The sequence below is a fragment of the Haliotis asinina genome, chromosome 11, assembly GCF_037392515.1.
Source record: "Haliotis asinina isolate JCU_RB_2024 chromosome 11, JCU_Hal_asi_v2, whole genome shotgun sequence".
Classification (NCBI taxonomy): domain Eukaryota; kingdom Metazoa; phylum Mollusca; class Gastropoda; order Lepetellida; family Haliotidae; genus Haliotis; species Haliotis asinina.
The window spans coordinates 35902577-36009814 of record NC_090290.1 but is presented as its reverse complement, the minus strand read 5'-3'; the positions used below and the strand labels follow the sequence as shown (position 1 = coordinate 36009814).

At 40.0% G+C, this 107238-nt stretch overlaps 4 protein-coding genes across 5 annotated transcripts; 1 reads left to right on the top strand and 3 right to left on the bottom strand.

Annotated features, from left to right (window-relative positions):
- Nucleotides 1-3775: 3775 nt before the first annotated feature.
- On the top strand, nt 3776-11793 carry LOC137256645 (uncharacterized). The gene is made up of 7 exons (XM_067794555.1): nt 3776-3927; nt 5012-5099; nt 6895-7043; nt 8142-8229; nt 8900-8994; nt 10763-10889; nt 11715-11793. Exons 1-7 carry the CDS (start codon nt 3776-3778, stop codon nt 11769-11771), a joined length of 756 nt encoding a protein of 251 aa, XP_067650656.1. The 3' UTR covers nt 11772-11793.
- Nucleotides 11794-13801: 2008 nt separating this feature from the next.
- Nucleotides 13802-37247, bottom strand: LOC137256332 (leukocyte surface antigen CD53-like). The gene is made up of 9 exons (XM_067794106.1): nt 37156-37247; nt 25197-25287; nt 22440-22706; nt 20753-20827; nt 19370-19477; nt 18044-18235; nt 16322-16402; nt 16005-16079; nt 13802-14620 (listed from the first exon to the last, which is right to left on the bottom strand). Exons 2-8 carry the CDS (start codon nt 25257-25259, stop codon nt 16008-16010), a joined length of 858 nt encoding a protein of 285 aa, XP_067650207.1. The 5' UTR covers nt 25260-25287; nt 37156-37247; the 3' UTR covers nt 13802-14620; nt 16005-16007.
- A 2608-nt stretch (nt 37248-39855) lies between these two features.
- Nucleotides 39856-66104, bottom strand: LOC137255219 (tetraspanin-1-like). Of its 2 annotated transcripts, none has more exons than XM_067792639.1 (9): nt 65818-66104; nt 49013-49094; nt 47530-47802; nt 46755-46829; nt 46072-46179; nt 45257-45442; nt 44441-44521; nt 43367-43462; nt 39856-42489 (listed from the first exon to the last, which is right to left on the bottom strand). In XM_067792639.1, the coding sequence occupies exons 2-8, from the start codon at nt 49073-49075 to the stop codon at nt 43388-43390; spliced, it is 861 nt and encodes a 286-aa protein (XP_067648740.1). In that variant the 5' UTR covers nt 49076-49094; nt 65818-66104; the 3' UTR covers nt 39856-42489; nt 43367-43387. The 2 variants fall into 2 exon arrangements, with proteins under 2 accessions (XP_067648740.1, XP_067648741.1); XM_067792640.1 differs by lacking the exon at nt 65818-66104 and adding an exon at nt 51626-51709.
- A 13369-nt stretch (nt 66105-79473) lies between these two features.
- Nucleotides 79474-94112, bottom strand: LOC137255748 (coiled-coil domain-containing protein 148-like). Its single transcript, XM_067793258.1, has 13 exons — nt 93941-94112; nt 92621-92720; nt 88369-88756; nt 87686-87864; nt 87298-87493; nt 87015-87162; nt 86174-86380; nt 84385-84525; nt 83679-83797; nt 82827-82944; nt 82384-82434; nt 81695-81784; nt 79474-81288 (listed from the first exon to the last, which is right to left on the bottom strand). The coding sequence occupies exons 2-13, from the start codon at nt 92673-92675 to the stop codon at nt 81139-81141; spliced, it is 1842 nt and encodes a 613-aa protein (XP_067649359.1). The 5' UTR covers nt 92676-92720; nt 93941-94112; the 3' UTR covers nt 79474-81138.
- Nucleotides 94113-107238: the final 13126 nt, after the last annotated feature.

Below are 107238 nucleotides of genomic sequence, written 5' to 3'. Positions count from 1 at the left end.
TGTGACAAAATATCACATTGTTGCGTTGTCGCACTTTCATTTCCAATTTAAAATTTTGTACAGTGAAATGTTGCATGAAAGCACATGCGTGTGTATGTCGCCATTTGTTTTACGCTACAGTTGAGATGAGTAATTGTCTGCTCTCCTTTGCATTATTTCGTATACACAATGATCAAATGATTTTTTTAACATTATTGCACAGTTTTTCAAGAATGGCTGATCGAAGCCTTAACATGCGTTAAACCCCTCATGAAACACGTATCCTACCAAAACTTCTCAGTTCGTTTCATACATGTACATAAATAGCAAGCAACACCAAGTGAGATGCTATGTTTTCAAGTCATATGTTAAGGGGTTCTGTTGTGACGTCAGTTATATGGTTTTAAATGTCAATAGTATTACACTATAAAGGAGATACTTAAGCAACGCAAGGCCTTTGCCACTATGAGTAAGTGTGTACCCTTGACCTAAGTGACGTAATCTTGGGTACATTCATTACTATAAAGCAAACTGGTATACAATAGTATACACTCCCTTAAATGCTTTACTTTGGTAACAGCAAAAGAAATCAACACGAAGATCAAAACCCTTTTCACACATAAACACACCAGTCAGAGACCACAGTTGCTTGCCATGAGCTATCTTGTGATAGCCCCAAACCCCATAAATAAGTATTCTGTGCACCCTGGTCATAATGCTACCATGGATATAATGCCATTTGTTGCCCGAACGGATTTCCTGCCTATATAATACCCTGTTTATAAAGCCAAACTGCATGTAATGCCATTTGCCAATGGTTTGGGGAACAAAAAGTTATAATGCCAGTTCAATTGGCTGCATGTAGTATAACCTTAATTAGTTAGTTGACATCACATTAAATAGACTTGCAATCTCACATAGCATAACACATGTGAGAAGACACATCCTTGCTACCTACAGCAAGTCACCTGCTGCCCCTATGAGAATAGGAATAAACGATTCATTCATTCATAGACGCTGGGATTATCCAGACATTCAAGGCTCTCTAAAGCAGACATCACCTCAAATACCTTCTAACTGCCGCAAGTCGTTATGCACAAACGGCGGCAATAATAAACAGGACATACTGCACATGACAAATATGTTTATTGTACAATGTAATTCCGCTACAACGTAAAACCCAGTGTTACTTAAACAGTACATGTAGTAAGTTTGCCTACCCATACCAAATACATTATCAAATCAACGAATGATGGAAGTATGCGATTAAAGTGTTACAGTTAATGTTATGTTAATCGTGGTAGAATGTACCTATCATTTATCGGGTATCACGCTGCCGAACTGACAGCTATGAGTGGGGCGACGAGGCTAGAGATCTGTTGTTCTACGTCTACTTAAATCAGAAACACCAAACTCGCCACAGTAGTGGTGAAACTATGGCTTTGGGTCAACTTCCGGTCTATGTTAGGTAGGCGAGAGTTTTGTCATCCCCGAAGTAGCGAAGGGATGGCACTTCCGGTGTGACGTCATGTGGTCCAGTGCCTCTGATGGGGTGGACTTATTATGGAAAACCAATCGCTTCTGCGCCCACTCAGCCATGCGAGCGTTTTGGACCAGTTAGATACTTCTACCACGAAGAGACATCCCTTCGCTACTTCGGGAATGACAAAACTCCCATAGACTTAACATTGACTTGCATGACCAAAAGCCTTAGTTTCACCAGTACTCACAACCACTTGCAGCTGCACGGTAGAACTGAATCACATCGTGAGTGAATGGAACTGTGGTTTCAACAGTGTGGAAATGTAAACTTGCTGCTTACACCGTGGTCAAGAAAAGTCCAAAACAACTGAATTCAGTAGAAGCAGCTCAGGTTGTAGGGGTCCTGGAACATTTTATTCTTGATCAAGTAAACATTTTGATACATAATGACATTGATTAGTTCAGTGAAGAGGCTTTGTCATCTTTAAAGGTGACCGCTCCATGCTTTCGTCGTCCTTTGCGAGAAGAACCCAGCATCCGTTTGGCGAGATGGTCACGGAGGAGGAAGGGGTACAGCACACATGCAGACGTTCATTACTCTGAAAAGCCAAGGAAAATACATAGGTGTCAATACAACTTACATTGAGTATGGTCTGTGACAGAGACTGCTCATCACACTCAACATGTTTTCGATGTTTCCATGCTCATGAATTAAGCCATTTCAGTTTTCAAGCTGAGCATTTTAAGAATGATATTAGTATTTCTAATCCTACACATTCTTGAAAACGTGGTTGTAAATCTACCAATTCAAAATGTGAAACAAATAAGAAAAAGTATTGGACGAGTGTATTTTTTTACCTTTCACTGCAGATCAATGTAATGAAACATCTTTTGTTCAACTATCTTTTGTTCATGATCCTTCATGCATTACCTACTATGTTTTTACGTCTTGGGAATAAACCATCTTGGCATCCTGGTTTCAAGTCACGCGAACCTAATCATTGTGCATGTGCTGTTTTGTTGCTTTTCATGGCGTTATATTTCAAAGTTATCAGCTGAATTTGCATTTTTTTTATTGATTGTCCCTACAAGTCCATATCGAAAGGCATCAGATGCATTTTCCGTTGCACGTGACCTTTAAAGTTTGAAATCGATGATACTTACTACATCGATAATGAATAACAAAAGTGCATGTATGCGTTCGCTTGTGAGAGGCGCTGTAACCAAACACACGAGGTTAACGTGACGTACTGGTGAACAAGAATATGGTTTGCATTTGTGTCTACTTACTTCATAGATAATGACTATCAAACGTACATGTATGTGATCGTTCGTTAGTGTTGCTGTAAAATGAAACACACCTTGTAACTTACACATGGCGTCGAGGTGAACAAGAATATGTTTTATTTTGTCTTCCAAAGATTGTTTGAAAACCTGTCTGCCTGGTCCCCTGTCGGCTTTGTGGCAGTCGCGCTCCCTCCACAAGAGTCCTTGGTCTTCATCTGTCCACGGAATGTCTTCTTGGCAGTCCTCCTGCGTCTGGGGAACTTGAAGGTCCAATTCTGTCCCCAGGATGATGCCGTCTACGGTCCTAATAGGAAAGGTATTATTACAGATCTTCCACCCAAGGTAAAACTTTCACATTCAGTCCTGTCCCATTCCATGGCTGGACCTCTCCTGTGGATTGCCGATTGAGCCGGGTTCCATTCTTTACCATTTTTACGGCTAATCACTTGCTCTTGTTGTGCTTGCTTGGGTCTTAAATTGTCAGGTAATTCTTGAAGAATGGCATGATTGTCTGCAATCCTTTCTTATTATGCGTTCGGCTCTTCATCAGATTTAGAGCTCCAATAATGTCGTTGTACACCTCTGATTTTCCAGCACAGTATGTTTTTCTACTAAATGTACAGAAATGTGCAAGGCTTTATAACAGCACTGAGCAGTTTCTAAAATAACAAACTAATGTTTTCAAAAAACAAATTCTCAGCATTCTGTCAACGTGTAATCATTGCCTCGATTTGGATTATAGTTCACTACGAAGACGTCTCTGATAGCAATATTTTCGTATATGACGTTTTGTTCACTCGCGTATCAGCTTCGTCTTCCTAGACGTTACTGATATCCCGATCAATGTGAGCGACACACTGTACCCGAAATGAACTGTAGCTGTAACCCGAACCCGAGTTACAGTTATGATCTTCTCAAGTACACTCCCAAGTATATGCACTGAAACACTACACCCAACCACGTGCCGCACGTGATCACGTGATCCTACACACCCGCCATCACCCAGTGCATGTCTTGAGATCTAACCATGAAACGAGGGATTACCGTTCTCATTGCTATCTTACTTTACATATTCCAAGCAGAATGTATAAAGACATGTGTTAAGAAAAGCTCATGTTCTTGTATGGGAGACAATGGCATGGTAGATTTATCTCCCTTGGCGAAAAACGGAGGTCCGCAGTGAGTACTCATTTCCCAAGTGTGAAAATGTGAATGTCGTTTTACTCCATTTCAGAAATATTGCAACTGAAGATGAATACGGTAGGTACTCTGGTTACCATAGCGAAAGTTTTACCGCTTTAGGTCGGTAAGTAGATCACGGCACTTCGCGAGACCTCAGTACTCTCGTTAACAATGTACACTTGGTCCTGTCTAGTAAAGTCACATTTGGCGGTCTCGCAGTTTGGAACCAGAACAGAGTCTTGAGTATACGCTTGTCAGCGGAAATCTAGTACCGGAAGTAAACTGGGCCTCGACTCGCATATCGCAGATTGGAGGGAACCAGGAGTAGCGCTTCACGCGACCTTCAAGTCCTGAATTGAGACTGAATCACTGTGTGGGACCCTAAATTAAAAGTTGGAATTAGTGAACACTCAGATTTATAGGGAATCGAAACCGGTCTAACATGTTAACCTCTAAGCTACCTCGCCGCACCTATTATGAACTGTCGTTTTACTATGCGACATTCTATGTGAGGGATGCGGTTTAGTATGTCCGAACCAGTCTGTTTGGATGGTATCTATTTACTATTTGTGTCAATGAACACAATCGGTGATGTGCTCCTTCAGTTTCATGCGTAGGATACTTCGTCAGAATCCCGCTGTGTTAGTCTGTCGTACGGACCCTGAAGCAAATATATCCAAGAAAGCCCATACAAGTCTAGAAAATGTGGCATGTCTAGATTCAGGGTGAACATGAAGAAAGCCTCAGGGTTCCATTTCATTATATTATTTTTACTATGAACCTTTTTCAGTAAAATGTGTTCATTTCAGAGAGTAGTTGTTAGTATCCCGCTGTGTGTGCCCCAGCGCTAAATTTTGTTGCCTAGTTGAAAACCGTCCTGAATCGTTCTGATGAATTTGAGTTTTGGTTTGTAAGTGGTGGGCTGTCCTTGCGGGTTCCATTCACAATATTCGTTCTGGCGTTTGATCTACATCACCTAGAACATGACTCATTAAGCTGCTAGAAAAATGCATGTCAACCTGTGTCAGAACTATGCTAAACCTCACATATCCACGCACTAACTCATGAGTTCTATCCACAGGTTTAAAGACATATCGGCAACGACTGGAGACCAATTTTCCTGGAACCCATGTACACCCTTCACAGAGAATGACTGCAAGAATGTGGCAGTGAGTATCTTCTGGTTTCAGCAATGATACCACAGACATGTGAGAATTATGTTTCATCCAGCTTGTAGTAGTTTCTGTAACACATATAGTTGGTTCATTTTACATATAAATTATGCGGAACACTGATATTTTTTCAGCGGAACTGAAAAGTAAAACAACTGTTCTCAGGTAATTTATATTTATCCATCACTCAACGGATCGTAAAAGGTATTATTGGTTCATTTGTACTAAAATTTAATTCATTCAGTTAAAACTGTGGTAAGAAATATGTCTCCAACTACATGATTCTTGAAACGTTTTGAAACGTTGTCAAAAAGCAAGGTTGTTGATTTACAAGGGTAGCGTGTTTGTGATGCATATAATGAGTGCTATTTTACCTGATTTTATTAAAAAAAGTAATAATTTTTATAACTAGAAAAATAGAAGCATTCGTTGAATGATGACGAAACGAATTTGTAAAACATGATATATATTTTCACAAATACTAATCACATACGATATAATCATCTGTAGAGGTAAAGTATATTACCCTCAGTTCATGTTAAATCATTCTGAGATACCTTAAGGTGTTTGCCCGTTCAATTCGAGTAATGGATCTATGTTAACAGAAGGTGCGAGGATGACATGCTTCAATGTACATACCACGAGTATAAATGACAAAACCCGCCAGATGTGTTTCCCGATAGTTAATATAAGAGTGATGTTTACGAGGGAAAGGCACGATAGTGTCTGACGTGATCAACCACCACTGTCAAACTCCGTAAAAAGTGACGAACAATAAATGAAAGGTGAAGAACAATGAAAGAAAGGTGAAGAACAATAAATGAAAGGTGAACAACAATACATGAATGTTACTGCATTTCTCACACGAGATGGTAGCCACCTTCAGGCTTCGACTACTCTTACTACTGATGCAGACTTAAGGTGAAGAACAATAAATAACAGTCAGCACGAGTCACACACGAGACGGTAGCCACCTTCTGGCTTCGAATACCTTTACTACTGATGCAGACTTAAGGTGAAGAACAATAAATGACAGACAGCACAAGTCACACACGAGATGGTAGCCCTCTTCAGGCTTCGGCTACGTTTACTACTATGATAAAAACGAGCATGGCATGTTTATCTGTACAAGGAATCACCGAAACTACCACTGACAGCTGATGGACCAAACATTGACTGTTTCTAAGGTGGTTCTACTGATGTGCTTCCTTTTGTCTTTGGCGCAACCGTTGTTAAAGATCCCTGGCTCAGATTCAAAACGACGTAATATTTCGTTAACGAGTGTGATACTGGAGCGGTTGAGATAAGGAGACAGAATCAAAAGTAGCCTATGAGCATGCCAACTAGTGTACTTAATAAATGTCCACAGCGTGTTCTGAATGTTCTTAAGTTTCAGAACGTTGTCAGACACCTTAGTAACTCAAACATCATGAGTGAGTGAGTGAGTGAATGAGTGAGTGAGTGAGTGAGTGAGTGAGTTTAGTTTTACGCCACTTTACCAATATTGTGGGCACTAGAAATGGGCTTCACACATTGTACCCACGTGGGGAATCAAACCCAGGTCTGTGATGACCGGGCATTTTACTCACTTGGCTAAACCGCCGCCTTTCAAACGTTGCAAGTAGCCATCTGTCCCTTATCAGACACCAACAATCTTCATACACAGCATTCACGTTACATTCACCTGATGAAGAAGCATGAATTAGCCTTGAAACGTCATATAAAGACTAAAAACAAGTTGCTATCCATAAAAAGTCGTGTATTCACATAAAAGATCCACCTTCATCCCCAGGCGTGTCAAATCCAGAATATCAACCCACCTGCCTACTTTAATATCGGCACACAGGACAGCGCCAAGTTCCAAGTGAAGAATGGAGTCTTGACCTTGACCTACTCGGCAACGACGTTCCTTGGATCAGAGCTTGAAGACGGTTTTACCAGGTACATCCTGCTTTATTCTGTTTGGTCACATGTCACATGTCACGTGTGTTATTCTGACAGACGTAAATGTCACAAATACATCCTCATATATGTTTGTCTTCAAATCGCCATGCTAATTCATAGGGATATGGCTCTATTGCCTGTTTTTCCTACATTTACGTCAACAACTTGCAGTGCTCGTATTTTGTTCGTTGCAAATATACCGCTACAATTGTTGTAACTTAAATGGATCATTGTAAATACGTATTGCTATAGCCGCGTCCGCAATTATAAAGTTCCTTTTGAAACTGTTCCGTCTGAATCACAAATGTGTAAATGATTTGAAATAAAAGAAGCTACATGGCACTATACCACCTACATTACTCTGGCCTGGAAACGAACTAGTGATCAACAGCATGAGCATCACTATGTTAGCAAGTCTGACAATCCAATAAACACCCACGACAAATATGGGTTGCGGAGGATTAATCAACTCAGGTGTCCATGGTTTCAGAGATTTTGGCTGTATTCGCACTATTTGCGATTTGCTGTTAAGTCTGAAGCAGCTCCTCACCCCATGTGATATGGCTGGGATATTGGTTAAAGCGGCATAAAACTAAAGCCACTCCTTTTGTTGATAGATGCGACTTATTGGTCCTGACTATAGTAACGTGATCCCCGTAGATTATTGTTTAATACTGTCAGAGGACATAATGTCACAAGACTATCTGTCCCACAGTCGATCAGTTACTGGCCTTGGATTTGGTTGCCACATGTCTTCGTAATGCATTCGGACAGATTGGTGATCATGCTGTTGATCATTGGAATGTCTAGTCCAGGCACGGTTAAGTACAGGCATCTCTGATAAAGTTGAAGTATTGATGAGTGCGGTGTTAAACAAAAAACACAATGCGCACTATACAACATCGCACAACGCACAACGCACAACGCACATCGCACACCGAACTCCGCACAACGCACAACAACGCACATTGCACATGGCACACCACACACCGAACGCTGCAGAACGCACAACACAACACACAACGTACAACGCAAATCGCACGTGGCACATTGCTTACCGCACAACGCATACCGTTACACTAAGTCGTCTTGCAGGACTGCCATCATTACTCTGGTATGTGACAAGACGGTCGAGGGCACGCTGAAGGCTACTGGGGAAAAACCAGCGAAAAGTGGAAAATACGTAAGTTCTTCTCGGTAATGTAAAACATCTTTGAACGTTCATGTCACAAAAACGCCAAAGTATTTAAGTATTCAGTATATAGGATAGTATTTTGGTAAACCAGTGACAATGGATATTACGAATGATAACACGACTGGGACATTTTGCATTTCAAACATAAGCAAAGGACTCACGCTGATCCATGGCACAAAGATATCGTATACGATATTACTGTTTGTTGTGGTGTCTTCAACGTTTCAGTTTATTTCTTTTTAAGAATGGGACTTCTTTGATGGGTAAAACATATTTGTTAAACACATTCTGACGTAATTATTACCAGCTGTTAACCTTATATTTCCAAATTATATATCCAAATATGGTTTAAGGGTCGTAAATGGGACTTGTTTTATTGAATATGAAAATGAAATAATCTTTTTGTTCACCTACATCAAATCTCAAAGCAAATAGTCAAAAATGTCTTCAATATAGTCCTCAGACTGAACATTCGTGTAACCTTGCTGTCATGCCCCTGGTGGAAGTTTTAAAAAAATGCACATGTACGTTGAAAAAGATAATGAATGGTCCGTCAGACTAAAATATTCCCAGGGTTTTGAAATGAAGGGTATTGTTATGAGCATGGAAATCTGCAGTACCGTTATGTGTAATTTCCTCATTAAATGTGTTGAAACAGCTCATGACACTCACCAGCAAGTATGCCTGTGAATCATCCGGGTCGGACGTACCGGGGACCTACACTTTGTCTGTAGGAAGTATCATCGTTATAACGTGAGTATACAGTTAGGGTGAAATCCCATCCTTCACTATAACGGCGTCAGTGTGCATTAACCTATGAGTGCAAACAATGAATTTATAAATCATTTGCAAGAAGAGGTGCTCGTTCTCCACGCTGGACATGTGATATCAGTGTGTCTTGTTTTGTTTAGATTGTGTTGATATCGCCAGATCTATGCACATAATGTCGATCACGGGATTGTCTGATCCAGACCTGATTATTCACAGACCGCCGACATATAGCTAGAATATTGCGTAGATTGATATTCAAGCTGTTGATCACCGGATTGCCTGGTCCATTAGATTATTTCCACACCGCTGCCATATAACGAATATTTCCGAGAGCAGCATAAAACTAAACTCATGCACTGTTTGGGCTATGTTGAGATTATAAATGAGATGCACGCAGCATCACTCGCCCCTTTCCGTAACCTACAAGACTAATCCCAATGTCTATGAAAGTTGCGTGCGAACACACAACAAACCAATTACAATGCACATATGAATTCGCCTAAGCCTTAGAGTGGTCAGGCTCGCTAACTTGGTTGACATATATCATTGTATCCCAATTGATGTAGATCGATTTTCCTGCGGTTGATCACTAGATTTAGTGGTCCAGGCTCGAATATTTACACACCACCGATATTTTATAGCTGAAATATTGCTGAATTCGGCGTTAACAGCAAACAAGATATGTAAATGATGAGGTTTTCGGAGTTGCACATGCGCAATAGCACTGTGGTCTTTGGGAAAGGACAGAAGAGCTGTATTTTCCCTTTAACGAATTCTCAGCTTCGAGGAATTTATTTCGCTTTTTCAACCAAACATGTTCAAAGTAATTGCTTTTAGCAATATTCCAGCAATATCACGGCGGGGGACACCAGAAAATGGGCTTCACACGTTGTACCCATGTGGGGAATCGAACCCGGGTCTTCGGCGTGAACGAACACTTTAACCACTAGGCCCCTGGCTGAATGAACCCGTACCCGTCCCCGGTACACTTACTAAATAGTGGGGGTGACTATTGAGAGGGAAACGACTATTGCAATAGCGATAGTTTGTTGTAACACAACTATTGCAATAGAGGTAGTCTGTTGTAACACAACTATTGCAATAGAGGTAGTCTGTTGTAACACAACTATTGCAATAGCGATAGTCTGTTGTAAACACAACTATTGCAATAGCGATAGTCTGTTGTAACACAACTATTGCAATAGCGGCAGTCTGTTGTGACACAACTATTGCAATAGCGATAGTCTGTTGTAACACAATCTGTTGTAACACAACTATTGCAACAGAGGTAGTCTGTTGTAACACAACTATTGCAATAGCGGTAGTCTGTTGTAACACAACTCTTGCAACAGCGATAGTCTGTTGCGACCAACTATTGCAGTACTATTGCAGTAGTGTTCTTCTCCTGTCTCATTTAAAGTCATTTCCCAAATAGATGTATGGTTTATATGAAATAAAAACAAGTTAACGTAGTTTCAGTTTCTTTAATAACGGACAAGAAGCTTGAAACCCAGATCAAGTAAACAGTTAACTCAATAAAACTGAAAATCTGCAGCCAAGCATCGTGTATTTTGCACTGCGCATTTATCAGCGGAAGTCAGTTACTAAACTACTAGTCACACACACTACATATGTATCGATAGTTTGCCTTTTTCTACCATCGTTTAATTGCTACCGGAGACTCAACGCCTGCAATCCAATTCCTCGTTACACCCTACTAAATAGTCTGTTGGATATCTTGGTGTTCCAGGTTTGTATCGCTGCTTGTGGTGTATGTTGCTGTCGGCGTCTCTGTGCAGAAGTTCGTGAGGAAAGCGGAGGGCAAGGAGGTTATCCCCAATCTCGGTCTATGGGCTAGTCTCCCAGGTCTCATCAAGGTAGACCCCCACACCAGCTAAACTCAAGACAAGTTCAGAGCATCTGTTTGTTTGTTTGTTTGCTGTTTAACGCCGCACTCAGCAATATCGCAGTTATACGGCGACGGTGTGTAAGTAATCCAGTTTAGACCTCACAACACGGCGATCAACAACATGAGCGTTGATCTGTACATGCCATCGTATCCTAACTGCGTAGATTGGTGCTCATGACGTTGATCACTGGAGCGTCTTGTCTAGACTCAGTAATGTACAGACCATATACCTGGAATATTACAGAAGCCGGCCATACGTAAGTAATCATTAGTGAACTTTCCACAGACTTACATTCCATAAATTGAGCAGCATTTTCTTTCATCCTTTCGTTGATTAGTTATCGAGTGACCACTTGACTAAGCACCATAAGTACTAATTATTAATCTCATAGACAGCCGTGTTAAACCTGATTGCTATCTCTAATATATGTTGTTTGGATAGTTGCAGTTTTCTTCATAATCATCGGGTTGAACGAAAATGTGTATATAGCTGCATAAGATGGGTTCCCAGCTGGTAGCAAGTATTGAAAGCAATTCGACCGAAAAAACATTTATGAAAATTATTCTTGCAAGAGTTCATTCAGGTATATAGGAATTTTATAAATGATAACTCTCTAATTGTCAACTACTGTAAGTGTGAACAACAAACCCAGCAACAGCCAACCATTGTTTTGTGCACCATTGTGCACTAATTTAGGCATGGCTCTAGGAGAATCTCTGTTGTTTTGATTACTTTTTGTTGAATATAAACATGTGCAATGGCGACCCTTGAATTATCTCCCTTGCATTGCAGGCCGGCTTTATCTTCACTGTAAAGTGCGGTAAGGGCAGTCAGTATGACAAGATCTGAGACGTCTTCAAGATGCCCATGTCGGTCATTCTTGTGTCTGCAATCACTTGACAGTGTGACGAAGTATGGAGCATGACATTCCAAAACTCATTAACGTTCCACCAAAAGAAACCACTACGACATCAAGTCGAGACTGCCTCGTTTTCAAACAGGACATGAATACTAATGAGCAAACTTTAAGAAGAACCGTCCTGTTTTGTGATGACGAGTAATAAGTGTGTTATGTGTGTGATTTGACAGTGTAATTAATTGTAATAAGTACATATAATATATATCGTTTATAGTCTTTTACCCTAAAAATATTACTGACCAGTTTATGCGTTTGTGTTATTTATGTTTCAACCACAATAAATATTTGTCAACCTTCGTGGTACCTAGCCTAATGGCTATGGCGTCCACTCGTCCACACTGAAGACCTTGGCTCGATTCCCCATACGGGTACAGTGTGTGAAGCCCACTTCAATGCTTAGCTGTGTACGGCTGCGAGGTCCTAAAGGGTAGTAATGGTATGCGAAGTGGTTGTGTTGGTAGTGATAGTAGTTCTAGTAGCCGTAGTAGGAGTATTATAGGTTGTGCCAGTAGTAATAGTAGCCAAGGTAAATCTACTGATAGTAATAATAGTAGCCGTAGTAGCGATGTATGTAGTAATGGTAGCCGTAGTAGTGGTGTATGTAGTAATGGTAGCCGTAGTAGCGGTGTATGTAGTAATGGTGCCGTAGTAGCGGTGTATGTAGTAATGGTAGCTGTAGTAGTGGTGTATGTAGTAATGGTAGCCGTAGTAGCGGTGTATGTAGTAATGGTAGCTGTAGTAGTGATGCATGTAGTAGTGGTAGCTGTAGTAGTGGTGTATGTAGTAATGGTAGCCGTAGTAGCGATGTATGTAGTAATGGTAGCCGTAGTAGCGGTGTATGTAGTAATGGTAGCCGTAGTAGCGGTGTATGTAGTAATGGTAGCTGTAGTAGTGGTGTATGTAGTAATGGTAGCTGTAGTAGCGGTGTATGTAGTAATGGTAGCTGTAGTAGCGGTGTATGTAGTAATGGTAGCCGTAGTAGCGGTGTATGTAGTAATGGTAGCCGTAGTAGCGGTGTATGTAGTAATGGTAGCCGTAGTAGCGATGTATGTAGTAATGGTAGCCGTAGTAGTGGTGTATGTAGTTTTTGTAGCTGTAGAAGTGTTTGTGATAGTAGTAATGATAACCGTAGTGCGTAGTAGTGCTAGGAATAGTGCTAATAGTAGATGTAGTTGTGATGTAAGTAGCAACAGTAGCCGTAATGGTTGTGGTGGTATATAGGGGATATGTAGTGGTAGTAGTAGTAGCAGCAGTAGTAGTAGTAGTAGCAGCAGCAGTAGTAGTAGCAGCAGCAGTAGCAGCAACAGTAGTAATAGCAGCAGCAGCGACAGTAGTGGTAGTCGTAGCAGCAGCAGCAGCAGTAGCTGTAGCAGTAGCAGTAGCAGTAGTAGTAGTAGTAGCAGTAGCAGCAGCAGTAGCAGTAGCAGTAGCAGTAGTAGTAGCAGCAGCAGTAGCAGTAGCAGTAGCAGTAGCAGTAGTAGTAGCAGTAGCAGTAGCAGTAGCAGTAGCAGTAGTAGTAGCAGCAGTAGTAGTAGCAGTAGCAGCAGTAGCAGTAGCAGTAGCAGTAGCAGCAGCAGTAGTAGTAGCAGTAGTAGTAGTAGCAGTAGCAGTAGCAGTGGCAGTAGCAGTAGTAGTAGCAGTAGTAGTAGTAGCAGTAGTAGTAGTAGCAGTAGCAGTAGCAGTAGTAGTAGCAGCAGTAGTAGTAGTAGCAGTAGCAGTAGCAGTAGTAGTAGTAGCAGTAGCAGTAGCAGTAGCAGTAGCAGCAGTAGTAGTAGCAGTAGCAGTAGCAGTAGCAGTAGCAGTAGCAGTAGCAGTAGTAGTAGTAGTAGCAGTAGTAGTAGTAGTAGTAGCAGTAGCAGTAGTGGTCGTCGTCGTAGAGGTAGTAGTTATGATGGTGGTGTTAAATATTTAAGACATATGTCTTGCCATATAGATGAGTGATGCGAAAGCAAATAACACCGCAAATAGCATGATTTTATTTCTGTCAGCAAACATAGATTCCCTTATACATGAGACATTTTATACACAATAAAAAACATGGTCATCACAGATAACATGACTTCTCGGACCAGTAGTAGCTATTCTATTCATGTTTTATATATTGTATTCTTCTTGCACCTTGTATTAAGCATGAACGTAAGCATGTCGACAGTACATGTGACATAACAAACGTTCTAAAATAGTAAACAAGCTTGTCTTTTAGTTGTACCTTGATAATTTTGTCATCCATTAAATAACAGTCATGTTCACCTCAGATGGAAAAAAGTAAACCAAGATTAAAACTCGAATACATATATACAGCACGTGCAACATATAAACAAAGTCATATAAAGAAAACATTATTTATAATATAAGTGTAAAAATATATTCATGAACAACGAATTCGTCGACGAAAAAATCCCCAATACTTGATTACCCCATATGAACACTTTTCTTGATACACCTTTTTTTCAGTTTAAAGAACGAAAAACGTGCCATTCCGATTACTAAAATGAATACCGCATTAATATATTAAGACCAAACAGGTTTTGACGTCACTAGAACAACTTCGAAACACCTCTCCATAACCTAGTTCCTGCAAATCATTTAAAAACTCACAAGAAGTTTTAAATTTTGATAAATTCACTTCAAAATGAAGAGTCGTATTTGCGTCAACTAAAGCTCACTAAATCAATATCAGGTATATATTACATAAATATCTTGTATTCCACAAGTTCCTTGTTGAAAGGGGTATCGTCGTTATCATATCATCACAGCTTCAAAACTCCTGTTGCTCAATCTGCATTGAAAACAAGAAAGATCCCAAAAGACTTTTAATTATCAAAATAACGTCCCATGATAATGTTTCAAATTTTTCTCAAAAGACAAAGAGAAGAAAGAAGGTAGGAACAATGTAACGTTGAGCATTTTAAACAACAGGTCGAATGTCGATTATACAAATACATGTAATCGCAAGCCACTGATTTTAAAGATCTACTCAGTCAATATATTTTTAAAACGTGTTATTTTTTCAAATACTGTGAAAACGCAAAGACTCTAATTACACTATTTGAAAACAAACGACCTGAAAAAAGACGGTTAGCACTATTACCATCCTCGATATCTCCAGGGTATACGTTCCGATAAGTCTCCACTATACCCTGGACGCATCTACGGCTCTGCCAGATAAATTTATTACCTCCCTTGATTGTCTTTTGATCCAGTCAGGTGTCTACGCTGAGAAGTTGGGCGAACCAATCACAACTCACTTTCGTTTTTTGAATTATCTAATAGATTATACTTGGCAACAGAAACCATGCAGAGGTTCTCTGGAAGAGGTAGAAGGCGTTCTTGCATATGTTGTTTTAAAGTTTAGGACCTGTCAATTTGTTTGTATGATTTCCCTAAAATCTGGGACGCACTGCGAGCAAACCTTTGCAGTTGCGACCGCTACCTTTGTTGACACTGGCAAGATCAGTTACAACGGCGGCCTAGCTGATTGGCTAGTGTGAGAAGGCGGAGCCAGCAAAGGGAGGTAATAAATTTATCGGGCAGAGCCGTAGATGCGTCCAGGGTATAGTGGAGACTTATCGGAACGTATACCCTGGAGATATCGAGGATGTACTATTACATGAGAAAATACAACATTCCTTCCTACTGAGCAGGTGGAAGTAGCGTATAGCAGAACCATGTTGAGCGTCTTGAGATCACAAATACAGCACTTTAGTTCAGAATCTGAAAATAAGATGTCATCATCGACTTCAATGAAACGTGTCTTCTTGGATGACAGACAACATGCCTGATTTGCACGTGTGGGTTACTACAGATATTTTTATATCCATTAAACATGTCTTATCCGCCTTTCATCACTCGAACTATCTCCTCCTCTCTCCTCCTTTATAGATGCCTATCACTCCACATACCATGTCCAAATCCTCTCACCAATGCCCACCTCATCACTCCTCAATGCCCCACCTCTCCCCTTGCCAATGTCCACCACTCAACTTTCCAATACCACCACCTCTCCACTCACCAATGCCCGCGTCTCCTCCTGGCCCATCTGTTCTTTCACCAATAGTGAGCTTCACTGACCAATGTCCCACCTCACCACTCGCCAATACCTCCACCACTCAGCTCACCATGCCCCACCTCATCACCTCTCAGAATCCCACCTCTCTACTCACCTCCTATGGCCACACTTTGTTTTCCTTCTTGATAATCTCATGGAGCATGACGGCTGAGAAGAACGTCAGAAGGAACTACAACGAAATTCAAGGAGCCTACACACGATCCGTATAAGATTCAATGTTCTTTCATTTTCAAAAAACGTACAAGAAAAGTTAAATTAATTGGTACATGGTGATGAAAGAGAAACAAAACAGACACACATTTAACTGTTGATGTAATGGTGTAATTTGTAACCAAATTAAAGTTTGTTCGTGTGTCCATTAAAATCCTCTTTGTCACTGTTACGCTGGTGCAACTGATGGCTGATACTCACCAAACCACCAACATCAACACATGCGAAGATGATGAAGGTGCTTCCCTTAAGAACAAAATCCAGGATTGAATCATAGCATCCCTGGAAAGAAGAACCGTTAAGATGTCACTGTTAATATGGGTGTATACGTAGATGCTTCAACGTTGTTTATTGGGATTTGTGAAACCAACAGGCATCAACAAACTACACAAAAGACGTGTGGTAGACTAGTCTTTCTCACAGTCCCTGAAATTCATTATGTTTCTTTCTACCTAACCCTCTCTGCAAAGCTTTAAATGAAGTATGGCCTTCCTCAGCTTCAGAGTCTCCTTTCCTTCTGGGGCCATCTTCCAATTTAATTAAAAAAATATTGTGCCTACTATCAGTATCATATAGATACGGCGATTAAATGTTAACCTTTATGGTAGACGTGTGAGGGTAGACACATCAGCGACATAAATTTCATATCTGACATAAATTCCATGTTTCATTTGTCCATATGCCCCCATGTTATTTCTTAGAAGAACAGTTGACTTGCCTTTGATGGTCGCAAGCCCCACTAGTTTCTTTATTTAGTAAAGATGTCTTATGATGGTAAGGTTTAGATCGGAAGGTTTAGATTTAAGGTTCTAAATTTCAAAATAGGGACGTGTATATATTGATATAAAACATTAGAAAGTTTAATCGTCTCAGCTGACGCGAGTTTATGACAAAAAGACAACATATTGACATATTCTTATATTTAAAGGGGTTGTGATTGGTGGAATCAATGCTAAATATAGCATCATGTTACTCAGCACCGCTTACCATTGTGAATTATAGCTACAAAATAACAATACGGTGCGTCGCAGACGTGAATTTCACAAATGTGTATCAATGACTCTTAAGCAATAACTCATATAACAATGACATTTAAACAATGATTCTAACACAATGGTCTTTCAGTATGACACAGACACGCAGTGTATTGAACATAGTATCTGGGTTTCCTGCAAGACACAGACACGCAGTGCATTGAACATAGTACCTGCGTTTCCTGCAAGACAGAGACACGCAGTGTATTGAACATAGTATCTGGGTTTCCTGTGTGACACAGACACAATATCTGGGCTTCCTGGCAGGTACAGATATGCAATGTGTTGAACACAGTATCGGTGTTGCCAGTGAGGTACAGATACGTAATGTGTTGAACACAGTATCGGTGTTGCCAGTGAGGTACAGATACGCAATGTGTTGAACACAGTATCGGTGTTGCCAGTGAGGTACAGATACGTAATGTGTTGAACACAGTATCGGTGTTGCCAGTGAGGTACAGATACGCAATGTGTTGAACACAGTATCGGTGTTGCCAGTGAGGTACAGATACGTAATGTGTTGAACACAGTATCGGTGTTGCCAGTGAGGTACAGATACGTAATGTGTTGAACACAGTATCGGTGTTGCCAGTGAGGTACAGATACGTAATGTATTGAACACAAAATCTGGGTTTCCTGTGAGGTACTGATACATAATTAACATGAACACAATATCCCGGTTTCCTGTGAGGTACAGATACATATTAATTTATTGAACACAATATCCCGGTTTCCTGCGTCACACAGACACATACTGTATTGAATACGGTATTAGTACACCTTAGAACACAATTGATCAGAAACTGAGAACGCAGCACCCAAACCAAGAGTTAGAGTCTAACTAAGTCTAAGGTCATTTCGTAGTCTTTGGCATCGTTGGCGCGATTACCTTATTAAAATTGCTGTTGGATTCGGTGGGAACTTTTGCACAGGCATCCCCTGTGGTCGGCCCTGTGTACTGCCCTGCCTTACAGCATGCAACTGGAGCCTTGTACAGGTACGTACTTCCCAGGCCATACTTTGCCTGCCATTTCATGGCACCGTCAAAGTCGTTGCTGTTGTCGATGCCGCAACACTCAAGCTGAAACACCGACCGTTAAAACTAGGGAATTAAGCATTCTTAATTAAACTTTCACTTCAAATTAAAGTTAACATGTACATTTCATGTTTTGGGATTCCATTTAAAATATTAAATCTTTTCATCGTCTTAACATGATTCTGTCTACAAATGCGAGTTCTAAAGATATGCTGAATGTAGGGGATATTGGACAATATGGCATTCTCGCGATCCTCTTTTTTTGGCGTGCAGTGAGCTTGTTTCACAAAGTCGAGATCGAAATGCCATTTGTCTAGAAACTGACCCCTGAGGCGGGTCGCGCCGAAACGTACTGACCAAATTTAAAGTTATAATACCGTTATAATACCAGCACTAGGATTTTGGTTCAGTAAGGCCTTTGGTTGTATTTGTACTTCTCCATCATTGTACATCATTGTACATCATTGTACATCATTGTACATCATTGTACATCATTGTACATCATTGTACATCATTGTACATCATTGTACATCATTGTACATCATTGTACATCATTGTACATGGTTCCAATTGAATACCTAGTAACAAAGCATCAATAATTTTCCTTTTTGTAAACAAATGGCCTTTCAGACCTTATTGCTTTACGTAAATAAACAGATATACACAACGGCAAGGAGCCTGGTAGTCATGTCAGACGGACCTACGGCAAATGTTTTCAAGAAAGCGCGCGCAAGTTTAGAAAGTGTGGCAAGTCTAGGTTTCCTCTGTATGTGAAAAAGACTCAGGGCTCCTTCTCATTACATTATATTTCTTTACTACCAGCAATATTTCTGTAAAATATATTCATTTCAGGACTATGTTCATTGTTAATCTTGTTGCCAGGCAATATATAGTCATGCATCAAAATGATCTCATCTCTTATTACTCAGTCTCTAAAGATATAAATGTTTAATAACTTTGCAGTGTTATTACACATCGTGTAAAAACGTGTGATGCCGCTTAGGAAAGACGTACTTAACGCGATATCATTTGCTTCCCGAGTTATAAGATGTCTATTAAAATCGCGAATGATATTAGTATGCCCATATCTTGTGTTCACCCGCCCTGATATTGCTGGAATGTTGCTACAAACGGTTGAAAACTAAGCTCACTCTAATCTAGTTTTAATGAGTCATCTACCTGAACCATCAACACGTTAAAGGCCAATGACGTCACATCTTGGCCGTCGACGCCCTGGAATTCTTGCTGCAATGTCGCCTTCAACGTGTTTCGAGGGCGATCTACAATCTGCGAAGATAAAAATTAAACATAAAAATGTTACAGCACGCATTCCTCTAGCAATAATTGCTCACAGATCTCTGTCGATAGAAATAATCACTTTTATAACTCCTACTGATGTAGCAATGCCATTGAGGATCTCTCCCGATAACGATAATTACTTACGTAACTTATATTGATACTGATAATTACCTACAGATCTAATATTAATAATGATAATATTGATAATGACAATTACTTAAGGGACCTCTACTAATAGCTATAATTTCTTACATAACTATTACCGACAATTACTCAAAGCAACTCTATTATTGATAGTGATAATAACTACAGAACCTCTACCGATAGTAACAATATAGATATGCCTTTTCTGACAGTGATAATTACCTGTATAGCTTATAGCAACAGGGATGATTACTTACAGGACCTCTACTCACAATGATAAGTACCTGTGTGACTTATACCGACAGTGATAATTACTTACAGGACCTCTACTCTTAACGATAATTACCTACATGACTTACACCGACAGTGATAATTACTTACAGGACCTCTACTCTTAACGATAATTACCTACATGACTTACACCGACAGTGATAATTACTTACAGGACCTCTACTCTTAATGATAATTACCTACATGACTTACACCGACAGTGTTAATTACTTACAGGACCTCTACTCTTAACGATAATTACCTACATGACTTACACCGACAGTGATAATTACTTACAGGACCTCTACTCTTAACGATAATTACCTACATGACTTACACCGACAGTGATAATTACTTACAGGACCTCTACTCTTAATGATAATTACCTACATGACTTACACCGACAGTGTTAATTACTTACAGGACCTCATAATGATAATTACCTGTATAACTTATACCGACTGTGGGGCGGTGGGGTAGCCTGGTGGTTAAAGCGTTCGCTCGTCACGTCGAAGACGCAGGTTCGATTCCCCACATGGGTACAATGTGTGAGACCCATTTTCTGGTGTCCCCCGCCGTGATATCGCTGGAATATTGCTAAAAGCGGCGTAAAACCAAACTCACTCACTCACTATACCGACTATGTAATTAGTTACAGGTCCTGTACTGATCGTGATAATTACTCAAGTGACTTTTACTGATAGCGATCATTACCAGACACTAGAGGATAGTAATTACCTCTACAAATACCCATAGAATTTCTCTGTTATTACCAATCAAGGCCCTGATTGTAGTGATAATTGCCTATAGAACTTCTGTTGACTTGTGTTAATAGTACTGATTACTTACCAGACCCCTGTTTAGTACCAGGATGAGTACCAGGGTGAGCTGACTAACAAACAGCAGGGCGACTATCACCAAGTACTGCAATCAGACAAGTAGTATCAAAAACATAGGCCACGTAATGCCGCAGACATATCTTAACACCACTAACGTACAGACATACATTTAGACATTTGGCGAGTTCAACTGCTCAAGGGCGCTTTGTTTTTATCCCCGACCATTCGATGTCCATTACAACGGCACGTCGTATTTTCAATTTCAACTCCCTGGGGACCATACAACTTCAGCAGCCCACTAGGCGCACCTAGTTAATGTGGCTTCCCCATCCTTATGAGGTACCCATTCACTGCTGGGTGGACTGGGACACATAGTCAGTATGTTGTCCAAGTTTACTGCACGTTGTTGTATCCGCAACAAGGTGTTTGCACGTATTCGGGTGGTCACCATCTGGTCATCTACCAACGGATTTGTGGGTTTTTAAGTGCACAGAGTTGTATACTGCACACTAGGGGTCGTGACAACACTGAAAGAGTCTGCACACAAAGTTGACTCCAAGGGTTTTTACACCCGGTCACAGGTGGGCTCAATCCCGGCAGTTCCAAGCTCGATAGATTACTAGCCTGGCGCCTTAGACAGCTCGTCCGCCACGCCCCCAGTACTGAAGCCTCACAACTTCGTCACCATGTCGCAGCCCAGATCCTAAAGCGCCCATAACAGATGACGTGTTGGTCACCGTCTCCCTCTGTCCTTCACAGACTGAGGGACAGGTTCCAGGCCACCGGTAAAGTACGAAACAGATCTCGTTCTTGAAGACCAAGAAAAACACCAAGGGCAGATGGCCGACATGTTGTCCTCCAAGCCCATTGGAACCGATTGACAACTGTCAGTGCCTAGTTGCCACAAGCTGCATAGGACGTCTGGATTCCACATGCACTAGGCTGTTTTGTTTGGGCGTTTGAATCAAACATGGTGCTGGTGTGTTTCAGCAGTCTTGTCTTTCACTGTTCATTTTATTCAAAACCGACGAATATTGAATCAGTTACTTCATTGTATGTTCTAACGTGTTTAAAGTGCCCGATAAGCACACAGACAGTTGTATTTATCTTAGCTGTCATAGTCGATGACTATCCAATTTTAGAGTGTTCACGTGCTTTTTGTTTGCAGTTATTAATAATTTCTTTTCTATGAGTACATTTTAAGTTATTTGTATGTGTGCATACATGTGTGAGTGCGTGCCTGCGTGTGATGGTATGAACGTGAAAGGCAAAATGCTATGCATTGTTTGTACCCTGAGCTAAGACCCCTATTACCGAAATAAATTTAATTTGATTTAAAGGCAATTTTTGAATTATTTTCGGACAATACATCAACACTATTGGACCCGTTAATGCCCGGGGTAATATAGGCCTTCAGCAAACCCATGCTTGCCATAAAAGGCGACTATGCTTGTCGTAAGAGGCGACTAACGGGATCGGATGGTAAGGTTCGCTGACTTGATTGACACATGTCATCGGTTCCCACTTGCGTTGATCAACGCTCATGCTGTTGATCATTGGATTGTCTGGTCCAGACTCGATTATTTTCAGACCGCCGCCATATAACTGGAATATTGCAGAGTGTAAAACTACAATCACTCACTCACTCACTCACTTACTCACTCACTCACTCACTCAACACTATTAGGACTACTCACACAGATGACCACGCACTTGACCATACAACAAGCCCCAACGAGGCCGAATATCCCGATGACCATCATGACCAGTCCAAGGACTATAAAGGCAATAGCTAGACCGCCGAGTAGTTCATTGAGGTTGATTTCTGGGAACGTGGTTGTGGATCCAGTAGCGGTGTTGGCCTGCTCTTCAGCGGCTTTCTTTGCATTGTCCAACAGACTGTCTAGGTATGGTGATTGTACCTTGACCATGACGCCTGCTGCGAAGATAGCCAAGCCTATGATCTGAAACAGCATATGGAAAGATTGAGAAGGAAATCTGAACGATCCCCTTTTCGTATGTTACATTTTGCTTGCAATGTATTTGATGGTAATATGGCGTTTGTACTCTGTTTCATCAGGACAAGGGTACACTGAGGGAGTGGGTGAGTGAGTTTAGTTTTTCGACGCACTCAGCAATATTTCAGTTATATGGCAGCGGTCTGTAAATAATTGTGTCTGGACCAGTCAATCCAGTGATCAACAGCATGAGCCTCGACCTCCACAATGTGGATGCGATGACATTTGTCAGTTAAGTCAGAGAGCTTCCCACGACAAACGTGGGTTACTGACGATGATCGTCATAGTTCAAATTGGACAGTTTGACGTAACGAGCCATTCTATATCTCTCTACCTTGCTATGGAATGTTGATGGTATCAGAAATACCATCCAGCTTTTTCGAACAGGGTGCAGAACGTCAGAGGCTATGCTTACATAGATTTTGTCATTGTAAGCCATATCTTGGTGTCGTTGTCCGAAGCGATCGCACCGCCATGGTCATTGCCTTGCCACAGAGCTAAGGGTCGTAGAGCGAAGTTTGCCCTGTACGACACTGGGCTCGTATTAGTCACACATTCATCTAACATTCTACTATACTTTTCAAATATTTATTCCACGAATTGCTGAAGATTCCTGTTTCTTTCCTAAATAAGGATTTTACCAGACTCTTTCATACATGCAACTTTAACACATTAGACTTTTTAGCACATTCAGGATCTTTTGGAAATGGTTAAAAATATTCCACCAAAGTAACGTAGTTTTGAATCCAAACAAATATTTCGTTTACTTTGTAAAGTAGTCTGTCTCACAGTCTCTGAACAATGTTATTTTCCATACAGCCTACCTCTCCCTGCAATGCTAAAGCTCTACATGAGGCAAGTCTAGATTTCTCCAGGTTCTGAAGCTTCTGGTCTTCCTGGGGATGCTTGTCAATTTAAGTGGGTTTATTTGTTACAATCAAAATCATAGATATTCTGAGACTAAGCGTTAATCTATTTGAAAATGAGCCTTAGTGAGAAGGTAGATTCAGAAATCTGGACTTGCTTAATTTGGAGCTATGGCATTGCACAGGTCACTGAGGGAAAGGGGAGATAATGCGGTCCAGGGTCTATGAGATAGGCTGTTCAAATAACTGACCTCTACTTCCTTGTAGGGTAGACAGACCAGCAATGATAAACAGCAAGGTGGCTAGCAAATATTTAGTCACATGATCAGTCGTGACACTGGAGGGTTGTTTCGGCTCATGCTTTATTGCTTGATTGGGGATTTCTATGGCATTTCAACAAAGTCATAAATACAAACGGTCTCTATTGCTCCTCTAAAATTCTCCCTTGGATAAACTTTTAAACTCTTCAGTTTGTTGTTGACGCCATTATTAGGTTAGATGGGGGCAACGGACTAGGGTGTTAGTGCTGAGATGCACTACAACGAATCCAATGTTAGTCCTTATTAGGATTCTTGGTTACGGCCATGCTCACAGGTTTCACCATACGGGTAATATTTTAATCATTTCCGATCAAGATTATACACCATGGTATACACCATACATACAACTGCAGACCAACACGTACAGTTCCCTTTTTGAAGAGTTTATGACCCGACGATCAAAAGAAAGTAAACTGGTGTAATTGCTGCTGCAAATCCCAAATTTGCTTCCTAAACAGTAAATTATTGAAGGGCACTGATTGTATATAACGCAGCCATCATTTTCCATTTGCCAAATTGCATCCAGAAACAGCTGTACGTGTTTTTTGTACGACCTCTTGCAAAATTTTGAATATTGTCCAATGCACGAATACCTTTCGTTTAGAAGGTATAAAACCTGTCTGTCGTGAAGACTGAACATTCACTTGACAATGCCAAGGTTGACGTCAGCGCAACGAGAACAGGCCACATGGGTGTCACAAATGGGTGCTTCTATCAGCCACATTGCAAGACATTAGGCTGCACTAGACAAACCATAATTTGGCTGTTTAACCGTGTCAATATGACAGGCCAGACATGTGATCGATCCAGAAGTGCACGTCCCAGAGTCATAACACCCCATGAGGATCGCTGTCTGCAGGGTATTCACCTACGCAACCACATGTTGACGGTGACATCATCAGCAGTCACATCACTGGGTCATTGCGTCAGCCGATTCACAGTGACAAGAAGACTTCGTGCCGCTGGCATATGGGTCTACTGACCGCTGCGTGATATGGCCTTGACCTTCCATCATCGCTGAAACCGTCTGCAGTGGTCATCACTACATCACTATTTATTGCTACCTTGTCATTTTGCTGATAAATCACGTGTATTGCAGCGTGCTTCAACATACGTTTTCTATTTCATCAAAAGGTTTTTTATTTATATCTTATTGAAACAAACACAAGCTGTATACTTTCTTTTGCTCGTCGGTTTACTATATGAAATACTTTGTCAAACTCATTCACTCACTCAGTCACAATACGTACCGTGAACACGAGGCTTAGTAGCCCGATAAGGATCCGGCCAATGATGGATAGTACCCGACACATGGCGTCGTTGTCGTTGTAACAACCGTATCTGCAAATATAAGCATTACTAATATATTGAAAACTGAAGAGCTATTTAAATGATCCACAGTTTTCTGTGAAAGGAGGCCCTAAGCATATTTATGTGGTTTTCTTCAACAAGGATGAAATATAAGAACTTCATATATTCCTGGAACAAAATCCTTCAAATACTATTGCCAACCATCCTATAATTTCAAGGGTCATAATTAATGGTACAATGCCTGGATCATTTTTCATGTTTCAAGCTTGTGCATGAAACGACGTACATGACGAACAGACGTATATAACGAAGTGATCCTGCCTGTCTCGGCTACTTGAGTTGTAATTTACTCCAAACGCGAAATACGTACTAGAGTTAAAACGAACTGAGATGAATGTCCTCTGAAACTTGTTATAAGCGCAGTTTATTGTACACCGGATACGTGGCAATTCCGTTCCCACTGCTGCTGTTGTTGTTGCTACTGTTGGTCCTGCTACTACAACCGCTTCTTAGTACTACCGTATCTAAGCATGTATGTCAGCCTATGTGAGGGGTTCAAATACCCAAAACGTTTTTGGTTTTGTTTGTTTTGTTGTTTTGTTTTTGGGGGGATTTTTTGTTGTTGTTATAAGTAATATATATGGAAGAATTTGCTTTTTGAAGTCATGGCCTCCTTTGTCTCATAGAATTACACATTCACACAAAATCACACACATGAACAAACGTTCACACACAAACACAAACACAGAGTGTTCAGACAGAGTTTGATCCTCGCAGCCGGTTGGTGCTTGAGAAGCACACGAAAACACACACACATAAGCGCATGCAAACAGTCTGCAGACAACCAATTGTAAACAAATGCGAGCAGGCAGGCAGGCAGGCAGGCAGGCAGGCAGGCAGGCAGGCAGGCAGGCAGGCAGGCAGGCAGGCAGGCAGGCACGCACGCACGCACGCACGCACGCACGCACTCACTCACTCACACAGTTTGCGGACAAGCGACAGTAAGCTCTGCGATACAGGACTGTACACTATCACATAGAGCTAGTTGTTTACTCAACACATCTTGGGGTATTATATCCCACTTCCTAGCTACGCAACAGCACACCCTTCACATGTAGGTTATAAACTATCTGTTGGACAAATGCCGATTGTCATACGTGTTGACACTTCCAAGAAAGTCGATCCCTTCCAAGAACACATCCATTCTTTAGGACCTCAACGGTTGGGTAGACACCCATGAACACAAGTTTTCCTCATAGTGGAACATCCATAGAAACGTCGCCATTGTCTAAGGGCATACATTAACGGTGAACTAACACTTATCTCTGAATATGCATAATTCTGATTGAAACAAACAAAAAGTTTATGCATTAAAAGGCAGCCCCGATGATTCATAATCTGAGGGAATCTAGACATGTTTAGGGTTTTAGCTTCGCTTTTAGCCTAATGGACGAGTTTTAACACATGCTGCACTATTTCATGTTGTTTGTATACATTGAGACACTGTTGCTTTCGCACTTTACTAATATGCAATACCTGATTTTGAATAACACGTTTATGATGTGTGTGTTTTATACACCAAATATAATCAAGTACTCTTAAATTTCACATACATTATTCTGTGTTTTACCCCTTGTAGAATCTATTTCGTTGTTCAATGTACAGCTGTTGGCGTCGTTGTCCATTCTAGTAAACATGTTGTACGCGTGAAAGTTCACATGGAATCCAACATGGTCAGTTCGCTTTGCCGCGATGTCAAATTGTTTTTGAACCCTTTACAACTGCAAACAAGATATTACCGTGATGATCTGATAGAACTGATGTTCAGTATCCCATGCTTGTCGTAAGGGGCGACTAACGGGACAGGGTGGTCAAGCTCAAGTACTTGGTTGACACATGTCATCGTATCCCAGTTGGGTAGATTTGATGGTCATCCTGTCAATCACTGGGCTGGTCGGTCCACACTCTGTTATGCACAAAACCGCGGCAATGTGGCTAGACAGTTGATGTGCGCAGCTTTAGGCGACAAAGAGTGAGTGAGTGAGAGTGAGTGAGTGAGTGAGTGAGTGAGTGAGAGAGTGAGTGAGTGTAGTCCAGTACTCAGCCTGATCCCGTCAGTCGCCTTTCAGTTTGGAACAAGCAAACAAACACGCAAAGAGTGTTCAAACCAAACAGAGCTCAACAACTCCCCTGAAAGGACTCCATATCTTCGTTCTAGGGTTGACTATTCAAAGATATGCACAGCAAAGACCTTGTGATCAGCCCGTTCGTGGTTGTACAGTGACCTATATATCTGGTTTATTGTCGACATCGGGGGTCTGAGTAAACAGCAGATTTTATCATTAATTCCTCAGGGTTATCTGTGATGTGTTGAAATCAAATAATCCAAGTTTACGACCTTCCGCCAATACTTTGACAATACTGTAATCAATGTCTCTACACATGCCACACAGCGAAATGCACCCCACCCCCAACCCCCAACCCCCACCCCCACCTCCACCTCCACCCCCCGACAACTATGCTACACTACCGACCGAAGAAGTTTCACTTTATTTGCTGAGTCTCAGCTAAAATACTTAACATCTTCGTAGAAAGCTTATGCTCTGTTTTATCTCAAAAGTTGTGAAATGAAGACCCCAGTCCGAGCTGGAACAGTGAAAATATTGCTCGTCACAAAGCGAAAACTGACGGATGAGAAATTAAAGACATATATTTGGTATACCCTTGTGGAAGATATGTGCCAATGTGAACATTTATGTGTAGTCCTAAGCGAGAAACAGAAATGCGAAATAGAGTGAGTGAATTTGTAATACCCATTGTACATAGACACAGCTGAGCAACTGAGTGGGCAGAACAAATGACCACAGAAAAATGCCAAAATGTCCTCATTAACTTATTCCAAATATTAAAATATATATATACATATGGAAATTAATTAAGCAACACCAAATTCAAAGACACATAAAAACTTAACAAAGTTTAACGAAGTAATTTTGATGATTGATTATTCAATTTTGATGTATTGACATACAGCATGAGCTTTTCATGGGTTGATATGACGCGCGTGAAGCTTGCACAGCGCACGTGCATTGCTTTAACCTCAACTTTCGAAAAATGCACTTTTTCCCTGGGGTGTTTACAAGCGCAGGTTGTCGATTGCATTCGGTTTTTCATTCATTTCAATGTCATGGCACGTAGGAAATTATCAGAGGCCACTCGTTGGCAAATAATCGGCATGAGGAATGCTGGTATGTCTCTAAGACAAATCGGGACTCAAATCGGACGACATCATTCCATAATTTCAAAACTTTTGAAAAAATACCGGGCCACTAATGAAGTTAAAGACCTGCCTAGACCAGGAAGACCCAGGAAGACCACAGTCCGGGAGGACAGAGCTTTACTGAGACTTGTACGGCGCAGGTCCTTCGACTCGAGCTCTCGGTTGAGACAGGAGTGGCTTCCAGGGAGACCCATCTCGAACAGGACTGTTCGGAATCGTCTGAAAGCTGCAGGATACCGGGCAAGGAGGCCAATCAAGCGACCCAGACTGTCTCCAGCCCATAAGGCAGCCCGACTGGCCTGGTGTAATGACCGTTTGCACTGGAACATTGCCTCTTGGAGGAAGGTCCATTTCTCAGATGAGAGCCGGTTCTTGCTGCACATGGTGGACGGTCGTACTCGGGTCTGGAGGCAGAGGAACACAGCAATGGCTCCACGGAACATCCAGGAGACTGTGGCCTTTGGGGGAGGTTCCGTTATGGTATCGGGGTGCATTTCCATGAACTGCAAGTTGGATATCATTACCATCCGTGGCAACCTTAACGGTGTTCGTTACCAACAGGAGGTTCTTGACAGGGCTGTGGTACCTCATTTTGAGAGCCATCCTCTGGCAACGAGACCCATATTTATGGACGACAATGCTAGACCTCACAGGGCGCATGCTGTAAATGATTTTTTGCGGCAAAATGCAATTGACAGAATTCCATGGCCTGCCATGAGCCCTGACCTCAACCCCATTGAACATTTGTGGGACTTTATTGGCCGTCGTGTGAGGCAGAGAGACCCACCAGTCCATAATCTCAACGAATTGACGGCTGCCCTGCATGAGGAGTGGAACAGGATCCCCCAGAATCAGATCCGGAGACTCATCCAAGGAATGAGGAGGCGTCTGGAATCGGTGGTGCGTGCGCAGGGAGGACACACTAGATATTGATGAAAGTCGGTGTGCAGACTCTCAGATGACTGTTCTTTCTTTCCATGTGACATTTGTGTTAATACACCTGACAACAACGTCTGTGGATGAATAGTAAATTGTGTCCATTTTTTCATGAATTTAAGACAGTTTTAAGAATTTGGATTTCGTTGCAATAAAGCAAAGTCTTGATACTTTTTCCCTTTAAGTTGTTTGTCAGAGATCGTCTGTTGAATAAAAAAGTGTCAAACTATATCAACCCGGCATATTTTGATTGTCAGAACACTTCAAAGTTGCTCCAATAGAAAAAATTGGGGTGTTGCTTGATTAATTTCCAGGTGTATATATTATCTGAATATTCATGGTTTACTTCTATTCAGTCATAAAAATTCTTTAGAGTTCAATCTTGATATTTTGCCCCCATCTTGCTTTCGTAATCAGATAAATGCTTTCATTCTTCAGTGATCAAATGCTCGAATTCACATATCTTCATTGATACATGTACCGATATAGTTGGAGACATCGATATATTGACTGAAGCATTATCGCTACTGAGATTAAAGAACCCACAAGGCTCACAGAGATAATTCTCAGTGTGCGGAAATCGTTACCTCTCTACGACCAGATGGCATGTATCCGCCCACGGCCACGTTGCTACAGAGCAGTTAGAACGTCGTTCCTCAGAGCGTTCGTGAACATGTAGCTGTCGAATTAATGTTACTACTGTTGTACAATCACCACTGTCTCTGTTCAGTGTATCTATTATCCCGACCTGGGTTCCTGCCTGTAATGAGAGATCGCATGATATCTCCTGGCAGAAATAATTTTCTGGACTCAGAATAATGACATCTTTATCTTTCTGCCACTGGGGCTAAAAGCTGGATATTAAATATTCAAGACTCAAAGATGTAAATGTAGCCCCTTTTTCACTCATGTGTTCTAAACTAGATTTTGCTAATATTCCATACTGTTTGAAGGTACTCTTTGATAACGTTGAAAAGTTCAATTCGTGAGCTCAATTAAGTGACGAAACTCAGTACACGATTTTTGCTTTACATAAATTTGATGCATGATCCTTGTGCATACGGTTTGCAGTTAGTTGCCTCATGTTAGCATTTAGAGGAGAAATTCATCATCGATGCAACCAACTATATATATATCACATAGTGAGAGTTTTAAGTGAGTCTAAACTTGACTGGAAATATATTTGAAGAATCATTTTGGATGGTAAATAGAATTTCAATCGCACGTGTTATTCTACATTAAGTCAAGTAGATGAAAGTTCGATATTCTCAACAGCATAAGTTCCAACTGACCGTGAAACTGCCAAGTGCCTGGGGTCATCCTAGATATCATGCGAAAGTTATGAAGATAAAACATGGGAGGGGTAGGATATGATAACAATGTGATAGCGATATCATTCAAAATCATGCCAATGAGTGAGTGAGTTAACAAAAAGATAATGAAACCTCCATTTTTACGACATCTCTTCTTGTATGTTTTTCTACATGTGAACTTTGTTGCATTTTCTGTATTTTGTTTATTTAGTTAAATGAGCCAAAGTTAGAAAACTCCTCCACTAATTTTCAATTCCACGTGTTATGCTTAAAGTCATGTAATGTTTGCGTTTATTGCAGGTTGGTTGTTTGGATGTTTAGCTCCACAAATACCAATATCCCGACTTTATGGAGGCGGTCTGTAAATAATCGACTCTGGAGCAGGTAGGATCAACGCAATTGCAATACGATAAAGTGTCAGTCAAGTCAGCGAGTCTGACCACCCGATCTCGTTAGTTCCTCATGGGTGGTTGAAGGTCAACTCTGATCCGGAACATAATAGGTAGGTTTATTCCCAGGGCTAAGGTCGTAAATTGGACTCATGTTATCGATAAGGGCAAGGTTTTGTAGCTTTTAACACAGCTCACAGTGTGATGAACAGTGAATGCAGTGACACAGTTACTGTACCTCTCATTGTCATCTAACCTTTCATAGAGGCGACTTTTTTCTGTATCTTATATTACATCTGTTAGTATTAACTTTCACTGTCATTTGAGCACCCATATCATCGTTGTCAAACGGGAACAAAAACATGAAAAGGCAACCATCCAGATTGTCATACTATTTTTCCCATTTTTCTGCCTTTTACACGCTGCTCTTTTCGTTTTTACTGTTAAATGACATACTTGATAAAATGTCTGAAAACTCTCAATGTGCATATGGACTTCCCCCACGGTCTCCGATTACTTTAAATATTAATGACTCGCAGCGTTTGTCCGTCGGCCTTGTATGGAGATTTAGAGCTACGTCAGTATTGTATTCTCCATTACTGCTGCAGTTTTCGACGTAGGGCGAAAGATTGATTTGTAGTGAATTCGCTTGTTAATTATACCACAGTGACATTAAATCAGATCGTTATCCCGATACGATATCGCGCCGTGTGAAAACCAGACGACGTCTCCACGGGAGGCCGTGGCTGGTGACGTTCGTATCTGTCAATCGGGGAGGCCCGTAAACTCTCTGATCGAGCGGGCCAAGTATTCAGATAACCATGTCTGATTTCTCTCAGTGGAAAATGAATATAAACGGGGAGAGTAAAGCCGAGCTATCTTTATGTAATAAATTTTATGCATCCCGTCATTTCAGTTGGCTATGAAATGTATCCTTGGGCTATACTAATGAGGAAGGTGTTTAGTAAAAAACTATGTGGACAAAAACAAAGAAGTGATCAGGTGTTTGAGGGGCTTTGATTTTTGTTTGCAAAGATCGCAAATTAGCCGAAGTGGAAGCGATATAAGGCCGAATTGTTTCTAAACGTTGACTGGCTCAAGTGCCTACATTAATCGTTTAATCTACACAAATCCTCATTTGAAAGTACTCACCTAAGACTGACAATATTTGCGGGTTCAATATTAGACATAAAAGTATTTGACCAAAGACAGACAGTCTAGAGTTAAAAAACAAAAGAGTTTTTTCATAACAATATGAATGGACATGCTTTTGCGTGAGAGGTAACCGGCATGCTTCTTATTATTATCGTGATATAGGACAATCTAGAAAATTAAAGAAACACGTGATTCTTATAGTCACTGTGTTTCTGAGATGCTACGTCAGACTTCGTAAAGACTTCGTAAGAGTTCGTAAGACTTCGTAAGACTTCGTAAGGCTTTGTAAGACTGCGCAGGAATCCTTGCTTTTCAAACCACAAAGCAGGAGTGAGTGAGTTTAAATTTACGCCGCATTCGACAACCCAGTTATCTACGGCATAATCATCGATCTACGTAATTGGGATACGATGACCTGTGTGAACCAAGTCAGTGAGCCTGACCACACGACCCCCTTTAGTCCAGAATGTCTTAATAGCATTTAGTTATTAAAAAGAAATAAATCTACCACAGTCAGTCGAGACGACTGAACGTTAAATCAAAGCTAACAAAAACATTTTTGAACGATAAGGTTTTTATGTGTACCTTGCCAATTAATTTTATAATTAAGAAATACAGTTCGCTCTACCACCATGTATAGTGTATTAAAGCACACATTCGTTCAGGGCGGAAGTGTTTATTACACTATACATGGTGGCAGAACGAACTGTATCTCTTTTCTAAGATGACGTATTTAATAATTTCTAAGCCTAATTTCGATTAATCTATGGCAGAAAACAAACGACGGTGTCTGTGACCTAAATTAAGAATCCTCGCACACGGCTAACTGACGCGCTGTTCATTTGACGTGTCAGCCCCCTACATCAAGACAAGCGTTACTAATGATAAACAGTTTGGTGAAGGTATATGTTCGAGTTAAATATCTTCTCTAGATCATTTGTATTACATCTGTGATTCTCTTAAACCATACAAGGCAACATGACCGTCTCATTTCTACTACCAACGAAAGTTTAGATCAGTACATTTAGCTGTAGCTGAATAGTCATGCGACATTCCACGATTGCATGGTGGGAACGTAAACATTGCAAACATGACCGTTTCTCTGTAAAGTTTTGAGTCAAACTATAAGGCATTTTATCCTTCGGAAAACATAAACATAATGTTTCCACTGGTTATGTTAGCTGTTTGATGCAACTGCAAACCAAGAAACGGGATGCGACGAAGCAGTTTACTGTGGGAGGCTGTACGAGGCGATGGCAACTGATATCCATCGTGACGTCGGTTACATTGTGACGTAATGCAAAAAAGGGGACAGACTGGAATGGCGCAGCGACGTCAACACATTGTGACGTAATGCAAAAAGTGCACATTATCGTCTGATAAAGTATTGTCGGCGCCTTTGATCTTTCACCGAGGCATCTTAGTAAATACATATGATCGGTATTTCGCTCAAGCAAAATTATGTTGAACTACAGGTCAAGAAGATCATAATGTTTAAGGTAATGGTTAGTCACCCCATACGTTTGTTTGTTTGTTTGTTTGTTTGTTTGTTTAACGCCGCACTCAACAATATTCCAGCTAAATGGCGACGATCTGTAAATAATCGGCTGTTTACCCGAAATTCATGTGATCAATCAAATTGTATCAACCAAGACAGCAAGCTTGACCACCAAATTCCATTAGCCACGACAAGCATGGATTACTGAAGATCACTTCTAATTCCTAACCCGGATCTTCACGGGTACACATATGAAGATGGAAACTGCAACTGATTAAAACTAATGAAAGACGTGGCTTATTTATACATCAGCACGCATCTGTAATTCGAAAGCACGGTCATCGGTTCCTGTTGCCGATCATAACTTTTTTATCAAGTCGAGAATAGTCCACTTGTAACATGCTGAATCCATGCAGTGTATGCTTTAAGTGAACATGTGGGGAAGGAGGTGACAGCTGTTAGAGAGAGAAGGCAAGTCTGAACGCTTATGTTTTGGTTTGGGTCTTAAACGATCACAAAGATCCACAGTCTCTGAGGTACTGGGGCAGAGAATTTCAGGTTTTAGTGGCTGAATATGCAGATGTTCTGTTCCCATAGCGGGATATTTTACGGTATATATCCACGTATATCTAGACCATGCAATCCAGAGTCTGTCAACAGAACAAAGATCCACACCATTGGCGAACCGAGTACATTTATGTATCAACTTGCCATCAGATGCTCAAACAGGTTTTAGGGAGGAAAGAAGCTGTTCCGACCACATATAATCCCTGTGTACTATATTGAAGTCACTGTTGGACTCCAAGCGTGGAAGCTTTACATGTTTTATTGATTTAAATAAAGCTTTCCACAACGTGGACAGGAACTGCCTCTGTTTGAAGATACGGAAAGCTGGTACTGGTGGGAAAATATTTGTCACCATACAGTCGCTCTACAGGAAGACTACGAGTATCGTTAGAGCTAACAATCACCCGACTCCTTTCTAAACACAGGTGTGAAGCAAGGTTGCATGATGTCGCCAACTCTGTTTTCACATTAATGACCTGGTTCAAGAGATCGAGGAGTTTAACGATATTGTACCTGTTGATGATATGTTTCTGTCAGTTTTTCTATATGCTGATGATATTGTTTTTATCGACCCCATAGAAGCAAAGCTTCAGAGAGTGTTGAATATTGTTAGAAGTTGATGTATCAAGTGGAGACTGTCTCTAAATGCCAATAAATCTAAGATTGTGCACTTCAGGGAAGATGGGATCTCTCGTTCACAGTTTCACTTCACTTGTAATTTGAGCCTTGATTACGCTCATTCATAACTATCTAGGACTATGTTTCCACGAACATTTGAGATTAAAATTTGCTGTGAAGGAAATTGTCAAGAGTGCAAGTAGAGCTCTATCTCTCCTGACCACAAAGTAGAAACAATGTGGTGACATGGCTCATGGCGTCTACAGAAAACAGCATGATCAACTGTACAACCTATACTGGTATATTGTGCGCCTATCTGGGGTATGCACAGACACCGTGAAACCAGAGAACAGAACAAAGCCTGTCGCTTATCTTTGGACTTCCACTCAATACATTCACGACTGCTATCCACGGTGAAATGGGCTGGGCAACTTGTCTCACAAAGCAGAAGATTGAAGCGTTCCGTTTGCATATCAAATCAGCCTATCAGATTACCAGTAGATTACCATTTACACTTTTTCCACAGGTCTATAAAGAAAAGAGGATCCTATGCTTACACAGCACAAGATATCGGGAAAACCCTGACGTTGGAGACGATTTCTGCACCTGTCGATTCAGTGAAGAGGAGTATTTTATCAATGAAATGTTTTTTAATGTAACTAGACGAGGAAATAAGTTTTTCAATACTAGAAAGGTCGACACCCAGAGCCGTATTTGCGAATCATCAATAGAGCTAAGACAAGTAACATGACTAAGCAACGCTACGGACATCTACAACTACGTATACAAACAGGTCGTTACAGCAAAGTACGTACAGAAACAGGTCGTTACAGCAAACTACGTACAGAAACAGGTCGTTACAGCAAATTGCGTACAGAAACAGGTCGTTACAGCAAAAAAACGTATAGAAACAGGTCGTTACAGCAAACCTGCACCCGCTAATTTTATCATCTACTGTGAACATGCTTAGACGCCGACTTTTATTCCTGTTAAGAGTTTTGTCCATATAAGTATTTCTTGCATGTTATTCTAAAACGAAATGTACACAGGTTTAGAATATTATGTAGTGTCTTAAAGGTCTTACTGGCTGAGTGATTGAATATTATGCTGCTCCAAGACTATTTCTATTTCATGTAATCATTCACATGACACTTTATAATAACTATATCTGTCTGTCTATATCCAAGCTAATGATCCTGATTCAACGATCACTCTGGCAAAGAATGTAGCATACACCTAAGAACATTTAACTTCCACTTTGCTCAGTACTGACGCCCATGACCACGTGGACCTCATTTTGACACTGCCTGTTTTAAGGTACGTATGGAATATCAGCTATGATCAATGTATCATATAACCCATCATTCAATAACCATATCTTGCTTTTGTATCCTTTGTAGTCACCATCACACGCTGGGTTTACATTTTTTGTCCGGCAGTGTAGATGAAAAAATGTCATGAATACACACGTCATCATATCATATCCAACCATTTCTAATGATCATAATACTTCCAGCAATCCAGCAATATCACGACCAGGGACACCAGATATGGCTTCAAGCATTGTACTCATATGAGGAATCGAACCTGGGTCTTAGGCGTGACGAACAAACGCCTTAACCACTAGGCTACCCCACTGCTCCATAAAATACATGAGTCTCAGCAGTACGTCCCAACTTATGCATTCTAAACAACTAACTTGCCTGCGCATGTGTTCATTACGGGTGCCACCAAGGAAAAGGAACTGATCTTCTGGTATGACTATTTGGCAGTGATACTCTATGCATGTGATTCAGGTAAAACCGTTCTGACGGTTTCTAATGATTATGGAAAGGGCTTGTCGGTTTTAGTAACTCGGACCTAACTTATAATACTGATAATGATAAGTCTTTTCATGACAATTAAGTTCCGTACAACAGAAACGTATAAAAAATCTACACTAGTTACCCGTAATGTTGAAATAATTAACCCAGCTGTCAAACGCAACTTGAACTTCACAATTTACGAATCAGTGGAAGCATATTTGCAAGATTGACTTGTGAGGTTAAATGTTCACTAATACAACACTCACGATAAACATTACGCCATGACAGCTATCTTAGTTATATGTAAGACACGATAAAATCAAATCTGTACACCTACCGCAATTTAGGCCTACTCTGTGTGATACTGTTACGTCCGTACCTCACCGTATCCACCCGGGGACAACCAACCTACCCGGATGTTGTAGAACCGTACATAAACACTTATACTCCAGTCACTAACGCTTGTGAACGTTCTAGAACTATTGTTCAATTCAGTCATTTGTGAGGCCCGTCTTGCCAGGCATACATGCTCCTTATGAAAAGTAAAGCAGATCTGAATTGTAATGCATACAGACATTGTGTGTGGGGATTTGATGAATATTCTATACCTTACGACATGAGATAAGTCTTAGCCACTGGCGTTATTCAAGATTCGACAAAGCCGTTTTATTCTGTGTAAGAATTAATTTAACTACACTGAACAAAATAAACTGACAAATTCAGTTATCCTGGCACTTGCAGATGTTACAGGCAATCATCAGTAAATGCAGACTGTTATAAAAAATCATTTTATAAGAAAAACAACGTTATATGTTTTCAATTTCTCGGTACAGTTCTCTTACTGTCCTGGAGCGAAATCGAACGCCTTTACGTGTGTGACGTAATTTGTGACTTCATATTATTGTACACGTCATCTGTGCTATTTCGTAAAACTGTAACAGTAGTTCATTTCAATTCAGGCCACATCTCTTTTGCTTCTTCGTGTATTTCTTTGTACCTTTGTGCTGTTCTTTGGTGCGGGCTTCCCCACCTTTGTGGACTATTGGTTATTTACATAAAATCATTACTGTAATTACATCATCACTAACAGCTAATAAACATTGTCCGCCGCCATACGTACCTCGATAGTGAGGTCACGATACAATACGTATCGCGATACCGATGTCACGATACAATACGTATCGCGATACCTATGTCACGATACGATATGTATCGCGATACCTATGTCACGATACGATATGTATAGCGATACTTATGTCACGATACAATATGTATCGCGATACCTATGTCACGATACAATATGTATCGCGATACCTATGTCACGATACGATATGTATCGCGATACGTCATTTTCGACATGTTGTGCATAACAAGCAGCCATTACCTTGACGATAAGTTGTGTGATGTTGAAAACCTGTAAACAGCTAATCCAAGTCATTTCTGACTTCAGAAAGGACACCTACCAATCAGCCAAGTACATACCACTCACTCTCAACGAGTTTGCCGTTCTGTGTAAAAAGTGCAAGAGTGTTGAGACTAAAAACAGCAACCGATATTATGTAAAAAAACCGAATCGACATAAATCACATGAATCGTGTATCTTATCGTGCAAAACTTGCCGACGATGCACAGGTGAATCGTATGGAATACTGTAAGGGACATTCACGCGATCTCGCATTCTCGCACTTTTGACTTTTTAGGCTTGTTTCTAAAGGTCGAGATTGCGAGAATGCGAGATCGCGAGAATGTCCCTTACAGCATTCCGTAGAATCGTGACATCCATAGTTCGTATACAACAATTCATGCGATTTTCCCTTGACGTTTATTGCCAAAGCTAAAGTAAACTACCGTACAAAATCAAGATCCGACTTCACTTGACCAAAAAATAGAAACAAAGACGAATGTGATATTTTTTATCACCATTTCACGAACGAACATCTTTTTTCCAATAATATTGCTTTGCAGTTATGGTCTTGCATTTGCCGCATTTCAAGGGTCAAGGGGTCAAAATTGTCAAAATGACTGGCTTCTGTCGAATAAACGGAACCGCGAAATTTCTCAACACTTCCTGATAACCAGTCTTGTTATGTGGCCACCAATGCCGAACCATGTTGCGTTTCAGCGAATGTTTTTTGTTGGGTTCAAACATGTACTGGCGTTTTTGTTTGTTATACAGTCACTTTTAAACTGATAACTTTCGTTTGCTATTGTTATATTCACGTAATGATTCAGATGATACATAACATTAGCAGGAGAGGGGTGGGGGATGGATATTGTACTTGATCAACTAAACAAAGGATTCGCTTCTTTGTTTTCTCACCAGCTGTGTGGGATCCAGTGATCAACAGCATGAAAAACCCAATTCACATAGATGTTGTCATGGGACACTGTACTGGTTTACATGTTGTAATGGCCTGTCATTCTGTAATGTTCGATCACAGTACTTGGTCACTATAATAGATCCCTGTTCTGTCATGGTTTATTTTATTGTCACGTTCACTTCGGTAATGGTTTGCTGTACCATATGTTTGTTTACAGCAGCAACCCAGTATGCACACTGCTTTGCTATACTGTTTTTGTTTTGTTTTGTTCAGTTTTTGCTTTGTTTTTTGTTTTTGTTTTTGTTATTGATTTTGTTTTGGTTTTGGTTTTTTTTATCTTTTGTTGTTGTTGTTGTTGTTTTCTTTCTTTTTTCTGGTGGGGGGGGGGGTTGCTTGTTTATTTGTGTGTTTTTTTTGTTTTTGTTTTGTTTTGTCTTTTGGTTTGATTTGGTTTTATTTTGGTTTTTGTGGTTGTTTGAAATCATTTTCTGCAATGATGGCCATCATTACATTTCCACTGATGCCCTAATGTAAATTATAAACGTTTATAATTAATATATGTACCATAGGATGTTTATTGTACAGTTACGCTTTGCAATACTGCTGCGGTTTGCCTTTGCTGTCATGTAACGTTTACTATCCTGTAACGTGCCAATGCATTTTAATGACATGTGATCCAGTAATATGTGATACTTGCATGAATGATGTACCAACAATAAGGAGAAATATTGAATTTATTTACGACGGGTAAATAGAGTAATCAGATCAACTGTTCACATTTCTAAACAATCAAAACCGGTTCAAAAATTAACAAGAATAAACGCAAAATATCAATACAAATCTGATCAACACCAAGAACGCATATTATATACAAAAATATATGTCTAAAGAAACGGACGGATAGATCCGATGGACATTTGGACGGAATCTTATAGATTCAAAGACAATGAAGCCCCATTAATGCATATGATATCTCTTATATAATAGTTGTGAGCACGATCACTTCATTGTCCTGTCCTGTCGTGTATAGTTGAAGGAACAAGACCTGCTTATTATTCACCAACATGTTTAATATTTTTAACGTTTTCATTAATTATGGAACTGATAGGATTGTTCTTCTGTAACCCAGACAATATGTTCTTGTCCTCTGAATGTGACGTCAACAAACACGTCATCAATACGTCAACAACCACGTCATAAGTACGTCAACAAATACGTCATCAATACGTCACCAAACAAGAGACAAGGGTGAAATATAATATATACTTTACATTTGTCAACATTTATGACTCCAAGTGAAAGACAAGCATTTGATGATGGTGTTTTGTTGGGAAATACTACTTCGATATGAAATACTAACTGTGCTTCACGAACATTATCAGCTGTGTGTGGTTGTTTACATTGTTGTCAACCAACATGGGAACAACCTTCAGCAACGTTGTCAACCTAACTCTACAACATCCTTTCAACATCTCCTACAAGAACACCGAAATACGTTTTATACAACAACCACGCTGTCAGTTTTCTGTATACAGCCCACAACATACGTAATATATTGATCTATTGTACTACTTTGTGTATCGGATCCTTCGACAGTTAAAGTCAGCGGTTATAAAACGATCATGAAGGCGTAGTTATACAATCATTTTGATACCTCCTGCTTCACTTGTAGCTTGTGCAGGGATACTTAGTGAGAAAGTTTAGAGGATTTGCCATTTTTATGTGGAACAAATATCTAAATTCCTTCTGTTTTAAAGTTTGTTTTACATGCGAAAGTTACTTTTTCAACGCTTTTATCGTACAAACCTATACATGGATCCTATTACTGCAGCTAGTGTCGCAAAATTTATGAAATACAAGAACATTCTTGTCAGAACAAATTTTAGGTGTATCTAATGTCCTGTGTCCCGATGAGACATTTGTAAAACGCCGGCATGCATGGTCACAAGTGAGGAGATAAGTCTCACGTTTTTGAGCCAAAAATATTTAACACAATCGTTGAAACAAGCACATTAACCAAGAAACGATCATGACATTACAGATACACAACAATTCTGTCAATCATGAAGTAATACCTCTGAAATCTGAGACAAGCACATATGTCAGCATTCATCATTATATTTGTGTGACTTATTTCATATATATTGTTCCCCTTCTCAGATAATATGTACATAGTGTCAACAAAGGAGAGCAAATTATCCAACATGTGTCTGTCTCAGTTCATAAAGAGCAAAAAACATCCTCGGAATAAAACTGGGATTTCTAAGATGGCACTACATCAGGACAAAAACATCTCAGTTTATAGTAATATATAATTTTTATATACAATTTTTATGGAACAACATACTAGATAATACTGATATAGCCGTATTCACTAGAACCTGTCTTATGGTATTTGTCAGAGTATTCTTCCAATACATCCAATGTAGACTTCAGGGAACATGCTATACCGGGGATGTATATTTGATACTTTTCCAGTTGTATTGCAAAAGGAATGGATATAAAGGCATTCATTCTGCTTCACTTGTATCACATGGCTATCATAAATGCATCATTCAACCATAGCGTGAATACATTGAACCCCGATAATCCGGACACTTGAATTCCAGGCGAATAATTATCAACGTGACCTGTCTAGGTTTTGTGTATCGGTTCGGATTAACGAGATGTCACTGTACACAGTGTGTATATATCACATATTGCAAGTATACTGAAACGGCCAATGCACTTACTAATATACCTATGTACACTCACTAGTTTCATATGTATTCTGGACGTACAGAACCGCCATCGACAAACTACATCTTACTGGTTTCATTCAGATTCATATTCTTTAGGCTCCTTATGTGAATCTCATAGAAATAAAGACCCCAAGACCGTTTTCACATTTGCCAAAAACTTTGTACAATTGTACAATGACTGTCACGCGTATGTGTTTGTTTGACGCCGCGTTCAGCAATACAGCTATACGACGTCGGCTGTCAACAATCGGGCTGCACTTGAAGAAAGTCGGAAATAAGTGGAACAAGTCAAAATAGGGAATTGTATCGATATTAGTTTTGTTACTGATGCATCAAATTTTGAAATTAAATTCCACATGTCTACCATAAAATATACTGAAATCGTTCCTGGGGCCACGAATGTTAATTGTGATGGAATTCCATGTCAATCCTATCGATACATCAATAAATGAGGTCAATCTTGGATTTTCTTGGAATATCTTCAAACAGTAAACACGAGTTATTTATCACACATTGTACAATACAAATACTTGTTCACGTTAATACAGCATGGTTCTACAGACTTCAGCCTTGTTGGGAGATCACAGCATTGCTCAGGAGTGTGGGTTTCTGAAAAGATCAACACATGGAGATTAACACATATTCTTGTGCTAGTGAGTGAGTGACTTTAGGTTTACGCCGCGCTCAGCAATATTCTAGCAATATAGCGGCATGCCTGTAAATAATCGCGTCTGGACCACACAATCCAGTGATCAACAGATCATCTGCATCTAAGGCCGATATCAGCAATATTCCAGTTATATTTTTCCGTATGCCTGTTAATAATCGCGTCTGAATCACACAATCCAGTGATCAACAGTATTCCAGATATATAGTGGTAATCTGCAAATAATTGATCAACAGCATGTGCATCGATCTTCGCAATTGGGAACCAATAACGTGTCAACCAAGTCAGCAAGCCTGACAACCCGATCCCGTTAGTCGCCTCTTACACCAAGCATGGGTTGCTGAAGGCCAATAATTTAACCCGGACCTTCATTCTGTTACTTCTCCTTGTACATATCTCGCCAAATTTATTTTTATCCTCGACCGTGGAATAACTCATCTCCGCCTAGATCTCTAAACCTTATTTTATCTCCTCTCACCGTGCAAATATCTAGCCAAATTTATGTTTAGTCTTGACACTGGAATGACTTATTTCTGGCAAGAAGTAACAACGACAGACCACAATCACTCCCCAAGCACCTTGTATATATGTAACCAAGTGTATGTTTACCCTCGACCTTGGAATGACTCATCTCTCACTAGATCTCTAAACCTTATTTTATCTCCTCTCACATTGTAATTATCTAGCGAAATGTATGCTTCACCTCAACCATGGAATGACTTATTTCTGACTAGATGTATCAGCGACAAACCTCATTTTATCTACTGTTACCTTGTAAAACTCAAATGTATGCTTAGTCTTGACAATGGAATAACTCACCTCTGTCCAGATGCAACCCGTCTAGGCCATACTACCGACCTTGTTCTTCTGCAGGATCTGGTAGAGGATAATGGCGGCAAAGATTGTCAGGAGGGCCTGTGAAAGCAAACAAAATTTCTTAAATTAACTTTTGAGAGGAAGCAAAGATTGTGCACAACAAAATCCAATATAGTTCATGCAGGTTCATTTTTCCTGTTTGCTTCAGTTTATTTTTGTTTGAATTATATTGTTATGAGGGAGAATTTCACAACACATCGACATAATACACATAAAGTGAATACTAATTTAGATGACAATGAAGATAAATACCATGTTCTACTAATTTGTGATGATTATAGTAAATTTAGAAGCAAATACGTAGCACGCTATTTCAGAAACTTTCATAGCAGCAACTGTTGTTAACAGTTCACAGTATATTGATCACAATGTATTGTTTTGTTCAGTATTCATGAACCCATGAAGAGGGTGAGGGAGTGAACTGTTTTGCCCAACAGTATTGCACCAGAAATGGACTTCTCACAATGCGTCCATGTATGGAATCGAACCCGACATGACGAGTGACCGATTAAACTGAGGCTAACCCCTCCATCACCAACTCCCACCCCAACCCACAACCCAACCTCCGACCCAACCCCCACCCCAACCCCCAATCCCCCCTCCAACCACCAACCCCAACCCAATCCCCACCCCAACCACCAGCCACAACCCCAACCCCAACCCCAACTCCAACCTCACCCCAATTCCCAAAGCCCAACCCCCAACCCCCTTACACACACCACGCCCTAGCATTTGTAACATATTGGGTGCAAAGTACTTAAAAGTTACGAAACTATGCGTTTCAGCCAAATACAGGACAAGCTTTATGGTACTGAATCAATACTTTAAGTAGATTACTTTAACTTTTAAATTTATCGTGTAGTCTTCACCTACAAAGTTACCTAAATCGTCGCACCAAGTCTTACCCACCCCTTCCCAACCCATGCCCATCAGCATATCTGAACACCACTCCCATCCACATCAATACAACCAAAATCTATCACCTGCAAAAGACTAAGAAGGCCTGGCTTTACTTACAAAACCACCTATGTCAGCACACGCAAAAATGATGAAGGTTGTGCCCTTGAAGATGAAGTCCCAGATCATCTCATAGCATCCCTGAAATACAAAGTTCATAATAAAAATGTAATCAGATGTTGCGGTACCCCAAATGTGATGCTACTGGAATTGATACACATTTTCCCAGTGAATCTGAGTGTAAACGCTGCACACTTTTGTGCACACACTCACTCATGCATTCAATCGTGTGCATCGATGCTGAGCTAAACTGTTCGATTTTCGGGTGCAGTTGTGTTTGGTTCTCAGCAAATTCCAAACATATGGCGGTAGTCTGCAAATAATTGATCAACAGCTAGAGCATCGATCTACGCAACTGGGGACCGATGACATATGTCCATCACGTCAGCGAACCTGCCCACCCGATCCCGTTTGTGGCCTCTTACGACAAGCATGGGTTAATGCAGATGAATTCTAACCGGGATCTTCACAGGTGAAAAGCGGGAATGGTACAGATCTTCATCGTGAAACTGCCACCACTGAGATAACACAGGTAGACACAGATGGCACAGTCAGACACTACAACATTGCGATCGCTCTTTAAACATAAAATTTATTTATTTTGGGCCTTACGGAAGTTGGTAAGAAACAGGATTGTGTTCGATTCTCTCTCAGTAACACCGGGTTCATGTCCCACGTGTCCACGGGTTTCTTGATGTGAGAAACAGATCATGTCACATCTCGTTGTTCGAGACATTTCATTTTATAACGTATTGAGACCAATGGTATCTGACAAATACTATCACAATGGACTCCATATATGGTTAATTAACTCACACTGTTCATGTTGTTGTTGGATGTTGTCGGGGATGTCGCACACGTCTGGTTACTGCTGGTGAAATGACCGGACTTGCAGCACGCTGCTGGTGTCTGGAAGTTGGACGACGTCCCAGGGCCCCAAACACTTGTCCATTTGGTGGCTGAGGAGAAGTCCTGTGAGTTGTCGATGCCGCAACATTGCAACTGAATTGGAAACAAACATTTGTTAATATTACAGGTTTCATAAATGTGTACATACCATTGTTTCGAATGTTGATGTGTTGTCTCGAAGGAGAGCATGTATTTTTGTGTCTGTCGTCGTTCAATTTCGCCGTCACAGGGGTGGATCCGGGATTCGGGAGAAGAGAGGTGGAAAGGGTGCACATAAATCATGACGTGCCAAGGTTAAGGGGAAATGTTACTCTGGTATTCTTTTTCGAGAGAACTCCATCCCCCAGCTGCCCATCCTTCTCCCCTGCTGGATCCGCCACTGTGTTGGATTTCTGATAACTCGAAGTAAATGAATTTGGTTTTACGCCGTTTTAGCAGTAGTCCAGCAAAATCACAGAGGGAAACAACACTAGTAGCGCCAAGCATTGTACCCAGATATTGTAGGTTACAGAATCGTTGGTGTGACGTTTTACAGGCACTAGCCTCCCCCACCACCCCGATAACTCGAAGTATTAATGCAGGTCCCTTAACGTTCGACGCAATCATGTTTGCATTCAAACATTAAGCGTGACTGTAAAAAGCATCACTTTCCATTGTTTTTGTGTTTATAACTCTAGCTATTTTGGGTTTTTAATCTCGTGTTATGCTAAAGATTACCTTACCCCGTTCATGATGACGTTCCACAAGAGGGAGGTGACGTCGGTGCCGTTAACGCCTTGGTACTCCTGTTGTAGAGACGTCTTCAGTCCAGCCTTTGGAGGTTCGGTGACCTAAGAGAAGCATGGCGTTATGTTACGGGTGTGACACTTAGGTTGCTGCCGCTCCAGAATGTCTTAATAGCATTCGGTTATTAACGTGAGATAAATATCACGCGGTCAATCCAAGAGACTATACGTTACATCAAAGCTAATAAAAAAAATCTGTATGGAACGTACTTTTTAGAAATAACACATTATGCTGAACTACAGATCACGGGCTGCAGACAGTGCAGTGATCAACAGCAAGAGCATCGATCCATCTACACAATAAACATACAATGACATGTCAACGACATTAGCGAGCCTGACCACACAATCCCTTTAGAAGCCTCTTGCGACAAGTGAATGAAGGCCAGTTTAACCAGGAGTGAGTAAGTGAGTTTAGTTTTCCGGCGCTTATAGCAATATTTATTTAGCACACAAAATAAGATTCACACATTGTATTCATGTGGAGAATCGAACCCGGGTCTTCGGCATGACGAGCCAACGCTTTAACCACTACGCTTAACCGTTAATTTGACGGGATCATACAACAAACAAACCCTCACTGATGGCTCGGTGTTATAAAGCTGGTTTGACACACTTACGATGCTTCTGTTGGATGCGACGATGGCGACTAATACAATCTGGCTGAGGAGGAAGATGACGTTAACGATGAGGTACTGAAACATATAATACAGTATCGACAACGTCATTTCGGTGCAGCAACTCCAAGCAGACACATGTGAAACATGTGTAGCGATTGTGTACCTTTCAGTGAAGGTCAAACGAACTTTTATGAACACTGATTACCTTTCAATGTACGTCAAACGAACTTTTATGAACACTGTTTACATTTCAGTGTACGTCAAACGTAATTCTATGAACACTGTTTACCTTTTAATATGCATCAAACGTACTTTTATGAACACTCAGTCTGTTTACCTTTCAATATACTTCAAACGTAATTTTCTGAACATTGTTTACATTTCAAACGTTTACCATTGTTTACCTTTCCTGTATATCATACCTACTTGTATGAATAATACATAGCTTTCATTGTGCGTCAGACGTACATGTATGACCACTATTTACCTTTTAATATATGACAAACGTACTTGCATAAATAATACTTAGCTTTCAACGTGCGTCAAGCATACTTGTATGATTAATATTTAGCTTTCAATACACGTCATACAAACTTTGCGGACGCTAATGAGCTATGTATTAAAATCAATATAACTCCAAATTACTTAAATAACCAGTGTTTGGGTCAGTATAGTTCGCACGCGTACATTTACTAACGTATCTTGCCATAGCATACGTCCAAATGAACTTGAATGACCAAGGGACAAAATCGTTGTAGTCAACGAATCAACTCACCAAAATAATCATGCATTTCACCATACAACACGCTCCTGCTATGCCCAGTACTCCAATGAACAGCATGATAATACCGATGATGATGAAGACGATGGCGAGGCCACCCACAAGATCGTTGATGTTGAAGTTGTCGGTGGGCAGATCGAAACCGGAACCTATGGCAGCCGAGGCCTGTTCTTTCGCCATGTTAATTAGAGATTGGAACAGGTTCTCTATGGCATCTGACTGCACCTTCACCATTATACCAAACACCAGCAACACGAAACCCAATATCTGGAACAGGGGAAATGAACATACACATGCATACCACATGGTAGGTCATGCACCGGGGTTACAAATTCCTAGAATCCGCGGTTGCAGAATACATTGTGAAAATTACCTTTTGATGCAGAAAGACGTCTGGTCCACGGAAAACACATTTTCACGCAGAATACCTGCAGAATTTTCATTTTTCAGGTCTGCCGAGGAATTGATTTATTTTGAAATCTCACTTAAGATTGACAATCAACCGAAACGAAACGTAGGAGTAAATGTTAAAAGTATGACTCGTAATACAAAATAGAACTGAGACATTTGTTATAATGATATTTTCAATAAAGATGCTTTATTCATAAAGTAGTAATTTCTTAAGCACCTTACAATGATATTTTTTAAGCTGACACTGCAATTTGTCTTAACAAAATTAATCATTTTTTTAGATAAAATTATATAATATTGTTGTTTTAACTGCAGAATTTTAAAAAGTGGGATGCAGAATTTACTTATAAATTCCTCGCGGAATTTAGGAGGGACAGTAATAGGCACAAATATCACGTGGAAAGGTGCTTAACGACATGTTTGACCCTTCATAACTACATAGGACATACATTCCTTACTGTTAGTTTCAGCAGTTATTTGCAGATGTCAGTGCATGATTTACTGTATCAGGGCAACGGTTGTATTTATCAGTATATTTATCTCTTGAATACATGCAAGGTTCATGTAGATGCATTAGTATATATACTGCCTTTCTGAATGCATGCTTCGATTATATCTGCACTTCACGACTTTACTTCCTCTACATGTGTAACGGTTATGTACGTAGTTCACTACAGTGGAAGCTGTCTAATCCGGCACTCGTTGAGATTGAGGAAATAATCCGCTTTAGGCAATGTACCGGATTGGAGAGCCGATGATAAATGTACAAGCCACGGAAGGGACTTGGATTTTATGCCGGTAATGACAACTTGCTGGATTAGACAGATGCCGGTTTTGACAGCTTCCACAGTATAACATCCCTCTATAAGTACAACCATTATGTATGGAGTTCACTTGACATATTTCCCTCTATAGGTAAATCTGTTATGTATACATCTCACTATGTATACTTCGCTCTATTAGTACAACCGTTATATATATGTACACTATGTACACTTCCCTCTGTATGTACAATGATTATATGTGCATTTCACTTAATTCATATGCAGAATCAACGGTTACTTACGGCGAAGATGACGCTGAGGATGCCGATGACAATCCTTCCGATGACCTCGAAACACTTACACATGATGGCGGCGTACAACTACCTGTAACACAAATACAATACAAAGATATTACAACAAAATCTTCCTTTCCAAAACTCTTTTTTCGAAACCAAGGTGAGATTCGTTTCAGTTTCCGGGTGAGTTTCATTCCAGAAAACAGAAGTTTCTCATAGTTGCAAAAGGGGAGGTTTTATTCTTGGAGATACTACGCTGCCGAAATATTTACTTGAACCACTGGGCTTCCCCATCGTCCCAGGTGCGTTATACGGTTCTGTAATATTTCCTCTTATATATTCGGATGCTGATCAGCGTACCCACACATATGTTCAGTCATTCCCTGGAATACCTTTACAGTAACCATGAATGGTTTCCCGGAGTTCATCGAACACCGATATCTATGACTGTAACTGAATAGAACTATCGATGGATTACAGTTGTTGAGTCTCTGGTGGAAATTAATCGATTGTAGAATGAGTGACTATAGATAGTTTATTAATTGGCTTCCTTCGATACATACATAGCGAAAAAAACACAAACAAAAAAATCGTTTTGATTTAGAGTTATCCGCCCCTGTTTCCTCTTAAACAAACTTGATCTGAGTTTCAAGTATTTTGTCAGTTATTAAATTTAAAAATGAATGAAACTACTTCAGATACTTACTTTTATTTCGTATAAATTCATAACATTCATTTGCGAAATGACATCAAATGGGAACAATTCAAGGGGAAATAACAAATAGTGCAACAGTATTGCAATAGTTGGCCTAGCTCACTATCGATATTGCAATAATAGTGTGGTGCTATCCCTGCTGTTAACTAAAATATATAACATACAAATAGATTGGAGTGGTGAATGGGCAACCAGGGCTCACCTGACATGACGTCAGTGATGACGCTAAGAATGACGACATAGTGTTGCGTAAATCAGTTACGCTAGCCCTTCGCCATATAACTATATATGGTAAACACCTTCGTATAGAAGGACAGTTGATAAGCTAAAATATCATTGCTGTATATTTGTCCTCACGTTTTGAAACTCCCATTGACAACCTTCTGAAGGGCCCTTTCAGGATCGCTTCGTGATTTACCAACCGTTTCACTTCAGCCCTGACTGATTTATGTCTCACGTCCAGCGAGTGATTCAAGTCCGAACACAGTCGTGTATTGACACAGAGACGAACATAAAGATATTGGCATTCTATCAAAAACGATACAATACATGATGTATTGTCAGCTATGCTGACCTGTTGATATGAGTTTGATGTCAACGTGTTATAACTGCTGACTGGAGAGAGCCAATGTGTTCTGATCTGTCATTGTTGCTGGAACACCTGATCTGCACCGCCACGCGTTTAAGCTATTGTCGGATGCTATGGTGATTTAGCTGTTTGTATTTGTTGACACCGCTCCCATTGGTAATGACGATAAGGTACAAAGCGACACCGACTTACCCGTATTACTGTACCTTTATCAAGTAATCTCAGCCTAAAAGGTCATGAGTCTGTACAGAAATAATTCACGAACTTTTTGCGAGAAACGTTTCACTCGGAAAGTTTTTAACCTTATTTGGGCTCATAACTTTTAAATGATTTTATGTCTTTGGTTCATTTTATCATTTTTAGCAAACCCTGTTGCTTAAAGGAGAGATGGCTTTATCCAAGGTTACATATATAACGTTTATATAAAAAGAATTATGACGTATTTTGACACCCCCTCTATTTAACCGTTCATCACGATTAACAAATTATTTGTTAGGTCACAACATTTCTACACTTTACAAACATTTCGAAACCAGTAAACGTTCCCCTGTTTTATTTTTGGGAATAACGAAGGTAATTTAGATTGTTGATTCTAATTTTGTTTGACCGAAAACCAAGCACGATTGCATTGTTGCAGGATACTACTATTTCTAAAATTTCTAATACTTTTGTCGTTGGGTCTCATCCAGGATTCGGACACACACCCGTTTGAAACCTAATAACCAGCACACAACCATCTAACCCACTCAGCCACCGCTGCTTCCACATGAAATAGTTATTGCCATCTACTTTTTGACTTATTTGCGTCTGAAACTTTCGTGGTGTTTGATTTTATTTCGAATTTCTAATGCTGCCATTGTCCCTGTAACTGGCCACCTTTAACTCTCCACTACCCCACGCCTGTGCCATTCGCCTGTCCCATTTCACTCAATATCCCCGGGGTACAGGCAAGTGACAATGACATCACAGTCGATTGCAACATTCATTCAGAACATTAAACAACATGAGTTGTGTTAGTATATCACCACTCGAGTGGAAATCAGAAATTATTATTTCATCCGTCTCCCGCAACGAGCATTCACTGTCATGAGTGTGTTCCAGAGCCATACACAGAAAATGACACCTGCATTCAAATGCAAGCCATCAAAACAAGTTCACCTAACTCTTTTTTTTTCGCAATTCACGTACAAGAGGGCAATAGCATTATGTGATAACTGATGATATAATAGTCATAAGAACATGGCGTATTAGAAGGGCGTCAGTGCATATGCAAATCGATCATATGTATTATCACTCTGCTAATTTTTTAACTTACCTGTGCTCAAAACGTTTAGAATAAATCCCAGCAGGGTCGCCACGGAGGGACGGTGTTTTCACTGCGTGCTACTGTCTCTCCGCGGTTTTATAGCCCCATGTGTTGTAAAATAATACTGACCTCGTGACGTCGGCAACTGTCACACCTCATTGACCACTATCAATACGATCTGTGTTCAACGCCAAAGCTCTACAGTGCTTTTCACAACGAAAATGGTTCACCGTGGACGTACTTTAGAATTGTTTACAGCAAACACACCCGAAAACGCTAATTCTACGCCCGGGTATCTGTTGATGCTTTTAATTCAAGATATGACTATATGGCATTGCACTATTACTCTATTCAAAGGGAATAATACAGAAAACGTCATTGCCTTAAATAAATATTCATATCAATAAGAATATTTCTGGCGCAGGTATGGAAGTTATATACTCAACATATATAACGCGTGCTCCAAACATAATTGCTGTGAAACAAATATCTGTACCAAATATACATATTCGTTTAGGGGTCAATATTGTTGTAGGCACTGTTCAAAGTGACAGTTTAGCATACAATTTCTTAAAACTATTTACAACAATTTCTCATGATCCCTAACTTTTAGGGTTCAGAATATGAGATCGTTAACAGTGTGATCCGGATTGCTCTTGAATTCAATTACTTACGTAATCCAGTTTCCTGTCAAAGATTCACCAATGATTTACCATTGAACTAGAAAAGAGGCCGATAAACAGCCTCATATCAGTTTTATAGAAGAATATTGTTTATTCGTGGTGTATTAAAATGTCACAGGTTGTATATCATAAAAAGCATCATAAAATATTGGCATAAAATAGAGTACAACATCTGGAAATACGGCCTGTGCAACACTGAACTGCATGTAAACACAAAAAGTTAAAGTTAGATGATAATTTCCTAACAGCTATAGTTGGTGTAACAGTATAGCATTAAAGCTGTGGTATGTTACTAGAATTGCCAAGTTGTTACATTTTTAATGTAAAAATATACAGAGTAAAAAAACAATAGCAACAAAATTGTGACAGGAAGAATGACGTCACATTCAAAATTTTATTTCGGAGCAATATTCCAGTGATTTGGCGTTTACATTTCACAAAGTCTGAGAAACAATGGAGCATGTTCTTTTAACGAAGATTTCAAAGAGCTTCGCGTAAATCACAATAAAAAGTTGTCAGTCGTTCGTTAACAAGTGAATGATAACTGTTTGATGGTGATTCGTAAATACATGTTTACGGTACAACCAGAATCGTGTAAAGATACTTCCTAGTGCTTCTGAATTGTAATCTTATTGTTTGAAACATGCTTGTAATGGCAGGTGAGTCGGACGTAGGTTTCCGTGAAATTATCACGGTATTAGTGAGTGAATGTTTGTGGTAAGAGCCAACTAACGGGATCTGGTGGTCAGGCTTACTGACTTGGCTGATACATATGATCATATTCCAGTTGCATAGATTCATGTTCATGCTGTTGATCACTGGATTGACTGATCCAGACGTGATTATTTACAGGCAGCCGCCATATAGCTGAAATATTCTTGAGTGTGTCGTAAAACTAAACTCACTTACACACACACACACACTATTTTGCTAATAATGTGTGAATCACATATCTATAAATAAAAATAAAAATAAAATAAAATATTAGTTAAAATATGTTGACAATAAACAGGGACCATTATGCAACATCAAGCTAGGTACTGTTAATTTCCAAAGCGCTGTAATCAATTATATTCGAGTTCTTAGTGTGATTGTACGACCGTACCTCGGACGGTTTGTCACGGAAGCGCAGGAAAGTGATGAATTATTAACAAAGATTCTTCAGAAATCGATAACGATGCTTTGGCCTAGATATGAGAAACGCCTGAACGGTCGAGTGTTTATTTTGCCATGGAGAAATCAATCACAACTGGATGATTTTAGGCTTGGGAGTGAACGTCATGCACCTACGTCTATTGATCGTTTACCCTGCACAGGTAATAGATCCCCACGCTGCCTACTTACAACATTGAATGTAGATGTTGACGGGTTCATGTGGTCTAATATCATCCACAATAGACCACGACCGTCTATATAAAGACCATGTTTAATCTCCGGAATGGTATTATTGGGAACGCCGAGTCATTAAGTAGGAGGATAATGTGCATATGCCTTAAGGTCGTGGTACATGTTAATAGCAAATAAGACGGTATTTACGAGAATGGTTTTGGTATATGACAGAGCTTAACAATCTGTTTTGGTCTTTGACGAAGACGGAGTATAAAGGAAATGTAGAATGGTTTATACCATGTCATTGTCAGTGTCACTGGTCACGTGATTGGGTACGTGAGCTTCTTGCACATGATATCGACATTCCTCAGTGGTTCGAGTATTTCACAATATTTCATTTTCTTTTTTTTCGATTTTTTTATCTCCGTGAAGCTGCCACATGAGGCATTCATGATGTATGTGTATTGTACAGGACGTGGGACTTTTTAAGTTACAAAAACATAAATGTTTAAAAAATTAAATAGAATATAATAATTTCATTTCGCTCACACATTCAAACCAAAGCATACACACCCCATACGTGATTAAATCATGGTTTTTTTCATTAATTAAGCATCGATCTAAGGCCCACTTCCTTTCAAAATTATGTAGAGACGCTTTTACATAATATTTCATTTATTCTATGGTAATTTGAAAAGGAGAGGAAAGCTCGAAGTTCCCTAATGTCTTGCGTGTTTTCCATAAGTTCAGTAAAGTCACAATGGTATATTTGATGCCGTCCATCTATCTGGATAATGGTATTCCAACAAACCCATGTGCATATGTAGAAACATAGTATTCTTGTATGTCCAAGGGCCGCAACTCTCTACGAGTGCGGATCATCATCCCCCAGGTTCCTCGTTCATTAAAACGCAAAACAAATAAATATGGAAATCGGTTCGTTTACTGCAACAAAGGAAAAGAACTGATTGCTTTTACTGACGTCACATCGACGTCGTGTCCAGTCACTGCTGGTGTTTGCAGTAATGAATAGAGAAGCTAAATGAGACGTGCGTGTCGGTCAGCGCTTTGCCGCAAATGGTTATTGTGAAATAAACCGCGCAGCAACACAATAAAACCTGTTATCCGAGATAGTGTCACGTGTACCCTTACCTGTCTGTACGTTCTAGTTGGGTAATATTTGAACCGCTTCTTCTGTTCTGTGCCTGTGTGTAAATAATTTACATTGCTTACCAAAGGAAGTATACAGTGTTTATCTGGGATTAAACTTTCTCAGTAAAAGTACTGATTACTTTAACCGCGATGGCTGATGGGGTCAGACGTCTGACTTTGTGTGCTGGTGAGTGAGTGAGTGAGTGAGTGAGTGAGTGAGTGGCACAAGTGGAAACCCCAAAGGCCGATAGGGTTAGACGGCTGACTTTGTGTGCCGATGACTGAGTGAGTGAGTGAATGAGTAAGTGACTGACTGAGTTCAGTTTTACGCCGCTTTTGGCACTATTCCAGCAATATCCCTGCGGGGGACTCCATAAATGGAAATGGGATTCATACATTGTACCCATGTCGTGAATCGAACCCAGATCTTCGGCGTGACAATATAATGCTTTAACCACTAAGCTACCCAATCGCCCCGCACACATACAGTGATACAGAATTAAAACCTGTTTAAGCAGCAACGCACTCATTCAACGTTGGGTATCATTTAAACAGATTCAGCCATACAGGAAACAGGCACTGGAATATTCGATCTGCGGTTGTTATGCGCGGATCAGTGATTGTCTACAACAGTGCCGAGTATAAATCTGAAGTATCAATTCAACAGTTATATAAAATCATTAAATGATCATTCGGAGTTGACAATTGCTACCATTGATGCGTCTGACAGGAATTCAACAGAACGGGAGACCTCTTACAGGTAGTATGATTGATGTTTTTCCGAACTTTTCTATGCGAGTGCGTCTGGTAAAATTCTATCCGTAACGGAGATGTTTTGTAACACGCTTTTTAATACACGACTCTCCTGAAATGTGTTGTGTAACACTGTTTGTGTGTGTGTTTGTGTGTGTGTGTTTGTGTGTGTGTGTTTGTGTGTGTGTGTGTGTGTTTGTGTGTGTTTGTGTGTTTGTGTGTGCGTGCGTGCGTGTGTGTGTGTGTGTGTGTGTGTGTGTGTGTGTGTGTGTGTGTGTGTGTGTGTGTGTGAACTACCCAACGACTAGAATCGATTATGTTTTTTATATTTCCATGCCAATAAGTTGAAAACATGGTGAGGGGGTTAGTGAGTTTGTTTTACGCCGCACTCAGCGATATTCCAGCTATATGGCGCTGGGATCTTAATAATCTAGTCTGGACCAGACAATCCAGTGATCAACAGCGTGAGAAACGATCTACGCAACTGGGACCGCTGGCATGCATGTGCCAACCAACTTAACATGATCCAGTTTGTCGTTTCCTACGACAAGCATGGGTAATGAAGATCAATTCTAACACGGACCTTCATGGGTCTAAAATGTTTTAAAAAAGAAATATCATATGGGAAACAAGCAAAGTATAAACATGCAATGGTCTACTATGGTCTACTCTTTGTGAATAAATGATGATAATGATGATCATTAATGAATGTGATTTTCTTTGACGTCAGCCGGAATAAATAATAACCAAATTTAACATTTTTCTGACATAAAAAAAGGTTGTTAACATTCTTTTCCACCGTTATGGCCATGATGGTGAAAAAGTTTATTAACAGCCTCAAACCTCATCATAATCATAATGGTGTAAAGTTTATTAACGCCTTCGAACTTCATGACAATCATAATGGTGTAAAGTTTATTAACGCCTTCAAACTTCATCATAATCATGATGATGTAAAGTTTCTTTAGCAGCCTAAATTTCGATGATGGGAACGGTTCTAACAGCCTCAATGTTGATCATGATCATTAAGATGGAAACATTTATTATTTATTATTTATTATTTATTATTTATTATTTATTATTTATTATTTATTATTTATTATTTATTATTTATTTATCAGTTGTTATCATGATCATGATGTTGTAAACGTTTACACCAGCCTTAGTTTTGATTTATAATAATGTCAAATGTGGTTTTGATATCAGGTATGTAGGGGTACAGACAACTGTAATATTTCACACTGCGAGAGATTCGCCATATGACATATTTGGGATTTCACTTTCCTAGTAAAGTACAAATTATAGTACTTTTTAAAATTATTTTGGGGGCATTCGAACCCGCACCCTCAGAGTCAGGCAGAAGAAAAATGCTAGAATTTTTACTTTACTAAGAAAGTGAAATGCTAAATGTGTCATATGTTGCATTTCACCACTTCCTAAATGGCATTGTGTAATCAGATTTCAGATTACAAGGCAAGATAGAATCATATTTCAATCATTGTTCATTTCTGAGTGAATTTAATTAAACGTTATTGAAACCACGTTGAAATGACATTTTTTGCTGATGGTATCCTGACATAAACCAGAAACTGTTATATATGACATTTAGAATATGACTGTGAAAAATAAAATAGTTTACGCATTTGTAGAATGAATGGGTCGGGGAGGTAGAATGAAGCACTGAATCATCACATTTCTCATCACTAAAACAGTCGGGACTACAGAACAATAATTCAAGATGTAACACAATGTAGATCTGAGCAATATACCTCAGTACGTCACCCTAACGAAATCCCATTCGTAACTAGTCGCCTCTTTCCGTGACCTGTAAGAACACGCCATCCGGCTTTCCGGAAAGGACACGAGTAGTTACGAATGATTTCATTTCTGCCGGAACTATTTTCAGCCTTCAGAATTAACTTCGTGACTTTGAGAATAGGTCCTGCACAACAGGTGACCTTTGCATTTGAAGAAAAGAAAATGTAAACATTTTCCATGAGACAGACTTCATTCCTCCATTCCAGAAAGCAAGGGGAGCATGATTTAATCAGATCGTAAGATAACTATATTCAGTTCCTTGCACACAAACACGATGATCAATGTCTTGTCTTCATCTATAATGCAGTGTTATTGCCGAGGTTGTGCAATGGAGATCCCGTTCAGGTTAATTGTATCTCTATATCCAGTAGCAGGATTCCCTGTTGTGGTGTGATGTTGATCGTGAATTGTTTGTGATATGGACATGTTTGCTTGTTTACCTCCACTAAGTTAGGAATTACGGTATTGTTTGAAAAGCAACAATCACTGGAGTGAAATAACATGGATTTTGTTTCAATGATACCTTTACACTTCTACTCTATGAAAATGTTATTCGTGAAATAGTAAGAGACTCTCTCTCACTCAGTCTTTGTCTCACCCACTCTCTCTCTTTCTCTCTCACTCACTCTATCTGTCTCTATCATTCACTCTGTTTGTCTCACTCACTCTTACTGTCTCTGTCTCATAGTCTCTCACTCTTTCTCTCCCTCTCACTTTCACTCTACCTATCCATCTATCACTGTCTCACTCTCTTTCTCTCTTATTTTAGGTGTCTCTCACTCTTTCTCTCACCCATTTTCTCTGTCACTTTCACTCTCCCTCTCTCTTTCTCTCTCTCTCTCTTATTGTGTGCCATACTGAATACACGAATTTAGATTAAAATTACGCATACGGGTTACTGCGCATATGCAGCCAGAATGTTTCGGGGAGCGAGACCCTGTACCGTTAAATGTCCCCATCGTTAGAACAGTCGAGATATAAAAAATATTCAAGATGTAACACCATATCGATCTGATAATGGAACTCGGCACATCACTCAAGTGCAAATTTCTGAAATCCATGTAAGGCTTTGTGCTATTTTCAGCCGACAAAATGAACGTCGTGATATTCAGATTAAGTCCTAAACAACAGGTGACCTTGAAAACTATGACTTGCAGATTGCAATGTCTAATGGCTAAAAAAACTTGGCTTTCAAACTTGAGAATTGGAAAATAGTATTTATTTAAAAAGCCTAGTGCACAATGTGTATTGATATAACATAGGAGCATCGACTTCCTTGCTATAGCGTCAGCACAAAAGACTAAGTATATAAGTATATACACAGAAACCCCTCCAGTTCAAACAGAAAACACTGACACACAATGAAATGCACTTACCGCGTTATATAAATCAATTATCTGACAATAAATCAGCAAACACATGGTATAGACGTCCTGACTAGTGACATTGAAAACATGTTGTATTACACTTGGGACACTGATAGGACATGAGTGTACGAGAACATGTCGGAATGTTTTATACCGGGGTACCAGACTTGTGTTTACCCTGCATGACGTTTGTCACGAATTCCGTCAATTAAATATTTGCCTCCCTGCATGTTTGATCACAACTCACCCTGTTTTCCGTGTTTGGGCACAGAGAACACTTTTTCTGTTATAATGAATTTGTCCGCATTTTCTAATTTATGTGTTGCAAGCTGTTTTGGGATAGGAATTATTTTATGTATAATTTTACTTATATGCTAAATTTCATATTAACATACACCATATCGTGCACATTTTACATGTCGGTATCTTTAAACGTTACCTTATAAAGAACTTATTATTTTATAAAATAGTCTATGTGTGTATCTTTAAATTATATACATAATTTTACCCGATACTATATATGGGCACAGTGTGCATAACTCATGTTGTGATCGAACCCAGGTCTTCCCGAACGCTTTAACCGCTCGTCTACCCCTCCGCCCCTCACCAACCGTTGAACTGTAAGATGATTCATACAGAATCCTTAGAATCGAGCTAAGAAGATTCAGTCGTCCCCTATCCCTCTCCAGGATCGAATCTGAAAATGTTTTTTCCTTGACGAGATTGAAGACGAATGCCACTTCCTGATGAAATGCAGCCATTATGAAGATATCCGTCTTGATGAGATTGATGCAATTTACAATCATTCAATGTCACTTCTGTCTCCTCCAGTTCTTTTTATTGTCATAACTAGTGTCGGGAATTGGTTCAAATCTCACAATCTCTTGGTTCATTTCCAACGAGGTATCATCGAAAAATTGATTATGGTCATTTTAAAGATATTTTTTATTCAGGTCGTTAATACAGATTGGCATGATGTTGTTCTCTGTTTTAGAGACTGTGCATTTGCTAATTTCAAATCCAACGTAAAATTATGCGATTTGCTACTTTTAAGTGATGACGGAGTTTTCAAGAAATAATCAGTAACGACTTTTCAGTAAGTGATGGGAGTTTTCTAAAAATTAAATACGTTTTCAAGAGTTCTAACATGTGTTCTGTCGTCAAGTATTTTAAACACTAAAAGAGTAGTTCTAAAATAGTTTGTGTTCGATTGTGTGAAAGTGTGATCGATTGCTTGGACACTACGACTAATCTTCATTATTTAAATTAATCGAAACGCCACTAGTTATAACGCAAAATAATAATGATAAGTACTTATGCACAAGAGTTGTACAAATGCGTGAAAGGTGCCACAAACACCTAACTTCACCTTAATAAATAACTCAACTCATGATATTCTGCTTTGAATCTATCTTATTCTAGTATTTTTTAACGTATGAATTGTCTACTGTACGCTTGTGTCTCATGGGTCTAAATGGGCGGATAATGTCTTTTAAATTCTATTATGAAACGTTGAAATTTTCTGTAAGAAAATATGTGACACGGTAATTACGCTATTTTCTTCAAGATAGTGGCGCGTGTTTACATGAACAGTGGTCAAAGCGTTCGCTCTTCACGCCGAATACCCGGGTTCGTTCCCCACATGGGTAAATTGTGTGAAGCCCATTTCTGGTGTCTCCCGCCTGCTGGAATAGAGGATAGCTATTCTCGAAACGTTCGTAGCTCTACGAACTTCTTAGGGCCATTCTTAACACATTGGTTACGATCACAGTTAAGAATCCTTAGGGTTACGAACGTTTCGAGAATAAGGCCCCTGATTGCTAACAGTGACGTGAAACCCAACTCGCTCACTCATTACAGCAGCAAAACAATTATACAGATCCAACTAACAGATGAATACTCCGTAACAGATCACATGACATTGTCATTAAAGTCATACGCACATGATACCCCATCACACCTAATAATTCATACTTTACAGATAATAGGCCTCATGGTGTGTTGGCTGAACTAACTAGCTGCCTAAGCTATACAAATGTAATCCTCGATACGTGTGATGATACAGATTAAAGTAATTTGGAACACTCTATGTCACCAGTATGAGCATATACAGCCTTATCTCGTGACGGCGTGTGCAGAAGGGTTTATAAATTTTGCTAGCCAGTTTTGATAGCTATGCCTGAAAGTAACTAGCTCGTAAATATTTCACAAGCCAAAATGTGAATGTAGGCGCGGGTTTCAGCATTATTTTGCTAGGATGAACATTATTTGCCAGACCATAATGTGTAGTGTAATATAACTTAACAAAGCGGAGAGAGTGGCGTGAGAGTGGTATATTTACAAAATTACACCCTGAAAATCCACCAGTCAGTCGGGTCAGTAACTGTGAAGATTTACTGGCCCGAATGGATTTTTATTAACCACGGGCTAGCGGACCAGTGGTTAATTCCTACACTGTTCCTATTATAACAACGCCTTTGATTTACCAATCTGGCTATAGGTTAACTTACTTACTGAAACAATGGGGTTTACCGACTAATGAGGTTTATGTTAAACCCAGCTTATCTAGAGATAATTCATTTACAATTTATTTATAGTTTAACATGTATGTGGAAACATTTTGCTAGTCGTAACTATCCAGATACGTGGGTTTTGGAAGTGTATTCCTACTGCATATGAATTGTATTTAACGCTTGTTCGCCCTAGCCATGTTTCCGTTTTGTTACTAGTGGGTGGGGTTGGATGAAATTCCATGTCAGACATAAATCTGAAACAGCTGTTGTATAGACGAGAAGTGAAGTTTGACAACTAGTAGTCTAAATCAAGTACTCTCTGAGTCCTATGATAAATTGGGTTTAGTTCACACACATAGCAGTACAGTGCTGGGTACCGCTATATAAAACAACTTTAACACAAAGACTACCTTAAGTCTATGTTAATGTATGGCAGTTACGGTCATCTTAGCGGCAAAGTCGCTTTGCACAACGGCACCCTGGTCCACAAAAACGGTACGCCAAGCGGATACCAAATTCAGTCACTGTTCAGATTCCTAACCGACAAGGGCCTAGATTTTCGACGCTCTCTTAGGGCCAAGTTAGTCGTAAGTTAGTTTAAACGTGTGGCACTTACGACTATCCTAGCGCTAAGAGAGCTTCGAAAATCTAGGCCCAGGCCTCGCTCGGTGCCATATTGGTGAACACCGTTTGGCGCCTTTTACTGGCTTTTGGCATGGCATAACCACAGAACCGAACCACTAACCCTCTTGGAATAGGCACCCTATCACTGTGCCAAGATACGGTCTGACTAAATGCAAAACATTCGTGTCACTGCCTCGTGTACTGCAAGCAAAGAAAACGAAAACGGTTTTGCATTTTACAATGATTTTTACACTAATAATAATTACTGATATTCATTATAGCTAGCAATTTGTTTTTGAAAAAATCACACAAATAGAGTAACTGTATAATAGGACGTTGATAAGCCAATGATTTGAGTGTTCGCCTGTCTACGGACAATCAAAGTTCAATTTTGAGCAAGGATGGGCGAAATAGTGCAGTGTTGTTGAAAGTGAGTTGTTTTAGTATCAGGTATGATACCATTTAGAATAAAATATAATGCATTTGCATAATGAACGTGTGAATGTATGAAAACTCTCGTTTAAGGAAATGAGGGGCGGTGGGGTAGCCTAGTGGTTAAAGCGTTCGCTCGTCATGCCCAAGACCCGGGTTCGATTCCCCACATGGGTACAATGTGTGAGGCCCATTTCCTGGTGTCCCCCGCCGTGGTATCGCTGGAATATTGCTAAAAGCGGCGTAAAACCAAACTCACTCACTCACTCACTCGACTGAATGAGACGATTTTATACCATTACGACCGTAAAGAACCCCTTAACAATGAAATACAAGGGTGTCGATACAGCCGACCTGACTGCCTGCACAACGGACTCGAGAATTTCATTCAAGCTTCACGAACGCCCATGTTTACTGCCGATAAGTATATGCACGACCGTATAATAACCAGGCAATTGACGTTAGAAAATATCACGCATCATATTTACCTAGCAATGCATGTTTGTGTAGGCTGGAGATTTGCTTGTGTAACAGATCAAAGCGTATAAACAGGGTCACTGACGCATGGACAAGTGGGCTTGAGAACTGATAAGGTTGGTTCAGATTTTCGCCAAACCCTCATAACATTTTGTTTGTCTTGTTTGTTTGCTTAACGTCACACTCGGCAATATCATATATGACGGAGGTTGTAAATAATCCCTTCTGGACATATATAATACTCTGATTGACATGCTGGACATCGGCCTGTGGTGACATACATCCACAGAGTCAATGAGCTGACCACCCGATACCACTCTTCGCCTGTGACAAACATTGGACATCTGAAACTTTCTAGTTGAGATCTTCACGGGACGTATTTAGAACTCTGTACAAAGAATGAAGAAGGGTGGTATTGCAACACAAATTTAATAGTATGCCTACAATTTCGACTGGAAGACAGGAGACTTCCAACATAGTACACAAAATGTCAACTGCATATTTTATAATGTGGACACTTGTACATAAGTCAATAACGTTAAGTCTCAATTAATGCTACGACCTCTAAAAACCACACTGTTTGTGAAGCGTGCACATTCACGATCTTAGAAAAAAAAGTTGATAGTAGGCCAAATATAATGGAAATTAGCCCTGACACTTTCTACTGAATCCGTGAAAATCTAGACTTGCCACATTTTCTAGACTTGCGTGGGCTTTCTTGGATATATTTGCTTTATGGTCTTTATGACAGCTACGGTGTATGTTGCCTAAAGAAACGTAACAAATTCCATATTTTGATCGAAACAAATCAAATATTTTTTATTAAATGTTATAGACAGCAATATCATTAACAATCTCAACAACAGCAAAGTGAGTGCGGCGTAGGATTACGTAGAAACGCACACAAAATATTAAAAGCCATAAAAAACCTAGAAATATCATGCAAACACGCGAGACTATGGGGAACCATTACCCTATCTAGTCAATATGAAAGAAACGTCGTCATCATCATCATCATCAACAACTTTATTATCATCATCATTGCCATCATCAATGGTCGTCTTCACCACCACCATCATCATCATCATCATTTCTTTACACGATTACACGATGCCGTTTAGAAAGTGGTCAAATCTGATAAATGTTACGTTTGGGATTACACTCGTGGCGGCTGACTTTGTGTGCTGGCGATTAGGTGTCTGATTTTGAGGGTGTTCAAATAAATAGTCGAATCTGGACAATCCTGTGATTGACATCATGACCATCTGTCTACATAATTAGCCTAAGATAGACACGCATCAAGCAGGTCAGTGAGAGTGACCATCTATCCTGTTAGGTGCCTCCCAGGGCAAACGACCCGTCCAGGTCCGGGGTAGGCCTTCAGCAACCCATGCTTGTCACAAAAGGCGACTATGCTTGTCGTAAGAGGCGACTAACGGGATCGAGTGGTCAGGCTCGCTGACTTGGTTGACACATGTCATCGGTTAGCAATTAGGCAGATCGATGCTCATGTTGTTGATCACTGGGTTTTCTGGTCCAGACTGGATTAATTACAAACCATGTAGCTGGAATCTTGTTGAGTGCGGCGTAAAACTAAACTCACTCACTCACTTAAGACAAACATCTGGTTGGTGGAGATTTTTTTGCCGTTGTCTTCAATGGTGAACCCTTGTCTTGTGTACAAGACGACACTGTCTCATACAGTTGGCACGCACCATGCTATTGATTGCAACAACAGAGGAATTGTCCCTACATAATTCATCGCTTCTTGGAAAGAATGTCTGCTTCAGTGACAAATATCGGTCTGAGAAACGCGTTGCCTTTAATGTCGCGGATTCCGTGCTGACGAGCACACATTTCAATCGATCTGTCAATTTTGTGACTTTAAAAATATTGGTATTTACACAACGTTACCCTTTCCATGGTTAAAACCGCTTGACGGAGATTACCGAGACAAGCATGGATTTTGAGTTCTGTTGCGCGTGACGATAGTGGTAATACATATACACATGTTGATGAAGTGTTGTCATGACAACAGTTAGACGACACTGATGTGTTGTTATAACGTGATCAGTGCAAACAAAGACACGACAGCTGCCACTGTTTGATAAAATACTGTGGCCGAATTTAAGATGATAATGAAAGGCGGTATAGAGAGCTACATGTCCAGTGTTACAACACAAGTTATTTACAGTTTGTATATAAAATGTGAGAGAGAGGGAACGGGGGTTATATTGAAGTGTTACTGAAACACGCCACAAGAGGACTAGGCTTATTTACCTACATACTAGAACGGCTTAAATGACTTATTCGACTTACATCAATCTCATTGTGGCCATGTCGATGCAATGGCATTCATCGTTGACAGCCTTTGACATGTTTAAACAGGTCAATTTACTCACAACGTACCCCGTACCAATACGTGGGTTTGAATTCATGTAAATAGACTCACTGATATATAACTGTATAGCATTTTCACGTCCGGGAACCTTACTGAATAAACACGCTTTTTGTGAGATGAATGTGATGACGGCATTAAATACACTAAATGCGAGTGCTTTCACATATATTGACTTACGCAAAGGGACGCATGATCAATGTTTGCTCAGGCGACCTTCCCCCAAACCCCACCCGTCTCTCTCTCCCTCTCTCCATCTCTCTCTCCCTCTCTCTCCCCTCCCCCCACTCCCTCTCTCTCTCTCTCTCTCACTCTCTCCCTCTCTTTCTCTCTCCCCTCTCTCTTATCCGACCTTTTTTCTCTTGTCAGTACTATTAGGGTACGTGACATAGCATTAATTCATATTTGACATATAAAGGTAAAAACATATGCTTTTTGCGAAGAACAAACGTCCCCAAACCGAAATGTCAGCGTTATCGGGTATCCCAGGTGATCTATGTAGGTCATGCTGCTCTATGTCTACCTACGTTCGGGGGATGATCAATAGTCATCTTTACCTGTATCTTCTGTCTGTATCTTCACCTGGTTTTGTTGGAAAAATCAAAGGATGTTACACAGACTGACACAACGTTCCGTATACTAAATGTGAACCTACCTTTGTCGAAAATCTGCTCAGAATAACTCCAAGATGGGTCGGACTGTTCCTTGTCAAGTCCACACAACAATGCTTGCGGTAACGACGTTCCAATTAGTTCTGCGCATGTGCGAGTCGGTCGATAATCAAGAGATTGATTGTATCAAGGCTTGAGACCCCCAGCAGAGAACCAACCAGTTGTCTAGTTAATGCATTAACATAATACAATAGGTATTTCGCGGAATAAGTGTGCACTGGGAAGTACGATTTCCAGACTGCCTTGACGTAGACTCTAGCGAGACGGAGTCACGTTGGTTCGAGAGTCTTCGGGTGGTGTAAAATCACTGACCAAGTCAAAGCGTTATTTGTCAAGGAAGACAAACCTCTTTCATAGATTTATTGAATAGACTACAAAGGCCAGGCTTGTTCATTGTTGGTTTAAATATATCTTTATCGAAAACGAAAACTTGATCGGTAAAGGCAAAATTTCCTTCTGTAAATACCTCTCCAGGTAATAAGCTAATACCACTGGTAATACGGTTTACAGGAGAGTGCTAACATAATATACAGTTGCATAAACGGAATATATAAAGTACTTTGGAGTCAGTGTTCATTTCTTGCCTTTTGTGTCAAAGTTCAGAAGGTGTAAAATTGTACACAACAGAAAATTCACATAACGGTACTTTGTTTCAAATTATGTCACAATTCACAAAGAGTCCAGAGGTTGCCTTCATTTTCCCGAAACTATGGAAATGTGTACGGACCACCTAGTCCAGACTTGGATGGGCAGTATTTGGTGTGTTTGTTTCAGTCAGTGAGTATCGTTTTATGACGCTTTTAGCAATATTCCAGCAATATCACGAATGTGGGGCACCAGAAATGGCTTCAAGCATTGCACCCATGGGGAATCGAACTCGGGTCTTCGGTCTGACGAGCCGACACTTTAACCACTACGCATTTTAGGGTCTGTATGACAGATTACATGAAGCATTGCTGCTCAGTTTCGATTTCGATTTGTAATGTTTATTTGTTTGCATTTCGTGGAAAACCTTGATACTTATATGAGCTTGTTATACACACTTCGTTCTATTAGTGCCGGTTTTAGAATGGGTGACTGAATCTTGCTTAATGCCACTTTACACTAACTTATTTATGTCATGACGACAGCTTGTTTGTGGTGTAAGGTGAGTGAGTTTAGTTTTACGTTACACTCAAGATTATTCCAGGAATATGACGGCGGTCATGTATTTTGTTATGGTATATTTTTTATTTTTTTTTTACATACTAGTAACGAGGGTTACAGCAAATGGATAATTTAGTTTGAGCTATATTTTTGTAATAATCATAAAGCTTGCTTACCGGTTATTTCATGACAAGATTATCGTTTAATACAACCGAATAGCCGTATGTTCTTAGCACAAGGGCGTGCCATGATAAAACCGGTGACCTTATAATAAAGTACTGTCTGTGGTGAAACATACCGTGAAGTATTTCCGACTGTAGATTTCAATGGTTTTACTGCTGGGCAACAAGGGAGTCATGATTTAAACACCTTTAGATTTAAGGTTTTAGGTATACAGCTGAATATATTTAAATAGGATGAGAAAAAATCTCACCCAGTCTCACTCCTACAGGTCTCATTAACGTTAGCGACCGGATTACCGCGGTTCCAGTGTCTTTATAATTGGGCCCCACATTTGTCGGTCTTATGACGTAACAGCGTCATTACATAACAAAGACTGCAGCCACCTTTGTCCCCTAATCAGGGATATTGTATGCCGTTGCAAGTTCACTGAAAGTCAATTACTTGTATACGGTACTATATCTTTTAACAGGGTTGTGTTGTAGTAGCATTAGATCATTACTAGACATTGTGGGGTGTGCAGCAGCTGGTTAGTTTATTCACAACCTTTGTTTCTATTTACGCTTGTGGTCGTTCGTTGTTTATCCCATGGGGCCTTTCGTATAACTTAGCCAACAGGTTGAATATTTACGATTAGTCAATGCGCCTTGCGTTGCGCTACAATATATTCGCCGACTATTATTTCAGTTTGACCGGAGTGATTGGTTCAGTGAATTGTTGAATGACGCAGATATATGAATGGGATACGATAATAACTTCTTTGCTTCATCAGACATTGTGTTCTAGTCATACCGTAGTTTAGTCAGATACTGTGCACTTGTCATACAATGGTTTACCCAGACATTGTGCGCAAGTCAGACCATGGTTATATCAGATATTCTCACATGTCATACCATTGTTTAATCAGACATTATGTACAAGTCATACCATGATTTAATCAGACATTGTGACCTCGTCATACCATAGTTTAATCAGGCATTGTGACCACGTCATACCATGGTTTAATCAGACATTGTGTACAAGTCATACCATGGTTTAATCAGACATTGTGACCACGTCATATCATGGTTTAATCAGACATTGTGTACAAGTCATACCATTGTTTAATCAGACATTCTGTACAAGTCATACGCTACTTGAATTTGTGATAAATCGGTTCACAGAACGGTACTAAAATCCTGACTGAGTCAAACACAGATAGGTTTGTTGAATTTGGGCTACATAAGATCTGTGACCATGTTTACCGGAGGATCAGTCTGTTGAGATTGCACAGTTAACTAAGATCACATATTCTACCTATGGAAGCGAATTAGTGCCATACTCGAAAATCGTAAGCACCATCTGCATTTTTGTCTGTTTGTTATTTAGATTGCAACTATATGGCAGCGATCTGTAAATACTCGAATTCGGATCAGACAATCCAGTGATCAAAACCATCAGCACCGATCAGGGCTATTGGGATACGATGACGTGTCAACCAACCCAGCGAGCCTGACCACCCGATCCCTTGATCCGCCTCTTCGAACTACCATGGGTTGCTGAAGACCAAATCTCCCTGGATCTTCACGATTCATCTACGCAGAAGATGTTGATGCTGATGAAACTTCAATTTACCCAGAAGATACTTTCATCTAACGTGCGTGTCGTTGCTCATGGTGTGACACTTTGAAGTCTTTTGAAGTTGCAACCTTCTTGGATGTATATCTTTAAAGATTGAAAATGAGTAAACTAATAACAAACCTAAAATAAATTCATTTAACAATCCTTCAAGTGAGAAGCTATGCCACTAAATGTTCTGATTATTCATCAATTAAGTACCACCACCATCACCAAAACCATTGTTGACTACTCGAGAAACTGGGGTTATCTTATTATCGATATTTCGTTAGATGCTGATAATTTCTGTGTGAACGTAATATTATGTAAGTACGTGTAGACGGAGGTGCCATCGGCGTAGGTGAAAGTGTCTTTGCCGTAGAAGTAAAATGTAATGTACGTAAATGACAGCATCGTACCGTAAACGTAGAAGCAAAGTGTCATCTACGTAGATAAAAGGATTTCCTTTCTGAAAGTAAACTAAAATCTACGTACATGAAACTTATAGCTTACGTCTTAGTACATTGTCACTTACGTAGATGAAAATATCTTCTACGTCGTATTACATTGTCACCTACGTAGATGAAAGTATCGTCTACGCCGTATTACACTGTCACCTACGTAGATGAAAGCATCATGTCACCTACGTAGATGAAAGTATCGTCTACGTCCTATTTCATCGTCACCTACGTAGATGTACATTGTGATCGACGGAGATGAAAGTACCGTCCACGCAGAAGTAAAGTGTCAACTAGGTAGATGTAATTATCGACTACGGAGATTATAGGCTTTTAAACTCTCTATCTATAGATTCGTACACATCACCCGTATGCATGATTGACCGGTCGTTGTCAAGGCACCGTCCACCAATTTCACCTCAACAAGTTCCGAGTCCTGGCAAATAATTTATAAAAATCACTTAGCGTGAATATTGAGCCTAGTTGTACGTCAGCGGGACTGTTGTGACCGTGTACACTTACCTTCCTGTTGCTGTGATACAACAACACAGGCATGGAGCTATCATTAATCCCGCATTAATGATTGTACCGCCGATAATATCAATACACATACACCGCGATTTCAGAAACAAAGAATGGACATACAGTCAACATGAATTTGATTTACAGTAAGCGTTCATGTTTATATCTACTATTACAAAAAGTGACAAAAAGCCATAGTTACGGGGTTTTTTTCCGTTTTTGTTTTTTTTTTGGGGGGTGTTTGTGTGTTTTTTTGTTTGTTTTTTTTTTGTTTTTTCTTTTTCAGTTCAGTATATTTACAGAAATATTCACACGGTTGTCAGACTAAAGGATGTCATCGAGTGTTTTTGTTTTGATGTTTAGCGACTCACTCAGCAATATTCCAGCTATGCGGCGGCGGTCGGTAGGTAATCGAGTCTGGACCAGACGATCTAGTGATCAACAACAAGAGCATTAATCAAGAAATAGGATTAGGATACGATGACACGTGTCGACCAAGACAGTGAGTCTGACCACTCGATTCCGTTAGTCGCCTCTTACGACAAGCACGGGTCACTCGCAGATCAGTTCTGAGCCGCCATCGAGTGATTCTAAAAGGCTGGAAGACATAAACCAACACGTCACACTCTTCAGGTGAGTATTGGTGAGGAAGAAAGTTTAGAAAAAATATCGATGTTTTTTTAAAAAAGGGCTACATGATTATTATAAGCCTCTTTCCAGATTAACCTCCGTTTGGAATGGTCTTCCTATGAATACCCGTAAAGAAATGGTTCGATTCTCCACACGTTTCCACAATGTTCGAATATCCTCGAATATGACAGAGGCAAACCTGACAAAGTGATAAACTCTGTGGTTACCATCTGGCGGGGCTTTTAAAATTCCATGTGCGCTATTTTCAACAGGTTATATTTGTGGTTACACTTTTTCTATTTTCTAGTACATTTGGGGTTGAATCCCATCTTTGACCCGAACCAAAAGCTTAACAGTACAGCTAACCCACTCGTCAACCGTGGCTTCAAATATATGGGGAAGTCTGACAATTTGTAGCACTTTACGTATGTACCCCTCTGTACATTGTTCGGCTTGGCAGGTTTATCATTGAGAGTTTCTGGGACTTCTGTCCTACCCCACAAGGAAACACATGGGGTCTTAGGCAAGTGGGCTTGTTCAAAAGTATCACTATTCACCATGCAGCCAATGGGTACCCGGTAGAATAAGTCATGTAACTATTAACCTTGTAGCGCCTGACAGGTAGTGTGAGTCATCGTGATAATAATGTCCTTCATGCTATACTCGATCCGTACAAAACCGATGTTATGATAGATTGGACAAGACAATCCGCTTTGCGGTACTGTAAGAAACATAACATAGTTTCTTAGTTGTTAAACATAATAATCACCATTATTCGTCACTATAGTCATGTAGGGACATGGGTTCACGTAATTTTAAGCACCTCACAAGCAACTTGGGTTATCCAGGGTAGTAATACCCATCAAGATGTGTGAGCTCGCGACTTGGAGATCGGCGGTATTTAAGTGGACATGGTATTATTATTCACTCGTAATTTTCATTTATAATTCAAATTAATTCAAATTATTCACGATCCAAAGACACTGGCACAACCTCGTGATGTATTTTTTCATTGACTTGCGTTTTCGCATAACTAATTTTTGTTAAGTGTTGAAATGTGTGTGGTGATGGTAATAGCATATCTTTTGTGATATTATAACAGAACCAAGGAAGGACAAATGTTATCGAAATTATTTTCGCCCGTGAGCAACATATTTGCATAGCGCAATACATTAGCCGAATTAAGCTACAATTAATCGACTTGAGACTATTGTCGAGTGACTAATTGATATACATTCATTCATACATTCATTCTAACTTCGAAAATAAGAGTTTAGTACAAGTGTAAATCTTCTTCAGGTAGATTACATTAAACAGCAAGATGAGCTTTGTCAGACCCTTTATAAAAAAATGACTTTCTGGACAATTGGGCTTTCAGATTGCAACATCTTTAAAATGTTACAGACTATTGATGTTCTCACGATCTATCATTTTGACAATGAATGATTTACATTCTTCCTGGTACACAGATCGATGCCAACGCACGTGACAGGATGTTTTGGTGTTGGTGACAAGTATTTATTTCAGTTTTCAAAATCGATCGTTCCAGTGTCACGATCAGTAAATATTCTATTGTCAAGAAGATGTTACTACCACGGGAATCTTTTCACACGAGAGTCTGTTACAAAATGGAGTGAGTGAGTGAGTGAGTGAGTGAGGTTAGTTTTATGCCGCACTCAACAGGATTCCAGATATATGGCGGCGGTCTGTAAATAATCGGAGCTGGACCAGACAATCCAGTGATCAACAGCATGATGATCGATCTGCGCAATTGGGAACCGATAAGATGTGTCAATCAAGTCAGCGAGTCTGACCACCCGATCCCGTTGGTCGCCTCTTACGACAAGCATAGTCGCCTTTTATGGCAAGCATGGGTTGCTGAAGGCCTATTCTACCCCGGGTCCTTCACGGGCCCACAAAATGGAAATAACTTAGATGTTTTCTTGATCTTAGAATAAGAGAAAAAAAAATGAAAATCCTCTCTTCAGCATTGCAGAAAGACTTCAACTTTCATTGGTCGTTTATTTCGAACAATATTCCAGCAGCTTGACCCTTTGTTATTTCTTCATGTCGCAGTGTAACCGAGCGTTTTCCTTCAGTGAATGAGTGAGCGAGTATTGTTTTACTCAGCCGTTAGCAATATGCCACTCAATATCACGGGGACGGACACCAGAAATGCTCTTCACACATTGTACCCAATGTGGGGCTCTTCGAATATAGGTCTCAAAAGGTGTGAGATAGGAATGCATAAAGATGGTGAGCTATTAAACACATTCAATGCCTTGTAAAATTTATTGTCCTACAAAACGGAAACCATGATTAATCTTAAGGTGTTGGTTAAGTCTGTTCACACAGCAGAAAATAGGTACCCGGTGGAATAAGTCATGTGACTATGACCTTCAAGTGCCTAACAGGCAGTTTATGGTCTGAAAATAGGTGATGGAGAGAATCTCTCTCTCTCTCTTTGTCTCTCTCTCTTTGTCTCTCTCTCTCTTTGTCTCTCTCTCTTTGTCTCTCTCTCTTTCACTCTTTCACTCTCTCTCTCTCTCTCTTTCCCTCTCTCCCCTGAATAGGTTGAGTAGTTTTCTATGCATTATGAATGATCTCAAGTACAAGTTGTGACTTGGGTACAGAATACAGATTTTACCCCCATCAACACCCCTCATGTCAAACAGTACTTCGACATTCCCACCACAAACAAGTTTGTTTGTCACGCCGCCGCTTCCATTACAAATTCATACGGCTTCAACTAGAATGAATATCGCTGTTTGATCGTCGGCTAATACATCATTCACGTCTATCTAGTTAATAGTCCACTCCAGAAGAAGAAAGCAAATTGAAACACGATGGTACAGTGACGGGCATAAATTATTCACCACGAATTATACACTTCAGCTAGTTTTGTTTTTAACATGTTTTTAAAAAAGACTAATTAGTCTAAAGTGTCTTCCTACCGCTTCTGGAGAGGTAATAGAGGGCTGCAGTGTCGGGCATGACAATCAAGGGCAGTCCGTGTCCAAGTGCTTGTGGGTAGGGGATGGGGGAAAGATGGAACACATGTCAGTCATGTCAGAGTAGGGGACACACGCTGTAGGGAGAGAAGTAGGAACACATGTCAGATTGGGGACAAATGTTTATAGGGAGAGAAGTAGGAACACATGTCAGAGTGGGGACACATGTTATAGGGGGAGATGTAGGAACATATATCAGAGTGGGGGACACAGGGACACACGTTATACAAGAGAAGTAGGAACATATGTCAGAGAGGGGGCACATGTTATACAGGGTAGAAGTAGGAACACGTGTCAGAGAGGGGGACACATGTTGTAGGGAGAGACGTAGGAACACATGTCAGAGAGGGGGACACATGTTATAGGGAGAGAAGTAGGAACGCATGTCAGAGAGGGGAACACATGTTGTAGGGAGAGAAGTAGGAACACATGTCAGAGAGGGGGGCACATGTTATAGGGGTAGAAGTAGGAACACATGTCACAGAGGGGGGGGCACATGTTATATGGGTAGAAGTAGGAACACATGTCAGAGAGGGGAACACATGTTGTAGGGAGAGAAGTAGGAACACATGTCAGAGAGGGGGGCACATGTTATAGGGAGAGAAGTAGGAACACATGTCAGAGTGGGGGACACTTGTTATAGGGAGAGAAGTAGGAACACGTGTCATAGAGGGGGACACATGTTATAGGGAGAGAAGTAGGAACACATGTCATAGAGGGGGCCACAGGGCCACACGTTATAGGAGAGAAGTAGGAACACATGTTAGAGTGGGGGACACGTGTAATAGGGGAGAGGTAGGAACATATGTCAGAGTGGGGGACACGCGTTATAGGGGTAGAAGTAGGAACACATGTCAGAGAGGGGGGCACATGTTATATGGGTAGAAGTAGGAACACATGTCAGAGAGGGGGACACATGTTGTAGGGAGAGAAGTAGGAACACATGTCAGAGAGGGGGGCACATGTTATAGGGAGAGAAGTAGGAACACATGTCAGAGTGGGGGACACTTGTTATAGGGAGAGAAGTAGGAACACATGTCAGAGAGGGGACACAGGGACACACGTTATAGGAATAAAGTAGGAACACATGTTAGAGTGGGGGACACGTGTAATAGGGGAGAGGTAGGAACATATGTCAGAGTGGGGGACACGCGTTATAGGGGTAGAAGTAGGAACACATGTCAGAGAGGGGGGCACATGTTATATGGGTAGAAGTAGGAACACATGTCAGAGAGGGGGACACATGTTGTAGGGAGAGAAGTATGAACACATGTCAGAGAGGGGGGCACATGTTATAGGGAGAGAAGTAGGAACACATGTCAGAGTGGGGGACACTTGTTATAGGGAGAGAAGTAGGAACACATGTCAGAGAGGGGACACAGGGACACACGTTATAGGAATAAAGTAGGAACACATGTTAGAGTGGGGGACACGTGTAATAGGGGAGAGGTAGGAACATATGTCAGAGTGGGGGACACGCGTTATAGGGGTAGAAGTAGGAACACATGTCAGAGAGGGGGGCACATGTTATATGGGTAGAAGTAGGAACACATGTCAGAGAGGGGGACACATGTTGTAGGGAGAGAAGTAGGAACACATGTCAGAGAGGGGGACACATGTTGAAGGGAGAGAAGTAGGAACACATGTCAGAGAGGGGGACACAGGGACACACGTTATACAAGAGACGTAGGAACACATGTTACAGCGGGGGACACTTGTTACAGGGAGAGAAGTAGGAACATATGTCAGAATGGGGACACATGTTGTAGGGAGAGAAGTAGGAACATATGTCAGAGAGGGGGACAAATGTTACAGGGAGAGAGGTAGGAACACATGTTAGAGAGGGGGGCACATGTTATATGGAGAGAAGTAGGAACATATGTCAGAGAGGGGGACACATGTTACAGGGAGAGAGGTAGGAACACATGTTAGAGTGAGGGACAGATGTTATAAGGAGAGAAGGAGCAAACGTCAAAAGCGAGGTTATGAAACGAGGGTGAGGATGAGGTAGATTGCAGTGTGGGTGATACGTCAGAGAGAGGGCACAAGTATTGGAATGGGTGGGTATACACTGGATGTGTAAAAAATTCAACACACTGTGGGTTGAGATGTTAGTGACACCTAGTGAAACATTGGTACACCTGCACTTGTGCAACTAGTACAAGTTTAAAAAAATAGTTCCTATCTCTATAAATATAAAGAGTCTTCTTAATACTGTATAAAAAGTGTTGTAGATTCGCGATGAAAACGTGACATGGTTATCTCATTAATTATACATTAAATGTAGTCAAAAACAAAGCAGAATATCTGATTCCGTTTATTTTCTCCACACACAGCTAAATATAACAATATGGGTTCAATTGTCAGTGTCTAGAGAGTAACAATATCGGTGCATGCCCCACAAATGTGAGAGTATGACTTTAATATATATTATTTTTGTATCCAAGCAGCAAATTTTAATAATTTCTCAACCAAAATAAGATGCCGTGTGACCTTGGATCTTTAATTATATCAATACCGTTTTATTGTAAGTTATATACAGTATTGCATCACCCCACGTGTTTCATAGCATCCATATGTTACGATTACGTGGGGTATCATTCGCTCGTCACGAGCAATCTTTTCATTACGTCAAATTCCAGTGACGTCGAGCTTGACACCATACTAGTCGTGTTGCTTTGTGCTCTAGGGTCAGATCGGATGTCTGACAGGCACTACACCCGGCCGATTTTAGATGACTTCGGGCCGTCCCGTTGGACAAACGAAAATGTGAAAACATCTGATATTAACACGACACCCTTGAACAAATGAAGTCTCGCGATTCTGGAATCGCTCGTCACGCCGAATGTCCGAGTGTGTTTGCCCAGAATGTCCCCGTCGTGATATTGCTGGAATAGTGCTAAAGGCGGCGTAAAAATAAATTCACTCACTCACTCGTGAGTCTGGGAAGAGCTGTGCCCTCCTTGGGAGTTGTCACTGAACGGTGACGGCCGTTAGCGTCATTAAAGTCTGTTGGCACAGAAAACGTATCGATGAGTTTCAGTTTAATAAAAACGTAAATCACATAAAGTGAAATCAAGATTATAAAGCACAGCTGTTGGAACAGTGAAACCAATGCATGTGAGGCAATAACTTAGACCAACCGTACTTGTTCTTGATATTTCATTTCATGTGCATACCGCCTTGTAATATAAAACAATAACTGATCTACCTTCAGTTGTTGGCGACCGATAGCCCATTTCTATATTGCATCGTCTTCTACAGGTTAAGTATATTGGATTTCATTGCTAGTTTTAAATATTCATCTGTGATAACCAAGGTAGTTTTATTGTCTATTGTCGACAGTGATTGTAAATTAATTACCTTGTTTTCGTCGCTATATGGCTGTAATAGTACCTATGCGATGTAAAATTGTAACTTCCTCACTCACTGTACTCATGTGAAAAATCGAAACCGTACCTTCGACGTGACGAGCGAACGCTTTAACCACAAGGCTACCCCAGTCGATGGAAGGAAACCAGCTCCTCTTGCAAATAACAGTTTCTCTCAGTAGCATGTCAGGATCCCACATAATTTGCAATCTTTGAGCATGTGTCAGTTGAGGAGGCACCACATAAGCTTATCAACGAGGAAATCAATTGATTTTTGAGTTATCGAACTGTGGGGATAATTTACTGAACTTGATATTTGCTTAATGGCAGGTACACGTTTTACACGTGATTCTCGCCTTTGATCGCGACACGTGCACGTAGAAAATCAGTTATGGTGGGTTAAACAAACATAATTACAATGTGAACATTTATGGGGGTGTGTTTTGTTTGTTTTATCTTTACTGACAAACTGTATGGATAACAGTTTCTTTTATCTCATGAGCACAGCTTTTCGATTCAGGTTACCGTTATCAAACAGAAATGTACATATGCTCAATGATGATCTGCTAAAGGGAAACTTGAAAGGAGTTTACACAGTAGACTTGGTGAAAGGGTCATCGGCAGATGGAATGAAATCTCTCATCACAACTCCAATCACCAAGTAAACCGTTCTGACGTCATCATTCTTCACCAGACCCCAAAGCCCAACGTCGGATATTTCACTGAACGCCACTATACAGGGGCTTTCTATTTTCATTATTGCTTTATTTGTTTGTATATTCAAAATATATTTATTCACTTTACTAGGTAACAGTTGAAAAGGTATATGGGTAGTGTAAAATTTTACAATTTAATTAGCAGAGATTATAATGTATATCTTACTGAGGATAAAACCGCAACTCTGTTTTGTCATGTTTCTAAATAGAACACATAAACATGAAAAGTTTACCTTTATGAGATTTCATTTTTTTCGAAACATGCGTTTCTTTTCCTGTTCAGTATAGATACAACAATTGAAATGCTTCATAGTATTAGACAGAGTGTGATAGACTAATTTCTAAATTACTGGACTGCATCTGGGGAATTCCATTTTCTGAAAATAAAGTATCATACTGTCGTTTTTCTTATCGATAAATTTCTCCATCTCATATACGATTGTGAAGCTGGGTTTGTGTCCTTTTATGTTCGTAACGAAAATGTGGCGCTTTACCAATAGTATCATATGGTTGAGTAAATGCTTATCACTGAACAAGACTGAATATTCTGTTTCATGTTACTGTTTATTACTCAGCTTTATGAAACAAGTCAAAACTGTCATAGTAGTGGAACATCTCACCAAATTCAAACAAATATAAACTACCCCATATAAACAGAGCCTTATCTTTGCAACAACCCGAATACCTCCATTTGAGGGCTCAGGAGGCTGCGGGTGGAAATAATTGCCCCTGTCCTGCGAGGGCGTTGTTCACGTCAACACCTGGAGTAATTCCCCAAACCAGTCCCCCATTTATCCGTTGACAATCGAGTAATAAAACTGTTGATGTCATCGAAGCCTCAGGACAACGAGGTGATAAACACATTTACAGTTAACGCTTACAATTGACTTCTTTCATGTCAGCGTCCTGTTGTCTGAACGGTTCGTTGGTTGTCTCTTGGTCAAATGACTCCTGACGAGTCCTATACGTTAGTTCATTTGGCTTTTGGTAATGAAATGATTGTAAATATGCCCCCAAAGGCGAATAGTGGTTTCGTATTACAGACGGGGAGATCAATTAGGTAGAGATATATTTAGGTCGTTCTATTTACTACATGTGTTGAAATCGGAGACCAGTCTATAGTCATATACTCATGGGAACGAATGAGGGAACGAATGGGGGAACACATGTAACTTCACGAGTAAACATTCGTCTAAAGAGCGATTATAGTGTACAGCTTTTAAAAATATTCCAGCAATATCGTACAGACCCTGAGTGATTGAGTTTAGTTTTACGCCGCACTCAGCAATATTCCAGCTATATGGCGGCGGTCTGAAAATAATCGAGTCGCGACCAGACAGTCCAGTGATCAACAACATGAGCATCGATCTGCACAATATGGGAACCGCTGACATGTATCAACCCAGTCAGCTAGTCTAACCACCCGATCCCGTTAGTCGCCTCTTACGACATTGATTGCTGAAGGCTTATTCTACCCCGGGACCTTCACGGGTCCGTTCAGACCCTGAAGCAATATATATCCAAGTAAGTAATAAGTAAGTCCAAGTAATATCCAAGTAAGTCCATGCAAGTCTAGAAAACGTGACAAGTCTAGATTTCCTTTCTGAAAACGGAGAAAGTCTAGTGGCTCCATTTAATTATATTATTTTTTCACTATGAACATTTTTTCAGTAAAATATGTTCATTTCAGAGACTAGTTATTAGTTTATATCAAGGCAGGGGGGCACCAGAAATGTGTTTCGCGCATTGTACCAGACTGGGAAATGGAAGCCGCCGTGACGAGCGAACACTTTAACCGCTAGGCTACTACCGCCTCGTCTTTACCGAAACTTTACATATAAATGTCTAATGGAAGCGCCCTCTATTCCAAATAGCTTACTACGCTCCACGGCACGAATAGCCAGTTACTTGCACGTTTTTCTCAACGTGAAACAGTATATTCCAATGTCGTCTCAATCTTGTGGACCGTTAATGGAGGCAAAATAGCACAAACAACCACAACAAACCGAGTTCCACGGTCCATATGTTTACTGCAAGACTATGTAAAATATAGATTTCAGAATTCATTACAAAATGCAGCTGTAAGACATGACTTTCACAATCAAGAAAATTGGCTTCTGTTCAATATATTGACATCACAGCGGTGGCTCGGTGCAGTCTGTCAATGGTCGATGGATTGATTCAAGTCACCTATCATAATTGATCCTCACGTGTTGTTTGGCCATCCGTGGGTCTCGCCCAGAATATTATGGTTGGCAACCCAATTTCAAGACTAGAGGTAAGGAAAGAAAACTGTTCAAGAACCACGCGAATATTTTATGCACGTTTCCTTCAGGTCTCATTTTGGACAGGGCGGTGTTAACGAAATTCAGTTCTGGGTAAATATGTTCTTGACTTGGTTGACACATATCATCAATTCCCCATTGCAGAGATCGATGCTCATGCTGTTGACCACTGGACTGTCCGGCCCAGACTTGATTATCTACAGACCGCCATTATATAGCTGTAATATTGCTGTGTGGTGAAAAACTATACTCCCTGGCCAATACACCCTACAAGGTGATCCCTTGCTCAAAGGTTCCTTACACCAGCCCATCCCACAGACACTTCATCCCACCACCACCCAGTCAATGCATCTGTGAATCTGGCTTTTACCTAATGTCCTCAGCAGAAATAAACAAGGCCATCTCTCGGTGAATATGATATACAATCAATGATATGATACAGAAACAGCAGTTTGTTTCACATGCACACACATGTATACACACGCATGCACACAAAGAGTGCATGACTGTTAAATGATAATAAGAACTTGCATATATATATATGTGTTACATAACACTTGCACAGAGTGTGTATATATCGGCAGACAACCAATATATCTATCCAGACAGCATGTCTAGTAAGTTATCTACAAATGACAGTTATGGATTATATTTGAAGCAGTGGACTGTCTGCACGCAGTCAACAAATCCGACATTGCTTATGCATTCCTCACAGCATGACACACATTCCTGGTTGTATGTGATGGCTGGTTACATGACACACATTCCTGTCTGCATGACACACATTCCTGACTGCATGACACCTGCATACCCTGACACATTCCTGACTGCATGACATACATTCCTGACTGCATGACACCTGGATACACTGACACATTCCTTACTGCATGACACCTGGGCAAATGACACCTAGGTGTGACACCTGGTTACATTGGCCCATGTTCCTGACTGCATAACATCTGGTTACATGACACACATTCTCTACAGCTTAACACACCTCCCTGGTTAGATGACATTTAAAAATGTGTCACATACAACATGCTCAGGAATGTCCTCATTCACCAATGTTTGAATGCATCACATTCAGACTCAGCCACATAGCCACCTAAACCAGCATTATACTGTCAAACTGCCAACATTGATTGCATAGCACAATAAGATTATCTAAAATCATTGTTCACTCAACACAAATTGTCTGAGAGCAACCACACAGATGTTCCCGAAAATCTTCATGGTAAAGGTAACATCTGACAAACTTGTTCCTCCCATGAGAGTAAATGCGATGTATGTGTATCAGGACACCTCTAAATCCAGGCACTGAAGGACTCCAAGGTGATGCCAGAACATGTGACACTGATGAAGCAGTATTGCTGGTTCCACCCTCTGGGAGTCAATCATACTTCAAGACAGTCGATTCCATGTCCTTCCTTGGGGGATGAAGAGGTTTGACTTGGGACAGGACTTGTCGGGCGTAGTCAGACTTGTGCAGGCCAGCATCGCGGAGCTTCTGTTCCAGCCTCACTCTGGGGTCTGATGTCACCTGTAACCATGACAACCAGTCCTGACATTGGTCAATAACACGGGTACACATATCAGTTATCAAATTGACAACTGTTGGAAAACTTGTACTATTCTATAAATCTAATGCTTCATTCTGTGAAATCAGATTATGTTTATTGTAGCAAACAAACCCCGTCTTGATATTTCCATTCTGGTTCCTAGTATAGAAGCAGGGGCACCAAGTCATAACACAAATATTAATTCATTCAACCTATACAGTGAATGAGTGAATGAGTTCAGTTTTATGCTGGTTCCAAAAATTTCCAGCATCATCAGGGCAAGGGACACCAGAAATGGGCTTCTCACATTGTTCCTATACAAAGAATTAAACTAAGGCGAGCCAGTGTTTTAAGCACTAGGCTACCACACAACCCTAAACTGAGTACCTGATTGGCTGTAAAGGTGTTGATATTAAACAGTGGTTTCTGGATGTTACTCTCTTCATACTCCTCCTCTGCCAGCCTTGCTTGCCATGCCTGTAACCACAGAACAGACAAAACTTTTCTTACAACAAGCTCTCCAGGTAACACTGTTCAGCAGTTTTCAAGCTTCTTGAAGTAGCATTTAGAAGCTGGCATATTGACTTGGAACATAAATTTGTTCCTCTTCATGTTTCAAACTGTTCATCCACTTGTTAAAATTATCTCGTTATGGTCAGTGGCTATAGCCTTGACAAAGCATCCTTGGAACTGTATGGTCGACATGTTTTCATAGGCAGACATTACTCAGTTTCCATAAATTTGCATATACGTGACCATTTCCAAAATTTGTTATGTATGTTTGCAAACAGTATCCATGGATGTCAGTAGATGTTCTGATAACAGCTCAAATGCCTTGCCCACACAACCAAGTAAGCAATCCTGACCACACTATATCGTTAGTCGCCTCTTACCACAAGCATGGGTTGCTGAAGATCAATTTTAATCCGTATCATCATGGGTAAATTACACAGAGACAGGAACTGTCTCAGGATATGATCTGATTATAGCCCAGAAGTCATTTGCATACATCTGCATACGATCCACTGTTTACATGCATGTCCTGCAAAACTGACACAAGTGTATACAATAATTACCTCGGTTTGTTTGAGCAGTCTCTCAGGGTCACTTTCTGCAATAGGCCGCACCTATAACAAGGAGTCACACATTATAGAGTGGTCATTTAGGGGACAATGGCCAAAGCATCTACTCACTCACACTCAGAGTTTTACTTATGATGAGCTGACGTGTTCTAAACTGTAAATCATCATTTTTCGCTACCGAAATTTACTTTCTTTGAATGTTGCGTTGTGTAACCCACTGGTATTAGAGGTACATGGAGGTGCCCTGTAAAAAGTCCTTTTCAAAGCTGACAAACCAGTGGCTGATATTATGAACACCACTCCCCACAGTTGGCCTATGATGACCTGCAGTAAAGTAGTTACCAAGCCAGCATCAGACAATCTTGCCATTACCCAGCATGACTAGAATAAGATGATGGGGACATCATGATGTATTGTCAACATTGTGTTTCTCTGACCTGCTCTCGGAGAACCTCCAGTCTCCTCTCTCGCTCCAAGTCTTCCTGTACTTTGGCCTCCTGCTCCATCTGTCTCTCCTCTCTCCGTCTCTCCAGCTGTTCTTCCCGGAACTTCACCCTGCAAGAACACCATTGTCAGTGACATCTGGAGTATTATCACTATTGTGAGTCATGATAGACTTAGCATCATCATAGTGAGTCACAACTGGCTTAGCATCACCACTGTCAGTCACATCTGGCTTAGCAACACCATTGTGAGACATATCTGGCTCAGCAACACCATTGTGAGTCATATCTGACATAGCAACATCATTGTGAGTCATATCTGGCTCAGCAACACCATTGTGAGTCATATCTGACACAGCAACACCATTGTGAGTCATATCTGACTTAGCAACACCATTGTGAGTCATATCTGACACAGCAACACCATTGTGAGTCATATCTGACTTAGCAACACCATTGTGAGTCATCTGGCTCAGCAACACCATTGTGAGTCATATCTGACACAGCAACACCATTGTGAGTCATATCTGACACAGCAACACCATTGTGAGTCATATCTGACTTAGCAACACCATTGTGAGTCATATCTGACACAGCAACACCATTGTGAGTCACACCTCAATTAGCAACACCATTCTGAGTCATGTCTGGCTTAGCAACACCATTCCGACTAGCACCTGGCCTAGCTACACCATAGTTTCTTATGCTAAGCTTCGCCACACCACCGTCAGTAACACAAGGCTTTGCAACATCATTTGTAAATTACACCAGACTTTTCAAGACCACTGTAAATCATGCTAGGCTTATCATACAGAACTTATCGGTAATACTTATGAGTGAGCCTACCTCTCCCTGTCAAATTCAGCCTGCTCCTCAAGGATGGTCTGAAGCTCCTGGAGTCGATATCTGTCTCTCTCTTCCTGCTTCCGGCGTCTCTCCTGTCTCTCCTGGTGGTACTCACTGATCTGGAGAATTACAGAAGACAGTCACACAAGTTGAATACACAAATCTCAAGAAAAAATTGCACTGGAAAGCTAAATAGTTGTTAATTGTTAATATAGATAGATATTTAGATACTCCAGATCTAACTATCAAACCCTTGAAAACCAAACAATGCAGTGGTTTACCTAAACGAGTCACTACATATTGTCTATATTAACTTCACTATTCTCTAACATCCTCACATTCTTAGCCAGTTTAGCAAATGAGTTTAGTTTTATGCCCCTTTTAGCAATATCCCAGCAATATCCAGGCATGGGATATGAAAATGGGCTTCACATACTGAACCAGTGTGGGGAATCAAACCTGAGACTTCGGCATGTTGAGTGGAGACCTTAACAACTAGGCTACCCCACAGACCTCCAAACTACTGTACAACCCCCAGTGTCTAGCAGTAAGATACCAGGCTGGTCATGAGTCCTCTCCCTTCTTTGTCCTCTTCATCACAGTACAATTCCTAATGTCTCTGTATACATCACATCAATACTACCATTCCCTGGAACACTGAATTTGGGATTAAATAGCAGACAGACAAAACAAATCAACGCGCTACCTTGTGTTTCTGCTTCTGCCGACGCTCTTGTTCTCGTTCTCGCCTTGCTTGCTCCAGTTCTGCCATCTCCTCCGCCCGTTTCTGCTCCAACTCCATCTCCAGCTGCATCACCTCCATCTTCTGTTCCCTCCATCGCAGCACCTGGGCAATATGACCACCATTGCTGCACTCACACACTGACAGGGACATACAGTCAGCTCTCGTTTATCTGACACTTGTGGGTGCAGAGAAATATGTCAGATTAAGGAGAGTGTCGGATTAATGTATTTGTGTTATAATACAATGTATCACTGTTTACTAAAGCTCATGATTGCCATTCTGTTGCATGCATATCCGAAATACTACATCCGGTCATCGTATGCAAAAGTATTCACAGTAATAAAAAATATACACAATACATTCTTGTTATGATTTATTAACATTCATAGATGGTATAACATACATATAAAATCATATAATCAATCAGATTCATACCTACATTCACATGAATGTCACAACTAAATTGACACAGAACTCATGTTTGTTTCCACACATCAGCAGCCATTATTAACCAGATGTTGAATGTGCTACTGTTTTCATACAACTGCTTCTACACTAGCATGTTGACGTCTGGTGAACAATAACTTATATTTATTTAAAAAAGTCTTTGATTGTTTTTTGTTGTTCAGTTTTTTCGGAGGCCTTCAGCAATTTTGTTTTCTTACTGTCAAGGAAGTCGAGGTCACTAACATCAAACACATCTAAGTGGTGTGTTAGAAATATTTGCAGTGTGTTCAAAGATGTTTTGACCTCCAATAGCTTGGGAACCAAGTTCATCATTCACATGAATTGACCTACTCCTAAAATCAGTAAACCACAAAAATAACGCCTTTTCAAGATCCTCCTGCTGGGGTTTTCTAGCTCTTGAAACATTGGAATCAGTCATAGATATGCTCAACCACTTAGTAGACTGCTTCAGGATGTCAGATACGGTTGATAGTCCAATTTTCACAGCAAACTTCTGCTAGGCAAAAGTGATGACTTGTTGTTGTATTGTCTGGGGTTTGTCTTTCTTCAAAAGGCAGATTTCTTTCTTGATCAATGGCGTAATTTCTACTTGGGCTCGCTTAGCAGGTGGTGTACTCCTGACAGACATCTCGTCGTGATGAAAACTCAGGTCGGTTGTAAGCATTTTATACAGCTTGCTCTATTGTTATTTGTTATTTGCTGTGTCGGAGTCTGAATGCGAGAATGTCAGATTAAGGAGAGTAATAATCACTGTTTTAAATGGTTCCCTAATTTTTGGTCGGAGTAACGTGAATGTTGGATCATTGAATGTCGGACAGACGAGAGTTGACTGTATGTATTTTTGTTTCATTATTTTTTACACATTGTAACCATGTGGGGAATCAAACTCGGGTTAGCGGTGTGGCAAGGTACTGCTTTAACCACTAGGCTATCCCACCACCACAAAGTGAGTGTACTTGGCTTCACTATCTCACCTGAGTTTACAGGGCTTCACTATCTCACCACAGTCTGCAGGTCATCACTATCTCACTTGACTGTACAGGTCATCACTATCTCACCTGTGTGTACAGGGCTTCACTATCTTACCTCAGTGTACAGGGCTTCACTATCTCACCTGAGTGTACAGGGCTTCACTATCTCACCTGAGTGTACAGGGCTTCACTATCTCATTTCAGAGTACAGGTCATCACTATCGCCCCTGGGTGTACAGGGCATCCCTATCTCACCTCAGTGTACAGGGCATCACTATCTCACACGAGTATACAGGGCATCACTATCTCACCTGAGTGTACAGGGCTTCACACAGCTCTAGCTGTTTCTGTCTGCTGTCCTCCTTCAGGTCCTCCAGGTCCTGAGCAGCAGCAGCCTCAGCAAACACCAACCTGGCCTTCACCAACAGCTCCCGACGGTCACGCAGCCAGTCGGACAAGATGGACTTGTGTCGCTCATTGTAATGCTTGAAATCTAGCCACCAGTCTTCATGCTCCATCTACAGAAAACACACAAAAAAAATTATTCCACCTCTTGGAAATGTGGATTGTTAATTTCTACAGCAAAACCATGCTTTTCACATGGTGGACAAAGTCAGTGAAGTGTGTGTAAAATGACTGTAAATCCTCTGTGATCACTGCTTTGTAAGTCATTGATGATTTCCCATATATGTTATATGTAATAGATGCTATATTTGGGATTACATTTTCTTAGTAAAGTACAAATTCCAGTACTTTTATGAGTTGAGTCCCATCTGGGGTTCGAACCCACACCCAAGGCACCTAAGTCAGGTGCCTAAACCCACACAGCCATCACCACTTCTACAAAAATGTTAGAAAAGAGTCAGACAAATGGTAATTAGTATTGACTGGCACGGTTCCCATGGCCAAAAAGATATGCTTACTCAATGCAAACTCAAACAAGCACTAGAATTCATACTTTACTAAGAAAGTGTAATCCCATATGTTACATTTGACCACTTTCTAAATGTATTCATTCAGGGGGTAGACACATATAGGGCATAGAAGCAAAGCTATAAACTTAACCAACATGGGATGCCTTATATTGAATAGACTGCTCAGATAACCTTAAAATTGTGCTTTGGATCCTAAAGAAATAAGCTAACAACTCACAAGTTCTGCCCTGTTCATGTGAGGTAGGTGGCGCTTCAGTCTATCCACAAGGAGTTTCCGCCTGTTCTGTAACTCGGTGGGATACTGGTCGTATACTGCCACAAATGTGAAGTGGTCCTCATCGTCCCAGCCACCGGTATGGTCACTGCTGTAAACAGGAAGAACATTGATAAATGGATAGTCTGGTGTTTCAGTGAGTGAGTGAGTGAAATGGGTTTATTGCCATGACAATGCACAAGGCCAAATCTGTATAAACTTTTCACACTGTTACAACTACACTTACCTCAAAGCCTTGCGGTGTCTGCTGTCAAGGTTCGCGAGGCGGGCATAATATTTCTGATCCAAGATCAAGAATTCCTCAAGTACTGACACCTTCAAACTCTCATCTGGACACTCGAGATCGTAAGCCTCAGGAGGAATACCATCAACAAACTTGGGTCGCTTCTCCATCTGAGGGGGACACAGTTCCAACAATTCATCTGAAATGTCCGAGCAAAAGGTATTGGGGTAACAGGGTTTTACATTGACTTGGAGGAAAAAACAGTTGCATCATAAAGCTTCATGAATAGCTGACATCTGAAAGTAATTTGTCTTGCTCACATACTGGTCAGCTGGACTGTTGTAACACCAACTGACTCTCTTGTATTCCTGTAACCATGACAACAACCCACCTGACAGAAGTTCCTGTTCCAGACATCGTTGCTCCTGCTTCAGTTTATCCAAGATGTCCTTCTGCTGCTGTTTGACAGAGGCAATGGTGTCCATAATCTGTGCATGATGCTCGATCACCTCCGGGGCGCCCAGACGTAACTCTTCCTTGTTCTCCTTCAGCCAGTAGGTCAGGTCATCCCTGGAAAAACAATATCAGGTCACTGTTGGAACAAAAGGTCATATCTGGAACAACATCAAGTCTTCTCGGGAACAATAACATCAAGTCATATCGGGAACGATAATATGTCATCACTGGGACAAATACAGCTGGCATCTCTGGAACACTGACATTGGGTCATCCCTGAAGAACAACATCAAGTCAGTGCTGAAACAACATTAAGGCAGCTCTTGGACATACAGCTCATGTCTGTGTATGTGGCTGGTAGGAGTTTTAAGACAGTACCACAGAAAATTGAAATGGGTGGCATAAGGTAATGGCATAATGCATTTACATCATCCATCCTCACACTAATGACAAACAACAAGCACCTTACACCTTCATTTTCCGCAATATAAGCTGAGCACAACTACAGCAACAGCACCGTGATTGATATGTTGTACAGCAATATTTCTTCTCAACATTAACTGGTCAATTTAAACATAACCCAATCTTCACAATTTCATACTCTTTTAACAGGGTTACCTGAGGTTCCACACCGGTTCCACAGTGTCCAGTTTAAACTTCTCCAGGTCTTTGTCCAGTCCAGCCTGGTAGTATTCAGCGTCCTGATACAGCTGACGACAAGCTGCTATGATACAATTCTCCTGAATATGTAGATCAATTTCGGCCCCCTGCTTCTTGCGGAGATGATTCAAGTGTATGAATTCCTTCTGCCATACTAAACGCTGTTGTTTCAACAAATGGTTTTCTTTTGTTTGTTTCGAAAGCTGCTCAATTTTCTGCACCTTCATTAATGTCTTGTGACCAGAAAACCTCTTTTCCATTGCCATGGCCTTGAGTTTGTTGTAGTCCACATTGTGGTCGTACATGTTGCTGCGTACGCCATCTGACATCCGACGGACAAGGCGATCTACACAAATGGTGAATGAAATTTTTCAGTCAATAATATCGTGTGCCATACTGAAGTAATCAGGGACCATTCGTTATTCATGGCTAGGGGAGGGTGAGGATGATTTTTAATGGGGGGACACATGTTTTGTTCCAATGAGAATGGGGGGTCATCAGTTTTGTACACATGTGCTAGGGAGTGTCATCAATTTTGTAATTTTAGGCGGGGTCACCGACATTGTACATGCTTCTCCATAAATATGATATATATCCCACACTGTCCCCTGCCAAAACTTATGAACAATCCCTAACTAACTGACATCTTTGAAGCCCAACCAGTACCATATAGCAATCTACCAGGGTAAATGCCAAGATGACCTATCACACATTCTTCAACATCTGCTAAAGACAGAGAAGGAGAAAGGGATATTTCAGCCTATAGTCCTGTCGTTGAGTCCTTGCAGGTAGAACGTATGGAGCTCAAATATCCACTTCAGTTAAAGAGATCTTCTGTTTTGGTGGTTGTCTCAGAGTCTGGGTTGTCTCAGAGTCTGGGTTGTCTCAGAGTCTGGGTTGTCTCAGAGTCTGGGTTGTCTCTGAGTTGGGTTATGATTTGGAATTGAAGATCATTTTTGCCATGATGTTCCGAATTGAAATGAAGTACAACAGGTTTGTCTTGCTTGTGTGTGGTATCAGCATAGTGTTCTGTTAGTCGGATTCTGAAACATCTTTCAGTCTCACCTACATATTGTTTCTGGCAGCTTTTGCATGTAGTAAGGTATACTACATTGTGGGATTGGCAAGTGTAGCTTTGTAATTTGAAGGCCCTTTTTTGTGACTAAAGACAGTTGTTGCACTGATACTCAGAGATATCGTCCATCGAAAAGTGCAAACATCAGTGATTACAGATAATAATTTTGAAGAAACGAAAAACAGAATATTTATGATACGTTTTAATGGTCTGTGGATACTTAACGGACAAAATATGAAAAATATGACACCGCCACTTATTTTTATGTTATTTAAAAAAAATACAGGATGTTACTGCTAGAATTTGGCAGACATTAGCAACATTTAGGTCCATCATAGCAGTAGTAACAGCACACTAAATCATGGCTTTAAAATATTAGCTGGAATTGTAAGAAACTATCACAGAGAGGTAATAATAATAAATAATAATAAGGGTATTTATAAAGCACTAGTTCCACATCACTGAGGGACATGCTCAAAGCGCGTATGACATCTATGCATATGCACAGGGCGGACAACAGTGGATACAGTTAGTGGTAGCGTTGGAAGAGATACGTTTTTAGTCCAGATTTAAACAAAGATAGCGTAGGTGCACTCTTGAGGTTAAATGGGAGAGAGTTCCATAATGAGGCAGCTGCATGTGAGAAGGATCGAGCCCCAATAGATTTCAGTTTATACACTGGTACAGTCAAGAGCAGTTGGTCAGCTGATCAGAGATTTCTAGAGGGCTTGTAGTGGGCAAACATGTCCTGAAGATAGACAGGGGCAGTGTTTTGAAAAGACTTGTAGACTAAAGAAAGGATCTTAAAGTCAATCCTTTCACAGATCCTGAGCCAGTGCAGTGACTGTAGAGCTGGGGAGATGTGAGAATGGAGCTTAGTCCTGGTTATTATACGGGCAGCCCTGTTCTGTATCCTCTGCAGTCTGTTCAGCTGATCTCCTGATATTCCCACCAGTAAGCTGTTACAGTAATCCAAACGAGAAAGTATGAGCGATCTAGCCAGAGTGGCTGTGGTTTCAGCTGCAAGAAGATGACGGATTGATCCTGTTTCTCAAATGAAAGTGACATACTTTGCAGAGATGGTCTACTTGCTTATCCATAGTAAGAGAAGAGTCAATAAAAACACCAAGATTTTTTACATGAGGCGAGAAAAGTATGAGAGACTGTCCAATTTGCAGGTGGGTTAGCCGGGATTTTTCCTGTCTAGAAGGTGGAGCGATGATGATGGCCTCTGTCTTTTCGTCATTTAAGCATGTTGGTTGACATCCAGGATTTGACATTGTCGAGACAACTTTCCATGTTATGCAAAGATTCCATCTGACTTGCTAAGGTGGGTCTGAAACTGTCTACCAGCTGCGAGTCATCAGCATAGAAATGATGAGCCACATGCTTCTCTGATATCAAGTGTCCCAAAGGTCTTGTGTACATGGTGAAAAGGATCGGACCGAGCACGGACCCTTGAGGGACACCACAGGCCAGAACTTCACTGCGGGACATAGCTTTATTTATGTGGACAAACTGTTTCCTATTTGTAAGGTATGATGAATACCACTCCAGGACAGTGCCGTTCAAGCCATAGTCATGTTCCAAACGACTCAGCAGCATTGCGCGGCTGATAAGTCTAACAGGACTAACATGGCGATGTCTCCAGAATCAACAGACATTTTTATGTTATTCATAACACAGTTTAGAGCTGTCTCAGTGCTGTGTGCCACTCTATATGCGGACTGATAGTTGTCCATCAGATTAGACTTTTGAAGATGTTCCACGAGCTGTGCTTTAACAACTTTTTTGTAGAATCTTTGACATGAATGTCAAGTTGGATACCGGGCGGTAGTTGCTCAAGGTCTGAGCATCAAGAGCTGGTTTCTTGATTTGTGGCTTGATAACTGCCTCTTTGAAGCATGATGGCACCTTTCCAGTGGCCAAGCTGGTGTTTACAATCTTTGTTATCACGGGAAGAAGCACGTCCACTAATCCAAAGAGGAATTTTGTGGGTAGTGGATCTAGCGAGCATGATGTTGGTTTAGATTAAGTGATTAGTCTCTTTAATTGCAGTTCCAAGACTGGGGTGAAAGAAGAAAATTTGGTTCCCGTGAAGTTTGTATAAGAACCAGTATCACACACGGACCCCAGACCATGGCGAATCTTTGATGTCTTTGAGGTAGATTTGTTACTGATCTAATCTAATGCACATATATTAATTATATATTTCCATTACTTCTTTTTAATATGTCCTGTAATTATTGTTGCTAATGTCACATGTTTGACAGACCTATATGTTGCTAATGTCATTTATTGATGGACATAGTTGACATTAGAACTCAAAATAAAGTGTGATATTTTCTAGAACAAACATTGAATTTTTTAAAATTCTTTTACTTTATTGTTACATTTATTTACAATAACAATCAAACAAAGTAACAACGTTTTATTTTCATTTTATTTGTAGACATCAAGTCTGGCAAACAGTGTGCACTTTTCAAAGGAAGATGTCATGACTTAATAAAGGACATTTATGAAGCACCTGTATCCATGTACTTGGGCGTGCTTAGGGCACTACGACATTATAAACCTGGTTACTTCAAGCTGCCTGTAAGGTGCTAGAAGTGTCACAGTCATACAACTTATCCCAATCTGACTTGGTCAAGAGTTGGTCTCGTACGATGGTCATTTATCAGGGTTCCATCAATGTACTGTTCATTATCAACAAACATTCTGTCCATTTGATGCCCATTTCCTGATTATAATTGAAGGAAATTTGAAATTTATCTTTACCCAAGAGCAAAACTGAATTTTCTTTGCTTGTGAATTCTTACTTATTTAGAATATGATGTGCCCTTAACTTAAATAATTCCACAATATTACTACATACAATTAATTTCACTGATCATATAAAATGTACTTTAAAATGATCTGGCTACCAGTATGTCTCCAAAATACACTGAACTTTTCACACCTGACTACATCTTTGTTTACTGATGACAGACACACTTGTAAACAAAATGAAAGAGGTGTTGTATATTAATAAGAAAACACAAACAGTTGATGAGAGAGGGAATAAATTAAGCAAAAAAAACCTCAGAAGTTCATTTACATACAAGTATGTCCAAATTTCAATGACCTGACACTTACCCATCTCCTCTGCCCTGTGGTTGGTGACAAAGGACCTGTAGTCCCGCCCGCTCATCACGCAGGTCGAGTTGGCCAAATGTCAACACACTTCATCCATTACCTGAAATGAAAACAGAAATAGTTGTCAGCTGAGTACTATCGCTATTGCTGCATTCAGTGAGAGAACTACAGTTATAAAAAATGCAAGGGGATAGCTTGGATCCACATTTAGTTATACTCAAAATGACATAATACATACATCAAATGGTCGAGAATAAGGAGGTTTGTCAAATGTCAATTTGTTATAAACAAGTTTGCTAAAAACACAGTTACAGAATTGAAAACTGTATACATTGCACTCTGTCTAATTCGGACCGGCTTGGGACCAACTGAAAAGTCTGAATTAGACAGCAGTCCGAGTTACACAGAAATTTTTCAGATCAATGCCTAAAGGTTAGAGTTAGACAGAGTGCACTGTATGTTATATTCTGTGCATTATGTATTTTCATAATAAATGAGTTGAGTTGTTTTCTGGCAGCTGTACTTCCCACAGCATGACACTTTATTTCCTTGCAACTAGCTTTAGGTAATAGCAAAATAATCATGAGATTTTCTTCCTCCTCATCTCACTAACTCATCACAACCTGTGAAGACCCAGGTCAGAATTGGCCTTCAACAACCTATTTTTGTCATATGAATGAACAAACAGAATAGGGTGGTCAGGCTCACTGACTTGGTTGATACACATCACTATATCCTGGTTGAGTAGGTCAATCCTCATGCTGTGGATCACTGGATTGTCTAGTCCATATAGTGGCAATCATGCTGAGTGTGGCATTAAACAACAAACAAAAAAAAAAAACAACACTTTGTATCACATGTTATCCTCTTGTCCACAAGTATCCACAGACAAATTCAATCTAAGAGTGGTTTACCTTTCTTTATACAGTTTATTTGATGAAATGATGCATAAGTCATAACTGGTGACTGACGGTCGAAAACATGATAGCCATCAAAATACTTAAGTTGGACCAAGGACATATCATTTTCAGCAATACAAACCAGTGTTTATGACAAATGTCATACCTGGAGTTCAGTGACGTTTGGGTTTTTTAATTATCATTCATTTTTATTAAGAAAAAAAACCACCCAAATTATGCAATCGAAATTTTGGTAGTTGTTTAGCAGATGGAATTCGAAGGAATATAAACTGCGGAGTGAAAATACACAAAATGCAAGTCAGGTGCACTGATAAGTATTCGGCAATTCGCCACGAAGTTCGTGGGGTCTCGATTTTCATCCTAAACAACTTTCCGAGTAATAAATTAGTTTTTTACTCACAAAATATAAGAACGATATTACGCAGAAATATTGTGAAGAAGCATCCTCGTATTGTCATCATTTCATTTCAGTTTTCATCGTTGACATTATACCAGTACATTAAATTGAAATGTTTAGCCTGGCCTGTCGTGAACGTAAACAACACATTTGGCCATGTTGCCTGATGCATTATGGGTAATGAAACATTCGGAACACCACACGACGCACTGGTCATGTCTCGGAAACAGGCCCTTCTCCATAAGTATTGATTGGCACATGAAATTTTAAAAGTAATGAGATAGGCATCCATAGAGTATTGTACTTTTCTTATTATTCATCACCGTCTAAAACGCCAAACAAACAGAATATCTGCTAGATTTAGTGTGCTCTTTAAGTGCTCAACATACAAGTTACCATGAATTTAATGCCTTGAAAGTCACAACGGCCCTGACAGAAATGCATCCAAACATTTCCAAATAACTCTACTGAGTATATTTGACAAGTCTAGATTTCCGTAGGATCTGCAACAAGAAATACGTATAATCTTTGATTTGTACACAAACAATTTTGGCGGAGTTGTACCCAAATCTTCGTAGATCTGAAGTTAAACTTCAAATTAACTGACTCAAGTTTTCATCCATAAAGTATTTTATTGGTATGAATCGTACATTTACGCGGGGTAAGGTAATATGGGGTTTAACGTTCACGGGCGTATTTGTTTGTGCGCTTCTTGCTTAACGCCGGACAGAGCAATATTCCAGTTAGTGAGAATATGGTAGCGGTCTGTAAATAATCCAGTGATCAACAGCATGAACATCACTCTACGGACTTGGGATACGATGATATGTGTCAGTCACGTCACCGAGACTGATCACCCGATCCCCTTAATTGCTGAAGACCAATTCTGCCAATTCTACCCCGGGTCCGTTCAGTGAGCAGTTAGGTACTAGTATATGTTCTGTGACTAGTATTTCTCTTACACAGTAATCCGCACGTATATATGGGAGTGACTGCATATGACAGTGCCTCAGTGCCTAGAGCAGAAATTGCAAAATAACGTGTCTTATCATCTTGCAGATAATGAGGGGTAACGTAATGATAAAAACGCCGAAGATCCGAGTGTGAATTCCCACATGGGTACAATGTGTGAATCCCATTTCTGGTGTCGTCAGCCATGATATTGCTGGACTGTTGCTAAAGGCCGCGTAAAAACAAACTCACTCACTTAAGAGTGAGAGAATGTATTAGTTTTACGCCGCACCCGGCAATATTCCGTCTATATGGCGGCTGTTTATAAATAATCGAGTCTGGACCAGAAATCCAGTGATCAACAGCATGAACGTCGATCTGCGCACACTCACTGACTGACAAGGCCAGTAAATCACAGTTATTGGTGGAGTCGGTTTAATCTGTAGCTATCGTTAGGGATGTCGTCTTCAACCTGATGTTCGAAAGTGAAAATACTAACTGAGAACTGCTGAAACGGTCCTTGTCGGCACAGGTACTATGGCCTGAAATACTGAATAAACTTCTGTGTCCTGTCAGATACTTACCCGAGCTACGTTTCTGTATACAGACAAAATTCAGAAACGTACGTACCCTAAACATCGGACATTATGCGGAATGGAATCATCCTAAGGTACGTTTCTGTATTTCTGATTTTCTGGAGTGTACAAGTGTGGCCTCAGTGCAGTATTCAGATAAGCAATTAATGCGTTGCTTGTTTACCAATTCAGTCCACCCTAACAATGAAGGAGGACAGGTTAAAAGGGCCAAAGGACAAAAGGGCCAAAATTGAAAAAAGTCAAAAGGGCCAAAGGAACGTCAAGAAGTAAGTCAAAATTGCCAACGGAACGTCAAGAGGTAAGTCAAAAGGGCCAAAGGAACATCAAGAGGCCCATAGACGTAAGTCAAAAGGGCCGTAGACTTACATCGAAAGGGCCAAACATTTAAAAAACAGTAAGATTACAAGAAATTTATTACAAGTTTTTGCAGTAGTTCTAATCCTAAATGTCACAAACATATCAGAGTGTCTCAGTGTTGTTTATTTAAAAATCTCTGTCCCTATGTCCTATGTCCCTTTTGACTGCAACCACAATGAAGAACATGTGACAAATGTGGTTTCACCTTAGGCATGTGAGTTTGTTCAAAATTGCCTCTGTTCACCCAGCAGAAAATGGGTACCCAGTGGGATAAGTAATAAGTCTAATGCCCAAAAGGTGGCCTGGGTTATCCAGGATAAGGATGTGCTATTGACTGTCAGCACTATGAGCATACCTGGTGTAGAGTTTGACGCTAAATGTAAATGGACATATCATTATTAATATTTTGTACAGATTAAAAGTAGTAAGCAGCAGAGAGGGTTCGGGTGATCATGGCATAACCAGGGCTGTAAGGTTCATATACAGCTCAGGGCCCTTTCCCCCTCCACACACAGCCAAGACAACAAATAGGACTTGTCCCAGGAAACCCTGCCAAGTCGAACTAACAGAGAACTTCCTGGAGAATATGTAGACTCCCCAACACTGCAGCTTTCTGCATTTATTATCATCACCATTATTATTAACAAAAATTACGAGGCATCACCAAGGCATATTCGGAACAGACAGACATGCAGCATCAACCTTTCCTCAATCTTAAAAAAATACAAAATACATGGTCTTTATACTTTTATTGATAAAAATAAAACCTTGCTTAACATCGACTACATATCTGTAAATAAAACAAATCTAATAAGTGATCATCGCATCAATCAAGACTTGAGATTGCACACTGTAGCTGAATTGCAGAAAACGACATCTGTTCATTGTTTACATGTACACTGTATTACACTGTGTATCGATTTAATGATAGCTTGATATTACAGCTTATATAAAATGACATAAATCACACAGACAGACAATGTAAATCAGTGGTCAATCCATGATAACATATTCGTATAAAGTACTGTAAGGGTTCGATTTCATTGACACTGCATTCAACACATACAGCTGACAATATTCATGAAACTTACTAGTACTGTGAAATAAATGTTCTAAATCAAATCCAGATCTCCACTCCAAACATCTGTACTGCCATTAAATACCTATTCTTATCAGAAAGATAGGATGTGCCATTAAATCCTTACAGGTCAAAAACAGTTCAGCCGACCAGTGGTTAAAGTATTCGCTCATTACGCTTAAGGCCTAGTTTCAATTCCCCACCTTACTACAATGTGTGAAGCCCATTTCTAGTGTTCCTTGCAATGATACTGCTGGAAAATTGCTATAAGAGGTGTAAAACCCATTTCACTCACTCAGTTATAACAGAAGACACCTGCGTACAGATGGTTACATGTAAAACATCCTCTAAAGAGAAGCTACACACACCACATAACCTTGACAGGGCCTCTTTTGGAGTAAAATTGTACAACAAAATACGTAGAAAGTCTCAGATTTTGATTCCCCACATAGGTACCGTGTGCGAAGCTCATTTCTTTTGTCCCCTGCCATGATATATACTGCTGCAGCGTAAAATTTAACTCACTCACTCGCGTCAAAAAGTACTTTTGTGGCAAAAATCTTAGTTTTGAAGTATGGGACTTGAACACCTCTACATTAAGCATTTTCACATTAAAACAGATCAATGATAACGATCATTAGCGTATTTATCCATCAATAAAGAATACATGAAGGTCCAGAGAACAAAAGGTTTAAATTGACTGTGAAATGAATACAAAACCCTAACCTGTATAATATCAATCAGTGGCCTCTCCATTACAGCTGAAATATGTTCTTGTCATCATTATAGTACACTGAAGAATATATACATTAAACCAACAACAACAAAAAAAAAATCCAAAACAAAAACATCAGTTTCTGTAACTTCTTCGTTATTAGAAGCAAAGGGAAATACTTTCATGTCAAGTGATACTCTGTGCATGTACCTCACAAAGCTGCTGAAGTGATTCCCATGGAAAAAAACATTGCTATATGTGTTGAATGCAATTGATGAGACAGACTAAAACATACTTGCTGCTGATAACAGGAAAACAACAGAGGACAGTTGTAATAAAATTCTTGACAACAGGAACGTAACTGCTGAAGTTGTAATATGACTTTTGACAACAAGTAATAGAGTGTTGACAATTAAAATAAAACAAATTACAATGTCACAAATATGTACAGGGACAGTCCTTTTCAAGAATGAGAATCTACATGTGGTATATTCTTCAGACTTAAACAACTAAAAATACCACTGTAAACCTTAGACAAGTCAGTTTTTAATCTTACAAGATCTAAATAAAATGTTCACAAACACAGGTCAGTGAAAACTAAAATTTTACTGTTTATTACAATTGAGGAAAAAGCCTTGCAATGCTGAATACACAAATGTAACTAGATCTAACTTGCAATACCCCAAGTTTAAAACCCTCAGCTTTAGTTTAATAACATGATTTAGTGTCCCACCTCATAGAAAAACATTAATGATTACACAATGCTGTCAAATGTCACAGGTTGTATCTAGAATTACACTTTCTCACAAAGTACAGATAATGGTGCACTTGTTGGATTGAGTCCCATCCAGAATTTTGAGGATGTGGGTTCAATTCCCGGACTGGTCTAAACCCAACATAAGTACTAGAATCTGTAATTAACTAACAAAGTGTAATCCTACACGTAACATATGATCACTACAATGGTTTGTGAACCTAACTACTGCATAGCCTATAACTACTGTCTTCCCCCGCACTACATTCAACTCAGTTCACTTGCTCGACATTCACAGACTATTATCCAAAATGTCCTACAGATAATTTTCAAATTTGGCAGATAAATGGAACAATGTGCTAACCTTGATGAAATCATGGTGAAGTTATAAAAGGAACCTGTCGACTAAAAATCCCTGGAAGTCATGGTCAGCATTCCTTACTCCTCCTGACAAACGTCTTTTCCCTGGAAGTCATGGTCTGCATTCCTTACTCCTCCTGACAAATGTCAAATCCCTGGAAGTCATGGTCTGCATTCCTTACTCCTCCTGACAAACGTCAAATCCCTGGAAGTCATGGTCAGCATTCCTTACTACTCCTGACAAACGTCAACATAAATAAAATTCTATCTGTTTGTTGGCGCCATAATGTTACTTCCTACCTAACTCTACAAACAGCCAAAAGCATGGCCGGTATTGGTCATCTAACTCTACCAACCGTCAAGATCATGACAGTACAGGTCATTTAACTCTGTCAACAGTCAAGAGCATGTCAGTACAGGTCATCTAAAGCTATCAATAGTCAAACCATGGTGGTACACATCATCTAACGCTATCATCAGTCAAGAGCATGGTGGTACACATTCTGTTCCCACAGTGGTTACTTGTCACATCTTCCTACGTAACCTCTGTTCTAATATGACCCTTTCATGGTGCGAGTGTTCAAGACTCGTGATTGGAGGCAATCAGATTTAGTAGTGCAATCAGCGACCCTGTTTCAAAAGTGATCGTTCAAAAGATCTCGGTAATTTCCGGATGCATCGTGAAAACTAGAACCTCTTCCCAAGCACGATACTCGAATGTTTCTCCTACACAGAAGTCAGTCTTGTCATTTTTGTTTCTCCACATTGCTTGCATTTGTCAAGTTGAATCTAAATCGATGTAACACGTGTTCCGATTGGATAGAAAAAAGGGAGATAAATCTGCTGCCATTTTTTGCCGCTAGGGGATTTTATGAGAATCGCGAAATATGGCCGTATCAGAAGAGAGTTTCGTTGGAAGATATGACAAGTAACCTCTGTGGGAAGAGAATGGGTGGTACATGTCATCTAACGCTATCAACAGTCAAGACCATGGTGGTACACATCATCTAATGCTATCAACAGTCAAGAGCTTGGTGGTACAGGTCATCTCACTCTACGCACAGTCAAGAGCATGGCAGTACAGGTCATCTAACTCTACCAGTGCCCATCACCAGAAAATCCTAAATGTACCAGGATAACCTTGGACATTGTGCATGTACTCACAGCTGCTGGACTAAAGTTTAATTCCCCAAAATGTATAATTTTGATTAATACAAACAACTTCACTGAACTGAAAAGAAACCCAAGCAAGATTCAAAGCCTGAGAAAACCTAGATTTGCTTCATTTAGGACCTTTGTGTTCCAGGAAGTGTTAGCAGAAAGGAAAAAAATGTAGATCAGGGTCTAAGACAGACTACAATACCTGACCATATTGGTTGATGGTTAGCCAAAATATTTCATTTTTTCATGATCTGTAGGTACCTCAGGATAATTTGTCTCACTGTTGTTTACATTCACTCCCAACAACAATTGGTCTGTTAATAAGCAAGTCTGGACAAGATAATCCAGTGTTTGACATCGTGAGTATTGATACAACTGGGCTGTACATGATACGATTCATCTGACCATCTGAATCACCTCTTATGAGGACCATGGTTGTCGAAGGCAAATTCAAACATGGATGTTCCCAGGTTAAGAACGAGTGCTCTACAAGACATACATACACAATACCAGAATACAATTCCTGATCAAAGTCAGTCTCTAACAATACATCAAACTATCGATGGACTGTAAGTGTTGAATCCCCAACACCAATTATCAGTTTCTCGATGGTAGAAATGAAAAACTATTGATTCACTGATTGTATGTGTGACTATCAATAGTTTCCCAAATGTTGTTTGGGAACACACTAACAACAGTATTATCGCTATCGCTAGAGTATGCTGCAATCAACTATCGGTATAGTTATTTCTCTGTCAGCTGCTGGAGACTGATTCTAACCTACATAGGGTATTAACGAATGCAATACAAGACACACATTCAAGATGAGATCATGATTAGTGTGGATTTCTGGGATTACACAATCTATTCAATCCATTCTAATACATCAATCTGACTCTTTCACTAAGGTGAATTTTCTGATACAACATGTCTTTCCATTCTGCAGTTTCACAGTGCGGACCTATTCAGCATGAAAGTATAAAAATACTGTAAGTTTAAACTATACTGAACAGCAAAATAAATGCCAGTTTTGAAAAATGAAACCTCATAAAGTAAGCGTTCAGGAGATTATGTCTCCTATTTAGAAATGTGAGAAAAGACGTTGCATTTCTTTTGCTGTTTAGTATATATGACACTGAACAAAGTATAATTCAGCACAAGATGTACTGATTTATCCTGGGATAACATTTTAGAAAAAGGTACACAAAATGAGACAAAACACTTATTACTGGATATGTTTGTTATTTTACAGTTCACATAAAATCAGATCCAGTGGGAAGATTATGAATCAAAGTAATGCTTTCAAAGAAGAGGGTAAGTCCACAACACATCAAATCCATTTTCTTTCAACAGATCAATACAACTGTTTAGGGATACATTCTGATTCTACAATTTGAAGATGAAACATTCCAGATTTCCTTGTAAAGCATATAACAAACAAAAAGATAGCTGAAAAGATCTCCCACAATACTTGATGGTGACAGTAGTGAAATGATCAGTTTGATTCAGAATGGTGCAAAGGCTTTCAATACCTTCAAGTCTTCAGTGGGTGAGTGAGTGAGCGTGGTTTTAAGACACTTTTAGCAATATCACAGCAAGGGACACCAGAAATGGGCATCAAACACTGAACCCATGTGGAGAATCAAACCCGGGTCTTCAGCTTGGATGCTATTACCACTAGGATACCCTCCGCCCATTCCTGTCTAAATGTGAAGCGAAGGGAAAGAGGTAACTGGCTATATTAGTTACATCACATTACTTACATAATGTAGATCTTGGATTTGGAGTAAAAATCCTTTCATAAGTTACGATCGGTTAGTGAGTGAGTGAGGAATATTCCAGCATTCTACCATGACCTCAGTACATACTGGAATGTGATTGGTTAAGTCATTCAGAGGTATATAATCACGTTATATACCTCTGATTTTCCAACACGTTAAGTATTTGTTTAAAATCTGAGTAACATGGTAATGGCAGAATGGAGATAAACGTATTGTGTTGGAAAATCAGTGGTATGTAACAAAATTATAACAGCTCTAAATTTTGTACTTTAAACCCCACGCTATGTGTTCGGTTTTAAATCAAATTTAGAGCTATTATAATTTTGTTATATACCTCTGATTTCCCAAAATATTTATCTCCAAAATATCATGGCGAGGTACACCAATAATGGGGTTCAGACATTGTACCCATGTGGGGAATTGAACCCAGGTCATCAGGGTAATTAGTGGATACCTTAACCAGTAGGCCACCTCACCGCCCCTTCTGTGGGTTAGAAATTTACACATGCTTGGGAAATCAAACCTATTTCAGCATGATTATCAAACACTTTAATCACTCAATTACCCCCATACTCCTTTCATTATGATAAATGTGCTGTTATGCTACACATTCATCCCTACTTCTCATGATATTGGGTAGTCCAGTGGTTAAAGTGAGTGAGTGAGTGAGTTTAGTTTTACACTGCACTCAGCAATATTCCAGCTGAATGGCGGCAGTCTGTAAATAATCAAATCTGGACCAGACAATCCAGTGATCAACAACATGAGCATCGATCTGCGCAATTGGGAACCGATGACATGTATCAACCAAGTCAGCAAGCCTGACCACCCCTTCCCATTAGTTGCCTCTTACGACAAGCATAGTCGCCTTTTATGGCAAGCATGGGTTGCTGAAGGCCCTATTCTACCCTGGGACCTTCACGGGTCTCCAGCGGTTACAGTGTTCACTTGTCAAACCAAAGGCCCGAGTTCGATTCTCCACATGGGCACAATGTGTGAAGTCCATTTCCTGTGTCCTCTGCCATGATATGGCTAGAATACGGCTAATGCTGTGTAAAACCCATCTCACTCAATCAGGGGAGATTTAAACACCTGTGTACAGATAGTTACATGTAAAACATCCTCTGGAAGGGAAGCTCAGCACACATCACTTACACAGGGTCACTCTTGGAGTAACACTGTCCAGAAAAACATGCAGAAAGTCTAAAATTTTGCAAAAAGAACTGGAATTATAATGGTCACCTTGGATGAACTATTGTAAATTTTTAAGATGTTAAGAATTCAGTTCTTGAAAATTCATTTTTTACCCATCAGATGGTCTTCTTAATGCAAAATAACAAAGGTAGCATAAGGTGATGATATTAATAGAGTGAGTGAGTTTAGTTTTACGCCACCTTTCGCAAAATACTACCAATATAATCGTGGGAAAACACCAGAAATGAGTTTCACAGATTGTACCCACATGAGAAATAGAACCTGGGAGTTTGGCATGACAAGCAAACACTAACCATTAGGCTACCAGTGTTCACAAATAGTGTCCGACCCTCTGACAAATCCGGCAGATTTGCCAATGGTCAGACAGAAGTCCCCAAACTGCTGGCCCCAGTGTCTGACTGCATATCTCACAATAACTTTGTCTGAAGTTTTGTTATTTGTGGCATGTGACACTTGTTCACTGTTTACAGATTTATGGTAATGTTAATAAAATGTTTTTCATTATATAATGTTAATTTCAATGCTAATTATGAGAAATGCTAAATCTGAAATGTGTGTTTAATTTTATTCTGTAGGTCCTGTGAATTTTCAGTGGGTCAGACAGATATCTGAAACTTACAGGACCCAAAGTCCTGTTACTTTGAAACACCATTCGTGAAGACTGGGTAACCCACTGATATTACAAGATCTGTCTGGGTTCCTCAGATTGAATGCATACAATACTGCTGAAGATGAGAAAATAATTCCTAATTTAGCACGATCACCGTCCAGTGTTGAATTCTTCCATCAGGGGTGAAACCCTTCACATAAAATATGCAGCTTTCAAAAATAGCTTTGACAGTTAATACAAAATATACCGGAATATAGATAAGTATCTATTACAACCTGACTGAAACAAAACTTGCCAGTCATAGACATGTAGTAATGATCAAAACATAAAATGCATTCAAAACACACAATGCATTTGGCGATGAAGCACTTGGGCCATTTTCATGTACCTACATGTAATAATGATCAAATCATAAATTGCATTCAAAACACACAATGCATTTGGCGATGAAGCACTTGGGCCATTTTCATGTATCTACATGTAATAATGATCAAATCATAAATTGCATTCAAAACACACAATGCATTTGGATGATGAAGAACTTGGGCCATTTTCATGCATCTACATGTAATAACAATCAAATCATAAATTGCATTCAAAACACAAAATGTATTTGACGATGAAGAACTTGGGCCATTTTCATGTGTCTACATGTAATAACGATCAAATCATAAATTGCATTCAAAACACACAATGAATATGGCGATGAAGAACTTGGGCCATTTTCATGCATCTACATGTAATAACAATCAAATCATAAATTGCATTCAAAACACAAAATGTATTTGACGATGAAGAACTTCGGCCATTTTCATGTATCTACATGTAATAAAGATCAAATCATAAATTGCATTCAAAACACACAATGCATTTGACGATGAAGAACTTGGGCCATTTTCATGTGTCTACATGTAATAACGATCAAATCATAAATTGCATTCAAAACACACAATGAATATGGCGATGAAGAACTTGGGCCATTTTCATGCATCTACATGTAATAACAATCAAATCATAAATTGCATTCAAAACACAAAATGTATTTGACGATGAAGAACTTCGGCCATTTTCATGTATCTACATGTAATAAAGATCAAATCATAAATTGCATTCAAAACACACAATGCATTTGGCGATGAAGAACTTAGGCCATTTTCATGTGTCTACATGTAATAACGATCAAATCATAAATTGCATTCAAAACACACAATGAATATGACGATGAAGAACTTGGGCCATTTTCATGCATCTACATGTAATAACAATCAAATCATAAATTGCATTCAAAACACAAAATGTATTTGACGATGAAGAACTTCGGCCATTTTCATGTGTCTATATGTAATAATGATCAAATCATAAATTGCATTCAAAACACACAATGTATTTGATGATGAAGAACTTAGGCCATTTTCATATATCTTCTTTACAGACGGAATAATCACAGCAAAAGCTTGTGACCCCAAAATGGGGATAACCTTCATTTAAGTTTCCCCCTCTCTCTGTATATGAGTTTTCAATATCATGACTAAGTACCAAACTGGCACTGAGAAAAGAAAAATAAAACTGAAATATCATTTACTGATTATAATGTAAATTCTCAAGATATGGTTTTGGTTTCAGCCGCTGAGAATACAGTGGAATTTGTATAAACCGGCAGTCATCGGGACTGAAAAAATAACCAAATTTAGACAGAATGCCGGATTGTAGAACTGATGAAAAATGTACAAGCCATGGACAAGACTTAAGTTTTATACCGGTGTTGACAACATGCTGTATTGGACAGATGCCGGTTATGACAGCTTCCACTGTCTATAATAAAGCTGTAAAGGGTATAATTTCATAATTTTTCACAACCAGAACCAGGTGCAAAAATGTGAATTATCTCGTAGCATCATCAAAATAATGTCTGGACAATGTCATAAGCAATTCTATCCCTGTCACTAGTTCTGCAACAATTCAACTGGATTCACCAAAATATTCAAATCTGACACCTGAGTTTTGATTTTCCATAACCATTATTATCACAATTGAACATTTGAATAACTATGTAGGAAAAACGTAATTTTGACTCAAACTAAAGCAGTTTCAAGCCCTGTAATAAGGCGAAATGTGTTCTCGCAAGTCAACAGTTACTGTATGGGAGAGTAAGAATGCTATGAGAAAAGTTACAAGATCGTACTGGCAAACAAGGATAAGTAGGAATGGAGCAGAGAAGGTGTTTACAAGTAGGGGGTGCATGGCAAACGCAAATCAGCAAACGCATTTGGTATGTGAAAGGGAGAGAGCTACAGCATGTGCAGTGCATGACGATAAAATGAATTCCTCACGTAGCTGCACATGCCTTGCTCATAAGACTCTTGTGTTGCTTCAGCCATCGCACTACACTTGATCGCGGGCTACCTGGGTTCACTTTGCTCACAATGGCAAGCGCCAGTGACCAGCACTCATGCATGCTAATAGAATTCAACTGTCAGATCTGTGCTCAACTTATCCTTGTTTGCCTGTAAGCTTACAAGTGAAAGTGGGTCCTTGCATGGCTCATTTAATTAACTTGATTTAAATAATTTAACTGACTTCAGTGATTTAACTGACTTGATATGACTGATGATTTAACTGACTTGATTTAATTGGTGGTTCAAATGACTTGATTTAATTGACTTAATTATACTTGCACCAGGTGCCTGCTGAAACAAAAAAGTAGCTGCAAAAGATAAAACTATATTGTACTCTTGTCCCATAAAGCTATAAAAGTTAAAAAACAGATGTAAAAGCTTTAATTCTATACACATTACTGTGTGATGCTCAGTGAGTTATACTCAGTAGCTGGTGAAGGTGTATGATAAATATAGCATAAAGATACTAAGTGTGCCTGGCAATGTTTGTTTTGAAGACAGCTAGAGGTAACTCAGCTACAAATCTATTTCTCACATAAATTTGTAGATATAAAGGTTAGGCTGCATTTTTCATTTAATCCTATGGTTGTAATGGTGCACATTTTGGATGCAAAAACAAAGGGGAACTGCAGACCTTGAACAAACTAATACCTTAATGGCTAGCAAATGCCTTGGCACTCAAAAAACAAATCAGCTTTGAAATTGTATGATCCTGATATGGAAATTCTGCTTGAGAATATCCTTTGCACATATTACATGTTGGCTGTTGGCACAGTTAGTAAACCTGCATGTGTTTTCCACAAGATTATACACGCTGATTTTAACAGTATATTTATCAGTGCTGGTATGTTCTGGTATGCTCTGGTATAACATTGTCCATACCTACTTCTGGTATTATCTGCTTTTTACATTGCTGTATAATCATCACAATTTCTTACAAATTGATAGTTATCACAGCTGTTCCAAATGGCAAGATGTCTTCCAACTACCCATGGTTTTAAATGCAACAAGATCACATGTGAGACCCTATTTTTCATATAAACATATCTTCAAAATGTGCAATAAAGTTGTGAAGCCTCAAAAAGTATGACACTGTAGTGAGATCTTAAAGACGAACAACATTGTTGATCATCAAGATAAACAACATTGAGGATCTTCAAATGCACAACACTGTTGATCTTAAGAGGTGTACCATTCTGGATTTTCAAGATGTGCATCATTCTGGATCTTAAAGATGTGTACCACTTGATCTTTCAGATGTACAACATAGCTGTAGATCTTCAAGATGTACAGCATTGTGGATTTTCTAGATGCACAACACTGTGGA

Coding starts and splice junctions, on each gene's coding strand:
- LOC137256645 (XM_067794555.1), top strand. CDS start 3,776: ATGAAACGAGGGATTACCGTTCTCATTGCTATCTTACTTTACATATTC. Junction 3,928..5,011: donor GCGAAAAACGGAGGTCCGCA/GTGAGTACTCAT, acceptor TTCTATCCACAG/GTTTAAAGACATATCGGCAA. Junction 5,100..6,894: donor ATGACTGCAAGAATGTGGCA/GTGAGTATCTTC, acceptor CTTCATCCCCAG/GCGTGTCAAATCCAGAATAT.
- LOC137255748 (XM_067793258.1), bottom strand. CDS start 92,675: ATGAGCGGGCGGGACTACAGGTCCTTTGTCACCAACCACAGGGCAGAG. Junction 87,494..87,685: donor GGAACAGGAACTTCTGTCAG/GTGGGTTGTTGT, acceptor CGGACATTTCAG/ATGAATTGTTGGAACTGTGT. Junction 84,526..86,173: donor GTGAAGCCCTGTACACTCAG/GTGAGATAGTGA, acceptor CATATTGCCCAG/GTGCTGCGATGGAGGGAACA.
- LOC137255219 (XM_067792639.1), bottom strand. CDS start 49,075: ATGTGTAAGTGTTTCGAGGTCATCGGAAGGATTGTCATCGGCATCCTC. Junction 47,803..49,012: donor TCCTCAGCGTCATCTTCGCC/GTAAGTAACCGT, acceptor CCCCTGTTCCAG/ATATTGGGTTTCGTGTTGCT. Junction 45,443..46,071: donor GGAACGTCATCATGAACGGG/GTAAGGTAATCT, acceptor TTTCCAATTCAG/TTGCAATGTTGCGGCATCGA.
- LOC137256332 (XM_067794106.1), bottom strand. CDS start 25,259: ATGTGTCGGGTACTATCCATCATTGGCCGGATCCTTATCGGGCTACTA. Junction 22,707..25,196: donor TACTAAGCCTCGTGTTCACG/GTACGTATTGTG, acceptor ATGCTGTTTCAG/ATCATAGGCTTGGCTATCTT. Junction 16,403..18,043: donor CCAACAGCAATTTTAATAAG/GTAATCGCGCCA, acceptor TCTTCTTTCCAG/GGATGCTATGATTCAATCCT.